This window comes from Lucilia cuprina, chromosome 6 (genome assembly GCF_022045245.1).
Source record: "Lucilia cuprina isolate Lc7/37 chromosome 6, ASM2204524v1, whole genome shotgun sequence".
Taxonomy (NCBI): domain Eukaryota; kingdom Metazoa; phylum Arthropoda; class Insecta; order Diptera; family Calliphoridae; genus Lucilia; species Lucilia cuprina.
Genome location: NC_060954.1, coordinates 20,182,666 through 20,326,844, shown reverse-complemented (window position 1 = coordinate 20,326,844; position 144,179 = coordinate 20,182,666). Strand labels below are relative to the sequence as shown.

Sequence of the window (144,179 nt, the reverse complement as noted above, 5' to 3'; positions counted from 1 at the left end):
CTCTTGTGATTAAGCCCACAATGTATTATGCCACACATTTGTTTTGAGTTGTGTGTGTGTGTATAAATTGATTGTGCATTTTAGATTTAAATTTATAAATATTTTCCTATACGAGCTATAATGCAAAAGTAAACAAATAAATCCTTAACAACAAAAACACAAAAAGTTAAATTTACAATTTTAATAATTTATAAAACAAAAAGCTACTCAAGAGTAAAGCTTATGTATGTATGTGTGTGTGTTTGGGGGATGTTAGTTTTAATATAGGAAAATTCTATATTTTGTTCTTGCAAATTCTATGATCCGGAAATTAAATATCCTTCACAACAACTAAATAAATAAGCAAGAAATTAAAAAAAATGAAAAAATAACTTCTTAAACAACTACATATTTATTCAAGCACATACATACAGAAAAGTACAAGCAATATGTATATAATACTGTTAACAAAAAAAACAACAAAACTAAACCTTTAATTCTTGACAAAAAAATACATACAAACATTTGAACACATACATACATATTAATTTTAAATAAGAATAGCTTAGATATTTAGGCACACTAATGTGTTTATTTTAGAATACAAATCTCTATTTCTCCATTCTCCTGTCTATGTATTTTTATTAGCAACAGTGTTGCCAACCTCTCTGTTTAAAATATGTACTTGCTGCTAAAACTCTACTGACAATTCTTTTCATAGATATAATGACATGTACTTACACAACTACTTACTTTTCAATAATGGTTTTCTGTGTAAGTACATATTTACTCAGTTATTTGTGAGTTATTCATTAACATTAATGAATAAGTATTGAAAAGCAGATGTCAGCTTTTTACTTATTACATTTCAATGTAAGTTTTTGGTGGGTATTTAGAATGTAAAAGTTCTTTTTGACATAACTCTTGACAACACTGAGTACCACTCATTCTGATGCCATAACACTCTCACTTGTATTTTGAGCAGTGTGTCATATGACCATTATATTGATTTCTTACTGTATTAATAATACATACAACAGCCAAGAATTACTGACTTTAAATCGAACTAAAACAACTAAATTGGGTAAATATACACAGATAAACACTTATGTTCGAAAAATTAGTTGACAATTATGTACCAAACAAATTTTTGTTATGTAATTATGTATAATTAAGTTAGGCTTGGTACCAATGAATTTTTACCATTTTTAACTTAAAACTGATTTTTTCAAAAATATCGTATAAGGAATCTTGGTCAGGAACCAGGCCTCAGAAAATTATTATTAATAGTCATGCATTTGAAATGAAATTTGTCAAATATGAGAAATTGAATAAGATTTTTTTGAATTACAACTAATTACGATTTTGAACTCTGCTTAACCATTTATTCAGATGGAAATCGAACCCACCACCTCCGGTCTAACAGACTAGAACACTAACATACCGGAGGCCAGTTCTTCTGAACCGATTTGTATGCTTTGTTTTCAAAAAAGTTATTTAAGTTTTTGGTTAGATTTCTCTTTGAAATACATATTTCAAATTTAAGAAGTCTATCTAGCATTATGATCAAAAGTGTATTTACACACATGTGTTTTTTTTTTTGCAGCCTGTGTATATGTGTTAATAGTTTTGTTTTTCTTACATACAAGTACTTAAATAAGAACAAAAACTATATAAGAAGGTTAAAAAAACAATCTAAATAACAAACAAGTTATTTTTTAATAGGTTTTACAGGACTACTACTAGCTTATACTCGTACTATTACGAGAATAGCATTTCATCCTCTGTGTCAGTAGTTGGTTGCAAATTTGTATATTTTGGTATTGTCCCTCTATATGCCTGTATATATTACCAGAGTTATTGGGTAACTGTGTGTATTTGTTTGTTTTCTTTTAACACATTTCTCAGTTAGCTGTTGATACTTACAAAAGTAAATAGTTTTATCTTTTAGACTTGACCACAATAACAGGCACAGTAATGCAAAATAATATAATAAATTAGGTCATGAACAAAAATAGTACATAAAAATAGAGTTTATAAAAAGTTCTAATTACTGTTTCTTTTATATATTTCTTCTCAGATCCTACCGAGCATTTCTTAAAATAACTATTATTTCTAATTTTAAAAGGAATATTAAAATAATAATTTTTTTAGTTATCATGTTAAGGAGCAAAACAATTTTAAACCTGAAAAGTCTTAGCTTTAAATGTGTGCAGTTTTCTAGATTCCACTGTTATTTGGGGTTTGTTCGGACTTTGTAGTTGATTCTACTTCAGTGAATAAAAACAAAAGCAGCTTTGAGTTAGATATAGAAAAATATCGTTGCAGTAGAGAAAAATATATCTTTAGTAGAAGAAAAACAAAATAGAAATGTAAGAAAAACTATACCAACAAAAACAAGGTAATGACCAGGGAAACCGCAAATATGCTTATTAAGTCATAAACGTCGTAAACATTTTTAAAATATGCTTCAAAAATATTTCTTTTTTTGTTTTTTGAAACATTAAAAAGCAAAACAAACTAAAAATTTAATGAGATATTTAGCATTAAATATTATATTTCATACTACAATATATTGATAATTGATTTATCTCATAGTTTCAACAATCATCTGTTTTAAAGCAATCGCCTTAGACTAGTCTTTTAAGACTGCTATGACCAATCGTTCTTTATGAATATCTTTTAAAATTGTTGATTTGGTTACAATTAGTGGTTCAAGTATTATAGTGTTCATTGTTTTGCGTACTTACTTAGTCCTAGTGTATTTCCCCATTTTGTAGCATACAACTTGTATATTTGACCTTTTCAATAAAATATACAAATTTTACAATATTATTTGAAAGTGAAATATATCGCCGCTTTAGAATAAGATGTCAAATAGCCAGAGTTAAAAATATTCGCACATCATTTAATTACAAACCGAACAAGAAAACCAGTACCATAGCCTTTAAGGGAAACATACGTCGAAGCTTATTGGGTCAAAAGAAGTTCCACTTTATTTTTAGCGACACTCTTTACAAAAAAAGTAACAACTTTTATATGTATAGTGTAGGAGACAATGACAGACTGTGAGTTAGTATATAGCAATACAGAAGAAAACATGTTGTAGTTATATACAAGGATTTAAAAAATTTACCACAATATGGAATTTACTCTCGTTTTGTGCTGCCTGTGTAGCTGGTTTATTTTCCTCTTCATATTATTATTGTGTTGTTTTTTTTGTATGTTTAAATTTAATCCCTTTAGGCAGGTTGGGAACCAGCTAGCTTTTCCCACCAGCCATCTATACAGTCAGTTAGTGCGGCAACCATAGCCAGCCTTTTTGTGGTTCCATAGGAAATTCTGCTTTATTACGGCTGGCATTGTATGTGGTTTATTCCTGACGATGATGATGCTGATGGTGATGGTGGTCCTGGTGATGCTTACTACAGCTGTATGTTGTTTACCGCTCACCACTCATTCGTTGGTGCGCTCGTTTGGTTTGTTCACTCATTCATTCATTGTTGGCCATGTTGTTGTGGCAAGATTATCATTTTTCACTTATGTCATCATCCCAGCATAAATACATACTTTTTTCCTCTTATTATTTTTATTTTGTAATGCCAAGGAATTTAATCTTCTTTTTCCAATACTTATATTCCCCCCCGACCCCTTTATTCAGTTTATAGTATTTTATATTTTTCGTATTTTTTAAAAACATGATGATGATGATGAAAATCTCAAGAAAAAAATAATATTTTTAGAAGGCATTAAAATAAAGTACACAGGGAAAAATGGCGATGTGTTGAAGATGTTGTAGTAGTTGTTGCTATTGTTGGGTATTTGTTGTCTGCATACAAAACCAATAACAACAGCAACAACACGTAATAAATAATCTCTAGTTTATGCACAATACTAAAGAATTTCGTTTCCTTATTTCTACCATATCTTTTCCTTTTTCGGTTTAATGTTATTTTTTGTTCCACCATTATTACTTTGTACATACTTTTAGCCTTTTGTTTGAATTTAAGCTGATAAAAATCTACAACAGCAATAAGGACCACATAAAATAAAATCAAGTGAGAGCGCTACATGCAGCACTTAATACACTTTACGTTTATTGAAAAATAATGAATTGTTGTAATCGCTTTTAAAAAGCTCTAAAATTGTTTTCTGTTGACACACATATATAAGTGTATAATTATATAGTTCAGAAATTGAACAGAATTTTTTATATGTATATCGATATCTACACGGATCAAGAAGGAATGCTAATATAGGGACTAACTTAGTGATTGATAAAGGTATATCCATTGACGTTCTACTGAAGGGTATAAAATAAACCGAATAGCATAGAAAATAAACCATGAGAAAAATAACAAAAACAGCAATAAGGCAGCGAAAAAGAAATGAAGTAAATCAAAACACATACTTAAAATCTCCTTAACATATAAAATAAACAAATTCAAATTTGTTTTCATTTAATACAGTGATGTTTAAAACAAATTTATATGTTTAATGTCTTAAATTGATTGGCAACTAATTCATATTAATAGCATATGTTTAGGTGCTTAACCTAACATTACACGCGTCAAGGACTTGATACTTATGCCCTCTCTGGGATACTTATGTATTTGGGACTGATACTTGTTGAGCCTATATATCATAGAACTAAAATCAGCAGTATAGTTTTTTCTTTTTGAACGAATGTAGTTTTAAGAATAGGTCTCATAAACCAATTTGTGCCTAATAGACACTGTCTATATAGGATTGTATGTATATGAATTTACTCCTTCTAAGCTATAATCACAATGTTGTTGTAGAACAAAAAAAAAAAAATTTTTTATGTTTTTTTTAAAACCATAAAGTATTTTTATTCAAAAAGTAAATTGAATACCGCTGCATTATTACCATTCGCTAAATCTCTTCTGTTCCATTGAATACTTAAACTACACTTTCGCCACAAAGACCATATTTGTAGTTTCTTTTGTGGTTGCAAATAAAGTTAAAAAAACACGAATATACATGCATATGTATATTTATTTTCAATTTATGAACTTAAATCTTTCACTTGGTTGTAATGAATGTATGAGTATGTGCTGGGGATTTTGAATAATAAGCATCTTTTCTTTGAATTAAATGTTTGCTATAAAATTAAATGGAAAGGAGTTATATCGCTTGTCATTGCAAAGTTAAGTTTTATTTTTAATATATTAATCTAGATTAAGGGGATTTTTTCATCAGATGAAAATTATAGAGAATATATACCTACTATCTTACAATAAAGTTATTTTAGTTTTGTCATTTCATTTATAACACATCGAAATATTGGTTGTAGGCCTACAAAAGTTCCTTACATAAGGTTCCGTAAATTCGGACGTGACTGACAAATACAATTAATTTTTGTGATATTCATGTTTTCAAACATGCGATTTCATTAATTTCTAAAGCCTTTTTTATCGAAACCGTGGTATTTTATTTAACATGCCCTCTTTTAAAAAACATGCGTTATGCATACAATACAAATATGTATAATCAAGGACATTATCACATCAACTTACATACATATATATGTATGTATATAAGATAACTCTACTATCAATCTCAAATAGTTCTTTTTAATAAAATACTTTATGTATTGTAAAAAAATTTCTAAACAAAGTCATGTTCTATCTGTCAAACGTATTCGATAGATATACAATTATAAAAAAATTAAAACAAAACAGAAACGAAATTGAAAAAATAAAGAAAAAGTTTTCATGGCACACAGAGATGAAAACAAAATTGTCGAGTGGTGAGACTCAATTATAAATGAATACGAAAGCAGAATATAAATACTAAAAGATAAAAGTGTGTCGTTGTGTGTTTCATTTAAAGTTTTTCATAAATCTGCAACATTTTGCTGTTTCTCATCTGTGAACGGATAATAAAAACAAATAAAGGATGTGTCAGTATTAAGTCAAGCCAAGTCAAACGTTTCTAATACTTTATTTAAAGGAAAGAAGACTTTTTGAGAAAAATTTTGAACAAAACTCGTTTATGAACACACACACGCACACATATATCATGATAAAATTATTGAAGCTGGAGGTGAAGATGATGATGGTGACGTATTCGTATAATTGCTATAAAAGTAATAAAAGTACACTTATATGTACATATAACAAGTACAACTTTGATTTCAATAGAATCAATTGAACATTGTTCAACAATTTCCGTTTGTCGAGTTGTTTTGGAGAACACACAGACACAACACCAATATACATACATACAATCTATTGTATTAAACATTGCAATAACGTTTCATGTAACTGTCGTATGTCACAGATTATATTAAACGGAAAAGGAAATAATGCGTTTCATCTCTTAACTGTGCATAAAATACACACGCATACATTCACACTCATAAACACTAGAACTTGCTTTCTCTCCAATAGAATGGTACAATTTATAAGCTTTTTTATCCGGTTTTTATGAGAGTTTTCAAACTTCCTTAACAATATTTTATTAGAGATTTCTTTTTTGACTCATACCACCATCATCACCATAAATATTGTACTCTTTCGCACGTTTAGTTGTTGTAGACGTTGTTCTGGCAAAGAATATTAAAACAAAAAAAAAAAAACAAAATGAAAAAAAATTTAAATTCAGAGAGGTTTTGTTTGGAATTCTTTAATTGAAATGAAAATCGTAAAAACCAACTTTGACCAGAATGTTGGCATACGGTGTGGGAAAAAACAAAAAAAAATTAAAAATACAAAAGACTAATTTTTTCTTTTCTCTAGAAAATAAAAATAATAATTTTCAAATAATAAAACTGCCAGCAGTACTATTGTTGGATAGTCAGTCAGACCAGGGTATTCTAGAATCCTATTCATAGTAAGGCTAGTTATGATTCCAACACTTTTAAGTGCAAAACAAAACAAAAAAAAAACAATAACTACAAATAAACTAAAGTTTACTTGGAGTTATAATAACAATAAAAAAATAACTACAACTACCTCTAAAACTATAAAACAACAACTTAAAAAAAAAGGAAATAAAACAAATATTTATAAGCAACTTTTACATGGTGTACGAGTATTTCAAAATTTTCAGCCTTCTTTGGTGAAATATGATGAAAAAACTAAACATGCAAGAGTAATGGAGTTGATGAACAAGAAATATAAAACTATTTTTATAATTTCATTCAACTTTCATTGTTTTCCACCATAGAAGGCTAGTTGCAACATTTTCTTTAAATTGAATTATGTATTTTACTTTTACAAACTTCTTAAATTAAAACATTTATCAAAGTGGAATAACGTAAGGTCTTATTTTACATGTTTACAACATATGAAAAATTTTAAAAATCGTACTTATTTTTGGTACCTTTTTATTACACCCTACAGCGGGGGGTATATTATAAGTTTGTGCTGATGTTTGTAACACCCAAAAATATTGGTTCTACACCTACCTTAAAGTACCAATCGTCTCAGAATCACCTTCTAGTCGTCGATTTAGCTATGTCCGTCTGTCAGTTCTTCCGTCTAGACACATACTCTTCTTCCGAAGGATGAACGCTATTGAAAATGGTTGAAATTGGTTTATTATTTTGCCTAGCCCACATGCAACTCTACCCCCCTTTTTTTTTGCTGGGATGCGTCTCTTGTGAGGGAAATGCAAATTTTGTATTAATTTCAACTTATTGAGACCATTTTGAACTCCAAGACCTACTTATAAATAAATTCTACAGAATAATTTGTGACAATTGAATTGATACTTTTCATAATTGCTAAATCCTTGGTCCCGATTAAATGAGGTATACATATATAAGGGCAATTTTTTGTTCTATCTTATAACAGTGTTCACATGTCCTTTTATAGATATGTAATCAAAATTTGGTTTTAATTATTATCGATAACGATAGCGAATCACACAAGGTAAGCTAGTAGCTCATATTTGTATTATATCGTGTTTTTAACATACAGACAGACGAACGTGTCTTTATCATCTTACAGTGTAATAAGGACTCAAAGTATGCAATATATACATATATTTTTTGTGGATTAATGATAATTTCTAAACGTTAGAATCTCTCAAAAGTTTTAAAAAATTTCTCTTTAGTGGATTAACCAGAAACACCTGAAAATATCAAGATTTTATGTTGTCACTAATGTCACAATGAACGGCATCGAACTTAAGTTCTACTTTACTCCATATCAAACCACATTTCTTTAACATTTGACTTAAATTTGGCTTTAAACATTATATTTGTTGAAATTTTATAAATATTTATTAACGACACTTTCAGCCTTTTATTTGTGTTTGTATAAGTTTGTGTATGTATGTGGTAAAATCGTTTTATTTGACTTGAAATTTCTTTTTAAATTATATTAAAACTTGGTCATCCGTTATAAAGGAAAATATATAAAAACCACAAAACCTCAATAAAATCAGTAGATATTAAGAATGGTCCAATAACTAATTGCTAGTTTGTCAGTTTTTATTACTATTCGATGTTTTTTTTTTTTCATTTTATTTTTATTTTAGGAAATTTTTTATCTTTAATTTTCTACCATTTAAGTCTGTGGTCAGTTTAACTTTAAAAGCAAACACTATTGCAACATTGTAAAATTTTAATTAAGACTCTTCTTTAAATACAAAGACACACATACATACAAATGTACATACATATATATATATATATGTTCAAAAAGGCAGAAAGAATAAAGAAAAGCAATCATAGCACTCACACACACACACGAAACATTGAAAATATCCTTTGATTTTATATGTGTAAATAATTGGGTGTGTGTGTATTAACAGCAGATAGAGGTGAATGTATGTTGATGTCATACATACAATGCTTCTTATATGAATGTTTTTCGTATTTAATCGAAGATAAACTTAATTTTTTATTGAATCTTTTGAAACTAAACGAAAATTAAATAAAAAAAAAAACTAAATTTAAACATACATAATAATATCTACTATTAAAAGATATTTGTTTTATTATTATTTTTTTTTGTGAGTCCTTAGAAAAATAAATAATGAAAGGCAGTGAAATAAACATGAAATATTACTTTGTTGTTATATTTCGTTGTTTAAAGTTTCAATATTTTTGTATTAAATGTTGTTTGTTTTTTCTTTCATTTTTCTTTTTTATATACATATATATATACATACATACTTCTATTAAATATTGTTATGTTTTTCTAATGCCATCTTGAAATAAAAGCAAACTCAATGACATTTGTATCGCATCGTATTGCTTAATAATAGGAAAAGTTTTTGAATTGACTAGAAGTGTTGTGTTCATGCTTTCTCTAATGTTTTCTTGGTACATTTTCTTTTTCAAACAATTCAAAATGTCAAATAAAATGTAATTTCATTTAAACAAATAAAAAGGAATAAAAACAAAAACTACAACAATAACAACTAGCTAGACATACGAAATTTAATGATCAGCACATTTAAACAGCAAATAGAACAGATATTTGAAATGATGTAAACATTTAGAGTTTTGAGAACTTCCCAGCAAAAACATCGAAATGACTTAAACATAAAAAATTACTTTTCAATAACTAGAATTCGTTGTACACACAAATGAAAAACTTATATATTTTTTTGTAAAAACTATTAATAGACGTAGTGTACGTAACCTCAGAAATAAAACTACTTACATAACTTTCTATTTAGTACACAAAAACAGAGGCAAAGAGATTGGTCAAAATTTTCTTTATTCCAAAATATTAATGAGGGTGTACATTTGTGTTCTAAATTTCAATTCAGCAAGGATAAAGAAGCACCCAGGATTAGCTAGTATCATATGAACATTATTCACCATAACCTATTATAGACTGTTAAAGTGGCCTTACAATAATAAAGAGATGTTAAACCCTGAATCATTATGTTGAAGAAAATTTTAGATTTAATGAGAAAATTCTTTTAAATAGCTGAACATATCTACATGTATACAGGAATAGCTATGAGTATCAAATACACAACACTCTTATGCTAGTGTAACGTAAAAGTAACGTAAAAAACTTAAGCAAGTGTGAAATAAAATCATTATTTCTTTTGGCAAAAAAGTAAAGTCAACGATATACTTTTCAAATAAAGTGACATAAATATAAAACTTTGTAAAATAACATGCATTTGTCTGAAGCTGAAGAAATGAAAAAAGTCCCATAAAAGTTTCAAAATTCTTATGCCTTGTATTGCACTTTTCTTTAAAAAAAGTATACATATATGGCATGTGTATTTGTATTATACACAAACAAACTGCTTTCGTTATAAAGGAGTTTATAAATTTTAAAAACTTACATGAGCACAGTTCTGTTCTGCTAAAAAAAGTGAAGGTGGCCGAAGTACAGGCTGAAAAACTTGGTTGTGGTTCTACTCTTATGCCTCTTTGGATGTTTGTAACTCGAAATTTCTGTGCAACATGTTCACATTAAGTCTCCAATATATACAAGTATGTGAGTTTGTGTTTCAAAATTTATTTTATTTTTTAAAATAGTAGAGATTTCCGGACAGTTTCAAAATAGTTTAAGTTTTTTGCCCTTCTTTAGTCTATCGTTTTTATTTTTATTTTAAGGTCAAAAGTCTATCGTTGCATCATTACACATACTCAAATACTTATTACATTTTTTTGTTTAATTTTTTGTTTTGTGAATTTGTTATTTGTAGTTATTTTTGTAGTTTTTTTTTTGTCTCCATATAGTGTATATAGTAGTTTTTTCTGGATGTTATCTTTGGCTTACATTCTAGAACATTTGTATAGAAAATCTTCACACATTTTTTGCTGCCGCCATGCAACTAACATGACATTTTATAAACTCTTTTCTGGCATTTTGCTACTTGCCGTTTTTAACACATGTTTGTACGGAGTTTTTTCTTCTTTCATCCTTTTGAAGGGAGTCAAAAATTCCAAACAATTTGGCATTTGATAAACTTGATATGTCTATGCGAAATATTATTTACGTACACAAATGCACATACAAAATGGCTATATTATTTTCCTATAATTTTTTAAGGAATTGAATCTTAATTTTCCAAAAAAAAAGTCTTAAGTTTCTAATTCTTCATAGTTCGGAGAAAATTTTTTTGAATAAAAATCTCCATTCGAATAGCAGTTTATGAACAGTTTATTATAATCCGAAAATGAATGTTTCCCATTGTAAAGTCTTATACATATATATATTAACAAGTAATTACAAGCTTAAAAATAATTTTCTTTTCTTAATCCTTAATCCTTGTTTTAATTTCTATTTTTAGCATTTAGATCTTTAAATAAAGTAATATTTTATTCATTGAAAGAAAACAAATATTTGCTAACTAATCAGCAAGATAAAATAAAGTTTGATATTCTACATTGAGATTGACATAATCGGATAATAAAGTTTTCAACACTTATTCACAATCAACAATGTTCATCCTTCTTATATTACAACTTACGACTATTTTGTATTCATATTAATATTGTTTCTAATCTTTCCTTCCTTCTTAGTCAACTGGCATTAAATGTATGACCTCTGAAAATTTTCAATTTCTTTAAAAAAAATAAAAACAAAACCTAACTAGAAAATCAGTGAAAACGGAAAATGCAAAAAAAAAACAAAAACACAGGACACACGTACAAATAAATATATTGAGGAAGTACAAACTAGTTGTAAGTGGAGAGAGGAAGTGAATGATGGTCTATGATGTTTTGTAAAATCAACATAAACAAATTTAAGTACTAAAGTTGTTGTTTTTGTTGATAAATTTACACATTCATATTTTGTAAGCATTCAATCACACATTCACTCACACATACGTTTCACATTTGTGTATAAAGTTTTGTTTGTAAATATGTTAAAATGTGTTTAGATTTAGTACTTCTAGATATTAGCATGGTCCTTCTTTGAAATGAAACTAAATATTTTTATATTTTTTTAAACTATTAAGGTTTTCAGTGCTTATTTTAATACTAACAATGATAAAATCTTCAATTTCTAAAATATACGTTTATTATTAGGGGTCCTCCCTACTATTTAATACAGTTTTAAAACCCTTCGACAACAAAATTCACAGTTACTTGCAAAACTAAAAAAATACATGTAAATAATGGTGATGAGTTAGTAACTTGCTAAAGAAAAACTCATTGTGACCATGAGTTAGTTTTTACAAAATTAGTGATGCCAGATGACGCAATTAATTAAAATTTAGCAAAATAAAAAAATTAAATTTAAAATCAATTTATTGCAAGTATTTCAATTTTTCTCTGAAAACAATGTGGCAGCACTATTTCAAACGTTAGTCTACACTTGTACACCTTACACTTTTTCATCCACTTTTATAAATAAACTTAATTTTTGTTAAGGTATTGACAGAAATTATCGTTGAAGAAAATATAATATATGTATACAATTGCTCATAAAGATGTACTTACAAATATATGTGTGTTAAAACCATTTAGTTCGGAGTGACCCAACTACCGATTAATTCGATACAATTAATTGCTCTAAAATATATAACATATTATTTGGTAAAATAACTAATTTCTAATACACTACTCACACAATTCAATTATTCATCATTCACGCTCTCAATCTTCATTCAATCTCCAATTACGAACACGATTCGTCATACATACAAAATTTAAGCTGCGAATTACATAAGCTGTACGTAATTCAGTTTGAAATACACACCAATTACAAATGAAAGAGTGTCATATCTAATTTTTATCGCATACACACAGAAAAAGGATCGATTGGAAATCGGCTACTATGATAAATATTTAGTTATAATAAATTGAGACACAGACCAAAAATTAAAAAAAATAATAATTCTAAATATGACTTTAAATGGTCAAAACGGAGTCTGTTCGACTTTACTTGACAACGTAAACCTAGCTTTTAATATTTATTTCGTTTCTGGGCGTGTTTTCTCGTTTACTATAAATTTCGAAAAAAAGCAGCCTATAGTTGCTTATAGATATACGCAGATATATTGTGAAATCGGTCTATAGACTCCAACAAACAAATCAACAAACCGACAAAATTAAAAATTTTACATTTATTTCTACCTTGCACACGTACTATCAATAAAGATCCACCTACTATAACTACATAGATATTTTTGTGTTAAAATGTGAATAGATATTGTTGAGTTTACACATATTTTACATACAGTACTTAATTTTTTGATTTTATTTTTCTGAATGCACTTTACATTTTTTGTTTTTGTAATAATATACACATGTACATTAGGGTGTCCCGTGTCTAAAACGATGCGTTTTAATGTACTAAACACGAAAAAATTAAAAAACTATTTTTTTTTTTTGAAAAGATCCTTAGTTCCCTTTCTGCGAATGAAAATCTTGATCTGAGTATATGTCCAAAAAATTGTTTCTGAATTGGTTGTCAAAAATCCGCAATTTTGAGCTTTTCGCGGGAAAAATTAATTAAAATTTTTTCAGTGTATTTCTAGTCCTCAAAAAAATGTTTAAATTATTTTTGCCGAATTTTTAAGACCCTTTTCGAAAAAATCTAAGATATTTTATTTATCAAAAATAACACTAAGGTCAGGATTTTCAATTGCTGGTAGGGAACTGTCCCAGCAAAATCTTTACTTACCCGGTAAGTAGGCATGTAATATTGGAGAAAATTGTAAGTATTTACTTTTTGGGTGAGTAAATACTTATTTTTGTTCGACGATGCCCAAAAAATAACAGATTACAAATCTCATTACGCTACTTTTCCGTATTTAAAGCTAGATTTACAGGTTTTTTTATGTTTGCTATTCTCATACTCATTGCCCTATTGAATGGTTTACATACAAATGTTAATATCAACATTTCTTAAAAAAAAACTTCCAAAATCGACTACGGTTAAAAACACTAACTAATTCCTTATTGAACATACTCTATAGACAACTGAATACAAATTATATTCAAAAAAAAATAATTTTTGTTATTGATAATGACATTTCATTACCAAGTAATGTATTAAGTTACATTACTTACAATACTCATTACCAAAATTTGAAAATATTTTACTGGGAAAGATCATTAAAAAATTTTTTTCTCGTATTTTGTACAGTAATGCGCATCGATTGAATGGTATTCCTACATGAAATTCTTAAAAAGACTGTTTCTCGGGATACCCCACTGTACAAACATATGTACATTCAAACATACATGCATGAGCAGATAGTACGTACAACATATTTTAAAATTTTTATGGATATATGTATGTATGTATGTTTGTATAAATGCAATATTCAGCATATTGATGCATGAAAAACGTTTGACTTATGAGTTGATTAACTTTTGACTCTTGCAAGAGAAAACAGACAACGAATTGAGAAATGGACTTTTCATCTAAATATATACATGCATACATAGTTCATAATATTCTTCGAAAATTTCCTATATCATCATGATGAATATTTGTTGCTGCATATGCTACTATAGATACTAAATGGAATACTTGTATAAAAGTTTTTATTTTTCTGAAAAATTTTCTTTTCAAATATTTCAAGTTGTTATAAACTTATGGAAAACTTTTCTAAACATGTTTGTAATTGTTTTCTTTTTTCTTTTTTCTAAATGTTTGCTATAACTGTTATAGACAATTCTGTATTTATACACTTGCATACTTATAAAAGTGAGTTGATTAAGGAATACAATAAAAAAAAAACATTGAACAAAAACTAACAAAATCAATAGGAAAAAGATAAAGAAAAATTCTGAAAATATTGAGATTGATTGAAATAGTTTTAGGAAATCTTGTTTAAAAATTTTCTAACAAATATTCTGTTTAAATACATAAATCTAATTTAATCAAAATTGGCAATGCAAATATTGTGTGATAATATAAATGACTACATAAATCTTATTTCAATTGTTCATTTAAGTATTGTTTTCCAACTACATGACAGATTGCCGAAGGGTAAACATTTGAGTATCAGCTCACACCTTGGCATAAAATTACACTTATGTATGTATATGTACGTTTGTAAATTGCATTTATAGCTGAGAAATAAATCATATTGTATTAATAAATTATTGAGTTTTTGCTAAAAACCTTTTTGTTTTTATCAAAAATAAACATGTGACAAAATCATAATCCATTTATGACTGTGTGATAAAATGAAATGGTGCTTTAATAATAAGGAAAAAATAGCATAATTTTAGGGTTTTATTATATACAATAATAAACTTCAAATTTATTTTCTTGAGTAAAAATAAAGCCATAAAAAAGTACTTTTGCATATAATTTTATAGCTCTTACATACACACATACATTTGCGCACAATACCCAGTAATTCGGGGTAACGAACATGAAATGGTCATGTCTACTAACACATGTCAACACATACATAAGAGTGAAGAATGACTTCCGGAACGATTAATTTTGCACTACATTACTATTCAAATGGAAAGGATACTTCTAAGACAGCAGGGAATATAAATACACAAACAATACATTTCAATATTAATCTTATAATTTTTCGTCGAACATTTTTATAACATGAAAATATGCTTGTCGTAATTATTTCATATCAATTAAATTAATGAAAAAAATCCAACTAGAAACGTGTAGTTTACGAAATAAATTCGATTTCGTTTTCGATTTCATTAAGTGAAAATTCTTAGCAAACATTTTTATTCATTTATTCATTTCATTAACCTAGAAAAATATACAGAAACGTAACAAACGATATATACAAACATATATATTTAGTTTGAAAAAAAAAAAATAAAAAAAGAGAAAACTTATTTTTGAACATAAAATGAAAACTATAATAAAAAAATAACGAAAGGCAGAAACAACACAAAAAAAATCTTGAAAATAATAGAATTTTACACAAAACAGAGAGTGACATTCAAGTATTTTAAAGGCAGTGATGAAAACTCACTAGAAAAACAATTTGATTGGAAAGTTCACTGAAGTGAAAGCATAGTTAGACAAGAGTAAAAAATAGAAAAAAATTGAAAAATCAAGTATCTATACATACGTTGTATGTACTTATATTGGTATATCTATGTATATCTCTGCAAACATTTATTAGCGATAGTTTTGAAGTTTTTTTAATATTTGGAAAACAAAGCAAGTATGAGTTTAATTTCTAAATGATAGTTAAAAGATCTTCACATTGTGTTATAAGCTTAAGTCACTTATGTATGGCTGTTCAATATCAGGTAGAGCTCTGAAAAAGTCTTCTATATGTCTTGTAGAAGTCTTTTCCATTTATATCATACCAAATACTTTAACAATTCATCCCAGGTGAAATATTTGATGCTATAATCGCATGGACGATACTTCTGGGTGACTTAAACGATAGAAAATGTTTGCTGGGTATGTAGGTGTTTCTGTGGGTGAAAATGAATGTGTGTGTAACACACACTCACACTTACACAAAAATTTATAAAAGTGTTGACTTTGTCACTTTATCACAAACCTATTGGTATTTTAGTTTGTTTTGGTTTTTATTTCCACAACAAAAATTTCAAAGCAACATTTTTTTATAAATGGCTGATAACCAACACAAATATGCATAAAGAGATTAGAATTTGGTGTTTTAACTCAAGCTTAATGGAATTTAATGTTAAAAAAGTAAAGTTAGAAAAGTTTGAAATTTGAAGGTTAAAAAGAATAAAGATTGTAAAAAAATATTTTTATAAACAATTTATGAACCCAAATTAATATGTAAATTTTGTATTTTAAACCTATTATAAAATATAATGTTGTATATGAATAAGGGGGTAACAGTTTGGTTTTTTCAAATTAAAATAATTGAAATCGATTTAAAATTTCACAATAGAGGACGAACAATTTTAAATAAAGTCAACTTTAATATAAAGGCTTAACATCTCTCTTCTGCAAGATATTTTTACCTATAGCTTGAAAAATAAAGGATTTCGTTATATTCATGGAATCTATAGTATACATTGTATATGCAGCACAATCGTTTAATAATCGCTTTCTGATTTGATTTAAGGACGTCTGTCCGTACGTCAACTACAACATATTATATCACAGCAATTACAGCAGATTTAATTCAAAAAATTGTGAATAAGGACTCATAAAATTTTGTCCGTTAATTAAAAAATACTCAAGAATACCAATAATCCTGAGGTGTTGAGTGGGAGCTATAGACAGATACTGACAGTTATATGATGCTTTGCTGATATTCATAATTTATTTATTATTCATGTTATTTAGTTACAAATAATAGTTCCGAATTTAAAATATATATAAAGATACATATAGAAGACGGCTTTTCATAGATGGTATTTTAAAATACAATAATTTTATAATGAGAAGTCTTAAAAAATAGTTTGATTCTTGGAATGTTTGTTAAAAATTTAAAGCTTCTTTCATTATTCTTTACAATTGAAAATTTCTGATAAATACATACATATATTATTATTAAAAATATGTTTTATTACATACACAGAGAAAACAGATTAGCCGAATTTGTTTCCAATCGAATTCAGTCGGTTCTAACAACTATCCCAAAATTCGATTGTAATTATTGTATAATTCGGTTAGTATTACTGAATATATGGTGTACACAAAAATTTTTAATTATTATTTGGTAATCTGGATTGAAATTATTGGTATTAGCAACTGAAATTTTCATGGTAATAAATAGGGATTTTGCTCTTGATTCTGCTCAACATTTTCAAAGGAACACTATCTTTTCACGCCTTTCCGCTGGTGTAAAATTATTAAAAATTATAGAAAAATAACACAAAATAGATTATAAGATATAAAATACACCAAACATTACCTTTTTTATCCAAATTTCTGCATTAATTTATCCTCAAATGTAATTAGGTTTTTTTATATTATAAATTCGTTTTATTTTATTTATTTTTGTATACGTCAACTATAATTACCAATTAATCGGTTCTGAACATCGAATTTGGTTCCTTTAACCGTAATTAAATTTTAAATAATTACATCAATTGATAATTAATTGCAGGTTGTAGCGACTAATATTTGATGTTCTTACGTTTTAATCCTAAATAAAAGTCGGCTGCATTTACTGAATTGCCAAATGAATTTAAAAACCGATACAATTCAGTTCAAATTATTGATTTAGAAATTGTTAAAACCACAATTCGATTAGTATTATTGTTTTTTAATACTGAATATAGAAAATCAGTTAAGTATACAGTTTTTCAATAACAGCGATACAATTTTAGTTAGTTTAACTAAATATTTATCATGGTAACCGATTTCCCATCGATCTGTTTTCTGTGTGTAATATAATATCATTCTATATAAAAGTTTATGCATTCTAGTCTTTTTTAATAGTAAAAAATTGCACATAACTTTTTTTTTATTTTTTTATACAAGTACGTATTTTCTTATTTATAGCAATTTATTTGTTTCTGTCCATCTCTGCCATTATTGCAAGGAAATCTAAGTAAAATTAAGGAAATCATACAGAATTGTAATGGTATAGCAACAATACCAACAAAATTGTTACAAAAAATAACCGAAGTGAAAAAGGAAGAGAAATATTAAAAGCTGAATAGGAAGTTGCACTCATTTTGATAGGGAAGGATATGGTCAAATATACCTTGAATAAATTGGACAATAGGATGTGAAGATAGAGTAGTCAAATACTGACCATATACCAACAGACTAACAATGATAAAATAACTTGCAATGTGTGTTTAAAGTAAAAAAATAACTAAAATAAATGCCTCTTCTCGACTTCTTTATACTATTTTTATGGTTGATTGAATGAGCAGTATTAACATTTCATTGTAGTTTCAATGGAAATACAAGAAATGAAATTTAAAAATAAAGACAAAAAAAAAAAACAATAAGAATGATTTTATTTTTAAATTCCATAAAAAAACATATAAAACAAGGTTTCCTTTAACAAGAATATAACTGTTGGTGTGTGAGTTTATATAAATAGTATATTGTTACAAACGAACAATGAACAAAAGTCAAAGATGTATGACTGTTTAAGAAAAATATGCTCTCAATCAATTTCAGACAATAAAATTGATAACCACTCCATATGAACGTTTTATATACAAACAAACACAATCCATATACAAATATTCATACATTCTTCATTCATTCATTCATTCATTCATTTTCCTAACAAACATACATACTTATGTATTATCATGTTTTAAAGTGTTTATCTATCGCACAAACTCATACACTTTGTCAACATGTGGACTAAAAAATAAGTCTAAATTATGTTATTTATAATTGTTTCAAATACATGAAGAATAATTCATTCCATTTGTTCTACATATTGACTGTAGACCCACAAAGTTTAAAATGACAATATATTTATGTATGGCGGACATTAAATAATAATTGAAACTACCCCATATTAAAAAGTTCCACTTAAGAAAATGATATTACATGTTTAATAAGTGGCTTAAAAATGAAAAAATTTAAGTTAAATTTTCATATAAATTTGTTTTTGAATTTTCCAAAATTTGTATGAAAATATTTTCAACGCAAGGTGAAGTGTTTTACAAAATAAGGGGGTAAAGCAAAATTTTATTTTTTTTTTATTATTTTGAACAAATTTTTCAAGCACATGTGTACATAGTATGTGTTTAAGTATATTTGAAATGAGTTTAGTCAATGTTTGATGGTGTCCTTCGTTACATTTGTAGGCGTTAAAAATAATGCTCTTATATCTACTGAATTGGTTTGTATTAAATCTATGTGTGAGTGTCTTGTCATTGTTATTGTTGTTTTCATTTCGTTGGTTAGTCCTTTGGTTAGTGGCAGTAGTAAATCATCAATAACTTATTTTGGCCTGTAAGTGACATCGAACAGCCAACCTACCAAAAAAAAGAAAGAAACCTCACACTAGCATCCGCTATTTAACCACTAACTTTCAGCTTTGTCTATATATCCATTTTTTGTAATTCGCCTTCATTCTTTTTTGTCTGTCTGTCATGTGATGTTCCTTTTATTTTAGATATCCAGTCTCTTTTTGTAATTTTCTCTATGATGGTTTTGTATATGTGCTTATGTATGTATGTGTTTGAGTGCCTTTAGTGAATGTATTTCTAATCTGCTTGTGATTCATAATTCAATTCAACTTTATTTTTGTAGTTTTCCATTTTTTTACTGGAATATTGCGCGTGCAGCTGTCCGTGATAGTGATTTACTTCAATATTTCATAAGAATTATTATCATTCTAATATCATACAAATTTAAGCTAAAAATAACATAGACTCAAACATGTGCAGTTTATCTATACATTCATTCATATTTTACATAAGGACCTACTACTGGTTAAAACTCATTATACATATAACAAAAGAGTTGTTACACATACAAATATACAGACATATGTAAGTATGTACAATGGAATATGTTTCAATTATATTTTCATATGTAACATGTATTCAGTTTGATGTGGCAGATGAAGAGTTTATGTATTCAATTTCATATTATTATTCACTGAAATGATGTAGAAGGTCCTATGAACCTAATATGAGTTGATGGTCAGTTTTTTTAATCTAGACTCCTTTTAAAGGAATTTTATTAAACGAAAAATCATGTTTGGTTTTTTGTTCAATTAACTTCCTAATTAGCTTTCAATTATATTATTTATATGGAGACTAGATTATTCTATATGTTTTTTCCAAAAAGCCCTTGGTTCTTCTACATTTTGGCTTATTTCACATAAAATTGTTTATTTGTTTTCATTCTTGTCTACATATAAGGTCATCTTATAACTCATAACATTATTTTAAATCAAAAAAATATGAAAATTTATATTTCAAAAATAACACATTATATCGTCTTTACACACTCTCTGTATTCGTGATGAACTTTTTCTTTAATATTATAATAAACGTAACCGCTAGTATTTCTATTCTTTATTTTATTTATAACTTCTAGCAAAAGCACCATGAATTTCTTGCCTTATTTCTTTCTTTCACACACACATACTCACAAAGGTCTATTTCCTTTTGATTTTTTTCTTCACATCTTCATCTTTCATTTTTAACGTCCGGTATTCAGTCGAAAGCTGTCTAATATTGTACGCATAATAAAATGAAGTCGTGAAACACTTAAAAGAATAAATTCTTTGTTTTTGGTAAATTAAATTTGACTAGCAAAGGCTGAGGACTATTGTGGAACTAGCATTTTATATAAAAAGGATTTAATATTTTAATAAACTAAAGACATATAAGGTTGAGACGTATACACAATGCAATAACATACCAAAGCATACAATATTATTGTTTACAATGTCAAAGTAGTTATTACAATGTAAAAGTAATTATTAAATTTTTAACACATTTGCACCAATGAAGTCATCGTCAGACTTGCTATTAAAGACAAAGCTTTGTTGACGGACGTATTGTGACTGTATAAAATCAGATTATTTTCATGTCCTGGAGTAATGTTTAGTTTTCATTGATTTAAAATAATGAAATAAGAAAATTATTTTATTTTAAATTCATAAAAACATTCTTTTATTTTCATGATTTGCATTTGAATGTACTATTTCTCTATTTATTATAATATGGGTGTTTATATGGCTGTGTGTGTGATATAGTTTTGTGTTCGTGTAGGAATATCAAATATTTATATATTTGCTTTTGCTCGCAATAGTTTCTTTTATGATTTTCTAGAATGAAAGAAAATAATAAAAAAACGAAGAAATAAAATGAAATGTTTTCATTTAACAATGACAACATTGCAAAGATTCCATTTTATAATACTCTATACACATTTACAATTACATATGTACGTCCATCCGCTTGTCTGTCCGTCCGTACGTCTGTCAGTCTTTACGTACATTCATCTAATATTCAAGAATGAATAAAAAAAAAACTAAACTTCCACTTGCATCACAGTAATAGTTACAATATAAAAATATGCGAAATGTTTTCCGGGTTCTTCATCTTAAGCTTACGAACTTATACACACATACATATATTATCATAGTTATAACTATGATAATATATATGTATACGTAAAAACATGTCTCTGTGTATGTGTGTATGCATATTCAACAGGAAATATTGTAGAAAAGAGTTTATACACATACATACATTTGCAGTTTATAGAATTAGAATTAGAATGGTTTCAAAGTTTTGAAAACATTTTAGAAAATAAATATATAAAAATCGCGATAACTTGAAAGAAGCGCTTTACTAATCGCTGAAACTTTAGTTTAAGTCACCCTAATACTTGACATTATCTTCAATAAGTATTACATACATACATTAGGAAAGACATAATATTCATATTTTGTATGATTACGATAATCTCCATATATACATAAATTTACAAAATAGATTCATATGGATAAACAAAAAAAAAACAAATATTAATCAATGAGTTTTATATATTATTTACGTATTTCTGATTTAGGAAAATTTATAAATAAGAACATTTTATGAATAAGAAGCGACTTCTCTTACTTCTTCAGTTAGTCTTTTTGTCTAAAGATTTCGTAGTACACTCTAAATAAAGCAAAATATTACTTAATTTATTTTACAGTTTAATCATTATAATAGTCATAACGGTGAATTACGATGCTAAAAGAAAATTAATTAATTATAGAAATATATTTCCTTTTTAATCTATTACTACATGTACTTCAGTATTTTTATAATCCAATTTACTGTTCAATTTTTGAAAAGCTGAAAAGTTTACATGTTTATTTTAATTTTCATTTAGTACCTGAAAACCATAACTCTACTTATGAAAATGATAAGTAATTAATATTTAAAAACTTGTACATTTGTATATTCATTATAATTATACATACTAATGTAAATAGGATTTCAATGTACATGCTGTTTCTGACAAACATTTCATATGCCTGATTACAAATGTGTAACATACTTTTAGGACATTTGGATTGTATTTACAAGAAATGCGTATTTATATGTTTGAAAAATTAAAATTCTATGAAAGCGCTAGGTGTTGACATTGACAGTTACGAAATCATTTAATAAATTAAAATTTAAGATGTATTATTATAATATTTCTGTTAGATTAAATTTATTTACACTTTTCGATTTTAATTAAAATATCAAATTTTTGTATTACTTCTTAAAAACTTGTTTGTTTATAATCAGTATTTAAGTTGAAAATATTTTTGACATCAATGTTATTGATTCTGTTTAAAATGGTTTGTTTTAGGGTGGGCAATATTTATAAATAATTCAAATATCTATTTCAATTTTATCTTAAATGTATACAAAATATAAGCTAAGAAATAATAATGGGTACATCAGAAAACAATACTTCTAATCAATTCAATGTTTACTATAAATCTTGAATCAAGAAATCTTTTCTTACTTTAATTCCGAAATTGTACAGAAAACTTACTCGCTTACAAGTTTAACTTTATTTACTCTATACTTTGATACCACCGGATTAAATACTTCAGGTTGATACTACGATCACTATTTTGAGTGTTGAACGAGTTAATGATAACAGCCCCTTGTTGTCTCCAGGGGCTCCAAGTGGAACACCTCAGGCTGCAAATGCTTTAGAATTTAGCGAAGCTTTGTCGGTGCCTTCTAAAAAATGTCTTCCCTTTTACAACAATTTTACGGAATCGTCTTTTGTCATCTTGGACAGAAAGAAGAGAGGCCTCAGCGTCTCGTTCCTTGATTTTTCCTCCTTGACACCTCCAGAAGAGTCTCTACTTTAAAGTCAGCTTGACCTTCATGCTGAGGTCATGTACTGTCGAACTCTTGTTCCTTTTTAACAGGTCAGTCATTCCTTCCGACGTGTACCTAACGTCATCTTAGTTGTTGTTATTGTATTAGGTTTCTCTATTTTGCATCCCATCAGAATGCACATGAATGCGGACGACCCTCAGCAACGGCGTACGTGGACTAGGAACTTACATGTCATGATGCTGATGGGATCTGTTATCAACTAGCCTCTTCATTCACTGGCTAGCCCTCCAGATCCTTGATACTGCTACCACATATCTTAAGCTTCAAAGGGCTTTTATAACGCTGTGCTTAACAGTTATGATCTTACAACACAAATAGATAGCCAAATCAAATTCCAAAGCGTAAAATCTATGTCGTCAAAGAAGGATGTAGGATTGGAAGACATGTTCTACATTCACTATATTGACATGATGATACTTTTAGTTATGAAAACTATAACATCTCATAGCCATAGTCATAATGTGTATTTAAGCGTTCACATCACGACAAGACAGTTATGGGGAAAGAACGGGACTAGGTTTTTGCAATGCTCTTCATTCAGAAATGTCCGTTAATAATAACTGGCAAGCGTACTATCGGGGAAATGTGTAAACACATTAACTCAGTTTGTTTAAAGAAATCAGTTGTTAATCTTCGCGATCTATGATGTATGTATGTACTTACTGCAAGCATAGTTATAACCTAAGACAGAGAGCATATGTCAGAAGATTAGTTCTCAGTTTTAACAATTATCAAAAAGAAAATGTTACTGAAAAAGTGTCACTTTGGCACTCCTCTTTTTTTCAAAAATTGATAATCTATATAAGAATTAAAATCTATCTGCCTAGAGTAATTAATACTTATTGTAGACATGTGTTACTACTAAGGTATCATAAGGGAATTAGCGAGTAAATGTACCCAAGTGATTTGACTGCCTACTTAACACTGCGTTTTTCTACACTCTTATATTTGAGAATTTTTGTTGAAATTTTAAATTAAAAATTTACTGAAGTTGCAAAATTATATTTAAAGCATAAGTTTTATTGTAAAATCACCATTTGCCATATTTGTCCGTGTCAGATACTATTATTAGGATGGCTTATATTCTATAATGTATATGAAAGCAATCATGAAAAATAATTAAAATTTGTGTGTAAATATTTTAAAATTAATGCTTCATATATTTAAAACTTACGCTAAAAAATTAATCATTACATTAAGCAAATTTGGAATCTATTCGAAATTTTACACAGTAATCTGAATGTAATTCACATATATTGTCCTAAGATTACAATTCAGACAACAATTTCGTCAAAACCTCTTCATTGCTTATTATCCTATTGTGGACACCACAGGACCTCAATTAAAGCTATACTGGATCTTTAATTAGAATAATGTTTGATTGCTCTATTACCAGATTTGTGTTCAGTAGATCCCGAAGTTTTTCTCTCACAGATAACACGTGTTATACATATATACAATATAAGGGAATTAAGCTAAAAATTCTCCAGTGATAATTTAAACTGTCTACTCTATCTTTATATATTCATATACATAGAAAACATTTCTATATTTTATCAATATAATAGGAATTCCACTACTTTTAATATACAATACTCCTATGTATAAATATACACACACGCTTTTTGGTAATTGTAGTTGTGGTCTAGAAGAAAACACGTCCTTATTCCGTGCTTGAATTGAATTTTAAGAAACTACAAATATCTATTTCTTTACAACTACATGTGTTTGTGTGTGTTTGAGTGTTTGAACAATCTTTGGCTGTCATTTTGCTACTTCACAAAGGAACAATGCAATTGCACATGTACAACATAATTTAAATTTTATTTCAATTCTTCTACTTTTTTCCCTCTCTCAAAAAAAAAAAAAAAAAAAATGAAAATACGCTCTTGAATGCAAAAAATAAAAATTATACTGATTTTATGCCAAACGTGCAGCTAATGCAGATAAGTCCATACAATTCAATAGATATTTTAGCTGACTTCCCTTAACTCCACTTACTCTTAACTTCTTTAGAAACATTAACATCAAATCCCAGAAATGAAATGAAATTAAGTTATTAGACATATTTTTTTTATAAAACATTAAAATTTCAGTAGTTCAAACCTACTCCCATATAATGAAGAGGTTATGATGCTTTTGTGCTGATGTTTGTAATGTAATAAAATATTAGTTCTTCAAAAAATCGACTCATAATGTGTATTTTCGTAATATAGATAACATTTTTTTAGAATAAAAGAAAAAGACGAAACTAAAAAAATGTTTTTTATTAATTACAATTTGATTAAAGTGTAAAGTTCATAACGGAAAACTTGGTTTAAATTACCAAACTGATTTACAGCAAATTAAAATAATATTTATTTTATTATTTTAATGAAAAACATTTTTAAATTACCAAGAATTCCGAAACTAATTTAAATTCAAACATATTTTTTTATAATTAATATTTATTTGTTTTTTAACCCTTTTTAGTACATAATGAGCTGCGTTTTTCATTTAAAAAAATATGTTTTTTATATATTTTCTAAAGAAATGCAATAATAAATTATTGCAATTATATTGAAAACAATTTATTGTCAATATATTTTTTAGACTTAAAAAAATAATAATTCAATTTAACCTTTTATAATTGACCAATGAACAATATTTATTGTAATGATGTCTAACGAAAAACCATTTAAAGGGAAAACAAATAATTTTGAGAAAAAGTAATCTTTAATATTTTATTCATGGCACATCATACGAATGATAATGATGCTATTTGAAAAGTAACATCTTGCTACTACTACTACTACTATTCACTGATGGCTGCTGGTTCTGTTGTTCCTGCTGCTGTCAGTGGTAGTGCTATCGCTGCCAAAACATACACCACATCCACCAACAGCCTCGTACATCCTTTTCCTGTTGTTATTCGAAGAGTAGAATTTTTGGTCTTTTATTTGCTATTTAAGATATTCCTTTTCTTGAGTTTTTTTGTTTCTTCTTTTAAATATATTTTGGTAGCTTTTCGTCTTCGCTTCTTTAACATTTTAGTTATTCAAAGTTGTTGAAAAAAAAAACATTGTCAATTGTTGTTGTAGTGTTTTTGGTGTCATACTTATGGCAGTGTTATTCTGTTTTCTTTTCTTATTTCTTGTCTACCAATATTTGTCCCTGAAAAGACTTATTTCTTTTATATTTTGGTGTTTTCAACTTTCTGATGTTGTTTTCCTATTTATCCTTTTATTCATAAACCCCTGCCCACTCAGTTGTTTCTTTATCGCCTTATGGCCTTGTTTGTTATATGTATATTTTGTCCCTCTGTCTGCCAGGATGCTTTTGGTAGGGTGTTTATAAGTTTTTCTTTTAAATTATTTATTAGAATTTGGAAAACTGAAGCATGTAAAAAAACTTAATTTATAATTTATTATACAAAAAATGCTTAATGTTATTTGGATCTTAAGAGGAAGGTAACCGATGTTATTACACAACCATAACTATATTGCATCTGATTGTTGTTAAGAAAATGGAAAGGAAACTAGATAAAACTAAAATTGCTTTAAAATGTAAAAATTGTCATAAAATTATTTAATAGTAATAAATCATTCTAATATATATGATAAATTTGACACTGGATTTTGGTTCTACTTACTATGTTAAATTATAATATCCGATTCAGTTATTTGAGAATTTACTCATTATAAGGGAAAATACAAGGTAGACATGTTATATATTCATGGATATCAGTCTAAAAATATTTGGGTCCTCTTTTAATAAAAAATAAATTGAAGTTTTAAATGCAAATTTAAAAGAAATAATATATTGCTACGACGAGGGTTTGTAGTACTTAATAGCAGATTTTGACATTGGAGCACAAACTTAAATATGATCCTTTTAAAAGGATCAAACCCGAGGTGAACAACTTTGGGAATCTCTTTCCGCTTCCTCAGTGGACTCATGAAGTCCAAATTCAAAACAACTACATATTTATTCCCTCTTCTCTTTAACAATATATTTAGTTTATAAAATCACAAAGAAAACAGCAAATTAAACTAGAAATTGAAAAAGGAACCTTTTCAAAAGACGTTTTTAGGTGCTAAGAAGTGAACTTTGGTACACAACTATAGTTGGAAGGCTATTATACGTTTGTGCTGATGTTTGTAGCACAAAAAAATATTGTTCCAATACCCACATTAAAGTATACCGATCGATTCAGAATCATTTTTTGAGTCGATTAAGATATGTCCGTCCATCTGTCCGGCTGGCTGGCTGTCCATGTAAACCATGTGCGCAAATTACAGGCCGCAATTTTCAAGAAATTTTGATGAAATTTGGAACAAGCTAATTTTTTTTGGCATACAGCCGTACCTCCCGATTTGAGCTTTTTATGCCATAATTACGTCAAATATACTATTATCTCTCTAAAAATGGCACAAATAAGTTCTATATAAGTATAAATGACACTGCAGATTTTCGTAGTGATCGGCCCTTATACAAACCACTCTTGAAAAAATGTCTTAAACGTCAAAATTGACTGTTAACCATTTGTATCGCATTGAAACTCATCAAAACAAACTGTTATTTAAAATTATACCCTTTTCCCAAATTTAATGAGGGCCGGCCCATGCTTGACCTATATTTTATATAAAGCCTCATTTAGAAAATTTTGTTTTTTTTATCAATAAATTGCATAAATACTTTGGAATTTAGGTGAAATTCAACATAAAAGTTTCTTTATGAAATATAAAAATTTTAAAGATATACTCATTTTGTAGGGTATTATATTGTCGACCATGCCCATACTTTCCTACTTGTTTTTTATGCTGAAAAAATCTACAAAATTAACTTAATAAAATCTTTCCCTAGCAATGCTTCTCATCTAGGTTCTCATAATTTTCTATATTTGTTATATAAATTTTCTCTTGAATACCTTCCTCCTAAGTGTCAGGAAGGCAGGTGTATAACAAAAAACTATATTCTACAGCCAAGATCTTAAAGTTGTTTATGTCTGTACATTTTCATAACTTTAAAGTAATAACATTTAGTTTCCCTTAATATTAAAATACCAAGCAAAATTTAAGTATAATAAGTATAATTTTTTGTTATACGTGCAGACGATTTAACTAGCAGAAAGAAACAATTTAGATTTTCATTTATTTCTTTTGGTTACTTTTGTTTTTTTTTTTTGCTTTCTTTTAAATTTAGTATTTTTATGCTAGTTTAAATGGTGCATATATATATGTGGTGAGTTTATGTCATATGCAAAATGATTACGGGAGAAAATGCCTAAAATGTCGTCTTAATAACATTTTTAGGACAAATCTAAAAAGGTCGAAGTTTATTTCCACTATATGAATAGCTACTTATACATACGTATGTATGTACATAAACGTATAATACATACATATGTATGTAAGATGTATACATTTAATATGTACTTAGGTCTCTATACAAGTAGATGTGAATGCCCTATGAATACCCTGTCGTCCGATGAGTCTATTGTAAATAACTATATTCGAAAATACTTTAAAAATTTCATTTTCTAGTCAAAGAACTAGTTAAAATTTAAGAAAAAAAGGTATATTCCATACAAAACTGCTGGGTAGATGTAAATACGTTTAAGTAGTATATAGTAAATATATTTTTAAGACTATTTGTTAGAGACCTTTTTTTGTTAAGCTTTTATTTGTAGTCAAAACATACTTAAAAAAAGGAAAACAAATACATACTTACATACTAGAAACAACCAAGAAAAATAAAATCTTATTGAAGGTACACACACAAACGCATATGTATAATACACATATAAGTGTATGTATGTTAAAATTTAAATGTCATATGCTTTAATATCCTTTTAGTTAGAAAGCAAATAATAATAAAAAATAAAGGAAAAAAGAAACATCTAGGAGGATAACGAGAAAAAATAAGAATGTATTTTTTTGTGGGTTTTCATCATTATCATTGTCATTATCATTATTTATTTCATTTTTATAAACATACTTAATATACACATACATATGTATATGTATATGACACATGTTCAGTTATAAACTCCTGCCACCACTACTTTGAAAACTCTACACCACTATAATAGGCAGTATATTCAGGTTTAGTAATATTATTTGTAAGGTAATTGATTTCATTTTACAGTATAACAACGGATCAAATATATCATTTGGATAGTTTTAACAATTTCGGAATTAAAATTTCTAATTAGTACTTATTTTTATCAAAAAAGTACTTTTTTAGGTATAAAAGTACAAAATTAAAGAAACAAGATCTTAAAAATTTTACTTTTTTATTAGGCATTAAAATCCTTGTATTATTCTAGTCCATTGGCTAGATTATAGATTATTATTATTTGTTATTCAATAGGGCATCATTGGGTCGTTGAGGTTCTTTTTATAATTTTCATAGATATATTATATATAAATATATACTAGTTTTTGGGGTCCCCCAAAGCTTAAGGTAACGTTAAAACATTTTTTCCCACAAATTACTTTTATTGAAAGGTTCGTTCGTTCATTCAATTTCTCTCCATTCTCTCATTATTGTCCTTTTAATATGTTCTATGTATGTATGTAAGAGTGTACCCAAAATAACCCAAGCAAAAATGCAGAAAAAGTGTTTTTGAACTATTAAACTTTATGTTTATGATGATGAGACAGTACTGAGTAGTATGTATTAGTATGTAGTTGTGTCTCGCCATTTTTATATTTTCCTTAATTAAATCACAAAAATTCAATAACAAATATTTAACTATTAAATTATGAAAAATTTAAGAATTTCTTTTAAATAACTACACATAGATTTTATATTCATATTGAATACATCATGAAATTATTATGAAATGGTTTTATAATTTTGCATTATTAATTATATCTGCTTTATTATTGTTATTATTATTATTATTATTTGTTTCACATTATGTATGTATAGGTTTAAGTGTAGAATTGTAAACAAATTACAATATTTAAAATAACAATAATAAATATTAAATATTCAATTAAAAAAAATATGTATAAAATTATAATGGATTTAGCTAGATCTTCGAATTGCATGTATTTGTAATTCAGAAAAAAAAACAATTTAAAGCTAGACCGACCGGGCCTTAAAGCTGGATTTTTATATGTTTTTAAAATCCAATATATATTGTACTTTACTCATGTACTATATTTTTACTCAGTTGTATTATCGCAATATTATTAGCTTCAATGGGTGCCTGGTCCGTGCTGTTTCTAGTATGATATTGGAACTAATAATGATGGGTTATGCATATATATGTATTCAAAATTTTATGTAAACAATGCAATCGTTTAAAAAATATTAAAGTTTTGACCCACTGTAAAATGTAATAGAAATATATTGATAATATTAAATCAAATTTTGTAATACCAACAAATCTATAGTAGTAACAAGTAAGAATGTATAGTCGGTCATGGTCGACCAGTGAGTAGTGTGTAAAAAATGTCAATTATTTTCAATAATAACAAGTATGAATTTATAGTCGGACATTGGCGACCATATGATACCCTACACCAGTCAGTATGTTAAAATGGTGGATTTTTTTATATAAAGCATTTAATTTATTTTATTGTTAAATTTTTTACTTATTGTTGACAGAAAACAGATTTTGTACAAGAGGGCTCATAGGGCAGAAGGTTTAAATATGGGCCTATCCTTATAAATTTTGGTAAATGAATTTACGTCTACTTAATGTCATTTATGTAGATTTTGATAGTTTTATTAGTAATTATAAGTTAATTTTGACCTTCATATCATTTTCTGAACGGGAGTTTGTATGGGAGCTAGGGTCAAATGAGGCCTGATCTCTATAAAAATTAGTATTGTAATTTATTGTTCTATAAAACTAATTTTTGTTGATTTTTGTTGACATTATAAAACATTTAACGTAATTGTGAGCCTAAAGGCCCGATTCGGGGGGTACGGTTGTATGGGGGCTAGGAGAAATAATGATTCGATTTCAACCGTTTTCAATAGCGTTCGTCCTTGAACGAAAAGAAGAGTATGTGCCAAATTTCATCAAACTATCTTGAAAATTGCGACCTGTAGCGTGCCCACAAGGTTTACATGGACACACAGACAGCCGGACGGACGGACAGACGGACACAGCTAAATCGCCTTAGAAAGTGATTCTGAGCCTATTGGTATACTTTATGGTCTAGGGCCAATATTTTTCAGCACAAACGCATAATACCCTCCCCACTATAGTGGTGTAGGGTATAAAAACCATTCAAATTTATTGTTGCCCTAATTACGAAATATTTTTACAATTTGTTGAAAAATAAGAAATTCTCTGTAAAAGAGGTAAACATGGGCCTATCGTTATAAATTTTGACAGAGACATTTACGTCTACACTAAAGTTATTTATGCAAAATTTAGTGTTTATAAGTGATTGTGGCTGGAGGCTTTGGTCAAATGAGAACCCGGTCATTACGAAAATCGGCAGTATCTTTAAAAATTATTTTAAAACTATGTTTTGCCTATACAACAGCATTTTAATATTATAAGCTCAAAACCCCTATTCAGGAATATGGTTGCATGAGGACTAGACGAAACAATATACCGATTTTAACCATTTTTAATAGGCTTGTTCTTGGAATAAAAGATGTGTTAAATTTTATCAAATTATCTTGAAAATTGCATTGCGCACAAGGTTTACATGGACACACAGAGCTAAATCAACTTAGTAATTGATATTAAACCGATTGTTACAGTTTAAGTTGTGAGTAGTACCTATATTTTTAAATGTTACAAACATTAGCACAAATGCATAATACTCCCCACTATAGTCGTGTAGGGTATAAATAATATTAAATAAATTCTATTAGAATTTTTGACATTTCTGAGTACAATTCAATTAATTATACAAAACTAAATGTGAAGGGTAAAAGTGGCTTATTAATTGTGTATTAAAAACTCCTTATTTCTACAACATGTTGTAATATAATATTATCCCAGTTTTTTTTTTTTGGGTGATTTTTTAGATACATAATTAAATTAAACATAAAAATATTGCATTTCATTATATCATTCATCTTAGTAAGCAAATCTGTGATTATTTTAATTATTTTAGCCACGTATCAATGCATCAGTTTAACAATTATTTATATTTAAATATAAAAACGTATTTATGTATAAATGTATTATTTGTACATGTATTTTTATTTGCTAAATATTTATATGATGATTTATAATTCTTAGCATTTTTTTTTAATATAAATATTCATATGTTTTTAACACGCTTCAAACTAAAACAAATTGAAATAGTAAATAGTGCATACATATACATATTTAATTTAATTATTTGCAAATATAGACAGGCATATACATAAATAATCGCACACATATGTAAATACATATCCGACATTCCTCATACTAGTTATAATAAACAGTTCATTGTTAAGTTGCTTTCACCATTTCTGAAATTTCATTTAAATTTACTAGAAAAAAACATAAGTAAGAAAACTTACCACAACATAGAAGGCAATAAGTGCTCCAAATGCAGCTCCTTTGGTCAGTCTATGAAATTTTTATGAGCTGAAGTTGAAAAAAAATATTTTTGAAAATAACTAGAATATATTTTCGAGTGTAATTTTAGTATTTTTTTCTTTTAAATTATCATGTGTTTGTTTGGTTTTTTTTTGCTTTGTTATTATAAAAACCATAATTTATTATTTTGACAATTTATAATATTGTTAAAAACAACTAAAATTAAAGGTAAACAAAACAATTGGATATTATTTTAATATAAATATTATAAAAATGTTAATGGTTACACTGCGGCCAATTTATGTATTTACATGTATACATACATATGTAATACGTACAAACATTTTTATGTATGCACTAAGAACATGCTACTGTATTGTTTAATTTTATTTTACATATTTTACACCCATACAAATGAAATTATTTTAATATGCAACAAATTGTAGCAGAGTTTTTTTCTATGCTGCAATAATTTTACATAAATTATGGCATTTTATTTAACCGATGCTTTAAATAACGTTTAAACGATTTATAATAAAACTACTTGAATATTGTGTGTATAACTGATCCGACATGAAGCAGTTATGATTTTAACACAGGCTTGCCATAGGGGATATGTCGTTTTTATTTGATTCCAAATTCACTACATCTGAAGTCATAATCAGGAAGAAATTTTTATCTTCTTTTTTGGAAGTTATTAGAAAATGAAATTGTTGTATAATAGAATACAATTAATTTGATTCAAATAATAAGTATTAACATAAATAAATAAATGAATTACAAGCATTTGTCAGTTAACTCCAAAATAAAATTGATTTAATTCAAAAATTTTCAGTAAAAAAATATACTTTCAATTAAAAAAAATGGGTTTTTCGACCCTTTAAAAGAAATTATATTTTTTTGGAAGTTCTTCGTTTTATTTTTGCTGTGTTATTTTTGGCCTCAAGTACTCTTCACCTACACAACAAACGTTTAAATACTTAATAGGTTAAGCGTTTAATTGCATTAAAATTTTTAAAGTTCTGAGAAATTTAAAATTCACAGGAGCAGTCCCTAGAAATTTATTTAAATTCTGGATGCTTATAGAAAGGGGAGTCGTTTATGCTATGTCCGTCTGTCTGTCTTTATGTATGTTGAAATCCAATTTCTGAACTCCGATGATATTTTCAATATCCAAATTTTTATAATTTTATTAACAATGATTACGAGAATTCTTTATTTTTAATCAGCATCATTCGGTTTATAATACAATGAGATATGGGTAATAATCTGGAGAAAAAAGTATTGTTAAAAAATACACAGTGAAAACAACAACGTGAAGCTTCAAGTTCAGCTTAAATCGACAGCAACATAAAACATACATATATACGTTTTTGGGGAATTATGTTATGTTTGTCAGTTATGGTTAAGATATTTTTTAAATTGTTTAAGAAGAATAACCAGTTGTTAAACGATAAGTGGAGATTTTAAAAATTGGGGATAAAGGAGGAAAAAACGGACGGACTGACATCGACAAAAAGTATACAGATTGGTATACTTTATCGACCCGTATTTTTGGGTGTTACTAACATCAGCATAAATGCATAATATCCTCCACACTGTAGAGGTGTAAAGTATAATAAATAAGTAAAATAATAAGTTAAAAAATACTCTTACTAGTTTTTCTGTATATAAATGTTATTAGTAATAAATCTTGTATACGCAAAACTTTCAATAAAATAAATTGAAATTATCATAAGATTTCAGTTAAATGTTTAAATCTATTTTTTTGTTTTTGCCACAAAATAAAAACTTTTATCGCCCTTGAAAGATAACAAGACAAATGTGAATTTAATTTATTATTGATAAAATTACTATCAAAATGAGAATCTCTTTTAGGGATTTTCAAAAAAACGTATGTTTGAATATGTTTGAGTGTAATCAATTCAATTTAACTAATTTATCTAAACTAAAAAGTTGAACCTGCGTTGTTCTTTTTTTCTGTTACTGGTATTGAACAGTTTTAAATTGATTGATTTTCCTTTTTTTTTGCAACTTAGGGATAAAATAAAATTTTCCAAGTATTTTGTTACATACAATGTGATGGATGTTTATTGAATAAAATAACAACTACAAAATGTTGTTTCATTATTTTCTTATTTTTTTTAGTATAAAAAATATAACTCTATAAAATGTATTAAAAAAATAATAATTGAATCTTTAGATAGAAAAAGTTTTGAGAATTTTTCAAGTTTATATTTCTATAATAAATGTATACTTATATTTATATGTAAATTTAAATAAATGAAATATTTATGGGTCCTCACTTAATCCGGGCCATACATACTTAATTACATGTTTCTAGGTTCAATATTGTAAAAATTGCAAAAAGTACCTTTTGAAAAACGAAAAAGTACCAAAAACTCCCCTTGTTTGGGTCCTCACTTAATCCGGGCCATGCATACTTAATTTCATGTTTCTAGGTTCAATATATATAGAAATTTCAAAAAATACCTTTTGAAGAACGAAAAAGTACCAGAAAGTCCCCTTTTATAGGTTCTCACTTAATCCAGGCTCTACATACTTAATTTCATATTTCTAGCCAATAACAAAACATTAGTGCTGCTCTCGCTCTGCTACTCTTGCTCTGCTGCTCTTGCTCTGCTTTGCTTTTATAAACAAATTACAATAACAATATTTACCGTATTGTTATGTATTTTGTTTTTGTTTTTTGCAGTTTCTGTCTGAGCATGAATAAAAAATCTAAATTTTATATGAAATTTTCAGAGGTTGTCTCGGTTTTTTGCTCATATCTCCGTTATTTATGGACCGATTTCGCTGATTTTAAAAGCGTTCTTGCCGGTCGTATGTCTGATAGAATTATGCAAGACGGACAGACAGACAGACAGACAGACAGACAGACAGACAGACAGACGGACATGGCTTAATCATCTCCGCTACCTATAAGGATCCAGAATATATATACTTTATAGGGTCGGAAAATTATATTATAGAAATTACAAACGGAATGACAAACTTATATATACCCTTCTCACGAAGGTGAAGGGTATATAAATATGTTGCAAATAAAATTATATTAATAAATCAATAAATTTGACACTATAAATAAAAGTGAATAAAAGTTATGTAAACATGCATGCACAAGTTAAGGGTGTTCTATAATTAGAAAGGCTCGGTTCTCACACAAAAGAAAACAAGTATGAATGTATAGTCGGGCGTAGCCGACCATATGTTACCCTACACGAGTCAGTATGTATGTTAAAAATGGGGATTATTTAAAAAAATGAAGCATTTGTTTTGTTTTTTTAATCTTATTTCGGAATATTTTTACTTTTTTTTTTTTTGCAAAAAAGAGATTTTTTAGGAGGGCTTAAAGGGGAGTAGGGAAAAATATGGCCCTATCCTTAAAAATGTTGGTAGGGGGAGTTAAGTCTTCTTCAATATTATTTATGAAGAATTTAAAAGTGTTATTAGTGTTTGTAAGTGAATTTAGACCTTTAAGTCATTTTCTAAAGGGGAGTTTGTATGGGGGATAGGGTCAAATGAAGCCCGATCATTACAAAAATCGGTAGTGTCATTTAAAGTTCTATAAAACTAAGTTTTGTCGACTTTTGTTAACATAATAGATCATTTAAATTAATTATAAGCCAAAAGGCCCTATTTGGAGGTATGGTTGTATGGGGGCTTTGTGGATGTCGCCCCATAATTGAACCTATACTCCATCAGAAAAATACTTTTACGCTAATTACTGGCTTAAAAATTCGAGTACAGTGACGAAATTCGACGTGACGAAATTGATAAGTTCTATAGGGAGCGAAATCTTTCTACCATTTTTTACGAGGATCAGTCCATAATTACCCCACCGAAAATGACTACAATGCTCATTACTGGTTAGAAATTATACATAAATATGATTTGTATAAATAAAAATTGTTCTACGAGATTTAGGGATGATCGGTTCATAATTAGTCTTACCGCCACATATAAGTTAACCTTAAGAAAATTACTTTAACTGGCTGATAATACGAATACCCCAACGCTATTCCATATAAACTAATTTTAGGCTAAAATGACTCTACCATATTTTATGAGGATCGGTCCATAATTGTCTCTAACCCTGTATAATTTCCCTTTAAGAAAATGTCTTTAATGTTCATTACTGGCGTAAAAATATAATTATAACAATAAAATTTGAAATAAATAAGGAATTGAAATCCTCCTACCGTCGAATCCGAAATTTTCACTGTCAATAGTTAAACCCCCATTAAGAGAACTATTTCAAATATTAACCTGATATTCACATTAGTATCGATATATAATAATAAAATATTCCAATTATCAAAGTTTATTTATATGGCAATGATTTGATGGTGGATATATAAGATTCGGCATAGTCGAATATAACACTCTTACTTGTTCATTATTGTGTTCTTATACTTAATATTAATTTTCATACTATATAAAAAATATACCTCATAAAATTGTCAACAATCATAGCAATTTTAGTACAATTTAAAATCTATTAATTTACATCAAAATAATTTGTTTTGCCGTTCAAAATATACAATTAATATTACATTTAAATCAATAATATTTTTTTAACAATAATTACAGAAATCTGATTGTTGTAAATTAATAGCATGTCATAACTTTTGTGCCAGCGCTTATTATCAGCAGCCTTGAAAAACAATCTATTATTTGTAACTACAATAGCAACGTCAATAGCTATAACAAAAACAATCTTAAGTTAATAAAACGAGAAATTGAGAACGATATAAGAAACATGTAAATCACATGTTTTCTTTTTTCTACTACTCTACACAACCAACAAATTTTCAAAATAAATCGCTGTATTTAACGTTGTAAAACATAATAATAAACATATGTTGTTAGTGTTATTATTGAAAATATTTATGTAAACATTCAGGCATGAGTTTATGTATAAATCAACATACAAACATTAATTATCAAATATAAATATGCAGGCATACCTATCATTACAACAAGTGTTACATATATACAAAACATCTTAAAGCTAGGAAGGAAAAAAAAAACAAACAAACAACTGCTATTGAGTAATACTATATGAAAAATAAATTACACGCCTTTTTAAGGATGTGTATGTGTGTATATTTTTATTTTATTTCATTTGATTTTGTGTTTATTTTTATTTTTCTTCATTTGGCTTTAACACTAATTTACATAAAGATTAATATGAAGCCTATAAAACGTATCTAATGCAAAAATATTTCATTTCGATAACAAACACATATCTACATTCATATACATATTTCTATGAATGTTTCTGCAGTTGTCTAAGAGAAGTGATGAACTGCCAGTTTCTTTTTTTGTTCTAAACAAGAGTAAAAGGAAATAAATAAAAAAAAAGTTGTTTGTATGTTTCCCTACTCAGACTCATTTATTTTATTCATTCATTGATTGTTGTTGCTATTGTTGATACTGTTGATTCTGAAAAATTTTAACAATTTCAAGATGTCTGACTTCGATTATTTGCATTGAATGAAACAACAACAATAAACTTGTTATTTCTGCTTTTAATATACAGTAACACATACATATATAGAACTGAAATCTATGTTTGTATAAGTGCGTATGAACTTTCTTTTTCTCCCTTTTTATTTTCATTTTCTAGTACAACTAGTACCCGAAACTCATACACTCTCACATGTAACTCAAGATTAAAATAATAAATTATTATAATAATTTGAAACGATTTGTTAGTTCTAAATCATGCTGGATAAGCGCTGGCGTGTGATTAATTACAAGTGACGTTGAAATGTTCATTTGTTTTATTTCTTTGCCTTTTCATTTCGTATACATTACGAACTGAATATTCCTTAGGTCCTTTCCTTTCGTCTATTTATTTAAGTTGCAAACTTTGTGTATATTTCTTTGGTTTCTTTGCTGCTCTTGTGCTTTTTAAGAATAACTTGGGTTCTTTTAAGTTTCTTAAATTTGTGCCAACCACAAAATCAAAGAATTAATTATACGACATGTTTTTGAAAGAATTACAGCAATTTGTGAAATATTAAAAATTGAATAACTTCAATGGGTTTTCAATATTCAAGGTTTGATATTTTCATTCCTTCCTTGATATATTTTTGATTTTAAATAAAAATCTCATGAATATTATGACCAAAAATCACAATATATTTCTTATTAGATTTTAAGGAAATTTTAGCAAAAATTTCATTTCAGGATTGATTTTAATGAAAATTCAACCAAAATGTACTAATAGAACAATGTGAATTGTATTCTAGGTGCTGCCTATCTTTTCTACAAAGAATTCACACTTTCATAGCTCTGTTTTTATTATTGCTTATTTGGCTAAATTTTTGTTTTGTTTATTCGCTAACTATGCGTTTGTAAGGAGAAAAATAATATGTATTTGTTAGTGCCTCAAAAACAATAACAACAATTACTACAAGAAAATATATCTTAAACGAGATAAAATATGAAATACAACTACAATCTCTGAATTGTAATGTTTTATTTTCTCTGTAGGTTTCCTTAAGTTTCTTTAGTATCAGACAAGTCTGTCCAGCTGTCTGTCTGTTTGCTAAATTGCCCTCACTTTTTTTATTTGGTTTTGAATATTATTTGGTTGGAATTTATCTTTTAAAATTGTTGATGAGTAGCTGTTGACTGCTGTATAGTTGATTACATCATTTTAATGATACTTCCTACTCTATTCGTTCATTATTTTATTCATACATCCATCTATCTATTCATCCATCCCTTCAAGTCATTGTTTTGTAATTGACTAAGGTCTTTCCTGCAGGAGCATTACTACTGCCATCTTTATAGTCCTCCTCATCTAAAGTTATATCTTGTCATGAACAAAAAAAAATGGAATGGAAAAATTACAAAAGTATTTTAATCAAACTTCCATTTATAATAGCAAAAGTATTCGATGTTTTTTATTAAGTATGTAAATATTAGGAGGGTATTCTATGTTATTTGATTTATGAGTCTGCAAGTTTAAAGAAAAGCTTAAGTTATCTTTATTTTAGTTTTTGTTATATTTTAAATATTTAACTAATACAATATGGAAATAACAACTTGAAAAAGTAAGTGCCACACTAATGCAAATATATGTATATGTGTGTTTATGCGTCTACTAAATATCCTTAAGTTGGATGGGTGGCTATTATACGTATAGATGTGTATTTATAAATCTACAACTTGGTATAAGTTTGTGGCAGTAGCACATACAATCATAAATAAACTAAATTTCAAACATAACAAGAAAAAAGAAACTTAACAAAAAAGAAATCCAACACAAACAGTTTCTATCAGTCGAAATTAATTTTTGTTTCGTAGCCAAATGACAAATGAACAAATTCGTTGGTTTTGTTTTCCTCTTTCTCTCTGGTATATCAAATTCTGGTAATTTTTGTTTCCTTAAACATCTAGAGTTATTTATATCATTAACGTATTATTATTCGTATTGAATATACTGTATATTTAATGCTAAACTTTTGCAACATTGGATTTAGTAACAAATTTTCTTCATTAAATTGAAAATTGAGCCTCAAAAATAATTTTGTTTTGTTTTGCTTGACAACATACTTAATACTTGTTTAATACGAAAGTAATTATTTGAATTCTTGTAGAATAAATTAAACAAATCCTGAAAATTGTAAATATAACTTTAAGATATACTTCACATTAATCAAAATGTAAATGTTGTTGCCAGTGCGTGTATTAATATATAAAAGGAAAATTGTAAATTAATCTGGTATGTACTTAAACAAATATTCCAGTTTAATATGTATTTCTAATTAAAATGCATTTAGTGGGAATATCTAGATTTTTGGCATGTATAAAAGGGGAAAAAATAATTATTTTGTCAAAAAACTATTATTTGAATGACCCTGTTTAGGGTATTGACTAATATTTTTTACAAAATGCTGTACTAGAATATATCACTGAAACAGACATCAGATATATACCTTACATTTAAAATTTATATATTTGATTGTATTTTGTTGTTGTGCTATTTTTTAAGTGGAAAATATTGGAAGAACCTTATATAGTGATCTAGCTGTTATGTTATCTCTAGCTGAAATCTAGCAAAAAATCAGTTTTTCTATATGTATCTGAAAGTGCCCATAAAAGACCAAAAAAATATAGTAAGATATTTGAATTTAAATTTGACGATAGCCTGCCAAGGACAAACTTCCATTTAGGAATAAAAAATCATGTTATTTCTTACTTAAAACATAACTTTCGGAAATTTTTTATTTAAAATATATTTCAAAAACTAAGATATATTTACCGTATACTTACATAATTATTCATAATTTTATTTTCCTAAATTTATTGTGTAATAATTATACCCTACACCACTATAGTGGGGAGGGTATTATGCGTTTGTGCTGATGTTTGTAACACCCAAAAATATAGGTTCTAGACCTTAAAGTATACCAATCGGCTCAGAATCAGTTTCTGAGTCGATTTAGCTATGTCCGTCTGTCTGTCTGTGTGTCCATGTAAACTTTGTGCGCACGCTACAGATCGCAATTTTCAAGATAATTTGATGAAATTTGGCATATACTCTTTTTTTGGTTCAAGGACGAACGCTATTGAAAATGGTTTAAATCGGTCCATTATTTCGCCTAGCCCCCATACAACCGTACCCCCCGAATAGGGCCTTTAGGCTCATACTTACGTTAAATGTTCTATTATGTCAACAAAAATCTGCAAAACTTATTTTTTAGAACGATACTACTAATTTTTATAGTGATTGGGCCTCATTTGACCCTAGCCCCCATACAAACTCCCCTTGTTTTTTTTTTGTCAATTATACGTAAAAATGTTCCACAATACGGTTAAAGAACAAATTAAATGCTTAATTTTTTTAAAATGATCCACTTATTTAACATACTGACTGGTAGGGTAGGGTATTATATAGTCGGCAATGTCCGACTATACATTCATACTTGTTTCATGTGCCACTATAATAGTTTACATGGCCGCGTATACATAATACTGACTGATTTTCATATGAAAATATATAACTCATACGCTGCGACTGCCCATTAATATAAAACGAAGAGTTTGTCAATCAAATTAAATCTAAATAAAAAATACATTTGTTGTTTCCAAGATATTTGCATCTAAAATCTACAAAAGCTTGGCAAAATTGAAAACAAACACACTCTTTTTTCACTACTTATTTTTATAAAATATACTAAATTTGTGCAGTAGTTTTAAAGTCCTAATTTTCTATATCCGAATTTCCTTATTATCTAATCAATTTCAAACAATTTCATTAATAACAATCTCACTTGATTTTGCCATTTAATTTTTCTTCAAAAAATATACAGCACTTAAAGATAATTTAGCTTGACAGATTGCTAATTTTCCAATTTGTTTAATAAGATTTTATGAAAATGTTTATGATCCCTTCAGAAATATTAATTAAGAATTCAAATGATGACTCTAAGCAAAGCTAAACATATAAAGGGCACATTTTGTTGCTATCTATTGTCTTTGTTTTTGTGAGCTAATTATGTTCAAATGTTCATTCATGCTTTAACAACTTCATATTTTAATATTTGAATTAAAAAGGAGGAAAAATATATATTCTGTTTTATATCTTTGTTTGTTTATTTATGTCAATTATAGATATTGACAGTTCAGCTTAGTTGTCTGTCTTAATAAAGTATAAAAATATTTGCATAAAAATATAGAACAGCTAAAGAATAAATTATCAAAATGAAAATATTTTCCAATTTAAAAATAATAAAATATTAAAAATTTTTGAAAATTTATACTTTTTATTTTTTATTTCATTTCTGACTAAGAACATTTTAGGAAAATTTTATTCCTTTTACATCTATGATTTATTAAAAGATTTGCTTTGTAAGACCAATTGTATCTTTGATCTAAATTTCTTTAAATCAAGTGTTTTTGTAATTAATGCAATGTCATTTTTAATATTATGTATTAATGGTTTTAATCTTTTACAATATAACATAAATGTTTACAAATGACCATATTTGTATAAAATCTAAATAGAATGCAACAAAAAGTATTAATTTTTCCCTTTTTTGTCCAATTTCCTTAAAACTTTTTGACAAGTATATTAGAATACTAGAAACAAAAAACTGTCTAAATGGACTGAAATAACAAAAAAGTTGCCTGCCAATGCAGTAAACAATATGATATAGTTGACGACTTACAACTAATCCCTTAACACCCCACCTCCCTACTCTACAAAAGGAAGGCTGAAAATTAAAATGAAATGAAAAATTAACTACCATAATAAAAAAGGAAGTATTTCAATGAGAATGATTTAAAAAAATAATGCAGAAAACATTTGCAGTCATGGCCGACACTATAGTACGCTACACCGGTTATTGATGTATATTACTAATTAAAATTTACCTATTTCCACTAGTTTTCTTTGATCAATACATACAAAGACACCAACTTGATCGAAAATAAGTATGGATATCGCCTTATTAAAAATTAATTCTGAGTCAATACGTAGATGTAGAACCACAATATGTACATGTTGTAAACAACAGCACAATTTCCCAATACCCTCTCTACTTGATTAATGTAGAGTCCTTTAAACACAAATAAAAAACAAACCATCATCAAAAAAATACCACAATAACAAATAAAACACAAAGAAAGCACAAAAAGAAAAAAAGCTTGAGTTCAGTGAAATGAAATGTCTAGAAATACCACCAAACTGGCTTAACAAATGTTTATAATTAATCATTGACCAAGTTCCATAAAATCTACAATATACTACAAAGCTTTAATACTGCTGCGCGTGGTAACAAAACAAAAAATTTTAATTCCATCTGAAGGATTTAGTGCTGCTGCTAACCAAGAGTGTAATTAAGATATTAGATGTTAGTAAATATTAGTTAAAGAATTTGCCAAGTCCTTCTTTAGTTTAGTACTTATTAAAATCCCAACCAAAAACTTACTAAAGATACTGATAACAAACTTTTCTATTTACTTTAATATTTATAAGACTCCATAGAAGAAACTAATTTAACGAGATTTCAAAGAAGTTGAAACTTTTTCAGAAATATTTTTTTCTATTTATTTTTTTCTTTTTTATACATTATCATTATTATTTTTATTATTGTGAATACCAAAAGCTAATATTTGAAAATAATATTTTGTCTTTTGCTTTGGCCTTCTTTTCTTTTTTTCATACAGGATGAAGCTCGTAAAAAAGCAGCCTCAACATATCTGGTAGACAATACAGATTTACCACCACCCCGTTACCAACAAGATGGCACAATGCCAACACTCTATCCAAATAATATGGGTAAGTAAACTCAAAAAAAAAAAAAATAGAAAACATACAAACATATTTAGACACACACATGTATAGATTTGTGTAACATGAATTCTAACTGCTGTACATGGGGTAACTAACTCTTTACCTTGTTTTTCATCTTTAAGTATTAAGAGGAAAATTTCGATAGTTTACTAAATCCTTCTACACACAAACACATATGCATACAAGCACAAAAATGTATGCTAATACATATGCGAATAAAAAACTATGTGTACTTGTTTATTTTTTATCTTTGAGTAAATAAAAATTGCTTTATATATTTAAAGTTTGTATGTTATAATGAAAATCAAAAACTCCCTCTTTGGTATTAGAGGAAGTTAAAAATAAATTAACAAATAAAATAAAAATTGCAATTCACACCTATCTTTCTATTCTCATGTCTATACATACAAAGATTCCAATGAAGTGTTATTGTCTGTATGTATGTGTAAATATATTGCCAACTATCTAGCCAACTATGTTTATAACTGTGTACTTATTGGTAGTGTATTTGTTGTACGTTCGTTTCTTTTCGTATTATTATTGAAGCAAACACATTGCAAACATTCATTCATTCATTGTCTGAATGCATATTTGTGGTGTAATTTTGAGGCCATTTTTGGGTCTCCAACTCGAAGAATTATTGCCATAGTTTATTGTCCTAAATTTACAATCTAACAACTCGTACATACTAGCTCTCACATAAATACACACATACTTACAATCTCATACTGAGACAAATCTATCTATATTGTTTGGTATTTTCATATTTCTTTTCTTTCTTCTTCAATAAATGAACAGTTCGGCCAACTTATCATACCGATAACAATTCTTTTTTTTTTTTTGCAGTTGCTTTTTGCTTCTTTCTCGATACAAAAGTGTTCAATAAACATTCTTCCTTTTTGTCTGCAAGTACAAAATACAATACAAGACAAACAATAATCAACTGACCAATTCATTAAAATTTCTTAATGTTTTTTTTATTTTTACTATATTGGTTTTGCCCTAAAATATGTATATTGTCAGTGTGATATGACTTGTGATTTCCCATTAAAAACACACCTAAATAATTTATCAAAGATAAAATGTTTACCATTTTGTGTTGAAACAATGTAATAGTGGAAATATTAAAAAGAGATTAAGAATAAGTTAAATATTTTTATACAATACAAAAGTACAAATAGTAATGAATGTATATTTGAAAGAAATTATATGAGACTTGCTTATGAATATTTAAGATAAAGGGTGTAAAAGCAATAGTGGGTGTGGGATCGTTAGTAAAAAGTTAATAATTAAATTGATATATCTCTAAAACTGTTGTATCTAAGTTCAAAATAATTTTAATGTCATCGTGAATGTTTATTATCAAAACAGAAAGATAACTAACAATGGGAGTGATTATAGTGTACAAGTAACATTCCTTCAACATAAATATTTAGGACAAAAATGAGCGGACTAGAAAAAGTGGGCATGGCACAAAAATATATCCATATATCTGGAAAACTAAATGATAAATTTAGAATAAACATCTTCCACCAAAGAACAAAACTATACAGTTTTTAAGGGTGCCTCCTGTAGGATAGTTAGTTTATTTCCTTATATCTAAAGTAACAGTAACATCCACCTTTCAATCTAGCTAACTTGTGTGGTTGTGGTTGTACCAATTTATTCATCATTAATCATTTACGTTAATTAACTTTAAGTTTTCATTCACTTTATTAAATTTTTTATCTTCAAAAGGACTTTATATTTTACAGCCTGTAGTCTCTTCTGTATGTTTGGATTTTCATCTTTACAATTGTGTGATTTTCTTTTGATTGCATTTGTAGTGAAATGAAATTTCTCAATTGCGCAAAAAGGCACGAAGAAGAGCACTTTTTTCCTCTTGATTTCACTTTAAATGCAATTCTTCAATACGATTGAATGTTTAATTGTATTCATTGCGTTTACTTTAAATTAAACAAAAATATTAATATTTTCATTTTTCTTTTTTTATATTATTTTTGTTGCTTTTATTCGTTATTATTTCATTTAATTATATTTGATTATATAACATTTTCTTTAAAGTATTTGTAGTCTACCTTTACCGACATACATTCATATCGCTTTATACATTAAATTGAGTGAGTAAAATGGAATTTGAAAGTAGTGAGTGTGTAAATTTTAACATAACCAACATTTTTAACTATTTTCCATTTCTTATTGTAATTCAATTGTGGTATCTTTCATTGTTAATTGTAATTGTGCAATGTCGTTACACGGTCGCCTTCATTAGACCTTTTTTTCGCATTTCCTCTCTCTGGTGTGCTGTTTTTCCGATGTTACTGTGTTTGTATATAGAGTTAGTAATATTCCTTTTAAGTATTCTCAAGACGATGACAATATAATACTAATGATTAGAATTTCTTACAAAATAAGAAGAAAAAAAGGAAACTTGGTCAAGTTAATCACGTGTGGTAAAAAGTTTTCACTGTTTTTTTCTTATATTTGTTTTTGGATTCCAAGGAAAAGCAGAAAAACTTTTTATTTATTTGACTGGTATTATTTGAGATTAGACGAATATACGAGTACTTCATTTAGCCAGTACCAGAGAATAAAATAAAAATTAATCATTTTGAATTAACAAAAGCAGAGTGTAGAATAAGTTTTCATTATTTATCTATGTAAAGGAAATAAAGGATTTGAACTAAAAGTATGCAAAAAAATTTAACAAATATTTGGAATATTTAAGATATTGGATCTTTAAGCATTTATTTGGTGCACGAATAACATGTGGGGGGTTTAAGGGAAAGAATATTCAGAAAAACTATATTTTTCAGGGAATATGGCACACAGAGTCTATCGATTTTTATAGGAGTGTACACATTTAAAAGTTAAAGATTATTGTATGAAATATAAAATTTGCATAAAGACTTTTGTGGAGAGATCTTGTATGGTTTTAAGGTATATACAATATTACAATGATAAAATTTATGTTAGATACTAGGTCCAGTCGTGAACCGATATGAACAATATTTCCTGTAGCAGGCTTTAGCTTATGCTTTCAAGGGTCCACTGATGAACGATCATGTTTATACAGAAAAGGCAATTCTATATTGATGGCAAAATTGTAAAGTATTTGCTTAAAAATTATTTTTGTGATTTACAAAATCATTACAATAATCCAGCCCTATAAATTGTTCACCACTTTATAAACAAACAACATTTTTACATTAAGTATTGTCAAAATAGAATTACTCTAAAACGTTATGGGAAACATGCAAAATTATACACTTGAGTATAATTTTATATACCATTATATTTTAAAGGTATATAATATTAAATACAAACACATATTACAAACATTCGGCAGTGTATATGTATGTCAAACATATATACATACATACATACATACATACATACATACATACATACATACATACATACATACATACATACATACATACATACATACATACATACATACATACATACATACATACATACATACATACGTTTATAACAACTACCAATTATAGACAAATAGAATGAGAAACATTGCAAAAAAAGGTCCTTAAAACCATTCTATTTTTACTGCAGATCCTTTTACAATAGTATGTGAAAAAGTAATTATAGCTTAAGAATTTGGGAATTATACTTAGGACCTTCATCTTATCAACAATCTTTACTAGATTGCATATTTAAGAAGAAACATTCATGAATTTTCATGTTCAACAATTGCATTTTTAGGTGTATAATATGAATACATACATTGTTGGACAAATAGTTGGATAAGTATATGTGTATACTTAATAAATATTTAGACACTTAGAGAAAAAATTAGATTTGAAAATAGTTAAAATTATTAATCTAAGAATTATACTCACTATAATGATATATTTAGTTGCCGCAACTATTTTAACTTTGAAATTTAAATCATAAAAATAGTGTGACAAAAATATGTTCGAAGCGGAAATTATATTCATATTATCTGTGACAGTCATTTAAATATACATTTTTGTATATTTATTTATTATAGTTGTGATAATTATAGATAAGACTGCAGTGATCATATTATTGTAGATTTTATTTTAATTATATTGGTGAAGGCTTAAAACTAACTGTTTTAACAGCTACAAGGACTTCGATTCCTAATGCTAACTAGTTTCTTGTTAATGCGCGATGTATTTCATAAATAGAGACGGTTAAGTATGTCCTATTTTATTTTACATTAGTTCTTTGTTTTGATCTGTTCTACTTATGAAATGGCTTTGGATTTCACGACTGGAATATGAATATGCTTTTTAAGTGTACAAATGATGATATGTATTTAAAAGTTTAAATTTTCACATACATACATATATATGTACGTGTGTGTATACATGTTGATGAAAGCTTTCTAAATTGAATATCGTATATATGTATGTATGTTATGTATGTTTGAGAAGTATTCCGCATAGAATAATGTTGCCTGCCGATGAAGAAAATAATAGCAATGATGACGATGACAGTAACAACCAAAAGACTATTACAAGAAAGAACAATTCGAGCGCGCTATATGAGCTATGTGAATAATATGTATATCCTACAGGCTGTGTTTCTAGACATAGAATGCATATTCTTATACATGATGTGACAGCATAAACAAACGAGCAACGGGAAATTCTGTCACTTTGGTGTACTGCAATTTGTTTCATATTATTCGCACATCAACGGAAACCCCTTTAAAATATTTTTTTGTTACCGTTCTTCAATTTTTATACTTGTAAAGTTAATGTTGTGTTGCACTCATACATGTTCATGTACAATAAATGTATAAAAACATAGATACACATATGAATACTTTAACATAAATACCCAGCAAGTCGGGGTGGCTGTACTGAGACTAGGTATTTTGATAGTTTCATAACTTAGAAAGAAGTCAATTTAGCTTCCTTTATCGCATTAATACGTTATACAGTAAACAAAGTTTAAAAATTTAAAGTATTTTATCTCTAGATTACAAAGGGATACTAAATGTTTCAGTTACATAAACTCTATCAAATTTAATTATGTGACAAAATTTTCTAAAAAAACATACTTGTACTTCAACAATAGATGCTGGGCAACACTTTTACATAAATGTAATACGTATTGGAATCTTGTCTTGTGATACACGTATTCGTATCATATGTGATGAAAACTAACAAGATGTAAGAAAATTGAAAGAAAATGAAAAGGAACAAAAATTTGTTCTATTAAAAATACGCTTGTATGCACTTCAGTTTCATTGTTGCTGAAATTTTATTATATTAGTATGTGTTTGTATGTACTTAGGTATCTAAGAGTCATTGTCTATGTAGGTTACAATAGTATTTTACAATTTAACTAGAAATCTTGTAAATGAACAGGAGGCTCAATATGTTGTGTACATTGCACGAGACTGCAACATGAGGAAATACATTTTCCATTATTTTAACGGGAACAACTGGAAAAACAAAAAAAGAAAAGAAGCGGAGATTATTAAGAAAAATTGTACTTGTCGGTTTATGACATCTAAATAGCCAAAGAATACATACGTACATATGAATATAAAATGTTCAGTCATTTCACATGAAGTACTACACCATTTCTAATAGCATTTTAGAAATTTGTCATAATATTTCGGAAATTAATAAATAAATTTTAGAAAATTCTAAATACATTTTAAAAAATTCTAAATAGATTTTAGAAAATTCTAAATTCTATTTAAAAAAATTTCGAAGTTTTAAATTTGTTTTTAGATTATATTTTAAACAGAAATTTTTTGAAAGCAATGGGAAATTTTTAAAATACGATTTTTAACTTTTTAAATCAAGTTTCATTTAAATTAAAAATTTTAAAAGTCAATAACAAAGATCTGAACCAATTATATGTGAAAATGTAGTTGCTCGAATAATCATTTTTAATTGTTTATTAAATTTTAATAATTTTTTTTTAAAGAAAAATTTGTTTAGTGCGAGAAATTATCTTAAATAATTAAAGCAAAAAACAACTACAATATTTTTATTTTTTTTTTTTGTATGTATGATTATAAAAAAATACGACATTTATACATTGTATTACATCATTGATACATGTAGCATTTTTTATTTTTCTCTGTTTTTTAATAATAATAAAAACAAAGTCCATTTTCTATACTTTTGTTTGTAACATTCTTTCTTTTTTCTTGATACTTAATATTATGACTGTTTTGGGCATTTCTTAACAATGTTACTTAGAATCTATCAACGTAATTTTCTTTCAGTTGCTTTTGTTTTTGTTTTTTTTTCAAAATTGTCTTTATAACATTTTCAGAGATAATTTAGTTTAACAAAATATTGTTGATTTCTCTGAAACATGCATCTAAACTGAGAGACACACATACATGCGAAATTATACACATGTGTGTAGAAAAATAGGTGTTGTTTTTTTTTAAATTTCAAAACTTATACTTTTTTAATATTATTGTATACTTATTATACCCTTTGGATACTCTTATGAAGCTTGGTTTTGAATCACTTACTACTTGTTAGTGTACATAATATTACTGATAACGCTTACTAATTACCAAGTAATGTATTAAATAACTTCATTACCTACTAATGCAAACACTTATCTTTCTATCCAGATGTATTTTAGTAAAATTTTCTTAAAATCCATGATTTTGCGATCACATACTTGCTCATATACATACACTCTCATACATTTATAAATACAAATACATTTTAAATACACAACGGGAGTTGTCATCTTGTCATCCATTACCCTAAGGATACTTTTTACATTAATGTTGTTGTGCAAAAAATATATAGAAAAAAATGTAAAAATAAACGAAATGATGACAACAAGATGTATAAACATCTACATCCACTACTACAACATGTTCACAAGCAAACGAACGAAAGAAGAAATATTCATATAAATACTTGTATGTATTTTGTTCATGTTCATTGAAAGTTAAAAAAATATATGTATTGGATCTGCCCTTCATAAAGTGTTTAGTATGGGTCTAAAGCTTTTTCAGAAGCAAAAATTGTTTAATATTTCTATTAAAAGTGTAAGGCATTTTTTGATTAGTTTCATATTTCGCCTTAGAAACTACTAAATCATATCAAAGTTTTTGAAGTGCATGTCTAATGTATTTATTGTAGAAAACTTGCTGCTGCAAGTAGTAAAACAAAAAAACATTTAGTACACGCAATAATAGAAACAGCAAAAAATTCTTACAAGAAATGCGGCCGGCGATAGGGAATCTTCCATAATTTTGGAAAGAAAAGTTGAGCCATCTATTTAATTATATCAATCTGTCTAAAATACATATATGCTGTATAAACCTATTATTTAACTATTCATCTGGTATTTCAAAGAAAGTGGTATACATTTTCAGAAGACCTTTAATTATTAATCATACTTTTCTTCATTTGGATAAAAACAGAAAGATTAATAAATATTAGATATTTCAAGACATGTCTGCGAGAGTGTTGTACAGACTCATTAGATTGCAGAACTTTTTTCAATGGATATTTTAAAACTTTTTTGAAACCCTGTTTCCGATTTCATAAGCTATAATATATAAGATCCTATTTTTAATTTATTCATCTTCTCTGCCTTTCTGCTCTTAGATATATCAATCCTATTGAAAATAACATTTCATTTTATAAAAGGTTTATAAAACATAATTTCCATATAAAAACTTCTACGTCTTTCTACTATCTAGGAATAACAATTGTACGGAAAACAACATTTTATCTTTTTATGTTTATAAAACATAATTTTAATACAAAATTTGATTTATAAAGCGTTTATAAAACAAAAATTTGTTTATGAATAAGTCCTTAATAGGAAAGATAAAAGAAATTAATAACAAGTTTTTTTAGATTTTGGTTTTTAGCTATAAATCAAAACTTTTAGATAAATATCTAAAATAATATCAGTTTAAACACAGATTTCTCTCATATATTCTAATTTTTTTGAATACAAGTATTTCAAATAACTTTGTTTAGCAAACCCTATACAACCAAACTTTTAGACATATCCCCACCTCACAAACAGTAGAAACAAGTAAAAAAATAAGGAATCAAAAAACTACAATATTTACAGAGAAAAAACCTGAGGTGCTCGTTAGCTGAAGAAAGCAGAACAAGGAACGAAGGACAAAATTATTTCCCCAAAAGGAAGAAATATGTTTATGAATGTATTAAAGTAACAACACAAAACCTAGTCAAAATATCAAAAATTTCAAGTATCTTTAGAATTCTCATATCATTTCGAGCAATATGAAACTTGAAGGCAACAACAGCCAAAAGAAAAGAGTTTAGTTTTTTAGTTTAACAGATTCTCTAGTCTTTCTTCTAGTATTTTTTTATTTTCTACGCTTGTCCTCCATAACGTATATATGAATTTAATATTGTTGTACAATTGAACAATGTAGATTTCATTTTTTTTTTTATTTTCTAAATGTGTCATATTTCTTCTTGTGATGAGTTTTTTTTTTCTCTAGTTATGCTGTAGTTTTGCTACTTTGCTTTTCCTCCAATTCCAGTTAGAATTTCTTAGAAGCAACATTAATGTTGGCCATGTTAATATACTATAAAATTACACCCAAAGAAAGTAAAATAGTAAAATATAAAAATGTTTTTTTTTTGCAACGCATTTCTTTGGGTTTTTTGCTAAATAAAAATATGAACAATTTATATCTCCAAAGGCTTTCTGCACTATTTACTTTATTTTGAGCTTAAAAATTCTACTAAAAACTTTTTTCATTCTTCGAGTGTTTAGCTGGTAGTAGTAACGAACGTCGGTAGTTATTAGTTGTAGTAGTAAATATGCAATATATTGCAAAATATTTCTTCTTGTATAAATGTTGCACGAAATCTTGTAATGTTTATAGTTAACTACTTCTGGAAAATGGGATTTTATTGTAATGCACTCTTAAATTCTGCCATTATTGTAGCTGTTTTTTTCTAACAGTTCATTTAGTTTCCTTTACATTATTTTTTCCACTCTTCACTTTTCTGTTTTTATTCTAAGTAGCCATAAAAATTATGTGGTATTTATATATATATATATAAGTATGTACATATACATAGGTTTTATGTGGAACGTGGCAAAGTGTAAATGTAGATATGCATTTTTATAGATACAATGAAAAAAATAAAACGGCTAATAAAGTTAAGAGCATAACTTTTTCTTAATATTTTAAAGCAAGAGTTTTTGCATAAAGTTTTATCGATAGTTCAATTTTAAATTTAAATTCTAATATTTTAATCCTTTTAATGCATTTTAAATGTCAGCTGTCAAAAAGTCTTTTCGCCAACCATTACACATTTTATTCGCAAATTGGTTTTTCACTCTCGAAAATTTAACTAAAATTCATTTCCAACCAAAATGATTTTAGTGAAATTTCTTCATTGCAGAAATTTTGTATGAAAAATATGTGTAATAAACCTATAATAAACAGCTTATATATTTACGAATACAAGGTCTACAACCTTATTTATTTAGTCATTTAACAAAGGCATATAAAACATATTTTGTGTAAGAAATGTCTTATAAACCTTTAATTAAATGTTATTAATATGTCTCCTATTCTTTATTATTTTTAAATCATTAAATAATATAGGAATTATATATGAAAATTAAGTACAACGTAAACTTTTATGTTTTTGTTTTCGTCTCTAGAGACTTTTTCTTATTTACCATCAATTTAACTACATACTGGGAAATTTTCTTCATTAAAATGTTGTAATTTTTATATAATTGTATCTATGCCACATCATACACATTTAAGTAATAGTAAAAGTAAATTTATATAAGTAATTGTAGCACTTGAAATTTCAACATAAATTTAATAAAATATTTTAATATTTAATTGTTATTTACATAAGAGTACATAAAAGGGAAAATTTTGTTTATATGTAATAAGAATTTCTTAAATTAAATATATTTCTTATTCTATCTCTATTTCCCAAGTCAGTTGAATAATTATAACCTTTATTAAGTATTTATAACTGCAATTTATTAAAAAACATTATTTATGATATATTCAATATAAACCCTTAGCAAACAAGTATGAATATTTAGTCGGACATGAATCATATCATACCCTACACCTTAATTTCGTAACAGTTGTACTTATTGTTGAGCAAAAAAAAAAATAGATTTTTTAGAAGAAGGCTCATATGGGGTAAATATGGGCCTATCCTTATAAATTTTGGTAGAAAAATAAAAAAAAGATTCAGAGGGTAAGATTGTATGGGGGCTGTGCGTAATAATGGACTGATTGCAAACTTTTTCAATAGTATTTTTAACCGATTGCTATACAGACGATGTCGTATTACCTTTAAAGGGAAAGGATCCAAATTACTTGTATAGAAGAGCTGAGGAGGCTCTGAATACTGCCATAAGCTGGGCGCAACCGAGAGGCCTCCATGTTAACCCCCCAAAAATGGAAATCTGCCTTTTCACAGGAAAGACAAAAATTTGTTTCCTGGGCAAAAAGATACCAGTGACAGACAAATTTAAGTACTTAGGTGTAATCTTTGACTGAAAATTAAAATAGAGACAATACATAGAGGATATGATCAACAAATCTCATCTGTGATGGTCTGTGATGGTCTGGGATGGAGAACTATAGGCATGAAATGGGGTCTAAGTCCTACTATGACAAATTGGCTTTATAAAAGTGTGATTAGACCAATTCTAGGTTATGCTTCAATAATCTGGTGTACTGCTTTAGACAAAAAGTGCAATATCAAACTACTACAGGGAGTTCAGCGTACATGCTGCTTGGGTATAAGTGGTGCCATTAGTACTACTTTAAGCAAGGCTTTGGAAACATTGCTAGGTATTGAACCCATTGAAACATATTTAAGATATGAGGTGTCGCTTACAGCCGAACGGCTGTCACCAATGTACACTGGACACTTTGATCGTATACCGTATATATGTCAGAAACTTTGAAACGCTGATCCCAGATAGAATGTCTTGGTCAAGCGGAACATTAGAGCAAATACCAGTAGGAATCCGTTGTTACACGAATTTCTTTAAATTTGGGGACTTGATGTAGTATACATCCTCCTATCAACCTAACCTAGCCTAATATTTTGAGAAGCATATTTGTAATAAATTTACTAAAACTAATACGATAATTATAACAAATTGTTATCAACTGCTTCAAGAACATTGTTGAAAATTTTATGTTACCACATATATGATGTTAATCTTCCTGGTATTGTGTCAGAGCAACAATAGCATGTTTTCTAAGATAACAGTAGCACTTCAAGCAACTCATTATATAATCAATTAATTACATGTTAGCTGTAATAAATTTGAATTAATTGTTGCTGTAATTGAATTTTTGTAATAAATGTAATAAATGAAATGGTGGATGCATGAATATCCTTAAATCTTTTCAAAAAGTAGATCTGCGTGATACCCCTATCTCTCTACGATTTTAACTTTTCCTCATTGGAATAATAATCCAAAATTAATAAATTGAAGCAAAAATTCATATAATTTAATATGAATCGAAGTTATAAAATAAACACAAAATACACAGAGGATTGTATATTAAACAGTCTTAAGACATGCAATTGATATCCTTGTGTCATGCTTGTGTTAGTTGTTAGAAAATAAACTTAAAAATATATAAACATGAGTAAATATACATATTTATACATACATACATACACATTTTCTTTAGTTTACATATTTTTTTTACTTACTTACACACGAGTATCAGCTACCACACTAATATGCCTCCTTGAACAGGAATAATTGTAAAAAGTGTATATTTGGTTATTTATTAGTTATGCCCTCCAAAAACAAATTTTATGAAAATTTACCTAACTTTATCCTATATGTATGAATCATATATTTGATCGCTTTTCGAAATTAATATTACAACACATGATTTAATGGTTATACTTCTCACCATGATAGGTGACAAGTTTCTGTTACCTATTAGCAACAAATTTTTAACTATTCACAGCTTCCATTTATTAAGGACTGGTCTAATATGTGCAATACATACAATATTTATGTATTCAAGATTACTCTTAAGTATGCGTATACATATTATAAAAATATTTGTTGTATTTTGTTGTGTATACGTAGTGGTGGTATATTGTCTTCATGTCTTACATAGAAGCTTAAAACTTTACGCAAATAAATCACAAACATATCGTTTGTCTTAGTATGTTGAGTTTTTTTGTTCTTGCATCATATCATTCTTTTTTTATATTTTTAATACCAAAGTAGATATAAGATGGAAATTTGTATAATATTTAAACATAAACACATACAAAGTATTTTGTATCTAGCTTTATATGTCTGTATCTGTATCAGTGCATGTGTTTGTGAGTGTGTAAGTAAAACCTGTCTGTTTTTTCTATTTTAACAAAACCAAAAGTTCTTAACGTTTTCCTTTGTGTGTAAGTAGTGAAACAAATTAAGTTGGTGAAAAGGATAATAGGGAGAGCTTGGGTTGTGTGAGTTTTGTTCTACTGCTACTATTTGTTTTCTATTCATGTAGTTGTTTCTTTTTTATATTGTTAATGTTGTTATACAGTAGCATGTGAGTAGTATGTAGATTTAATGTTTCGCATATTTAGATGTTTCTATTACAAATAACGAGTTGATTGGTAGTAAAGTGTTGGCAGGTATAAAAATGTAATTTTGTTACAATATACCACCCAAACTATATGTACATGTATGTGTCTACACTTTTTGGCATGTATGTATATGTTACTTTCATTTATACATATGCAAACAAAGAAATGAAAATGGATATGGTAGTTGGTGAAGATGAAAACAACAGCAACAATAACTAGAAGAAATTTAATTTGTTTGTAACATCAATTTGTCGCTGTCTTCTGTCTTCTATGTTGCTGTTATTTGCTGTGGTTTACAAGCACCTGCTGTTAAAATTCTATTTCCATTTTTCCCTCACCATTTGATATATTTTCTTCTACATTCCCTTTTGCATTCCGACACCTTGGTGTATGTTGCGTTTGTGGTGAAACATATTCTATTCCATTCTATTTAGAAATTTACAAATTTATACCTTTATCTGTTATGGCTGTTGCTTAAACACTGGCAATACCTGGCTGCATGTTACTTTTGGTTTCGTTGGTTGGTTGGCTTTACAACCATCTTATGGGTTCCTTTACTTACACCGTAAAATAAAAACAAGCATATAACTTTTATAAGTTAAACTTAAAATAAGGAAGTATCCTGTAATTGTAAAAGTTTAAGAATCATCATACAAATAAACTGAAATTTAATTATTTTGAGCCTCGATGATTGGGCTTTGAAAAATCTTTTGTAAACTTTAAAATCTGTTCTGATTACTATAATTTTTCAGTGTATTAAATTTGATATGGCTTTAAAATCCTACTAGAATGTTTAAGTTTATTGCAAACCGCGAATTTCTCTCTGTGAAGGTGTTTCATGTTTAATTATTTAACATGATGATTGAATGCTTTTGCTGAAAATTATAAATCAACAAGACATTTGTATACATCTGAGAAATGTAAATACATTTTATAAACTTGTTGTTCCTACTTAATTCATAAATATTTAAGATTATTTAAATTAAATTTTATAAAAATAAAACAAATTTGCCAAAATTTATATACATATAAATACATTTTATAAACATGTTGTTCCTACTTAAGTCATAAATATTTAAGACTATTTAAAACAAAATTTTTCAATAATAAAATAAATTTGGCAAAATCTTAAATGCCAAAGAATATCTAGTTTTAAAAAAATTAAATCTAACGCTATATTTTTCACACTAAAATAAGATATTATAAGGCCATAAAAGAAAATTCATTGCAATATTATTAACAGCCAGATAATTGAAGTAAATTGAAAAAAAGATCAACCAAAAGCAGTCAATAAAATACAGACGCACAACTGACACTAATCAAAATTGCAGTTTTTCCTCCGAAAAATTTAATATGGACAAACACCAACAAAAAACAGAAACCGGAAAATAAATCGAAAATATCGGTAAACAAACTACACACAGAAATGACACGAAAATAGTGAGTGGCTAAAGCAGTTTTGTGCAGTTAAAGACTCGGAAGTAGTAAAAAAGACGACAACAGAAAAAAATTGGCCATCAATGCCTGAAGTGACAAAAGAATAGGAAAAAAAAATAACAGAAACTAAAATATGTACGAGTTCAATATACAATAACACAATAAATGGTTGCTGTTAGTGTGTTTGTGTAAAAATTAAATAAAGCTATTCGGCAGTTCGAAAGACTCTTACAAATATGGAATTTCCTCCATTATAAAAACTATCAATGGCTACTTCTCGTAGGTGTTATAACTCATATATAAAACAGCTACAAAATCTAAACTTTTAATGTAACTGACTTTACATTGTAAGGTGCTGAACAGAAGAAAAAGATACTGCACTCACTGATCTGGTAAATTAAAGCGAAACATCCTTTTACAACATGATTCCTTAGCAAAACTAAATTTACGATTGAGTTTTCTCAGTATTGCAAAAAATAATTCATTACAAAATTACCTTAATATAACGTATGACATTTGAAATAATCCTGTTTCAAAAGGAGTACATGGATTCCTTGTAAACTACTGGTTTCCTAAAGTTTGTATAGATATGTGTGTATATATACACATACATACATATATAGAATGAGATGCACTTGAGTACAGGTAAAACTGTCGTTGAAGCAATAAAACCAACAACGACAACAAAAACTGTAAACAAGCAAAACAATTATAAGTAGATTTTTATTGAAATGTAAGTGAGCAAAATGTTTGAAAAAAAATTGAAGCCGAGTATGTATATACATATATATAGAGGAAGGAAATGTCATTGAGCAAGTATTTCCGTTTCCGATGTTTGTGTTTTTTAACTTTACTTCACTGCGCCATTATTACTGGCTCTGAAGCACCTTTAGCTGTTATTGTTGTTTATAACATCTATAGTTTTGTAGCTCTATAGCAAATAATATAAATTCTCAATTACTATAACATCAACACACCCCTACAAACATATATAACGAAACCACAGCGTAAAAAAGGACTATAATCAATATGAAATTTAAACACCAGTAGAAAGGTAAATAATTGCATGGCATATGGGCATGTTGAGCAAATTTGAAATATTTAATAAATTTTTAAATACACAAAAAAACCCACTGGAAACAGGGTAATTTTTTATGACTATTTTATTCCAACATAAAATGAATAGCCTACAAATTAACATATAAATAACATAGGTATATATTAAAATTAATAGTTGGCTAACAGATTTTTTATAGATTTAAAATAACAATTATAAATATATTTTCAATTATTTGCTTTTTTTATAAACCAGAATTGTGTGATGCAAAAATTATCCATTTATATATATACATATTATTAAAAAATTAATTTTAAAATTAATAATGTGTCAGAACAAAACAATCTACAAAGAGCCGCATGAACAGTAAATCGTGTGCAAATATCAAAACGATTCTGTGGTTTTCTTCCTTTTTTTATTTAGAAAAAAATTTTAATTGTGAATAAAATAAAACAATTGTGGCAGTTTTATGAATAGTAAAAGACACACACACATAGTTTTAAATACATATTGTGTATAGAACCACAAAGGAAGTAGCATTTTATATTTTCTATTTATTTCACTTTATTTACATTTTTCATTTTAGAAAAATAGAACCTTTTCACACTAAATTAATTTTATATTTATATTTTTAAATATGTAGTTTATGTTTTTCCGTCATTTAAGATGAAGTAAAAAACGGAAAATCAATGTAATGAAAGGAGCACTTCATTGCGTTTTCAGGGAAACCCAATAAATAGTTATCGGAGAATGCTTTGTTAGATTCGAAGAAATACTAATATGCCACTGTAGGCGTGTTTTGTGCTTCTTTAATTGGGAAAAAATTGGGGGAGAAACTTCACTGCGTTTTTAAGGAAACCTAATTAATAGTTACCGTAGAATACTCAGTAGGATTCGATGAAATAATCATGGCCACCTTAGGTGTGTTTTTTTTGTGCTTTTTTACTTGAAAATATTGGGTAGAAAACTTCATTGCGTTTTCAGGGAAATCTAATTAATAGTAATCGGAGAATGCTTAATTGGATTCAAAGAAATAACCATAGGCCGCTATAGTCTTGTTATGTGTTTCATTACTTAAAAAATATTGGAGTTTTATTATGGTATTGCACTATTCGACACATGTTTGATTAGACATGGACGAGATGATTCGTGATTCTGTTCTTTAAAAAAAAAAATTACTGTTAATGCGATTTTTCGAGCGTTTTTTATACAAAAAGAAATTTTAAATAATTAGAATCTGGAAGGGCTTAAACCACAAGCCTACTGTATCAAATAGACGCCCTAGACAATTGTACTATAACAGAACATAATTACTTCACTCTTCACTAGTAATTACCAATACAGATAACTGAAAAAATGTGGTTGGTAATAACCACAAGTTGCTATGTAATGTGTGAAATAACCACTGGCCTTAAGCTTTTTAGCTGGAACTTTTCTTTTTAAGGCAATCGAATATTGGGTTACAAAAAATAATATAGACAAGTTACTCGAATGAAAAAACACTTTCGAATAGACACAAAGTCATCCATACTTACTGACGTAGACGTATAAATTGTTGCAAATAAATTGCAATACAAATTCAATGAAACGCAGTCATTTATATAATTGTTCAAGTTGCTGATGTTTCATTTATGTTAGCTGGTTTGGTTGATAGGGTATACTGCTGCTGCTGCCTTATGATAATGCAATAATAATGTATAGTATACTTAAATATAATACTCGTATTAAAACGGTAGCACTTGAGTGTTTTTCTTTGATTAGGGTTGCCATTGTAAAAAACCGTTCTGTTCCGTTCGTTTGCATATAAAATTCAGTTTGATTGTCCTTATTTTGCAAGTGTATGAAATGTATTTTATTGTTGTTTCAGTTTTCTTCACTCCTACTTTCATTTAATTACATTCATTTTTCGAAATTATATTCAATAGCATTTTAAAACAAAAAGTATAATGACAACAACATCATCTACAACTATTCAGCTTTGCTCTATTCTATTAGATTCAAATTCTATGAATTCAAAATTTTCAAAGAATTATTTCGTTAAAAATGTTTGTGATTGTAACTGTATATACTCCCAACATTCGTTTGTTTGTTTTTTTTATTTGTATTGCATCGTTTGTATATGTGTGTTGACTACATTTCTAAATGTTGCCAAGGATATTCATTCAATGAGTTCCAGCAATCGCTTTCTAGCTTGTTGAATTGTTCAATGTTCCAATGATGATGTTGTTGATGACGATGATGTTGCCTTTGCCGTTGTTGCTTTCTAAGGGTGTTTTCAAAGAAAAACTAAAATTTCATTAACTCGTCCGTTGAGCCAAAGAAAATAATTATATTTATTTTTTCTTAAAGTTCATTTCTTCTATTTTTATTTTGCTTACACATTTTGCTGTTGCATTTGTTCTTGCTGTTGTTGATGTATAATCGTTCTAAAAGTAATTTTATTCTTTCTAAGACTAGATCTGCTAGCTTTGTATACATTAGGTTGGTTGATATAATTTTACTAAGTATTTTTGATTTGTACAAATAGTTAAAAAAAAGTAAACCTGTATTTTTATTATAAGGTCCACATATGGAACTTTTTCTTCATTAATTCCTATACATGTAATAGAAATTGATTCTGCAGTGATTTTAAACATTTTTTATTAATTTATTATTTTCAGTTATGCCACTTTTCCTAATGATTTATTTATAATTTTTTTCAATTTAAATAAAATCTAAAAATTACAAAAAAATACACCCTTAATAAATAAGTCTTCGCCATCATTAAATGTAATGGATATAAAACTGGTGGAAATAAAATTGTTTTAAAAGAAATATAAAAATAAAATAAAGGGAAAACGATGCGGTTTTATAATTAATGCATTTACTTTCGATTCTCAATTGCAAATAGCAGCAATTTTATAACTGAAAACACTGACACACTCATACAATCTCTCTACTCATTTAGTCCTCAGCCACTCATACTTTTATAACTTAAAGTACATTATTTTCATTTCCGTTTTCACAGTCATCTTTGTAGAGCGGTGAGTGTGAATATGTATGAGTCCATATACTTAATTAAAGATGTGCTAGCTGTTTGCTAGTGTTAGCCTCTGGTTCCGAGGTTGTTTTGAATGAAGGTGGTTGTAGGAAACTTTCTATAATTATTGCAGTAGTCTGTGATTGTTTAATAATATTTATTAAAATCTTATGAAATTTAATATTATTTTAAATTTAATTTGTTTAATTTGCAAAATTTTCTTTTATTCTTTTTAGTTAATGCTCGCACATTGCCGCATCCACGTCATAATAATACTGCAAATATAATGGATCATAGAGCACGCGATGATCAAATGTTAATTAATAAAGCAGTTTATATTCCGTCCCCTTCGCCAGCGCCACCACCAGATGGCTCATACTATAATATGAATAGCGACAGATATTTATCGTATCCACCAATGGTAAGTACTTAAATTACATTTATACTATATCTATACATTGCAATACATACTTAAAATACACATACATACTTACAGCAAAATTCAATGTAATGCTCTTTAATTTAATTAATTTTTAAACATAAATAGTTTCATTAACTCTATCAAAAAGATTTCAACACATACATAATTCAATATACTTGCACAATGTTTGTGCATACTGACATACATACACATTTAAATTTTTATAATGACTAAAAACTTAATGGTTTTTATATTGACTGCAGAAATATTTGTACTCTTTTATACTCATACAAAATGAACTTTCATCAGCAATCCTAATTAAAATTTAATTAAGAAAAATTATTAATAAAATAATATATTAATTTTATGATAAATTTAATAAATTTTAAATACTTTAAATACTTTCATAAATAGCTTATTTATATTTATATTAAATAAAATCGACTTTCCTTTTCCAAATTATCAGCAACTAAAATAGCCGCTTTTCACAACATCTACATTATCATTTTTACTTACCACATTCACTTACAAATCACTATTTAAATAAGTACTTACAAATAAGGAATTAACACACCACTACTTAGTTATTTTTTTGTGCGTCCAACAATTGTCACTCACATAAAAAGGTATTTTCCTTCCATGTGTGTAAAAACCGTCCTAGGTTGCGAAGCAACACAATGTTCTTACGTATCTGATTATATGTAAGCCATTATAAAACTACTTAAAAGTAATGCAGATGGTAAATAGTAGCCATTATCGAGCTTTTGCTGTGTAGTTGGACTATGAGCATAATTAACGATAATATTTTCTTACTTTATTATTTACCTAGATTCAATTCTTTCACTAGCTACATGTATACATACAATTGAAACTAATTATTATTACACTCTCTTATTAAGTAAACTTTTATTTCGTTTAATTTAACTAATTAAAAGTTTAAGAAAAAATACTTTCCTGTTCATTTTTTTCATTTTCTTTTAATGCAATAAAAACTTTTAATGTCTATCAAATATTTGTGTAAAACATTTATTTATTTGCTGCAATTTTTCTCGAAAAAAATATGCTCCCATCATTTCTGTATTTTTCTTACAGAATTTTTTTTCCATTTAAGATTCCTCTTTTATTAAAAGTATTTTTTATTCAATTTATTGTTAATCATGGTTTTGGATTATATTGCACAATTAGTTAAGTTTTGTTTTCTTACTTCTTAAACCTCCCAGAACTTCTTCTGCCTTATACTCAGTATCCTCAAATAGTTTAGTTTTATATTTTATCTTGTAGTTTTTAAAATTAAACTAAAAATATTAAATTTTTCTTTATTTTTTATTTCCGTTTTTTTTTTAATTTCTACTATGCTTGTTGCCCACATTTTTTTTAATTTTATCTTAAAACTCTATGTATATATGTTGCTTCAACATCATTCGTGCCACGTAATGAGGGTGAACTATTGCAAACTTTTGGCATAAATTAAATTCCGTTTTATTTCTATATAATTTTATTAATTTCAACTTGCAATGACGATAGCATTGGTATATATATATATACCCAATATAATGTATGTATATGAATTGCATCTTTTTATAAATAAAATTATACATACATTAGACCTTGAGAAAAATAGATTTCAGTGGAATTTGGATAACAAAGTTTAATAGTAATTAAAAATAATCTTTATGTAATGACTACACTGAAAATAATCAATGCCTAATATATACGAAAATATGTTTCGTAATATAAACGAAATATTACATCATATCTAATATATTTTTAATAATATCAAAAAAAGTCTTAAAGGAGGATGTATCAAGAAGCTTTGTGGGACTCTCTCACCCATATTTCGAATTTAGCTTTCATAGCATAACCTTATAGGTGAAAAGTAATTTGGCTATGTGATAATGTATTCTCGCTAATGATCACTAGCATTAGTCAGAAATTAAGATGCTTACGAACAGCTTAAGTTGAATATAATATTTTAAGGTAAATGTTCGACCCATGATGTGCCACTAACATCAGCGGCATAAACCTATCCCTACTCCAGTAACATGATTTAGGAAGATGTAGAAACACAAATATGTATTTAAAGATTTTGCGACTAAACCTATAAGAAAACTCTATGTTTTAAATGCATTTAAGTGTTTGTGAAGTGACATTTTTTCACAACTGTGAAATTAAAATTAATTTCATTAATATAAAATACACATAATTAATTTGAGTAGTTTTTTTTTATTTGCCCTTCATCTTTCTTGCAACTTGTCCTTGATGCTGTTGATTGTTTTAATTAAAACGAAAACTTATAAATTTTTTGATGTAAAATAAATAAATGAACTAAGTATGTATAACAAAATAAACGCCATTAATGAATAAATATAAGGAAAATTTAAATAACAAAATTGCTTTAAAATATTTTATGATGAAAGTCAATTGAAGCATGGATGCGAATAAGGGCGTAAAGACCACCTTTTCAAAATCGCGTTTTTTCGCATAATTATATTAAACTAACCTTTTTACATCTATTCATAAAAAAAATAAATTGAAAAATATAAATTTTTCGCTAATATAGATAGTTTTAAAAGCACGATTTTTAAATACTATTTATTTTTTTGGGTAAAAAATATTAGCAATTTAATGTATTTTTCTGTAAAAAATCGTATAAATTTTAATTCTAATTGCACCAAATTTGCAGAATGGTTGGAAAACATTTCAAATTTATTAATTTTTTAATTATATTGCAAAAAAGATTATTATTGAATGAATTATTTAAGTACGAAAGTGTGGACAAGAAGAAGGGCGTATATCCATAACTATAGTTATATTTTAAAAAAATTATTATATCTTGTTATTTTAGGATTATTTTAGTTAAAGAGGTCCTATCCAATTTGATAATGAACTAACATACTAATGTGGTTCGCTGATTTTGACAATAACGCAACAAGGTGCGATTTAAAGATTTTTCTAAGAAAAATTTTTCTAAGTACAATTTTTACTATGCTATTGTTATTATACTATTTTTATATGCATATTACTATAATTGATTGATTAATATACCAAAAAAATCTGAAAACCGCTTATAGCAAACAATTTTTTAAATATATAGAAAAATTTAACTGCTCCAGGCTTCATTTATTTATATATACTTTCAACTAAAATACATAGATATATGCCCTTATTCCATTTTAGCAAAATTTCAAGTATTAATTTTGGCAAGTTGTGACTCGAATTTTTTACTGAGTTTTAGCACAGGGATAGATGTGAGTTATATTTATGCATATATGTAGGAAAAAATGCCGATTTTAAAGTTTTATGATGTTTTTATCGTCTCCTGTAAAATTTCCCAAATGGTTTATACGCCCTTATTCGGCTCCATGCTTCAATTGATGATAATAAATTATTTAAAACTAAAAAGGAGTAGTAAATATGTCTTTGGATTCTTATTTATATAATTTAATTTGACTTTTTGTTTTTTGATTACATGTTAATAAATTTTTGTAAGATTGTATAAGTAAAAATAAAAAGACTTTAGATTGATTTTAAATTAAGTAATTTTCTTTCTTTAATTGACTATTAAATATTTGCTAAATATATTTCAATTTGCCAATCAATTTAAGTCAATGTCAAATTTCAATTAAACGACTACTATCCGAGATAATATCAATGGAAATTTAAATAAGTAAATTGAATAATAACAAAAAAAAACTGTTTCATTATCCTCAATTCTAAATGTTGTTGTTGTATGCAACAATTTTAATACAACACTTTATTGTGAGTTGACAATTAACAGTGAATGATATTTACGTATAAAAGCTTTTTTTCCATCACCTACCCACACTTATGTTACTGAATCAGACTGTAGTATGAAAAGGAACAAGAAATACTAAATCCATTAATCGATCCATAATTGGGTCAACTTCATCAAAATATTATTAAATTCCAAATATGAAATGTTAAGTTTTTAAGAATCGATTTACTTTAGATCTAAGCCTTCTTTAGAAATGTTCGCTGGGTACATTTAGAGTTCAGACATTGTATATGTATGCTTGCTTATTCAAATAAAATACTTCCGCAAAAGGACAGACAAACATTATTGCTCAGAGAGAACACAGCAGTAATTCAGTCTTACGTTTATATGTATAAATGTATGTATGAATTTATGCATGCATTTATGCTTACATCAGGATGATAAAAAAGAATTAGCAGGTATATTTTATATCATTTTATCCTTCATTCACTTACCACAAAGACACATATCAGGATCTAGAATATATATATATATATATTTTTTTTCAGTTCCACATTAGTACAATGATCCAAACAAACGTTACAGCGGTATAAAATTATTTTGATGTGTGAATTGAAATTGTTTCCAAAACAAAAAACCCTCTTGCACTCATGCACTTGCTACCAAACACACATATACAAACTATCATTATAGTAGTAGTGTAATATTGACACTAAAAAGTTTTTATTTTCATGTCCTTTCCCTCTTCCCTGCATTTGTTCTTGTTAGCAGTAGTGGAAATAGTATTTCTGAAAAAAATATTGTTAGAAAATTTATGAGCATTAGACAGAAAAAAAGTAAGTGAAAGGGAATAAAGGAAAAGAAGAAATGCAAATGGAAGTAGTGTGTCGTCCTGTACACAACTGCATTCAAACAATTGCACATGTGTCTGTACAAAGCAACATTTAAGTGAAAAATACACATTTCTTTTTCTTATCCATTTTTTGTTTTCGCAGAAAAGTAGTTGAATGAATATGTACATAAAAATGTGTTTGTAATAGTGTAAGTGTGTAACTTGTTTTTTTTTTTCTTATCCTTTTGCTATAAATGTGTAGGTGTGTGTTTTGTATAAATACGAGGTTTTAAATAAACTACATGAAACATGTTGACATATTTTTATTTCATATACTTTCTTATTCATTTTTCCAACAAGAAATGTTATTAAAGAAAAACATATTTTCTTATTATGATTTAGAAAGGGATTAGGAAAGTAAACAGAAATGATGCTATAAGCGTTTGCAACTGCACTTTGTACTCATACATACATATTTTCTTAATGTATTTACAAATAATGTATGACAACATGGGTGACGTGGTTACTGGATTTTGTTGCTACTGGATTCAATGTACTTAGGCTGAGTAGGAGTGTCATTTAACGAGAAAGGGAGGTTATTTCAGAAGATTGTCTCTAATTTACTAAATAGGAATATACTTTTAAAAACATTTTTTTGTTGAATTTTAATTCATCATATCAGTCACTTACTAACATGTAAGAGTCTTTCTATCAGAGCCTTCTAACTCTACAAATATTGACGGCAAAAGAACGACTGCGGACCAACAAACACGATATCCAAGTTCGTATTCTATGGCGGTTTTCTTTATGTATAAAACTAACAGCTATTTGAAATGGCTTATTTAAGTATTTATGTGTAAGCAAGAGTGGTTAGTTCTTACCTCCAATGTCATCGCTGTGTTCAAATGATAAGTTAAAAGTCCAATGTATAAGTGATTTAATGATCTTTTTAATATTTAAAATCTGATTTTAGGCAAATTTAATAGAACGGGCAGACGTATGTGTATTCTTATTTGATTTCAAAAGAATAATATATTTTCAAAAACTACTGTCTTATACAAAAACTAATTTCTTAATATTATAATTCTTAATGTAATGTTAGGTATTTATTACTTTAATATGTCTACTTCATTTTCTTTCCCTATTCTATTTACACTTTCAAAGTGAAATTTAAACAAAAGAAAACTCTTAAAGTTCCTTTCATGACTAACAAAGCAAACAAGTCTAATTAACATAATAAAGCTTTTGTTGCAGGAGTTTTTTTTTCTTTATCCCACTAAGAATAAAGTTTTACTTAATACTAAATATTAAAAGTATTTCAGGAATTTTATAGTTTTAATCTGTGTTGCAACACAGTAAACATTTTCATTAGTTTGGAAAGTGAGTGAAAATCATAAATGGATAGAAACTAGTCATAGGCAATAATAGCTTAAGTCTTTTAAAGTTTTTTAGATTACATTTGTATAAAAACTTAACATAAATGTACAACTCTGATATTTTATATGAGTTTGGCAATTTCTACAATTTGTCAAAATACACGAAAATATGCAAATTGAAATTTCTACCATTTTTTTTTTATTTGCGGCCTTGTTTTGAAGAACACGTTCACATTTTTTATCATTTGCAGTTTATTCATTTATGTATATTCATTTATACGAGTGTACGTTTGTAAATTATTTAAAAATGAAAAATCTATGCAAAAAATTCGAATACATTTACAGGATATTGTAAATGCAGAATAAATAATTCCATTAAATGTTAAAAACTCTGAAATGACAAATCTACATACAACTAAAATTGAAATGAACAAAACAAAAAAACATTCATTCGTGATCATAAACTGTGACTATGTATGTGTGTACGTTTGAAAATTTAATTTATTAGAAACATAAAATTGTTTTTGCCATCAACGAAATAAAAAGGTCATACAATACACATACATATATATATAAACTCATACCACTACATAGACATAAAAACATTCACAATAATTTTTCAAAAACTTCACATACTTTTAGGAATATACGTACAAATACACTTTTTAACTTGAACCCGAAAATACTCATATAAAGGCAAGATTTAAAGGAATGTGCTTATTATTTAAACATTTTACATTTATAACTTTGCTCCCAAAGGACACTGGAATTTCTTTAAACAGAATATTAACAAATTATTTTTTTTTTTACATTTAACTTATCTTTCGTTAATATAAAATTAAAAAACTTATTTTCAGGAACATTTAACTCCTTTACATTACCACATTTGTCGAGTTGTACTGTTTTTTATTATGAACTAAAAAATAAAACTAGCGGATGACACTGTCATATTTTAAACTCAAATACACATTGCAATTTGTTGAAATAAATATATTTAGTCATAAATTACGTTTCACAACATGAAGTACTTTAAAACCAAAAGGTATTAACTGGGTTTTTTTATTATTAATAATAAAAAACAAACAAACTTTTAAATAAGTGCAATTTTTATTTATGACCATCGTTTAGCAAAGGCTTTGTTTAGTTAATGCCAATTCGAACAGAAATCAATATAAAACACTTCAACAATTTTATAAAATATTTTCAACCAAATTCATTTTCATTTATTATTTTTTAATCGTTTTTTTGTGGTATATTAAAACTTAGTTGATTTTTTCACTAAGTTAGGTTTGGTCAACAGAAAATATATGAATAAAAATAGAAAATTTTAAACAATTTTTTTTAATGAAATATTTATTAACGAATGGAAATAATCTAGAGAATATAGAGAAAAATGTAATAAAAATTCAATTTGCCAAAAAGAGTATAGCTATTTATATATGAGAACTTATATATTTATACTACTATAGTAACGGTATTATGCGTTTGTGCTTAAGTTGTCAACACCCAAAAATATTGTTTTTATATATCTTACAATATCTTAAAGCTTAGTTTTATTTAATCATCATTTGATCCTAAACCACATACAAGGTCCCTTGCAGATGATCACTTGATGATCGAAATTACAATATGGATAGTCTAGAGTTGAGTAATAGTGGCCTCCGGTAGGCCCGATAGAGGCCTTGGAGTATTTCTTCGGATTTGAGATATATATCCTCCCTTTAGTTTAATTAACTAGCATAACATTTTTAACAAATTCTTGAATTTGTTTTAAGACAAATGACAAATTACTGCAACTGTGTTCTTGATATGAAGTTATCGCCAAATTTGATTACAATAAATCGTTAACAATATCACCCATATTTTCAACCAAAATTCATTAATCATGATTCGGAAATCACCTCCATTTACATTTTTGTAGAAACTACGGTGTATTTTGGTTGCATTTTTGTAGAAATTATGATGTCGTTAAAAAGAAATACTAACTCTCTTTCTCTCTTACAAATAAGTTCTTAAATAAGCCATTACAAGTAAAGAGATAAAATGAGGCAGTATGTAAATGTCTTTAAAAAGTAAGGTGTTTTTTATATATAAGTCATTACCATTTCTAGGAAACTGTCAGAATAAAAAAAGATTTTAATTGCAACAAGCTGTCAAGTCACCATCTACCATCATTTATTAAAATAGCTGTGATTTAAAAAAATGACTTTCCCTTTCACAAATAAGCCACAGTTTTAAACTTTTTACATATGTACAATGTACATATTCACAAAGTTTTAAAAGATAAAATATATATTTGTTGTTTTATTTTTTGGCTGGCCTGATTGAAGCTAACATGGGTTAGACAAATAATCACACTGCATGATTGACTACAAAGAAAATAATAAGAAGAAGGATAATAATAAAAATTAAATTATAATAAAAAATGAAAAATAAATCCTTTAACATTCATCCCGTTACTTATCACATCAGTCTTGTGCATATGGATGGACCAACATACAAAACTCACAGACACACATACACAATTATATATTTAGTTTATACCAGACGTGTTTATACTCAGATGAATGACATTTTAAATAGGACTGTTCCTGGGTTTTGTCCCAAAAGAACGAAACAGTTGAAAAAAAGGCTGTCGTAATTTTCACCAAATGATGTTTATCAAATAATTCAATTTTAGCTCGATGTTTATATGGGTTTATTTTTTATTCTATTTTTTACACATTTTTTTGTAATGAAAGAAAACCTCATCAGCACCAAAAACAACATTAAAAAACAAGAAACTCGGAGAACAATTTCTATGTGTCTGAGTTTTTATTGTTCTGTTCCTTTGGTGGGTTTACTAACTCTAGTAAGATATATATATATGTATGTCCATATCTATGAATGTGTAGAAATGTTTGCATGAGCGCTACGTAGTATTTATTCTTATGTTTATAAAATATAAATAGTCTACATGAATTTTATAACAAAAGGTTCAAAATTCTAAACCGCAATGGATTTGACCAACAAAAAAAAAACCCTAAATATAAAATTGAATTTTTTATTCACTCATCTTTTTCTTTTAACAATTCATTTTTTTACTTTCGTTTTGTATTTTTTGTAGAATTTACAACAAAAGGATTGATATGATGAGTTTTTGTATTTTATTTCTACTATTTTATTTATAACTTGTATGTTTATGGATTTTTTTCTTGGTACTTTTATTGTGGTAAAATTTAATAAATTAAAAACTTGTAGGTTGTTGTATTGTTCTAAATACAATAAATTTTATACATACATATGTACATAAGTGGATCTTGTTGAGATCTTTGGACAATCATACATAACTCGATTATTACACTATTCAGATGCTGTATTCTGTTGATTTTGGAGAACATCGACTGTTTGAGACTAACTGGGTTGGGCTTGTAGCTTTAGACAACAACATATTTTTTCCAAATCACAATCGGTGTTGTTTCGTAGTATATCGTACTATTTTTTGAAACCAAAACAAAATAAAATAATAAATTAATTCCGATATACTACGATACAACGATACACATCGTATGTGAGTTTGGCAAATATTTTAAATTAAAAAAATTAAATAATTCCAATTGACAAGTTAAAAATTACGAAAATTTCTAAAAAAAAGCGAAAATGAAATGCTTTCCTTAATCAGATCAAAATTACGATTTTTTTTAATGGCCTCTGGTTGGCTAGTGGTTAGTGTTCTAGTCTGGTAGACCGGAGGTGGTGGGTTCGATTCCCATCTGTGGCACTGGTTAAGGAGCGCACAACAGGCCCGATAGAGGCCTTGGTGTAATTCTTCGGATTTGATGTGTATACATCTTCCTTTGAAACTAACTAACTATTATAAATTATTAGTCTAGTAATAGCTTACAAGTAATATATTACTTTTCAGCATTGACATATTGTTTTCGTACTTTATTTTTAATAAATTTCGAAAATAACGACGTGAAATTTTTTTTCCTGTGTTACTTTTGAAATCTTTAACATGCAAATTTAGGGCAAAATCATACATATGTATGTATAAATATGTATGGTATGTATGTACTTAAATAAGTATTTACTTAAATATTTTGTTATTTAAAAATTTTACTAAATTTCTTGGAAGTGCTTATATGTTTTTTACTTGAAAAAAATATTTTTATTATTTCAAATATATTCATCTCGCAGTCTATTTATTCAAACAAAAAAATATTCTTTATTTCATATTTAGTTCGAAAATATCTAATATTAAAAGATTTTTTCTTTTTCACAAATAATATTAAAAGAGTTCAAATATTTACAGTACATATTTCTTTTGTAATCATTATAATGTACATGTAAAAATTCTTTAATTATTTAAATATGTATATTCAACTAAAGAAGTTCATATATTAATAAATAAATTACACCGATGTTCCTCACTTTAGATTTGCAATACTGAAGCATTTTATTGTGCATTTTGTTAAATATTGAATATTTAAATAAAACTTAAATTTTTTAAAAATTTAAGAAACGCGCAAAACATTTACATAAGAAATTGCATTATTTGTCTTGCTTGTGCAATGTTTCTTTATTTTATTTTTTATTTTTTTTTATTTATTTGTCATTTTATAAAAGTCGCGTAAAATATGTACCATTAAATTGTACAGTAAGACGAAACAAAACAGTGACAGTCAAATATTAAAAATGATATTTGTATAAAAGTTACAAATCGAGTCAGTGTCAAAACCAGTCAAGACTGAAGATACCACCAAAAGGGAAAAACGCCTGAGAAGGAAAAAAAGTACATGAAACCCCAACATTGACAATAATCGACGATTCCAGTCACGCTTGGTGACAGCAGCAAAAAAAAGAAAAAGAAAAGGAAAGCACAAACAGCAACAACAAAATTGTAATAGTAACGGAATAATAACAACAACATCAGCAATTTTAGCAGTAACAACATTTGTATATAGTAGCAACATTAGCATATGCTTTACCACTAGGAATACTGCGAGCATTCGAACGAATTTGTTGCTGCTGGTGCAGTCAGGAAAACAAGTGAAAAATTATGCAACATTTGTTAAGCATAGAGTTGCTTTCTTTCATGAATTGTCTGCCTGCCTGCTAGTGAAACAACCGCGCCTTCCGTTTCCGTTGTAATAAGAAAAATTGAGAGGGGAGATGAGAATTTCATTTTACACCGATGTGCACTTAGTATTCATTTATGTCATATGTCGAAATATAAGTTTTTGGACTAAAATAAATTTTAGACAAATAAATGAAATTTGTGAATATTAGTTTTAAAATTGCAATTATGTATGTTCTGGTTTTCAAAATATTTCAAATTCACATGAAATAGAGATTTCACACAAAATTAAAAATTGTATGTTCCTGTTTTTACTTGGTTTCAAAGTTTTAAAACAGTTTAACAACTATTAAAGAAAATTTTGTCAACACACGTAATCGAAATAATATCCCGAACAAAATTATATACAAATTTTTAAAAATAATAAAAAAATGATGGAGCATTTTTCTATGGTGTTGATTTTATATCCAATTTTCTACTACTTAAAATGATTTTATTTTCATTAAAAAATATTATATTTAAACAAACTAATATAAGAAGTTTTAGCTTTTGACATTTTATTTTACTCATAAGCGATTTTTCGTAATAAAAATGTAGATTCGTTTAGCTTTCACCTAACTACTGTTATGTGAAAAGTTTCCGAATTTTTTTCTTCGGAAGTGAAATCGAGATTACCAAGGATATGTGAAATCGATAGTTTTAACATTTGGTTTTGTATTCTAGAGGAGTGGCATATAATGTGGTCAACACTAAGACCTGTAAGAATCCTACGATAATATATAGTAAGTCGAATAAATATCCTTTTAGCTTTCGCATCATCTACCACGTCATCATCCGACTTGGACCATACGGTATATGCACAACCTTCAATCAGTTTATCGGATCAAGATAATCGTCTCTTATTGGAAACTCTATCATATCTGTAAAATCGAAGTCCTATATAATAATAATATGATATAAAATTTCGTAAAAAAAGTTAAGTTTAGTTTAAAATTTTTATGTATTTGATTCGCGAATGCTGGACAAAAAAGTCTTTTGTCTAATTCCTTACATAAGTAAGAGTGAATCATGTTCACCATATCTGAATGTAGCCCCCAGTTCTTTCCTATAAGGTTTTTTACTTAAAATTTAAAATTTTTGAGTTATTACAATTTGGCATTAAAAGAGTGTTATATAAATGTAAATAAAATACAATTTATAGATGCTTGATTTTCTTATATAAATTTGTGTAAGTTGCAAGTTAACTACTTTCAATGATATATTTACTGTTGTGTATAAATTATTTTTACACTCCGATATTAAACATTAGTTGGTCCTTTGAATACTACACAAGATTACAAAAGATTGATAAGTTCGGGATCTAGCCGCTAAAAATAAAATTTTAACATCAATTTAATATGTGAATTTTTAAGACTCGTCAATAATACAAAAAAAAATTTGACACAACTTAGTTATTAGGGTCTCAAAAATCGTTAGTTAAGGATCAGTTCACTACATAGTTTATTTAACAAATGTAAATAAATGTACAGATTAGTGACTGACTACAATTTCCGTTGCTTTTTAAAAATAGCTTTAAACCTTTTTTCTCCACTGTATGGAAAATTTTCAATATACAAAGATTTAAAAAAAATAACAAACACATATACAAAAATACTTAATACCCTGTCGAGTACATACTATTTAAGTACACACAACTTTAACAGGGAACAGCTGCTGCAGCATTAAAACAATTGAGTTGAACTGAAACCCATTCAAAAAGCCGCAGTCTATGTTCTTTTGAAATGTTGCATTTTATTTCCTTTTAAGCCCATGTGTTTGTCGTGTTGCCTATGTCACTCACTCACTCACTCACTCGCTCACTCTTCACTCACTTTATTAATATTGCAACTTTTTCAACTATTTATTGTAGAAAAACAACTCTGAACTTTAAACGATGTGCTCGAGTTTATTACCAAGATTTTGTTGTTGCAGGAGCAACAATATTGACGTTGTGAAGTGAATGCAAAGAAAAATGAAAACGGGGTGTAACTCCAAAGCAAACTAATAAGAAATTTTCAAACAAATCCCAATAACTATGATCTGCAAAAAAAATTATATACATATATGTATATAAAATTCTTTTAAAACTATTAACAAACAAGAAACAAAGATGATGTGCAGTTGTTGCTAGTTAAATTAAATCCTATGTTCCAACTTTGCAATCATAGAGCAATTTAATTTAACAGCTGGTGTTATTATTGTTGACGCACGCAGAATAAACGAATTTAAAATAAATATGTCTGTATATTGTTGTCATAGAAAAAATCCTTAAAACATAGACTTATTATACATGTATGTTTATCACTCATCAAAACGTACTTTCAATTAATAACAATAGTAAAATGTTGACAATAGGTAACTAACATATTTTTCACCATGAGATAATGATGTCAATTAATGTGTCCTTATGTTTATATCATGATTGACTTAATTATTTTGTAAAATTTTAAGATGTTAATTACATGGTGTGTATCTTTCACCTACAAAAACATACATACATGTGTATATTTCATAAATATACATAAATGATATAAGAATTTATTAATGTCATATGAGAGGAGATGTTTTTGGAAGTACAGTTCTTGTTACATAAATCATAACTTTCAATTGGAATATTTATAGTATATTCAAAAACTGGAAATACTTCAAAAGAAAACCCATGTACTCCTTTTAAATTTACATTTAACGAATTTTAAACTTTATATAATGAAATAACAAATTATGCTTAAATTTTAAATTTATACAAATCAATTTAATATAAATGTTATACTTATATGTACATACAGGAATGTATTTAAAGGACATGCATAAAGTAGACTTTCTACTTAATTTCCTGTAATTTTTATTGAAAGACATTTTTAGCTTTTTTGGCTTTGACTTGCCGCCTACCATGACCATCACTGCTTTCACATCAATCTCAGCTTTTAAAAATTGTCTTTCATTTGTCACACTTAAACTCAATAAAGGCCTTCTGCTCTTAACTTTTGAGCTACAATGAGGCCAAAAATTATTTTTTTTTTTCTTTTATACTATTTTGTTTTTTGATTCCAATCTGATTGCAATGATTTGAACGAGCACACGTTAATCAACTTGTTCCCAAAGAAAAAAGTTGCAAAAATTCAACAGCAACAACTACAAAAAAATTATAAAAGAAATCAGAACAATTTTAATACAACAATTGAGAAAGAGTAAAAAGCGAAATAAAGTACAGTAAAGTTAATTTCCCAACAGTTTTAGAGACAGACACGGCAATATATACACATCTGTGTCATGTTATCGTCATCACTTTAAGATTATTGAAGTAATCTAGAGTGAAGTCACTTGTAACATTTTTCTCTGTGCTGTATTTTCGAATTTAGTTATTCGAGCAACCAGAAGTAAGGTATTGTAGAGTAAGTTTACCTTTAGTAAAGCTATAAAAGTATTATAATAATAGATAATGGACTTCTTCTAAGACGAGTAAGGCTTAAAATTATTAATCACACACTTCAATCATATTAAATTATTGGGTTTAAGTCATATTAGCAAACATTTTTCACCTTACTCTCTTACTTCTTTTCATACTTACAAATATAAAATCTTACAGTCAGAAAGCCTATCCTTTACACACAGCTTATGACAGATCTTAACGTTTATATAATTTTATTAGTTTAGGCACAATGACTTTAAACTGCAGGGTTTTGTCAACATATACTCACTTATACATGCATAAACACACATTACAATGAAAATAAAGTTCGACTAGCATAAAGACGAAGGACAACGTTGCCTAGTGGATCGATCCAACATACGGAAGTAGTAATTAACTGTACTGAAAGGATGACAGCTACATAATTGTGTTGCTGAGTCAACAGGAACAGAAAAAAAATAAACTACCAACACAATATTGTACAAGTATGTAAATGTTAACATTAGACTTGAGCATGAAAATTGTTTTTCGATTCAACAATCTCTATTTGTGTAAGGAAATCGCGTAATCGAAATTGTTATAATTAAAATTAAACAATTTTGATGATAGTCGCTTCGATTGGTAACGAAGTAACTAAAGAGTAATTTTTCAAGGACAGGACTTGTGCACATTTGAACAGATAAAAGTGGGTCTAAAAAATGTTATATAAGCGTGTGGTACATAGAAACACACATTTGTATGACCAGAACTCTCTCTCTCTCTTAAGATATGATTTTATTGCTGTAATTGTAAACGTAAAATAATACACATCTTAGGGTAATAACTATAACAAAGATTAATTTTTATTGCTTCACACAGTAAATTAATTTAATTATTTACAACATAAAGAATAAATAATTTATTGAATGCGAAAAAAAAACAGTATTAGTTTATATCTTGTAATTAATTTTGGTTATTTATTAGAGTCGTTTTTGTATGACAAATTCTAAGAAAAAATATCATAATGGGCGGTAGGCACAGGTGAGTCACATATGGATTTTGTTAAGCCGTGTCACTAAAGCACAGTGTGATAAGAATACTTTATTCTGAGTCCTTTACAATGAATTATCTTACAATAGAAAAATAGCGTTTTTATGCTTGCTACTGTAATAAAACATTAAAAACATTAAACATACATATGTGTTAATTTTTTATGTTATTTCATATTTGTTGTGTATGTTTTTATAAGAATATGTTTTTATTTAACTACTACTTTAATTTATTTTTTCCACAGTTCACATAGCATTTTCCTAGAACTTTTATTTTCACAAAAATTTAGAAAAAGTAAGTTATTCTTACTTTTTATTTAAAAAAAGTTTTATTTCAAGGATATTTTTTATTTATTTTCACAATATATGATATTTTTTATCTTTAGGAGAATGGGTATGTAGGGGTACATCCCTTTTTATAACTGTAAATTTTAATTTCATATTCATTGATTTTAAAATAATAGATTGCCAATTATTATATTCAAGAATTTTCATAAAAATATAATATACGCACTTGAAAACATTAAAGTTTTTAAATATAACAACTACAGGGTATAATTCTTTTAAGAATACTAATAAAAATTTGAAATTTTACTAAGTCATATGACATACACATATTGTCGAACCAACACGATCTTGTAATACCACACACACATTTTGGAGAAAAACTTTAACTGATAATATTTCAGTAAATCATAGAGATTTTGAAACAACTCCATGAGCTTCGCTAACCTTAAGATAATACTATTAAAAATGTGTTCAATTTTGTATTCACTTTAGTATTACATTCATATTGAAGGTGCCACGCCCTTATTGGCAATCACACCCTCTTTTACTTAACCACTAATTTATTATCCAAATATTTACAAGGATGTCAAAGTCGTTCGTTTATTTGAAAATTATAGCTCCAACAGTTTCCAAGATATATAAATTTTTGTCTTTAACTCATATTCGAGGTGCCACGCCTCCTATTACTAGTCCAGCCATTTTCTCCAAATTATTTAAAATAGTTTTAGTGTATCGCTGGTTTAGTTAAGCTTTAGTTAAGGTTATCTCGACGAAGAAATCTGATATGGCTAAGATCATACCTTTGTTTCAAAGTCAACATATTAGACTAAAAGGTGACATAGCAGGAATTAGAAATAAATTGTCTCAAATATTACCAATTTGACTTTATGAGCAACGTAAAAATTAGATGTCTTACCAATATGTAACAAACTTTAGCACAAACATATAATAAGCTCTTCGCAATAGTAATTTATGGTATAAATACAATGTCAAAAATGGAAAACTAAATGTTTATTTAAATGGATGAATGTAAATACATACATATAAATAAAAGTTTGTATATTTTTAGTTTTTGTGGTCAATTTTCTAGCCATAAAAGTCAAGTGAACAAAACCGAAATAAACAAAAATTTATTTTAAAAACCAACACATATACATGCATACTTATATATGTATATAAAATTTCTATAAAAATGTATAAATGAGTTCATAAATACATACATAAGTATAAAACTACTACCAGTACTTTTAGGGTATAATATTTTTTGTGTATATTTTCACATAAAATTTATTAAAAAAATACAAAAAAAATGCACACAGTTTAACTTAAAAACCTTAAAATATAATTAATGGTTTAGTAAAGTGGTCTTGTAAAACATGCCGCACGTGTTGACCCACAAAAAGAACTTCACCACTATGTATTTACATTCTGCAAAAGTTAAAAAAAGTTTAAATAATTTACAGAATATTTGTTAAAAAAAGTATTGTTTCCATAAATTTAGCCTTAGATCTATTTTTTGGTATATATGAAAAATTGGTTAAATAATTGGGAAATATAAAAATCTTTTATTTTTGTTATCTCACTTATTTTGGGTGATAGGTTTCTTACTTTATATGTCACTTGATAAAACTCTAGGTTAAAAAATCCTTTTTATACAACTTATGATTTAGATATTCGATGTTTTCATACATATTTTCTTGTAATGCTTTCTCTATCCAATTTTTAGTTAATAGTTCATGGCAAAAGTAAATAAACTAGAAAACTTTTTTCGGTTAGATTTTTTTACCATTTCTCTTTGCAACAAAAATAAAAATTGTACATTTATGTTCTATTTGTTTACCTTGCACTTTGAAACACCAAATGCAGTTTAGCACACACTAACATACATACATGTATACTTACCTATACGCACATATGAAACAAAACAAAAATTTACATAAAATAACCCACACACTAACAATTTTTACATAAAACAACAGAAAAATTGTATGACATTTGGCAAACTAAACTAAAACCTTTTTATTTTCAATTTAAATGATACCAACTGGTAGGAAAATGACTTTAAAACAATTTGTTACAAGTTTAACTAAACTTTCAACTCCTTTTCGTTTGTCCCCATTTAAAACTTCAACTGTTTTTCGACCAATAAAATAAAAAGCAACATGGCAAGCAAAAGTATAACCAAAAAAATAAAAAAAGTTAGGGAAAAATGGAAGACATAGAGAAACGACTTAAAGAACCTCTGGCATTATAAAAGTTTTGTCATGTCTCTTACAAAGTCTATGTATGTATATATGTGCGTGTAAATATTATAGTCAGAACATTGGCATTTGAGAGGGAGAGTGGGCAGTAGAATAAGGTATTGTAGGATTTGTATGTGGCATACAGCATACACGTAAATATTTTATGTTTATGAAGTATCAACAGACCAACTAACGAAGTTTGTTAAACATGTAGTTCGAATAGTAGAAGTCGTAGTCCTAGAAAACTTTTAAGACTTTGGTAACAGTGGTTAGTTTAATGTTCTTAACTTGACTAAAAAAAACAACAAGAAAATCTTAAAGCAACAAAAAACACAACAAAGTTTTTCTTTTCATATTTTTTTGCTAAAGCCCAAAATTCTTAGAATATTAAGTCCAAAACTACTCACATACTTTTACATACATACATACTTATTTACCCAAAAACACACATATACTTTATTGATTAAATATGAACCATATTGTTTTGTGGATTTAATAATTTTTATATAAAAGTCAAGTTTAAGGAAAACCAATTCTATCCCACAAACATTAAACCAAAAATAAAAGATTTAACATAAATTTATTTAACCAGAACCGAAAAAGAAAACTTTGATAGTATTTCTAACAATCGAAAAAATATTCTATAGTAATCATTTAAACGAGTGGTCAGTACTTTTTTATAAATATTTATCTACATTAATGTCAGTCGATCAGACCAAGCATTTCGAAGACAATTCGATTGTTGTATAATGTTCTAAAATATAAATTCCAATAAAGAATAATCACCCTAATGTAACTACATATATATGTGTACTTATGTCTCTTTAACATTGTCATTATTATCATCATCATAGACAGCATCATTTCATCAATGAGAAGCGGTAATACGTTTTTTAATGGATTAATTTCCTTTATATTCAATCAAAAAAAAACTAAAGAAAATAAAATTCGTCTTAAAAACTACCCATTTCTTTCGAAAAATAACAGAAAACAAACAAACAAACAATAAGCAACAACACAAGCACACAAATTCCAAACTTACTTATTTTAAACGAAAATCCTTAAAAGCTTAAAACCATTGTTGTAGCTCGTGCAACTAACGTATCCTAAAGTTATCAATGAGTAGCAGCAGCAAACAAAAAAGAAAAACATAGCAGATAAATAAATAAAAAATACTCGCATATAAAATTAAAAAGGAAAAAAATCTGTTAAAAATAAGAGGTTGTGGTTGTGAAGCATACATGGATACTAACATTTATACATACATATGTATGTATGTGCATGTGAATATCTTTGGTATTGTAGAGCAAGGGTACTAGTTAGACGATTTAAACACTATATAAAATAGACAATAGAATAAACAACAAATAAACTGACTGACTGAATGATTTTTCTTCCTCTAAATGGCAGATTTTTCTATATAAAATAAAATCAAATCAAATAAACCCACATATGTATGAAAATATCTATCTATACGTTTGTATAGATAGAATATTTGCACATATACATACATGATTGGATATACGGAAACACATCCCAGCAGTTTTTGAAAATGGTGAATTTGTTTCATTTTTTAATATTTTTAGGTAATATGACTTATATTATAAACTCTTAGAAATGCCATGTTTGTCGTTATTTTCCAGTATCAGCATAATGCAATAGGAAATAAATTGATACTTTAATGCTTCTCAATTATCTGGAAATAATACAACATTTTAAATACTGTAACTAAGAATGTAATGTAATTATTAAATTCTTCTCGAACTGTGGGGTTTATAGGTGAAATGATACCGCCAAACAATTTAAAGTTTATTTCTATAGTATCATTTAACCGTAAGCATTCTTTCTATACGACCACATACATATATATGTATGTGTAAATAAAATCTATAAACAACAATAGTATAATAAAAAATTATATAGAAAAAACAAAACCAAAACAATTTTTTACTACAAATACATTTGTTGGTGAATATGGCTGCGCAATTAAATTGATTATAGTTTAGAATTTTTCTACATATCCAAGAAATTTATTTAATCTCATAGCGTTTAATTTTAGCGCTTTAAAGGTTTCAGGTTGCGAACATTTATCGGATTTTACACAATCACAATGGAAGCTCTTAAGAGATAAATATCAAAAAATAGCTGCTTTGTAACTTGCACTAATATATTTTCCCGATTTAAACAATATTTCAGATATAACAAATATATAAGCAACCATCTTTACTTACACTTAAGCACAAATTTAATGTTATTGCCTATCACTGATTTAAACATTATTTATTGCTGCGATACGAATAATCCTTACTTAACTTTTGTCTATACTACATCAAATCCGCAAAAATACACTATCGGACCTGTTTTTCGCTCCTTTTCAAGAAAAAAAAGATAATTTTTTACTGTTCCGAAACTCAGTTTCCAGAACGTAATTTCTCAGAATTTTCTAACCAGTGTTAGTGGTAAATGTCATTTTCGTAAAACCTTAACATCACTTCCAAGATACTTTGTCTCCTTAAGTCTATAATAAAGTTCCAAAGACTTAGTTTTAGTACTAGAACTGTACTAGAACTCCACTAAAACTGAACTAGAACTGAACTAGAATTGAACTAGAACTGAACTAGAACTGAACTAGAACTGAACTAGAACTGAATTAGAACTGAACTAGAACTGAACTAGAACTGAACTAGAACTAGAACTGAACTAGAGCTGAACTAGAACTGAACTAGAACTGAACTGGAACTGAACTTAAACTGAACTAGAACTGAACTAGAACTGAACTAGAACTGAACCAGAACTGAACTAGAACTGAACTAGAACTGAACTAGAACTGAACTAGAACTGAACTAGAACTGAACTAGAACTGAACTAGAACTGAACTAGAACTGAACTAGAACTGAACTAGAACTGAACTGATCTAAACTATAACTGAACTACATACATATGTATTTACCAGTTGATCAAATTTTTTTGGACATGTCCTGGCATAATTCCAGAAAGTGATGAAAAGGATTGTAGCACATGTTATGTACTATAATCTTATACATATATTTACTTTACCATGTAAAACATATACATATATGTATGTATACAAAGAATTCTTCATTCTGTCTTTCCTCTATAAGAAATCACTTTAATCAAATTAATATAACTAAAAAGGCATATACATATATGTGTGTATATAAATAACATCAACTCAATTCATATTAAAATCAGTGTTAATTGCCAAGATTAGTAAGTTATTGTACATGTATGATATTTTTTCCTTTAGATATTTTTACTACTGCAGTGCTGTCGTTTGGTTTTATCAGTTTTTAATAATAAAACAAATTCACACAAGTCATTTTTATAAAACTAAAAATATTCCATATGGAATTTTTATGCAACCTGACAATATGGATTTGTATGCATAGCAAAAAAAATAAATGAGAAATTTACAAAATAAATTCGTAAAAAAATAGAAAAATAAAATGAATAAATAAAACAAGAATGCACGAACGAGGAATAAACACACAGAGGAAAATCTGAAGTGTTGTTATTGTTGCTGTTGTTATCAACTTTATATTTATAAGCCTGTTGGCGGCTGGATCAGAAACTTTACTCTTGACTGCATTAAATTTTCCAGCTCATGAGGATTACAGGTTTAAATGTTTGTTTGTTTGAGAGAGTCAGCGTTTTTTAGTCTACACATGTGTGTGTTTGAGTAATAGACAACTACTGTTCATAAATACACTCATAAAAAAAAAATAACATCAACAAAATTTTCTGTTGACAAATTGACAAATAAATACTTTAAGGGTTTTGAGGTGTCTCGTTTTATTAACTAGTTGTTGGTTGATGGTTGGAAAATATAAATGGAATTTAGTTCATCTATACTTTGTTGTTGTTATTGCTGTTGCGGTGATTGCTGCTTGTTATACTTACATATGCGTGTTGCAACATTTTTTAAAAAGGAAAATAATTGAATTGACAAACATGTCAACAACAGATTTTAGTTTTTTTTATTATTATGTATTTCAAAAATCTAGCAACAGATTTAGAAAAGTTGCAGGTAATTGGTTAACGTCAAACTAAGTTTGGTTTTCAAAAAAACTACAAAATATACATATGTGTATCAATTTGTGCATTTTATTTATAATACATATTTTCCATATCAGTCTAGGTGAGTTATGGATAATATTGGCCAATTTTTTAGAATTGTAACTGGCTTATTGACATACTTTTTAGTTAATAGAAGAAATATGACACATATCTTCTTTGAGTGTAATTCTTTAAAATGTATAAGTCATTGTTTTTATTTTTTAACTCGTTATTTTATATAAATTGTAATTTCTGCCAATGGTCATTTGTACCGGCTGTATGAATTTTTCCAAATAAAAATAATCACAAATATTTACACACAATTGCGTTTGTATATGACCCCAAGTAAAATACACAGCCCTGCGGTTTAAAATGACCTGCGCAAATTAACAATGTTATCCAATTTTAGGAATATGAATCATCTACAGATTACAATCAAACTTTACGCCCTTTAAAAATTGAAATGTATTCTGTCTCCAGGTACATTCCAAAAAGTAAACGCAGTGACTACAATTTAGTATTAAGGAGCCACAGAAGTGACAATTCTTTTAATACTTGATTACCAAGAACGTATAAAATAACTAATTGTTTTTTAAAAGCACATACATGATTCATGTCAACATTTAGTATTCATTAGCTAGTTAGTAAGTTTGAAATGATGATAATATGGCACATAAAATTCCAAGAAATACATCTTTGATAGAAATCGAATCCAAGACCTCATCCGAGGAGCTCCAGTCTGACAGGCAGAGGCACGTTTATATATATTTAATATTTTTAAAACTATTGGGATTTTTTGCGATAGGAAACACTTACTTTGGTTGCCGTACACTTAAACAAAAATAAAATAAAATGACTGGCACCAGGGCGCGTTAATAAAAATGTTAATAAATTGTTGTTAAAAATAAAAATAATTAAATTTAAATCCATTCATAAGCGTTACACAAAATTGAGAAATTTTTCTGCAAAATTTATTGATAAAAACGAACAATTAAAACAGAAGAGTGTATTAAAAAAACAAAAAGAGAGATTAAAATTAAATTAAATCATCAATGTTGCAAAATTTAAACTATACAATTATAATAAAATATTTAAGAAAATTGTTATGATAAATTTTTGTTTAAATTTAATATTAATTTCACAGTCGTTTAATACATTTTTAAATTTAATTGACAGTTTTAAAAATTTAATCAGCAGTTTAAAACAACAAGCTATCAAAAATGTCCAAAAATTAAATATTCAAATTTAATTGTATCTAACATGAAAATGTTATTATAATAATTCTATTAACATTTTCAACTCCATCTTCTATTTTATTATACTACTTATTTGTTTAAAATATGACCAAAGCACATGACAAACGAAATGTTTGTATCCTTAAATCTAAACCAACCTCAACGCAAATCTTCGTCTATCGGAAGAAAATACAAGAAAAAAATTCGCAAAAATACAAAATAACAAAAACATCAACTTCACCATCAAGTTCAAACCTGACGAAGATGAACAAAACTATAACATAGATATTTAGAACTTGAAGAGAAAGTAAGAAAACTTAATATGATATTCAAGATTTTCTCCCTCAACTTATTTTGAGTTTATCCTTTAAAAGCTCTACTGTATGGCAAAACTTTTCCCATTAAACTGTCGGTGAATTTTTTAAAAGAAGCATAAAAAGAGATAAAGACAATAAAGATAGTTTTAAAAGAGATTAAGAACGAATTGTTAACCCTTTAATAACGGCAACTACAGAAAATCAAATCAAATTTTAATTTTTATATAATTATTAAATGTTTATATTAATTAAATCCAAAATTTTAACATTACTTTATATAAACATTTTGATATTCAACTAATCGAATTTTCTTCTATTTGTATAATTCCAGGATTATCCCACACAAATCGATTTTACTCAACCTATGTCAATGGCCCATCTGCAACCGGTCTCACAAGCCTCTATGATAAGCGGTACAATTTTGACGGCTCAGCCGATGGGCAATGGTGGTGCGGGCACTTTAAGGCGCGGAATACTAAAAGGTGTCTCACAAGTGCCACCGCCCGATGTAACACATCATACAACAACAAATATGGGAGGAGTACAATTACTGCATGATTTACATCCTCTCAATATATCATCTACCTCGTCAACACTAACAACAACTTCAAGTTTGGGCAACGGAAGTCTGATGTCAGTGCCAACATCGACACCCAAACAGCCACAAAGTATATTAAAGGATCCCAATCGCAATAAGCATCAGCATCAACAGCAGCCACCGACACTGATAAATACCGGTTTGTTGGCCATGTCAGGACCGCCTGGAAGTTTGCAAGTTCTAAATATACCAAATTCAGCCGGCATTAGTAATAATTTGCTGATGACCGCCAGTGCAGCATATGATCCCACAAATCCACACAGTCTGACAACCTTCAATACTTCGGGGGCTGCTGTAGCTTTTACTGATGCCGATGGTCATCTCGTATAGCTGTAGGATGCCTCACAAGGGGCTCTGTTAACGGTAATTACTGAAACATCACAGCCAGTCAATAACACGTCATTACCCCGCTATTGAAATGAGGCATCTAGCAAACAAACAAACAAAGAACTACAATAAGAACAAGAGAAAAACATACATGTATGAATGTTTTCAAAATACTCATTAAGGATACAAAACAACAAAAACATATATATTATTAGTTATACTACAACAGCAACAAAAACATGCATTAAACAAGTACTACTCTTAGAGAAGTTAAGATGAATTTAGCAGTACAAGTGGTCCGTACGTACTACATACATATGTACATATGTTCATGCCCTTAAACTCAACTCAACAAAAAGCATAAAATTACTACTTACTACCACCCCAAGTACAGTCTGCTGGTACAATTGTGAACAAAATAATAACAGTACTGCAGAATCAATAAACTGTACAATATTCTGCCAAAAAATAATAAAAAAAACATTAAGAAAAACAACAAAAAATAAAGATGTATTAAATATATAAAGACATGTACTGATTTATAGTCAAATTTAATAAAAATTTTTTAGTATTAATTTTATGTAATTTTTAAGATACACCTTTATTTTTGTGCCCACAACTGTATAATTAATACAATACAATACAATACGACTTAATTAATCTAATTTAATGTAATTATAAATCAAGTTTTTCGTATTTGATTTCAATACAATTTTATTTCGTTTAAACCATTTATGGCAGCTAATCAATACGAAATTTTCATTGTAAGAGAAACAAAAACAATTTAATTTTATTTAGTTAGAGTTTATAAGAATATAAAACAAAATAAATAAAATAATTATAAAACAAATACTAACTCATTAATACATAAAACTAAAACAAAATAAATAAGGAGAAAAAATAGTTTAACAACGAATAATTTTCTTTAACAATTAAGTTTCTTTTAAATATAATTTTGTAATTTATAATTAAATTAATTTTTTTCAACTCAAAAAAAAAATATCTTTAGTTTTTAGCAAATACGAAACCAAAAATAAATTTAAACAAAAAAAAAATAATAAAAAAATTAAGAATATGGCAAAGCCAATATAGACATACATGAAAAAAATTAAAAAAACAAACATGAAACCAATAATAGTTTACAATTTATTTAAACCCAAACCACTACACAGTATTTCGAAAATTCTCATACAATTCTCGAATTCATTTTACAAATTCAAAAGAAAAAATTCAAATTTTTCTTTTTTTCCGGCATTTCTACGTCTTCCAAAAACAAATTGTTCTTTATTGAATTTCTAAAATTTCAATTGGTGGTAAAGGCTTCAAAATTTACTCATTTACTTTAACCTTATATATTAATAATAATAAATACTTATAATTTTCATGATATTGATATTATGATAATGAAGAAGACTTGTGTTAATTGTTAAATTATGATCTTCAGATGCATAATTGTTATAAGTTTTGTATGAAATCATGTTTTTTTTTTACTTAAATATTATTTAATTTTTTTTTGTATTTTTATTACCCAGAGTATGAATGAAATGAAAATTAAACAAATAAAAATAGTTAAAAATACAATTTCAATAATTATTTTGTGTATTGACTTATAATAATTATGTGTAAAGAAAACAAACCTTTATATCTTCCAATAAATAGTTTTAAAATTGTTTTTAATCATTAAAAAGAAATTGTTTTATTTACTTTTTTCATTCTTAAAATTTATTGGAGAGTGAAATGTTCCTTCATATAGAGGAGGTTGGAGCAATGAACTACATTCAATTTTGTATTTTGTCGTTATATTAGAGATCATACAAAAAGTAACACTTAAATAACGAAAAAGTAGAAGAGTCACCTCTTATGGATTCTCATCAGTCATGTTAAATTTTATGTTGCTATTTCAAAAAGTACCAAACATTTTCGTTTTAGATTAATTATACAATCAGAGTCGTACAGAGTTAATATAGTTGTTTCTCCATAAAAATTGTGAAAATTCCAATGATCCAAATGGAATGATGAAATAGTGGAATAAATTCTACCTTTGAAGAAATTTCTAATAAAAAAGAATACCATTGCGCCTATGAATATACTTTTTCATTGGCTCAATGAGTTTGAATAGAATTTAATTTCCCGTTTTTCCCATTCTGATACTTTTTTCCAAATATTTTATTAAAATAAATATTACAGACTTAGACCGTATACGAGGTATGTACATATAATTAATAAGAATATGTCAAAAATTCAAAAAGATTTTCTAATATGGTAAAAAAGTATCAAAAATGCAATTTCCCTTCTCCCTTTTACACCCGAAAAGGATTGAATTTTAAAAAGTACAAAACAGGTGTCTTTTTAATAATGTGTCCAAAATATTTACAAAAATTTTTATTATATTTATTAGTTAAAAAGTTATAAAGACCCCAAAAAGTAACAAAATCACCTTCGTTATAAGTATGTACATGTTTACCCCTTAAAAGTACGAATTTCGAAAAAGTACAATACTCTCATTTGTTCATTTTAAGAGTAGAAGTATATGCAATTAAAATTATTACTTATATTGTGTAAAATAATCAAGAAAACCTGTTGTAGCCCTTTTTTCCTCCAAATATATAAATATCCCTCTTAATCCAAAATGTTATCTATTGTCAAAATTTCATTATTCCAGGATCAACCGTTTGCCGTAAGCCGATCGGTATTGAAAATCATATAAATTGGTGAACATCGTAAGAAGTTATCAGTAAAAATTCTAACTAAAAGTTTCTAAATACAGGACATACTTTTGTAAGTTATGTAAGATACTGGCATAAAATTCGTCGCACACTTCGTCATATTTGTAATGTAAGATCATTTTTCGAAAAACCCATATTTCATTGATAATTAAAAATATTGTATTAAAACGAAATGTTGTAATATGATTAGGATTTATATAAAATACGTTCATGCCAATTTTCATTACGAAATTAATGTTTTTAAGCCATTTATGATCTTTAAAATGAATTTCTAAAGTGAACTTTATATGGGGTTAAATGTTATCTGATTTTCACCAATCTTTACAGAATAATTTCCGAGTACACAGAACGGATCCGTGCTAAATTTGATCATAATTGTTGCATAATTATGTGTAAATAGTGATATTTCGAAGGGATTTTGAATAAGGATGAAAAGAAATCACAGACCGATTTCAATAAACATCAATTTTTTCGCTTTTGAATTGGAAATGCATATGTGAGAATTTGTGTTACATACGTAAGTATATATGTATATGTTTAAGTATGAGTATAATTTTTAAATATCTTAATTACTAATTAATTACTTCTATAAATATACCTCTGTTAAATTACTTAGTTCCGAATTTCGAAATTTCCAAATGAAATATGAAAAGTACAAAAAATTAAATTTTTTCTTATATCAAGAATAAAATTATCGAAACCCTTTAATGCAACAATATAATGTGTTTAATTTCTTTTTTTTAAGTTTTAATTTTTCTTATAAATAGCGTAACGATAATAGCCCATTAAATTTAGAAAATAAGAAACAAAAATAACAAATAAATTCTCTACTTATTGAGTTTCTTCAACTATAACAATAATAACTTTAAACTGCTCTAGTTAGCAGCTAGTATTTAACAAATAGTCAATTTGTATAAGCCACCTAAGACTGTGTGAAAGCAGCTGGACATAGAAAATATTTATTCTACTACTCCTGTATTTCTATTTACTGACAACTAAAATATACAAAGTAAATTTAATTTAATATAACGTCTATGTGTAAACACATGTGGTCACAGAAATAGTAGTGAACGTAATTTGTATTTTCATAAATAATATGCATTTAAAAATTTGTAACTTGTTATCAAGTGACATTGAAAAAATGGAACAACAGCAGTTTAACAGTCCCTGAAGAAATCAGTTCAAGTCGGCTCACCGTGTCAATACTTGAGATGATGCTGATACTGTTTCGTATTTAGAAAACGATCGACTAGACTGATGAACTCATTTACACAAAATCACTTCATTAAGAGATATCAATAGTACGGAATTTATTCAGAATTATATAATTTACCATGCATCAGTATCAGCATACGACAGTGTATTTCCACGAATTTGGGTTTAAACCACAGGTACCAAGTGAACCCCAAAAGAACTGCTCCAAGAGGAAAGAAAATGATTTTGTACTTACAGTCGGTAATCTTACCTCTCATGACGAGACCTCCGTAAATGAAAGATGGCTTATTAAATTTGTGAATGCTCAGATCATGATAATAGTAGGCGCTTGGTGTAGAAGAAAATCCTTGGGAATTGATGGATTTCCCGTAAACCTATTTAAAACCAGATGCGAAGAGTTGATACTATGCATGCCTGATAAATAAACCTGTTTTGCGCTCTATCAGCCGTAACTTTTGAGGAATAAGTCTTCCTTCTATTACCTATAAAGTACTATGTAATCGTGAGCAACGTAAAATATATACTGACGATCTGATAGCTAAGAACCAATATGTTTTTAAACATGGACCACCTATATGTCGTTTATAAAGCTAAATAAGAGAAAAATTCTGCGTTGCTACATCTGAACTTGGTATTCCGTCCAGCTTTGCATTATGACGTCGAAGAATATAGAAAGTCCTGTAGATATAGAAGCAAACTTTTTAGAACCGTTTTATACTGAGCGACGATTTCAAAAATTTGGACCACCATATTACTTAAATATAGAGTAGCCGCGATTAACAGCAACAATGACGTCAGTTTGGATATCATATGCAGAATACTTGTTACAGATATGTAGGTGCTATTTTGGACTTAGTGTATACAAATCACTTATTTTGCCTATCCTTATGTATGGCCCGAAACGTGGACAATAAAAAAATCGAATGAGCTTTCGCTGGCAATGTATACGCGACACGTTGCGTATGAAAAACAGAAGATCAAAACACCATTGGTGTGACCTGGTAAAAACGCTTGAAATGCACTTGGTATAACCAACTGGAGCCAACATACAGAGGACAAAAATAACAGTTGTTCTATGTACGTTTTTTTATTTAAAATTGTTTAATAATTGATTAAAGAAAATGGAAATTGTAAGTATGTATTCAGTTAATAATTATTATCAACTATTTTTCTGTTCACATGTGCATTTGACAACTAGAATATATGTATGTATGTGTATAACACAAACTAAATTTGTATTACAACAATTAGATATATATGTATCTGTATTATAAACTTTGTACGCATTAATATATAAATGGCCAACATTGTTAGATTAACATTAGAATATAAAGCAAACTTTACATCTATTCTAACAGATTTTTTGTTGGTGTCTGTACGCGTATTTGTTTAAGTATATATGTATTTATTTCTATTACTATTTGTACTTGTTGTTAGACTTTGATGGCGATAAGTATCAAAGTTGCGTAAACTTAAATACTCCATACACTGATTAGTTACAAATTAGTTTTTATGTAAATACATTCATTCATTTGTACAATAATTTGCTCACAGACCCAACAACACTTACTAGCACAATTCCGACCATCGTTTATTCAGGAATAAGTTGCCCGCTGGCCCATGTCGATGTTTCTTTCCTTCTTGTTATATTATTTTGCTGTTTTTTATGTTTTGTTTTAAGACAAATTAAAATTCAAATAATTCTTGATAAGAATTGTTAAGAACTCTACTAATACAATGACTACTACTGATGCTGCTGCTGCTGCCACAAATAACAACAACAACATTTGCAACTACTGATGTACATATAATGTACACCTCGTTTAATGTGGCAGTCTGTGTTATCAAAGAAATAAAATTCCCAATGTCCAAGTAAACAGAAAAGAGGAAACAAAGCGTAAAAGATTTATGTTCTAGTTGAAGCCTCAAAATACACACAACAAAAATAACTTAAACAACAACAGCAAGGAATTCTATATAAATTTTATATTGTTAAAAAGAAGAAAAATACAAAATACAAACAAAAACTTTAGATATGTTTTTTTAGTATTAAACTAAAGGACTCTAAAATCTTTGGAAAAAGTAACGAAATAAATTAATGCGTGCAACGCAATTTTCCTTCAACAATGACAACAAAAGGAAGCAACAACAAGAAAAATAAGAAAAAAACAAAGGAAATAATCAAAAACAAAACAGTAACAACAACATAAAACAACACGTTAAAATTCAAATTAGACGCATTCAACATGGCGTAACATACACTCACCCACTTCTACGCATACAAACTCAAACAACCACCACGAAAAGGAACATTTAAATGTCTACAAAACTTAAACACTAATTGGTTTGTAACACAAGGACTTTAAACGCTCAAGTAAGTAAAACAAGTGAAATTGATCTTTTCGAAGAACGAAATATAAAAATAAATAAATGCAAATAAAATATGTAAAGTAGAAGTCGACTGTGAGATAAAGCTTTAAGGCCGAACTATATAATATACAGCTTAAGCTGAACGAACGAAAAATCTGTTAAGTGCTCAAGAAAATCCGAAGAAACTTTTAGGTGGCTATAATGTACTTACGTGCATTTTAAATAATTAAGCTTCATTTTTGCAAAATATTGTTAGCTGTTCTCTTAGGTAATGTAAGTGAGAGACGTCTATTATCCTCGAAATCGTCACAAAAAATCTCCCCAAAGAATCCAAAAGACATCTTCAAATCGAATCGAATGTTCCTCATGAATATAATCTCAATAAATCTGAGGTTTGAGGAGAATCTAAAATATTGTTTCTATGTATACACGGGAATCTCCAGAAGAAATGAACGTATTATTTCTCTCAGGGGGGGTTGTTGTCTTGTGACAGGCGCTTGATATGTTTTACTTAAGCAAAAACTTGAAAAGGTCATGATATTTACAGTGCTGCTTATTACCGGAGCTCTTATAACAACTCCCTCAAAGGTGTTGTTTATTATGCTCAAGTGACAGTCGTTAGACCTTCAAGGCAGTCAATTGGATATGACGACTGCGTTCAGTTTAAGTTTAACTGGCAATTGGAAATATTGCTAAGATCACTCATGTTATGCCGAGTTGTTGATTCGTCATCATCTCTAATGATACAATTCCAGTATTACGAACGGAGTTAGTGGTGGCATATTCAAAGAGGAATTTGGTGAGAAAATCTCTTTGCGACTCAATGATGACTTTTATTAAATCCCTAATTGGTGTGTTTTCCACATCTAGAATTGTCCACGAATTCCGGACGGGAATTCGTATGGCAATAATATTTCTGAAACTTTTTCAGAAGCTGGCACCATGCTTAGCGGACTAAAGATATACCAGTTTTGTGATATTTCACTTTTTGTGCTCAATAGTTAGAACGCTGTGACCACATATGGGTCATTGCATATCTAAATATCTCCTTGGTCTCCAAAGCCCTAGTTAGGTTGATTTTGATTGTTACTGGTCACTGTAAATTTGGTAACCATACTAGACGCAATAGCCTTCAAAGATTTCTATAGAAGTGTTAAAAATGAAACTATATCTCATCTTCTCTGTGATTGTCCTGCCTTGGCAGAAAATCGAATTCGCATGCTTGTATCGGCCAATCCGAATTGTCGAATATTCAAACAAAACATCTTATGGAGTTCATTAATATATCAAAATGGATGTAAACTTCATATTAATCAGAATGTAATCGCCACACATTCTTCAACAAGATGACGAGAAATTCACTGAATACATGGTAGACATATATTTATACCTATATATTTTGTGTGGTACTTTATTAAGACATTTATATAGTGAACGTTTATTACTAACTTTTTCAGCAGAGATTGAAAAAATAATATTGTTTCAATACACATAGAATAGTCAAGATAAGACTTCAGATTTTATTTTCTGAATACATCATCCAACCTGTTTTGTTGTTGAAACATTGACAGTTTCACGCTGGGAAAATTGTATTGCCTGTACGAGATATTTTCTATAACAACCTATTATAGGGTGAAAACATTTTTAAAAGTATTTTATTCATTGTCAGTTTAGTTTGAAAATACACTGCCACAATTACAACAAACACTAGTATAGTGAATATTGTATTGTGTCCTTCATTCCGGCAGCCTTGTGAGTACTTGACATTAACAAAAATATTTGGTTTTGTTTTCAGCCAAAAATCGCAAAGAAAAATAAAAAACAAATGAAAAGTAAGAAAATAATTTAAACAATTTTGTGCACCACCTCATTCCATTCGTCCATCCATCTATCCACTCATCCATCCATCCGTGTGCTACAATTATTCGTACTTACTGACTGAATTGCTCTCACATACACACTTACGAACACTATTGCAAACTAGAACTGCAGCCTGTTAGGAAAAACACCTCATCTATTTTAAAATAATTTCCCCAAGGGGTTTTCGTAAGAAAACAAAAATAAAAAGCAACAACAACTACAACAAAAAGTACGAAATTACAATAAAGAAAGCAAGTAAGAGCTTGTTGAGGCTTGTAACTTTTGTTATGCGTAGCAAACGAACAAGCTTTAACAGTATCGCCCCGTTAAACATCATCATCACAGTCACGTTGTGTAAATGTTCTTTTTTCTACTATTTTGGTTTTTGTACTTTTTGTAGTTTCAGTTCTGAAAAAAATGAAACCCCAGTATGCTTGAATGGCCAAAGTCATGCTCGAAACATTGGATAATTTAAAAAAATATATATATAAATGTAAGAATAAGAAAACTAGTTGTATGAACACTCAAGCATTTAATTCATACACCGTTTAATTTCTCTATCACCTCTCTATTTCTGTCTCTCCTCCCCTCTTAATTTGGCCAACTTTCTTACATACACCATCTCCAATTATATTTCAGAACTTTCTAATCATATATCTATAACGTATTAGAATCGTTTCATAAATCGCTTAATGAAGGTTTTTAACCGATCTTGTTGAACAATTCTGTCTAAAGTATTATCAATGGTACTAACATTGGTTCAATCGGAAGACATTGGTTTCAAAATCTGCTTTACTTGACACGAAATCCTCCATTTTTTTGTCATTTACAATATACATAATTACAAATTTCAGATTTTTTTTTGTAAATTTCTATAGTAGAAAAATGTGCAATTTGTACAATAAAGAATCTATATAATTACAAATTTCTATAACTCTAAAAATTATCAAATTGCAATTTGTGCAATAATAAATATTAATAATTACAAGTTTCTATAATTCTAAAAATGTTCAAAATATAACTGGTGATTTTTGAAAATAAAATTTACGATGAATAAAATAAAATTGGAAATGGTGTTGTCAAATAAGTTTTTTTCTTATTTTAACAGTTCTACTTTTGGAGGAAAACTTTGCAACGTTTATGTTTTTTTTATGTAAAAACTGCTTACTTGTTTTCGTTTACAGGAAATTTTTAACATCAATTTCTAAACTCTTGGAAATTTCAATGTGAACCTGAATGTACAAGATGAAAGATATTGAATTTAGCAATATCCACGAATTGAAAAAATTATATTTTTGATAACTATTATTCCATATATCATTACAAATTATTAACATTTTTAATAGTAATAAATCTATATCAAAATGTCAATTCACCTTTTGGTGACACTTTATATGGTTATTAGATTGTCAAAAATTCGTATTAATAAATATAAAAGTTAGTTGTACTGAATTTGAAGTTTAATTTATTCATTTCCTAGAAAAGAGTTTGGAAAATGTGTCCAAAAAATATTTTTATTTTTTTTTTTATCGAAAACCTAAATTTGAGTCATTAATTAAATAAAGCAATATTAAAGTTATAAATGATTACACTATACAACAAAATAAATTTTTTCTTTTTTTTAATTACAAGGTCCGACCTATAAATTTTGATAAAGGAGACAAAAAAACAAGACACGTGTATCGGCGTTTTGAAAGTTTACATCAGAATTTCATTTGAGGGGGTGTTAAAGTTTTCCCACTCTGACACATTCTTATTGTTAATCGAAACCATATGATCCTTACATTTAATGTATAAAATTTGTTCAGTAAATTTATGAAAATATTACGGAGAAAATTTTTGTAGAACATGTTAACCCTCTAAGACCTCGAGGTGTGGGTCTTTTTTGTAATTATTTTAGAAAAGAGCAAAAACACCATTAAAACAGGGATTTAAGGGGTTAAAATGTTCCGCAAAAATATTCTCCGTGAAATTTTACTAAAAGTCTCTGAATACACCAAAATAGAGCTTAGTAGAATTTTGTTTTAAAGTACCTTAAAATTAGCATGAAAAAATTGTTCAACGCTTAAGAGCTTCTTAAAGTTTCATATTGGAAAGAGGTCGAACTTTTTTAAAAGCTTATATAAAGTTGGTGATCGTAAAGATTTAAGAAGTTGTACCAAACATCCATGTTCCACGTATTCTCCGATTGTTTTGGGTAATCTTTTTATGATAATTATTAAAGTCCTTTCTTTTATCTTTCATTTCCAAGATCTTTTTTTTTTCATTTTTTTCGTTTAAGTTGAAAAATATATCTGAGAAAATCGGTATATAAAATTTTATTTTATAATTGATAAAAGGAACTTTAAGTTGTTGTTTTTGAAGAGTGACTTAATTTTGATGGAAATACATTTTCTGTAGTTCCGAATATTGGCCAAAGGGTCAAATTATTATTAATTATTATCATAGGGTACCTGGAAGGCTAGCCTGTCAGTCTGGGGATTGTGGGTTCGATTCCCAGCAGAGACTCTGGTATGCTACACTACAACGGAAGACGATGTCCTGGTATAAATAGTAGTGGCAAAAATCCATAACAGTCGGTTTATTTTGGATTTTCGTTAAGTAAAGTGTGACTCATGTGGCTTATGCTGTGCCGTAGTTGAAGTGCTGCCAGTTTTACCCTCAAATTTTATTTTAGCTTCTTGTGCATTCTTATTTAATAAAAATAAGAGTTCTTTCTGTTCCGTTCAGGGAATACTATATTTCGGTGTTAATATTTTGTTTAAATTTTTCACTCTTTACCCCATTTTTTCTACCTCAAATTATCATTTAATCTGCAAATAAAATAAGTTATCATCTGCAGTTAAGATAAAATATTTACTCCAATTAAAACTGGTTTTCGGGAGGCCATTTGAATGGGGGACTCGGACTCTACTCTCTACGGACAGACAGACAGGCGGCAGACATGGATAGATCTTAGAATTTATTAAGGACTCAATGTATGTATATATACTTTTGTGGGTCTATGATCAATATTTCGATTTGTTATAAACGGAATGACACGAATGTCGAGTACTTAACGTGAATACCCGCCTTGACGGCCTTATTTCACGGAGGTCTTTTTCATCCACTGGATAGACTTGACAATGGTATACCATCGCCCCCTGAAGCCGGTCCATGTACAAGCACTTTGCTGAAGTACTCGAGCTATCTAATCTCTTGCCCCGTTGCAGAATGACAGGCAGCATAGACTCAAGCCTAATGCACACGCCGACAAGGAAAAAGCAATCACTGGTCTAAAGTCAATAGAAAGGGGTGACAACTCCCAACAAAATGGATCAGGATCCCTCTTTTATCACCCGGTAATATTGAGATGGCAACAGCACCGGAGCGTAAAAGGCATACTAAATCAGTACTAAACTAAAACATATGGAGACTTTCCTGATCGTTCACCAATTTATTGCATCAGTTCCGTTCCCATGATCATAAAGATCACTCTACGGGATGACAGGCAACCATTGAATACTGACAATTCCCCAGCATATACCGATCGGGTTCAGGAATCCAGCTACTTTGTACACAGACCTGTTCGAAGAGAGAACAATCCAAGGATATATCAGTCCTTAAACCAACATTCTCTCCTCACGATTTTGGTATTAAACCACAGCCACTACGTGGATCCCAAAGTAACCTCAACGAAATGACCATCCAGAACAAGCCCTGCGGTCAACTGGCCATCCACAGTACTAGATTATCTGGTGCTCTGGTTAGATCCCATGTCAAGTCATTCCAAGGAAACGCCCAGGATACATCTGATCATCACCAATTTATAGTCCCGACAGACTATTGGTAAAGGTAGCACCTCTGTTCTCCGGGATTGCAATAACACCAAGGTGGAGATTTCACCAAGGTTACATGCCCCCGGGGGGAAAATGTAATGACAAAATCATTCCATCTTTTTTGATGGTAGGTATACTGTTCATGCATTATGCCCAAGTTCCTACCCGATGTCGGCAATTTTAATTGTCTTGCTTAAAACAAAACAAAACACTTAGACTTATTGAAGTCATTATTTGTAATCAAGCGTGGTAAGTACTTGACTCCCATATTGTGTTAAAATGCTACTGATTAGTGGTAAACATATTGTGTTTGTCTTTATGATTCATTACTTTATTGGGTATGTGTGTATGGGTCTTATTTAAATAAAACAAAATATACATACATATGTAAGGCTTATTAGAACAAATTGACAATTTTTGTTGTTGTTGTTGATTTAGTTAAAATTTTCCCCAGACTTTTTAATTAAAAAAAAAAAAAATAAGAAAAAAAAAACATGAAGTTAAACAAAAATATTTTGAATGCATCAATAAGTGCTCAAGATGGCGTAAGAAATATAACGCGCAAAAAAAGAAATCAAATGTTCATATACAGAAACAATTTCACATACAAACATTTGTACGTATATAATGTTTTTCATTCATATATAAAAATTCTAATTATGTATGTATTCACATTAGGGTGTAATTTTACCGCTAATCTTTGTAATCTGGATACCTTCATATATTATTTAGGCTCGAGTTCGGATGACAGGCAACCATTGAATACTGACAATTCCCCAGCATATACCGATCGGGTTCAGGAATCCAGCTACTTTGTACACAGACCTGTTCGAAGAGAGAACAATCCAAGGATATATCAGTCCTTAAACCAACATTCTCTCCTCACGATTTTGGTATTAAACCACAGCCACTACGTGGATCCCAAAGTAACCTCAACGAAATGACCATCCAGAACAAGCCCTGCGGTCAACTGGCCATCCACAGTACTAGATTATCTGGTGCTCTGGTTAGATCCCATGTCAAGTCATTCCAAGGAAACGCCCAGGATACATCTGATCATCACCAATTTATAGTCCCGACAGACTATTGGTAAAGGTAGCACCTCTGTTCTCCGGGATTGCAATAACACCAAGGTGGAGATTTCACCAAGGTTACATGCCCCCGGGGGGAAAATGTAATGACAAAATCATTCCATCTTTTTTGATGGTAGGTATACTGTTCATGCATTATGCCCAAGTTCCTACCCGATGTCGGCAATTTTAATTGTCTTGCTTAAAACAAAACAAAACACTTAGACTTATTGAAGTCATTATTTGTAATCAAGCGTGGTAAGTACTTGACTCCCATATTGTGTTAAAATGCTACTGATTAGTGGTGAAAATATTGTGTTTGTCTTTTTGATTCATTGCTTTATTGGGTGTGTATGGGTCTTATTTTAATAAAACAAAATATACATACATATGTATGGCTTATTAGAACAACTTGACAATTTTTGTTGTTGTTGATTTAGTTAAAATTTTCCCCAGACTTTTTAATTTAAAAAAAAAATAAGAAAAAAAACTGAGTTAAACAAAAATATTTTGAATGCATCAATAAGTGCTCAAGATGGCGTAAGAAATATAACGCGCAAAAAAAGAAATCAAATGTTCATATACAGAAACAATTTCACATACAAACATTTGTACGTATATAATGTTTTTCATTCATATATAAAAATTCTAATTATGTATGTATATTCACATTAGGGTGTAATTTTTACCGCTAATCTTTGTAATCTGGATGCCTTCATATATTATTTAGGCTCGAGTTCCAAAAACATATCTGCAGTAAAGTTTTAAACGATACATCGCGATATACAATCAACAGTTTAAATTAAAATATAATTAAGGAGAAGCACGTGTACAATTCAAATTGATTTCCTTTCGTTTATTTATTTGTTTCCACGTACATAAGTATTTTTTTAATTCACAACAATTTACAAATGATTTCAGTTTAAAGGGCTTTCAATTTAATGAGGATACAACGAAACTTCTTATTCAAATTTATAAATTCATAAAGATATTCAATTGTTCTTATATGTACCTTTAAATATTGATTATATTATAAATTATAATTAGATAAAATTAATTAAAAAGTTTACTAACACATGAAAGTACAGTCATTAATAAACATTCATAAATATTTAATTAATATACAAAAATAAATTTGTAATTCTTTAAGTTTAAGACAAAAACATATACATTATTAATATATTACACTGCGCAACAGTAATTTAACACATGAAAAAATCTATGTGTACAGGAAACTATGGACCATTTGTATTAACTCTGTGTATTCAGATTTTAATAATCAACTCTTATGTTCTTGTAAAAGGAACTAGATGTTTAAAGGACATATGATTTCAAAAAAATTAAATTCCAAATTTATAGAAAAAATTTGTATTGGTAAATTTTTGAACTCCTTTTATAAGGACATAAGAGCTGATTATAAAAACGGAGTGTGTATAATTCTTATAAATTGAGTCTAGTTTCACTTGAATAACAACTATTCTATGTGTAAAATATTTTTTGAAAATTGTTAAAGTCGTTTTAAATAAATAAAAAAAAAAATTATTGTTTGTTTTGATGATTTAAAGCATCGGACTTAGTGTCCATCTGTTTCCATATAAACAAATAACTTGACAAAATTTTTGCACACACATCTCTCACCCTAGCCCCCTAAAAATGATCCTTCAGAAAATTATTAAAATGTCTATGATTTTTTAAAAACGCGATAAAATTCGAAATTAATATAAGTTATAAAAAATACACCTATTTAGCTACGTCAGTCTGATTATATGTCTGTCTTTCCGTGTGTAAGCATGTCTAAAGGCTTTACGTGAACGCCTGCGTGTTTTCTTAATTCAAGGTGGTCTTTCTCAACCACTGAATTAGCGATTTTGCGACTCACCACCGCCTCATTGTGTATCTTACAGGCAGGTGGCAATTTAGGTGTATGGAATCGGGTTCAGTATAAACACATTTTGCTCATTTACTCGAGCTATCCCATCTCTTGCCATAATAACCCCCTTGGGGAAAGACAGGTGCCATGAGACAAGCTCAATCTAATGCCAACTTCAACTGAAGACACCCTGCTATGTGTATCTCAGTGCCTCTTAAAGTCGCCAAACCACACTGCTGAGATGGCTTCTGTTGTTTCGGCAAGAGCAACTAGGGAGGAAATTGGTGGTTCGAAAAACAAAGATCAATATTTAATTATCCAGACCTATTTCAGTTACCACAAGGACCTGCCGTGATAAGTTCAGTATATTTAGATTAAACTCTAACACACTCAACCGTAAAGGAAAATGCGTATAAATTATTACAACGTCTCATCCAACTCCATCGACACTTTAACCATCACTCCTTTCATCCTTCCGACATCTCCACAAATACTACTCCAGATAACTCTCGTCCATCAGATACAAGTATCCGATGGTACATCTTAATCCAACATATACCTAATCTTTGCATTATCCGCTCAATTCCTTTATTAATCCTGTCCTGTGGTTTGTACAGCTCCTAGAAACTAGGAGCGGTAACATAAACATATCCCGAAAATATTTCAAAGTGTATCAATACATTTGACCTGTCTCCGTGTGTAAGTTGAAATTAGTCTTCAAAAGACCCTAGATATCTGCGAGACCCGAATTTGAATTATTCTATCAACCATACTTTTATAAACAACGCTATTTAAAATAAGCAAAATCGCTTTATTAACTAAGGGAGGTATGAGCCCAAAATTCTGTAATAAAATACTTTTAAATTTAAAATTATATGTGTATAACAGGAATTTAATAATTTCTCATACGTGTATACATTTTAAAATATTTTTAAGGAAAAAATATTTTTTTTTAAGAAATAAACGTTTAAGTGCAAATACTTAAACAAACTGTCGATGTTCTTTTTGTTTATCCAGCAGACAATAAAAACAACTAGAGCATACAAAAAAAATTTAAGAAAAATTAAAAAGAGCAACGAAAAATCAATGATATTTTTTTCTGAATGATAACAATGGATGTTGCTAATTTAGCTATTTATACACACCAACGAAAATATACACCTCTCCCATAATAACAGATTATGATATAAAAAGTATTTTACTTTGAAATGGATTCACAACAGACATTCTTAGCAATATCCGTTTCTAAAATAAGATCCTTCCATGTATGTGGTAGTAAAATTGCATTTTAAATTGAACTTTCAGCTAAAAGCTATAAATAAACTTTCAAATTGACAACACTAGCCGACCGACCGACTGACAATGAAACGTGTATGAATATTGAAGATTATGCGAACAAAGCAAATTTTTCCATAAAATAAATTTTTCTTTAAATAAAACACTTTCAGTTTTGAAGACTTGGCAAAATGTTAATTTCTCTAAAGATGATTACAATGATGTGGATGACAACGATAAAGAAGACTGTGATGGTGATGTTGTTGTTATTCTTTCTCCTAATGCTACTGAAGATGATTTCAATGATAATGGGTTTGATGGTGGTTATTGTTTTATTTTTATTGCCAATCTTTGTACCAAGTTTATTAGGGATGTATGTTCTTGTTATTGTTTAAATTATATCTGAAAGTTTCCTTGAGTGCCTACCTATGTTATGTTAAATTTTCATTCAATTTCAATACAAGGTCCAGAAGAAGATTTAACAAAGTTATTGTTAAGAAAATTTTCTAGTTTGACTGATACTTAATAGCATAAGATAATGTCAACCTGTACAAAGCTGTTTTTTTATTATTAAAAAAAAATTAAAAGTTTAAAAGATTTCATTGAGTTAACGTTATCGTATTAAAGAATAAAAAGATAACCTTAAGTTTTTAGACTAGTATGTGTAAATGAATGATTGAATATATGTATGTGTTTACCATAAAATTAGATACAGTTGGTTACCATTAACACTACAAGCACTCACTCGTACATATTCTCGAACATACTCCTCCTCCCACTCCTGAACTTTATTAAAACCATTCAACACCACATCAGCTCTGTTTGGATTGTATTGTTTTTTTTAAATTTGATGATGACAAAAATAATGTTAAGAATGTCATGAAGTTGTTGTTCCTTTTTATCTTTATCAAGTTTAAGTCTATTAAAATGAAATTTGTATATAAGAACTTCCAGCGGGCTTCTTATTAAAAAAATAATATTTTTTGATCTGAAACAAAAACAACGGAAACACTAAAGCTGGAAAAAGTGAAGACACATTCATTTCAATGGCAATGAAAACGCATCATCATTAACACCTGTATCCTTGACTCTTCAAATTTTACATACATATACTCCCATTCTTCCACCCATGAACGTACAAACATACAAACATTTATTTATACAAATACATGTGTAAGTCTATATTTGAGAGTACGAGTATAATATCAGTTGTGAGTGACATTTAATGTGAAATTTTATATGAATAGATATGTCTACATGTACACATGTGGATGAAAAATTCTGTCTGTTTATTATTTGTTTTTTTTAAGCTAATGAAAATAATAAAAAAAAATGGTACACTTAACCTTGTTAGAAATATAATCAATATATTATGAGTTATTCAACAATATCGTTTAAAAATAATTTTCTTTTTAAATAAAATATTTACACTTATTTTCTGTTCACGTATGTATGGTGTGTATATACATATGTATAAAAGAGTGTGTGTATATGTAAGTTGTTATGAAATAAAAACAAAATTTATGTTCCGTGCCAAATTGGTAACACACATGCATACATTTATACTATATAGATGTATGTGTGTGTATAACGCATACCATAAATTATCATGAATGTATTCTCCTTTTCTTCTTCTTGCAGCTGCTTTAGTAGTTTATATTTATAGCGGTAGAAGAATTAAACGCTAACGATTGAATATTATAGGGCCTTGTGATAAATTTATTATTCATTCGTTAAGGATGACATGTTTCTAATAGAGAACTCTAAATATATGTATATTTTTATATATTGATTAGATACCCCACTAGTTATAATTTTTTGATAATTTCTAGTGCAAAAATGCATTATCCCAAAATATAATTGTTATAACGAAAATTTGAAGTTTATAACGAACATTTAGGAATTTACTACTATATATAACGAATGACATGAACAATGTTTTATTGAAAGTAAAATATTGAATTTTGATGAATAAATTATTATTTCAGGCTCGAGTTCAACTCCTACCTGGAACAGGAAATTTGAAAATTTGGTGATTTACAACTGAATCAGCAAAAAACAAAACAAAACATAAAAACAAAAAATAATTGCTTCATTGCTAACCGAAGGTTGGCTAAAGCGATGACAAATAGTAATAGTAAATATGAATACACACCACTGAAAAAGCTCGTAAACTTCAAGTGAGATTAAATATGGCACGAAGAATACTGATGAGGAGCCGTAGCTGGACCGAAAATGCATTATATTCTGCTTGGGTCTAAAAATAACTTTTTTTGTATTCTAAAAATAACATTTAAAATTTGAAAAATTTTCCTGCCACAGGAAGGAGTTAAACTCGAGCCTGAAATAATAATTTATTCATCAATAATAAATTCACACAGTTCGAATAAAATTAATATTTAAATATTTTATTATATTTTAGAATTTTTAAATCTTTTTTGAGAATTAAGGGATTCTCAAAGTTCACTTCAGAGGGGGATCTCAGAGCTTCATCTCTGTGAGCAGAGAGTTTATAGCTGATATTCAGTCGGTCAAAACACCTTCACTTTAATGTTCTGACTCCGAAAAAGATCCTGTATCCTGCATTCTCGAGTTTAGCAGAGCTCTGTGATAGCCTGATAAAGACACGTGGTCATTGCATTGTTAGACGCGAATGATGGACCAGTCGTCCATGTTGGGATTCTAACGCTTGAGGCATTTGAACATTTTGTGTGCTTCGGTGGTCACTTTTGGTAATCAGAATTCGGAATATCCTCAGCGGGAATAACCTTAAGGCTTGAACAGTCTGAGATCGGTTCCGCTTGGACCTTTCATCTGCAGCTGCTTTAGAAGTGCTGCGTACGGTTCCATAAACTTATGGTATTTGTCTATCACAGCTTAGCACTAAAAACGATCTTCATCATCGCGTAAATATAGAATGCCATTTTGCAGCATTATTGGCAATATTATAGAATGAACTATACCTTGGCTCAGTTTAAAGATGTCTTTCTAACACTTTCTTCTTGTTTGATTTTAATTGGTCGCAACACCTAGCTTCAGATTAGGAATGTGCTCTTGTCAAGGGTCTTTTAAGGGTAGTAGAGTGCTATGACAGTCGCTTACTCTACATGACATGGTCTCTTGGCTAGAGGCCAAATGATCATTTTCGAATAAATAACCTATATTATCCTTATCCTTGTTGTTTTTCTGAATGTTTCATATTTTGAAATTGTTATAACGTCCATGAACCTGTCTTTCAAAAAACAATTTGATTTAAGCGAATAAAAATTTCTTTTATTTAAAAATGTATCAGTCATTTAAAATAGAAATGTTTTTTTTTTCAAATTTTTTACCAGACTTTTTAAGTACTATGTATTTTGTCTGCACAAATATTTCTTTTCTTTAATTGAAAATATTTTCAATTTCCCTTTTTTAGCTCACCATATTTTTAATGATTTAAACACCAACTGATGCAATTTTTTTTAGCAGCATGACAACAAGACAAAAAACAAATAATGTATTTACATATTATCGTCATAGTAATGATGATTTTGTTACCGATAATTGTAATGAAAATTTTAATTCAACATTTGTGTAGTCATAAAGGAAAAATGTATATCTGAAATGATTTCAGCTTCATTTCACTTATTACTGTTCACATTTCTAAAAGATAAAATGATAAATATCATTGAGTATTTATAAAATTTTGTTTTCTAATAAAGTTTTATACGTTTGCACAAGCAGATAGCTGAAAAAAGAAACACCTCTTTGTAAATAAAAACATGCATATTTATAATTCCATATTCATTTTATGTTCAAAATGAATCCTGCCAAATCATCACTTTATTTCAGTAACAACATCTCCGGCAACTCTTTGGTAAAATTATACAACCAACATACAACAGCACCTCAGCAGTGGCAGCGACAACAAGTTAACTAAACAAATGAAATCTTTACAAAGTTTACTACTATGTAAATACAATACATACTTACTAAGCATAAATAAAATCTTAAAGTTACTCCTTTTTTATTCATCTTATTTTTAAGTACACAGATAAAAAAACACACACTCATACCAATGTACGGTGTTATTACTACATACATATACAATTTTGTTTGTCACATTATCTAGTTTATGTTTATGTAGAAAAGTTTTACTTACTTGAAGATCATTCATCCAACAGCAACAATACTAAACTGAAGAATGATGCACTGTTGAAATGATAAAAATATTATCAATCTTAACACTCAAACAACTTTCAAAAACAGGCAACATCTGTTACCTAAAACATCACCAGCAAGGGCTTACACACAATGTTACAATTTACAAGGACTGTAAACACACACCGACACATATCTATAAGAAATAAATTTTAATACATTAGAGAGGTTCAAAAAGACAGTATTTTTTGCCATGACACATCGATTTAATAGATGTGATAAAAAATTTATAAATGGGTGAGGCATAGTGGAATTAATCCACATTAAGAACGCCACTATACAAGGTTCGCTTAGAAAATAAATGTATAATCTGATTGCATAAATCAAATTGTATAAAGATCGGTTCAAAATTTGACCTATCCTATAGTTTTGTTCATATAAAGTGAAAAGATTTACATTGTTAAATGGCAATGTTTTCATTAACGACACCTGTACGTATACGTGTTAAGAATTAAGAATTAAAAAAAATAAGTATACGTACTTGAAATATTTATTTTAAACGTTAAAATCCTATTTTTTAGTTTTTTTTTATTTGTATATTCACAATTTTTGTTCTTTATGACAAGAAATACAACTTTGCGAATTCCAAAATTACATGACTTTTGACAAAATAATAACTCCAAATTTAAAACACTTTCTATCCGAATATTTACGTCACAATCCTGTTTGTATTAAAAAGTTGGTATAAAAAATATATTTTGCATATACATATATGTCATAAATTTAGTTAATTTTACTTTAAAGTTTTAAGCATTCCTTCTTTAGATTGTAATTTCTAGCACCTAATATACCTTAATAAAATTTTTTAATTAAACGATTAATTAAAAAACGAATATAAAAAAGTAAGAAATCCTTTACCATAGTGTGTCTAAAAAAGAATAGTTTTACAATATTTCAGTATATTTGATTTTTTCCATTCTACTATTAATAACAATATAAAAAAACAAAAACTATTTACTCCAAAGAAACAAAACTAAAAAAATAACACGAATGCAATAAAACAACATACATCCAAACTTACGTCTTTATATTGGGTTTATGCTGATGTTTGAAACGCACAACAATATACCCACCTTAAAGTATACCAATCGGCTCAGAATCATTTTCTGAGTCAATTTAGCTATGTTCGTCCGTCCATATAAACATTGTAATCAAACTACAGGTCGCAATTTTAAAGATAATTCCATGAAATTTGGTACATGATCTTGTCCCAGGGACGAATCCTATTGAAAATGGTTAAGATCGGTCAATTATTTCAAACCACAGATCGCAATTCTGGTGATAATTCAATGAAATTTGACACATGATGTTCTGTGGTACCGTAGACGAAGGATATTCAAATAGTTATCATCGGTCCATTATTTTACGTAGGCTCCATACAACTGAAGCCGCCAAATAGGGCTTAAGTTCATAATTATGTTAAATATACTCGTATCTCGATAAAAAGCTGCAAAACCAAGTTCTATACTAGCCTTGATGACCCTAATGAACTTTATAATTATAGGGCCTTATTTGACCCTAGCCCTATAAAAAGCCGCCATCAAAATTTTACTTAAATTTAGAGTTTTATTAAACAATAAATGACTTAAGTATGTCTGAGGCAAGGTACAAAACTAAATCACATTTTATTCGTTTACAGGTGTAGGGTATTATATGGTCGGCCTCGCCCGACTATAACTTCTTACTTGTTTCTTTAGATCTTTTTGATTTTTTTCTCATATCTCAGTTATTTATAAATGGATTTTTATTATTTATAGTAAACTTCTCGAAAGCATATCCAACAGAACTATTGAAGATGTGAATCCAATGGATGTCTGGGGTCTTCAGAGAATGTATTTAAACAGACGGACATATGTACATGACTAACTGTAAATCTCCTTTGGCAGCAAAAATATCAATCATATTTACTTATAATTTTCCGAAGAAAGCAGTGAGCTGCTAAAGAAGCGGTTGTCCTTTGAACCTGATCTTAACTAAAAGTATAACTACGTCAATAATGGGCAATAAATTTATTTTCTTAATTTTGAAAGTTTTTTTGTGTACATGTTTACTTGGATGTAGGAATTGGTATAGACACTTGGTTGTTGTGAGCACAATATTTGCATGAAAAGAAAAAAACATTTAATTGTTTAGATGTAATTACTTCATATCAACAAATTGACAACTTTACTACCAAGATGAACTTCCCTACACTCATTGTTAAACAAAACCTAAAATTTGTTCAAGAAAAGAAATTTTTATAAATTCCATTTACAAAAATTGTTTGATTCTAGTTCATTTGTACTCGTAATTTGCAAATGCATTTCTATTCAAATAAAGCTACAAAAACAAAAATAAGATAAACAAATTGCAACTCTAATCTCTGTTGCAAATTTTGTAAAATATGTATCAATTTCTTTAGAAACATTCGAACATGCATTCATATATGCTAAATGAAAGCAGGCAAATACAGTCGAACATGGTTATAATGAATATCGATTAATTGAATATTTCTATATTTATAGCAAAAAGATTTTTATACAATTATTTACACAAATTACTATTTACAGCCAAGTTTTAATAAATTAATTTGTTAGTACCTTAAAGTTCGTTTTAGTTAATAAGAATTTTAATTAAAAATGTACTTTTATTAATTAATATATTTTTGCGAAAATGCGTACAGAAAAAGCTTTAAATTGTTTATGAACAAACCAGAAAATAAACATTTTAACATCTAAACACACACAAGTTGACAAAGTCCTGAAATTAAACAACATTTCTCTATTGTGCAATTCATACACACCATTTTCACAATTTTATGATCACAATTGATAAACGTATAAGTCAATTTAAGTTATGTGCGCTACTATCATATTCTAAAAAGTATACATTTCAGTGAAATTCTAGCAGATTTATTTATATTTTAAAAATATATCGGTTAAAAGGTCAATTTATTGTAAAAGTTATAAACGACTCTGTTTGTAAAATATGTTTTTCTTGCATAATATTTAATTTAGACAGTTTTTACTTGTAGCCATAGAAATTACTTTGATTATTGCCAACAATTTTTTTAACCTTCACGTTAAGGCCTCATTAACCCGTTGCTACACTTAACTGGGGCTCAAAACACTCCTAGAGTTATACACAGAGTTCTAAGAATTCTTTCATTTATCACTCACGATCATTAAAAAAAACTTTACTTAAATAAGTATACATATTTTATTTTTCACACTACTATTCGAAAATGTAAAGCAAAGAATATTTTTCATTTAAGATTAACATGAATTTAAATTTTTAGTTTTACAAATTATTTTTGTAATTTCTGAAACAAAGCTGTCAAGCAACTAAATGGAATATTTGTATTTTTTTGCGCTTCTTGAGTTTTTTGAACTAATGAACTTTATCAGAAAGAAAACTCAAGAAAATAAACCGAACATATGGTAATCCATATGAACACTTGGAAAAAAACCATAAGGATCCGAGAAGAGAGAGCAAAAAGCCTCTTAAGAAATGGGTATGATGGTACATAGTCCAGATGGACACACTATGGCTAAAACTGTTCAAATTTTAACTAGCGAATTCAGATGAAAGCATATATTGAGGAGTGTAAAGGAAAATTTTGACACCAAATATAATGAAACGATGTTATTCTAGACTTAACATCTTTCACGAACATTGCAAACTGAGATTCTGAACAAAACCGTGCATTCTTCTCTCAATCTAAACTTTTAGTAAAAAATTGGAGAAATTAATACATGAAATTAGGGACCTATTCCGAAACGTCCCACATCATGAATGTGGTAATCATATGACGAACGATAAATTTATTCTTATAATTTTCAAACTCCTGGTAACAGTGGCAACAACATACATACAAATGAATTTGTTGATATTGCATATTTTTTAGAAGGATTTCTTCCTGGATATGAATACATAAGCCATGTTACATGTAAGTATGTAGTCTGTTTTGTAGTTGGAGAAAATTATTTAACTTGATATAATTTTGTGTGTGTGTGTTTTTTTTAATACAGAATAAAATTTGGCAACCAATTCTTTCTGGAAATGGTTTTTCACTCAATATGAGTAAAATAAAAAAGAATGTTTAATTTTGTTAGAATATTTCACATTTCGTACAATGCATTTACTGCATTTATTATCTCAGTAATTCTTTTAAAAATAAATGGACACTGTAAACAAAAGTACAAAATTTGAAAATTTGTTTTTTTTTTAATTTCCGTTTTAATAGTTTTCAGACCAAAAGCAGTTTTATTTAATTTGTATATTAAATATTTCCTAAGATATCAATTTTTACCATGTACTCGACTTATGCCACTTTCGAAGTAAATGTGCAATATGTAAGTGTGATAATATGTGTTGTTGCCAACAAATGTAGAAAATCAAATAAGTAATATTTAAACAAAGAATTGCAATAACTCCTTTGAAAATGCAGTAGAGGATTAAGCAAGAAAATTATTTTGTTAAATCTGATAGATGCAAACATTCATATTTCCAAATATCAAAATAAACAAAAACATTTAAAATGTAAACGCAACGAAAAATTACTGTTTTGACAAAAATATGTATTTGTTTTGATAATTTATAAATATTCATAGTTTGTTATCATTTAAACAAAATTGATGTTATCAATTCAAATTTAATGATTTTAGTTTAACACCAAATTTAACTACTAAAGTAATAAATTTTACATTCATTTCCTTATGAAATTTTCCGTAATTTCAAAATATTAAAAAATGCAGAAACTCACTTAAAGCTTCACAGAGATTCATACAACTCTAACTTATTTTATATTGAAAGTTTGTCTTATTACGGCTTTAAGCTTTTAATTCAAATTTATTATTTTCTAAAAAAAATCGAAGAAATATGTTTGGACCCAATGTGTATTATATTAAAACAACTGTAGAAAGCATTTCATTATGTATTTAAATGTAATTACCACCAACAATCATGAACTTTAGTTAAACTACAAAGACAACAATAAACAATGTAAATACTATGTGGTATTAATACATAAAGCAAGAATACTAACTTGTTACATAAATCCGCTTTCACACGAGCACACAAGCAAAATGATCTTTCTAAATTGTTTGCATAAGAGTATGGATGTTATGAGACCATCGCACGTTGATAGGTACGGATGAAATATTTGACAACCGTGTGGCTCTCTTTATTTTTCATGATTCATAAATCAAGCAAGTCGCATCAGATCAGGAATGTATTATTATTTGTCTTCTTTTATAATAAGAAATATCAGTTGGTTTGCTCTCAACTTGAAAAACAAAATATTAGTACTTGTCGAAGTACGGTCTGTGCGCGACGTTTTTAAAATACACTCAAAAATACGGCAACAAAATGTTAAGAAAGCTGAATGTATGTAAGAGAACATGAGAGAACAGCTGATAGTTTTTTATATATAGACTTTGATATACGCTGGCTGTCAAAATTCATAATAAATATTTGACAGTTAGCATATATTTTATAGTTTGTAGTCATTTTATTAGTATACTTTTATTTTGATTTGAATTCTGTTCTCTGCTGCTTAACCCACACAAATAAAACTATGGTAGTCTATGTTTGAGTATCACTGTTTTATACCAATCGTGTGAACACAAAAAATATAAATCATATCACTTATTCTATTTTTTGTTACTTTACTAATGTAAAATGTGATCGTGTGAAATACTATATACATAAATACTTTTCTGAGCCAAACGCACTTTTGTCCATATAAGAACACAAATTTTATTTGAATATTCGTATTAAAACTTAAAGTTCAAGATGTTCTAGGTCTGTCTGCTGCTAAACACTGAGAAACTGTTTAAACTGAAATGTAAATTTAAATGCCTTTGTGAAACAAAATAATACATTAAATTTTTTTTTATTATTTTGAATTTGAATTCTATGAAATTTCTCAAACTACAAATATAAACATACATATTAAAATGAAATACTATTAGAAAAATGTACAAAAAACATTATTCACAAAGCCAAATCTTAACAAAAGTACAATCTTGACTATAGTTTTATAATCAGTGTTATCTGCCAGGAACCAGACACAAATACATATAAGAATGTATTTCCAAAGCAATGCATTTTTAGTATCTGTAACCAAAGTCAAAGACTAACGCCTCAGGATATTAGTAGATTAACACAGAATGTAAAACATATATAATCTTAAAGTCAAGCGGACAATGGAATTTAATTTAAAATTCAATTTAAATTCAATTTAAAATTTTTAGAATTTGAGTAGTTATAAAATTGTTTAAAACTTATAGGAATAGTATGAGAGATATTTAAACAGCATTTTTGATCCAAAATATTTTTTGGTAAGATTGAGAGTCATATTAAATTTGTATTTCATCAAAATTTGAAAATTTTTCAAAAATTTTAAAAATTTTTCGACATTTATTCATTTCCTTTAGTGAATTTATAGGCTTCTATATTCGACTATCCATATATATTGTTTATTACTCCTTATGCAGCAACAGTATGGTTTAATATAATCAATTAGTTAAAATTTAAAAAAATAATTATAGTTTGTGGCTTCTGATTAATTCATTTAATTGTAAATCAATAATTCATATTTTCCCAACATACCCCTTTAATTTGCTCGAGCAATTGAGTAACAATTCAAAATTGAGATTTCTAATTAAATCTTGTAAAACAGAAAAACAAGAAGATGAAGAGAAAATATGAAAATAATAAAAGTGAATTTAACGATAAACTTACAAACTAATAATGAGTTTGAGTGTAAATTATTTTGTTCGCTCCCATTCCTTTCATAAAAATTTAACAATGAATAAGTAGTCAGCCGGTTATGGCCGATCATATGATACCCTTTGTTAAAAATGTGAATTAGTTTTTAATAATAAAATTTTATTTGTTTTTACCTTAATTTCAAGAAATTCCAAGATTTTGTTGACAAAAAAAGATTTTGAAAAATTTTATATGGTGGTAAGGGTAAATATGCTCCTATCCTTAAATTTGTATGTTTATATTTAAGGTTTTTATGCAGAAATTCATTAAGATTTTGTGTTTATAAATGAATTTTAACTTTCAAGTAATTTTCTGAAGCCCATGTGCACAATTTACATGGAACCAATTAAGGACGGACGGATAGTAATTTTGAGCCGATTGGTATACTTTAAGGTGTGTAACAAACATCAACAAAAACGCATAATACTTTCCTCACAGTATTGTTGTAGAGTATAAACTTATTTTTAATAATATTTCTATATGAATTCACAGTAGTTTTAAGGGAATAAATAAATAGCTTAGTTTATAAGTTCTTCTGAAAATTTAAAATTTTTCTTTTTAAAGACATACACGTCTTCTCTTTTTAAACTCATCATCGGCTTAAACAAGTTTTGTTAAAAGCAAAAATTTTCTACTAATTTTTGTGAGGATCGGCCCATTTAAGACCCGGCCCCAATTTAAGTTCTTTTTACTTAATTTTATAAGGATCGGTTGAAAATGGATAATTTTACTTCTTCTAATGCCAAAAGCATCAATTTTTAAATTTAAAGTTAATTTATAGAAAAGCAATTATTTTCGGCAATAATTTGATGGTGGGTATATAATATTCGACATGGTCGAATAAAAGTTTTAAAATAACTACTGTGACTTTTGACTTATTAATTACCAACAAATATTAGAAAAACTTATTTTATTCTTGACAACGTTACTGTATGAAATGTAACACAGTTACATACACTACGGCACTCTGTACTTAGTTTACAGAGTGCTGGAGTATGAGGTGTAGGATTTCCGATATTGAATAATTGCGATTGTGATTGTGGTTAAGAGATAAATGTTAAATGAACAGGAAAATAAGAACATGATAATATAAGTGAATCAAATACAAAAAACAAAAAAACAGAAATTAACCCTGCAGCTCGGGATGACTTTCCTAAACTAAAGATCTTATGTGTTATTATGATTTACTCCACGCTTCGATTGGGAATGATGAACCTGCAATAGATTATATTTGATGGCTAAAAGCCTAAGTCTTTCCTAAGGTACATGATGTCGAAGTGCATTAAATGAACACCAGGTGTTGGCTTTACATGAACACCAGCGTGTTGGATGAGCTGACTAGACAACTCACCACCGCCCTTTTGTGTATCTTTTGGACATGGTTTTGCCGGTCCATGTACAAGCACTTTCGTCAAGAACTCAAGCTACCAAATACCTGACTATTGCTACCCCTTTGCTTAACTTCCGAGATACAAAAACATCACTTATGTCAACAATCACGCCGATGGAATGGCTTTTACTGGGTCGGCAACAGCACCTAGACGTAATCGGTAGACCGCAACCAAAGTCATCAAATAAACAGAGGACTTTGTGCATCAGTCTTTTAACCGACATTCTCTCTCCGTAAATTTGTGTTTAAACCACCACATGGGCTGCCGATTTCCGTCGTACAAAATTATGTGGTTCTCTGGTACGACACCAAGGAAAGGCCGATGATACATTTGATTATCACAAGCTTATAGATGTAACAAGGTAACAAGACTCCGTGGAGGGGATACAATTAAAAAAAGAGTTTTAAGTGAATTTCTTCTAGATTACTTGAGACTTCAAAGCGGCAATTAAACTCTATGGTGAAGAAGATCGAGTAAACTGTTTCTTACACATTTGCGAAAAATATGTATTGTTTGAGTGGTACTTATACATTCAAACCTTCTAAAACAGCTGGAAGGTAAAACATACGTTCACACATAAATATTAACGTTTGAATTGAAGACGAAAACAAACTAAGGACAAAACTGGAGAAAAAAACAAATGAAAAACAATTCTTTTAAATACTTTCGATAAGTAAATGTGGAAAATCTGTGTTCTTTAATTAAATATACTTACTTAAAACTACATTAAAATCATAAACTAAAACGAAAGATAACAAACAGAACAGGAATAAAAATAATTGAAAACATTTACTACAAAAACATGTTAAGTAAATAAATGAAAATAAAATTAGTAATTTGCATACTATAATGTAAATAAATGTATTAGTGTAATTTTTTTCAATTGACTGATTTCAAAGTCTTTTAGAAAAAATAATTAGAATAAATGGAAATAAATTACCTCACAACATCATGTTAACGTTTAATGTGTAAACATTTATTAGAATAAATAATTTAATTTCAAAAAAAATTCTGTTTTACAGTATAAATTTAATAAAATATGCATAAATAAAACAAAATAATTTTTATAGTTAATAAGTAGATTCATATGATCAACTTTTGAAATGTTTTTAAAAAATAATTATAAATTATATGGCAGTTAACAAGTTTTTATACTGCGTTTGTGCTGATGTTTGTAACATACAAAAATATTCGTCCTATACCCACATTAAAGTATACCAATCGGCTTAGAATCATTTTCTGAGTCCGTCCGTCTGGCTGGCTGTCCATGTAAACCTTGTGCGCAAGGTACAGGCCGCAATTTTTAAGATAATTGGATGAAATTTGGCACACACGCTTCTTTTGGTCCAAGGACGGCCTATTGAAAATGGTTAAAATCGGTCCATTATTTCGACTATCCCCCATACAACCGTACCCCCCAAATAGGGCCTTTGGGCTTATAATTAATTTAAATGATCTATTATGTCAACAAAAGTCGACAAAACTTAGTTTTATAGAACTTTAAATGACACTACCGATTTTTGTAATGATCGGGCTTCATTTGACCCTAGCCCCCATACAAACTCCCCTTCAGAAAATGACTTAAAGGTCAAAATTCACTTACAAACACTAATGACACTTTTAAATTCTACATAAATAATATTGAAGTAGACTTAACTCCCCTACCAACATTTATATGGATATAGCCATATTTTGCCCTATTCCCCTATTGTAAAAAATCTCTTTTTTTTGCCAAAAAAAAAGTATTTTTATGTCAGAACAAATGTTTTTTTTTCCTTTTATTGAGCTGAGATTAATTAAGATTGATTTAAGAATGTTAGCCAAATTTGGCATGATTTGAGCTCGAGTCTTACCTGAACATTTCAGAAAAATGTTAAATACTCAAACGTTTCCTTGCATGAAAATTAAAAAATGTACTACTACGCAAACTATTTTATCTTGGTACACAAAGGGATTAATTTCATTGAACCATGTCTGGCTCTTGTGACATAACGCAACCTGTTAATCTAACCTAGAGTTCTCATCTCTTAATAACATCCCAGCTGATACTTACATTTTAAAGTAGCATTTTAAATCATTATTTCAAAGCGAGATAACATAGGCAATTACATACTACGCTCGCTTAAAAGTAGGAACTTAGATAAGTACTTACTGCGATCACCTCAAAAAGAACTTAAATCATTCGTTTATGTAAAAAAAATTAAAAACAAAAAACTTGTGTAACCTGAATGTATTACATCCAGTTTTCAAACCAGTTTTCGTGAGGGATATTATATCCAGAATAATATCAGTCTCAAGATATTTGGATATACTTTTGGCGAAAGACTGACAATGACAAAGAGCTTCAGAGTTTCATATGCCCTACATTCTTTTGAATCCACACGTATAATTTTATATAGCTTTGTTAATAATCCTGTGTCCACTCAAAATACGTACCATCAAACAAACCTCAGATTTGCTGATTAGGGTAGGCTTCTCGTCCTGTTCTTCTGAGGACCACCTCATAGGATCTGTGTGGTTTTACACACCTTTTTTTAATTCAAGATTTCTTATGGGATTCTCTTTAATTCTGTAACCAACCAAAAGGTTCTGCTCCCAAATAGTCTGGGACTTATAATTCTTATCTATGGGAGATTAAATTTTATTACCTGATATCGTCCTAATTGTCTGTTGGCTGTATGTTTTGGTTAGTATGTTAATCCCTGTACTCGCCATATTTATTTTAAGCTAATTTACGCATAAAAATATTACACATATTTTAAGATTTAAAATCCCTCTAATACCATTTGAGTTGAGTATTCACATGCACATAAGTATGTACTTGAAATGAATCAAGCTAATATTAAGTCTAAAATTATTATAAAAATGTTAATACCATATCCACAACAAAAACCTGATAATGACTGATATTATAAACATACTTTTCAAATATTACAACATAAAGTCCCGATGACATACATAGAGGTAGTTTAATAACCTCTTAATTAATTAAATAATTAATTAATTATTAATTATGTGTTATATAAATACTTTCTAATACATTAGTCATCTCTAATGAAAAGCTAAAAAAACTGAATACGTAAATTCATTTACGTAAAATTTTTCTAATTACTTGTAAGCGATTGTGTACTTGCATAAAATAATATTGCTGTGTGTATTTTATAAGTTTTCTCATTTTAATCTCTTACTTTGTAATGAAAGTTAATGCTGGGTATGTATACATTTTAAAATTTATTTAAAATTAAGTATAAAAAAATTAAAAATATTTAATTCAAAGAACTAATTAGAAAACAATTAAATCGTTTATAACTACAACTGAACAATGTTTCTACTAGTGATAATAACTTAATAATGAATTTAGAAAAAAATTTAAATGAAATAAATTGTACATTAAGTTACAAATTATTTAAGTTTGTAAAAATATGAAATAACAATTATAATATATAATAATTTCACATTACATATTTATAGTATACTAGCTATACCCAGTGTACTTTGCTACACTAAAAGCGATATAAATAAAAAACCCACTTAACGATTTTGAAGTTTCTAACTACAATAGTTTTTTACATATATAATTTGTTACACATGAGAGATGTTACGCAAATTTTTGCAAGTTCGCCAATTTTCACGAACGTTAATTAAGATTTTAATGTAATCTATGAAAAATGTTTATAATCTAATAGTTTACCTGATGTACTTGAGTAATGACTTTCTTTTAATCTGAAATAAAAGTACTTAAGTAATTAGTATTTAATTCATATGGGAGGTGCCAAACCCCTATTGAAAGTCCGCCCGTTATTGTAAAAATGTTCACATGAATATCAAATTTTTTCATGTAAAATTTTAAGGTTATAGCTCTAATAGTTTTTCAGATATACAAATCTGTTTTTTACAAAATGTTTAGATGAATATTAAAGTTATTCGTGCAAAATATAGTTCTATTAGATTCCTATATACGACTCCCTTCATTATTTGTCCATCAATTTATAACCTATAATATTTACATGGATGTTAAAGTTTTTCGTGTAAAATTTTAAGATTCTACTTGTAATAATTTCCAAGATAAAAGAATTTGTGAATTTAATTTATATGAAAGGTACCAGGCCCTCTACTGCTAGTTCGCCTACTTTTTATCCTAAATATTCATATTGATTCTAAAGTGGCTTCGACAAAATTTTAGGACTCTTACAGTTATATTATCCTGATTTGATATATTCTTTACATGGGCGCCCACTTGAAATTTCTAAATAAAAAGTATCCTATAACCTCTTCAAGATATATAGGAATACACTGTGCAGATTTCCAATATACAAACATACAAACACACATCCATTTTCATATATATTATATAGTAGTGCGATGTGAAAATTAAAAAATATACATTTATTTCTCCTTCATAGAAAAATAAAAATAGGAAAATTTAAATTAAAACTAATTTTAACATACATACATATGTATATGCACGTTTGTATGTATGATGAATCCTAAAGTCTACTTCAATTTTAAATACATATTGCAAAATTTATAATCAGTTTCTGTTAACTTTCATTTTACATTTTCTATTATTTGACAATAAAACGAAATATTCTATTTACTAGATTTTTTTACGGAATAAAAATTAACCAACAAAAAAACAACTACGTTTATTATGAATTGTAACTGAACTAAAAAAGCCAATAACATAATAAATACAAATCAATAAATAAAACTAATTTAAACTTAAAAAAAAATAATAGAAAAAATTTATTAAATAAAAACATGCACTACATACTTACTTACATATGCATGTGACTAGTATACATACACGCAGAGAAAAAAGGCAATATATTGGTACAGAAAACATAGAAAAGAACAACTATTCTTTGTTTTTCGAACCATGAAGAACCAAAAAATTCAAAAATTCCGACTATAGCTGCGTAGGGCAAAAAACACACACACTAACTATATGAATTTAGAAATTTTTTTAATATTAAACAATTTAGTAAATATTATGAAACAGGATACAACAAATGTACACAACTACTTTTAATAAAGACACACAAAAAGTACATTTTACAAACAATAAAATGTAATATTTAGTCATTCCGCCATAAATCCTCTTAGAAACTCTTCATTCCCAAACAGTAATCGCCCTAGAACCCTCTGAACTTTAAAAACTTTATATATATTTATTAATATTTAATAAATTTAAGTCCCTTTAAATTTAAGAAAAGAGTTTGAAATGGCAAATATTAATATATTGTTTTAATTTAGTTGATTATTATATTTACATGGACTGAATATGAATATGTAAAACTATGACATTTTATAATCTTACTTGTAAATATGAAACAAAAAGTACAACTGAATGTATAGTCAGGCATGGCCGACCATATGATACCCTACATCAGTTAGTATGTTAAAAGTGTGGAAAATTTTTAAAATATAAATTTGTTCTTTAAACTTTATTCTGGAATATTTTTACTTATTGTTGACAAAAAATAGGAGAGTAGGAGTAAATATGGGCCATAAATATTGGTAGTGTAGAATTTAGGCTAGGTTGATATATAATACTTAAAATTTGAAGAAATACACCTAGGCCACAATCGGGCCAATTAGTGTTAGTCAGTAATGTTATTTCCGGAATAACATCACTTCCAAGTACTTGGATCTAACTTCGACAAATGCCTGGCAGTGGCAAAGAAAGTGCTCCAGAGTTTCACTGTCCTCTCCACATGCCCTACATATGTCTGAATCCGCACATCCAATTTTGGATAAATGTGCTCGTGATCCTGTGTGTCCACTCAGAATACGTACTATTATACTAACTTCAGACTTGCTCATTTTGAGGAGATTTTTCGTCTTGCTCTCATCTCTCTATGGTTGTGTGGGGGCTGGGCGAGAAAACGAACCGATTTCAACCATTTTATTTTTCGTTCATCAAATTATCTTAAAAATTGCGAAATATAGCTTGCGCACAAGCTTAACATGAAGGTGGCTAATAGTACAGGGCCTACTAGATTTAACATTATTGTATATTTAAGTAATATAAACACCGACTAACGGTTCATAGTTCAGACAGTATTAGTGACACAATTTAAATCATTTAATAATTTTATCGCTCACTGTATATGTTTCTAATAAAAAAATTTCCATAAGATTTAGTACCTGTATTTTTCTCCTATTTTTCGTAAATAAATGCGTGTAATACATATTTTTATAATGGACCTCCAAGTGTCATTTTAAACCCAATTTTAACGCCATAAAATATGAAAAATGTGCGTAAGTAAATTGTTTATTTTATGTGATTTTTATTACAACAAGAACAAGTAACAAAATTGAGTTGTTATATACAAAAGGCCATACATACATTAATACATTTAAATATGTCTATGAATGTACGTCATTATTAGCTGTATACATACTTATTTTACAGTAGAGTTCACATTTAACGAAAAACTCGTACCAGTTTTTTTTGTGTTTTAAAATATAAAATCTTAAAACTTTATTATAGTCGAGTATTTGGCAGGTGGTAAGACTTTATATATTCCACCAAAATTCCGCTTAACTGATATTAATATCTCTCTAAAGATTTATCCTAAAAAGTTTTAATGCAAACCTTTATATTCCAGACCAAATGGCATGCGCAATAAAATCCTATGAAGTCCGAAGACGTGTAAACTAAAATGAGAAAATAAATATATCACTTCAAGAAATTCAAAATATCTTCCTTGAATATATCGAAAAATTAATTTGTCACAACAACATGCCTATGAAAACACAACAAATTGCGAATTAGACATATGCTTTTTTTGGACCAAGAATGTCTATTGACCGAGAGTGATCCATTTTTTCCCATACTCACATTCTACCATTCTGTAAACAATATTGGTCAGTTCCACCGAGTTCGTTATCACAAAACTTCACTGTTTTTATTTATGTCTAAGTATTTCATTCATTTACTAAACTCCAGGTAAAGGTAAAACATAACAGCAACTAATACAAAAACAAAAGAAACAGCAAACGGCGAAAAAAGGCTATTTATGAAAATATTTATTTTGTTGGGGTTTTTCTTTGGATTCTGTTGTTGCGATTCATTTCACATTTAATATAAACATTCATTGAGACAATCTTATGAAATGAGTTTTCTACATTTCAGTTGAGATTTTTTTGTGTTCACTGAATTCAGACACAAACACACAAATATTTAAGATTTATTTACCTTTAGACAAATTTACACACAGACGAAAACATGGTAAAATGCCATGTGTCCTGTTTCTCAGGGAGGCTGGCAAAAAGTAAAAGTCTAATCAAATTATATTTTATTTGATGTAATAACAAAATTTATTGGAAACAAATTGAGGAAGTTGGGAAATTTATTACCAAAAACGACCGTAAACTAAATAATGTCAAGAGAGAAAAAAAGTAGCGAGAAAATTTAGGGTGGGGAAGGAAAATCAAGAATATTAAATAACAATATTACTCCAAACAAACCTAAACGAATGTCACATACACAATGACATACTTCGGGATATCCTTTATACAAAAATAGATAACAAAAGGAGCTCGGAAGACATAGACAAGGTTGAAAAAGTGACAGAATTAGAATGTATTCGGTTAAATTTTAACACAAATTCTAAAAAATAGAAAAACTTTATTATATTTGGCCATGATAAAATTGTTATTTATGTTGTTACAATCGGATCAGTATTTTGTATTTTGTATTTTGTATTCCCTAAACAAAGAAATCCTATATTACAATAGTTAAAAAATGTAGCAACATTTCAGAGAATACACTAGGCGGTGTACGGATATCATTTCTCTGAAATGAATTTCCAGTTCCATTGTGCAAATGTTCACAAGGTAAAAACCCTTTGTAAAAAATTTGAGGTTTTTATGTTTAGAAATAATTATTTCTTAGATATAGAATTTATGCATTAAATTTATATGAGAGTTTCTAAGACCCATTTTTAAAGTCAATCCACGCTTCCAAAAATAATTGATATTAAAGAGGCTCCGAAAAATATTTAGGACTCTAGATACGTACAACTAATATACGATTTTCTTTAACAGTCCACCGCCCGAGAGTTGGCGTATACTTGTTTCATGACATACAGGAAGACACAGAGAAAATTTCAAGAAAATCGGTCCAGCAACACCGCAAAGTTCAAAGAGACACATTAATTTCGCAAGTTTGCAATATAATTCTCCTTTAAAATAAGTTATAAACCCAGAAAAAATTTAAGAACTTGTTCTAAAAACTACTAGTTCTAGAACGTGTGAAAACAGAACAACTTCAGATTCTTAAACAACATCCTTGGAACTAGTAGTGTCGCCATTACTTCTGGAACCCGTTCCTTAGAATATTGTTGTGGTTCCTAAATACTTCTAAATAGTTTTCAAGGAACTAGTTATACATTGCTACTACACTAGTTCAATGGAAAGCATACTAGTTCCGAAACAATTTCTTGAAATCAATTGAAAAAAATTTAAAAAATTAAAAATTTATAAATTAATTTTTATCGTAATAGAAAACGCGTTCAAATTTTTTATTTTTGCATTCAACTGAACTACAAGATATGAAAGAGATCCCTAATTGAATGGTTCCGAGAGAAGGAAAATTTAGCTGCTTAGAGAGATGCAGAAAAATTATATTAAATTTTACGTAAGATATGTATATGTATGTAAGTTTTGCAAATAAAATTGGTACAATAGTAAAAATTTCTCAAAATAGCTCCTAATCTTAATAATTTCAAACAAAAACGCTGTAAAATAAAAATTTGTTTATACGTTCTCTAAAGCTTCAATGGAACTAGTTTCAAGGTTGACAAATTCAAACAAAAATCATTGATTAAAGAACTAGTTCCAGAAGCGTTCCAAAGAACGAGTGTCCACAACGGTTCCTCATAACCAGTTCCGAAGGTGACAATTTCGAACAAAAATCATTGGTATCAACTCCAAACTAGAACGAGTTCAGGCTGAAATCATGTGTAGTTGTAGAACTAATACATTTTTTCTTGGGAAGTAAATATTAAATGTGATTTATTTTTTATAATAAAGTATTATTCAGAATAAAGCATTTATAATGTTTTTAATATTCAAAATATTATGAACGAAAAATCCCGATAAAATATTATGAATATATTTATATTTGAATAATATTTATTTGTACTGAATTTCGTCGCTATATTAATGTTTGTTTATAAGTGAATTTTGGACACTCAAGTCATTTAATGAGGGGAGCTTGGATCGGATGAGACCTGATTTTTATGAAATTTGGAAAAATTATCAACGCTTTTATAAAACCTAATTGTGCCGTTTTTATCAAAATGAAAGTATATCTTCCATAATGAGCTCAAAAGCACTCTATGTGAAATAATGGACCAATTTTAACCATCTTCAATAGGCTTCGTACTTGCGTCAAAAAAGCGTAACTGTGGAATTTTATCCAATTATATTAAAATTTGATACCTGTGCGCCTGGACAAGATTAACATGGACTGCCAGTCTGACGGCTTAATCGACACAATAAACGAGGGTCTACAAGATTAAATAAATTATATTAAAAGCGAGTCCGTTTTTAAATTTAAAATTTATTTTATGGAAAAACAAATATTTAAAGCACAAATTTCAGTAAGAAGCAGATACGAAAAAAATTAAAAATGCAATCCCATTCCACTTTTCACTCAATAGTAAGTCGGTATAATGTCTATTTTTGTAATAAATAGTCGCCACCATAAGACAGTTCGATGTATTTATTGTCTTTAAATGTATCAATGTTACCATTATTGAGGTATTCACATAAAACACAAATAAAACAAATAGACCGAAATAAAAATATAAAGGTAAAAAAACAAAGCTAAACGCACTATTAGTAGAAAATCAATGAGAAAAATGACAAAACAGCATCAAACTAAAAAGAAAAATTGTATCATTTTTTAAACGGTCCCCCAGGTACACACAAACTTACCTTCATTCGCATTTACCCCAATACATTCATCCGCATTTTGGAACCTTGGATAAGAAAAGTAAAATAGTCGAAGAAGTCAGACAACACATGCTGTAAACACAACATCAAGGCCATTAAATAACAAAGGCCACAATGGCAACAGAATCGTTAGAGTATCGAGAAAATATTGAATAAAAAAAGAAAAGAGCAAATAAACAATTGACAAAAGGCAAAAAGAAAAGAACAAAATAAACACAACAAAAGACAATTTAATGGCAAAACTTACAAATTAATTTTCACCGGAAGTTTGCAAGCAACCGTACGAATGAACAAATAACCAACCGTACATACAGATAAACAAACAAATACACGAACAGTCGTTAAGTTTAGTCAACACCGCAATTTTCTATTCGTACTAACAAACAGTGATTCTTACACAAGACATTCACCTTCGCAAAACAATCCATATATTGCTTATTTACTATAAGACTGATATAATTCGAAATTCAGGTTTTTTAATTGTGTTCTTAGAGCTGTACGTCAGTGCAAACTCGTCGTTATAGTTTTGAAAATTTTCAAAAATTAATATAATTTTTGGTGTAAAATAGATTTTTTGTTGTTAAAGTCAAAATTTATTTATTTATTTTTTTATTTATTTATTTTTTATTTTGACTAAAATTTTACATTCCTGTATCCTGTGTCATCACTTAGAACACTAACCACATTCATGATGAGGGGGCTTTTTACTTATCCCGTTAGGTTTACCCCATAGAAACTTTCTGATTCTACCCACTATTTTACTATTCCCAGTAGTCTTGTGGAATTTTAATTAAGCAATCGTTTATCCAAACGATATGGGATTCATTAGATTAATTTCTTCCAGTTCCCTTACCTTTGAGCAAGTACACTTGCTTTTTAGCTCCATATGATGAAAAGCTTACTTCTCGTCCACTTTATGCATTCTGTTATTGCATGGACTTTCACCTGGAAGTTAGAACCTAATAACTTCTCAAAGTCTCATAATGACTAATGGCCATACTTTTCTAAAGCTTATATGAGATTGGTAGTAATAACGGTTAAAAAGGTTATGTACATATGTACACATTATATCCAAGTAGTGTCACTTACCATAGAAGAATTAAAATTGTTTTTAATCTTATTATCACATAATAGCACTTAATTTCGAAATGGATATTCACATATTAATCTGAAATCATTGTTACGGTACTCAAGTATCTACTTTGACATAAATAATAATCTAATCTAATCCTATCTGATATTCTGCATTCACTTAGAGCATGTAATTCTATTAGAATCTATATCAGGACCACTCAGGGTATCGACTGTAAATCAAGCATCAAAATTTTGATGAATTTTTATGAATAAAGCCTTTATAGATTTATAATTTTTTTGACATTTTTTTAGTTTCGCCAAGTACAATTTTAATGTTTTACAAATAATATTTTAAATCGGATACAAACTACATATTCCAAGAAATCTCTAATAATGGTTCCTCTTTGGTAATTGTAAGGAAGACATTATACTTAAACAACTTGTGCATTGATTCGTATACCCTTCCCTTTTTCTTCTTCTCTCTTTCTCTGATACTGAAACAAATCTTTATATATTTTCTTTTACCTCTTAAAGTATGTGACATTTTTTTGCTCTTTATCACTAAAAAGTCAAGTTATACACTCTCCAGAGTGCAGTTAGGTGTTTCGGAATGTGTGTGTGTGTGTGTAAAATACAAATACATTAAAACATTTCGTAATATTGTAATAACCCAGCAATTAGAAAGTTCTGTCCCTGTCTACTTTCTAAGATATAGCAAAAACAATTTGTATTTTCTAGTTGAAGACAAACAAATGACGATTGATTCCCTGCTTAATTACTCAGTATTTAAATCAGTACATATGTAAGTGTCAAAAGTTGCCAATGTATATACTACTATAATATATGTTTAAAAGGTGATATTATGTCAAACTGCCAGGTGTACTGTTAGCATTATATACCTATACATACAAGTACAAAGTCATAGACAGACTGAATGATACACAAACACACATACACATACATATGTATGTAGATGGAACAATATTGGCTGCCCGCATATGTTGGTTGTATTCTTCGGGAAATTGAATTGAATTTCTGTTTAAACTTATGGGATCACATTAATTTAACAACTCCACTGGGTTCACTTAAGAATGACATCTGTATTACGAGAATACCTTTTGTCAGTCTGTTTTGGTGGCCTCTAAGAATGTTGATATATGTTTGGATATATGTACAATGTGACTGTAATTCATTCACCCGCCCATGCTACAATCATTCCTACACCCGTTTTAACATTGTGTATGGATTTATATCAATGAATTGTTGTTGATAGTTCATGTGAGTAGTGTTTGTAATATACACACAGGCACCTGTACGTTATCCATGAATATTCCTTTACAAAATCCTATCAATATTTTTTATCTCCATATTTAGTTTTCCAAAGGACACATCAGTCACATAATTTACGCTAAACTAATTCTTTTAACGGATCATTGATTGAAAGCATGACTAATGCATATAAATACACTAAACCGAAATCATTTCTGAATACGAGTCAAGAACACTACTGCTGCCAGAGGACTGTTGCGATGCAAGTGTAAGATTATTTATGTTGTATAAGCATGTATATACATACAAACATACTTAGTTAGACATATACTATATCGAGAATCACCAAAAAAGGTTTGTTATCAGACAGATGGTGTTTTAAAATGCGATGATGTGAAATACGAAAACTTCAAAATTTATGTGAAAGTGAAAATTAATGGGCAATAGTAAAAAAAGTGTGTTGATGTAAAAAGTTCTTGGTAAGAAAATTGAGTTGTAAGTGTTATATAATTAACTCCAATTATTGTCGAATAATGGAAATATCTATGCCAGATGGCAGCTGATATTATTAAAAAAAATATTAACAATTTATTTCAATGGAGCAGCGAAATATACATATTTTTTGTCTCGGGTCAGTTCTCTGTGTATAGTCCTCTTTCATTATGTTGGAACTTCTGGGTCAGATAATAGAGAGAGTGGTGTTTGCGGAAATTCTATTTAAATCTTTTTTCATCGAATATGGCAGGAAATATATTTCTACAGAAAGTACACATTAGTACACATATGACACACATTTAAGGCTGAAGAATTAAATTTTCCTGGACAATCGAAAATATACGGGGGCCGAATACATTTTCAATTTAATGATGGCGGAAAGCGTACAGGTAGCATGAGAGGTTAGTGTGTCTTTGTACCTTTTTTCGATGCACAAAATTATTGTTATTTATATAGTTTTGCATGTATTCTTTAGTTACAAGACAACGTGTCTTTACGCCTTAGGTTTTGTGGGCGTGATCTTGAACCGATTTTTTATGTATATTAAGGAGTTTTACAAAATAGGCACTTGTCTAATTTTAAATGTATTTCGATGAAGAATGTATATACAAAGACCTAATTTTTATATTGAAGATATAATGTTTTTAAAATTTAAAATATTTCTTAGCTAGACTATTAGACACTTACATACCACATTTCATTGCCATACGAATATTTGTCAAAAAGTTGTCGTTGAACGATGCTTTATCGCTTTATTTGGGATGTGGGCGTGTCCCTGCACTTATTTTATTTAATACAAGGGTGTTGATTGTAATTTTAATAAATACTTATAGTATAATATCCGGTCGGATAAAATGTATGCCTTATACCATTAAAAAAACAATACAGTTGAAAACTGTGTTTAGTCAAGTAGACATCACACTGTTTACGCGGGTCTACAAAAGTGTCTGCTTAGAAAAACGCCGAAGTCTGACATGGGTTTATATGTTTAAATGCAATAATAATACACGAATATTGTCGTGTTTAATTCATGTGTCTTTCACAGGAGAAACAACGGAATTGAATAAAAAATTACAAATAAATACATGTAATTTTATAAAGCTTTGTATACATGATCGTAAGATCTTACAATGTTGACAGCAAAATGTTCAGAAAATATCTAACAACTATCAACTTACAATTTTTGTATTGCAAGATTGTCAGTAAATCATTTCTAGCAAAGTTGCAAATTGTTGGACATTTTCTAAAAGAAAATTCTGCCAACATTGTAAGATCTGACAACCGTGTATTTGTAGCTTAACAAATAAATTAATTTCAAATACAATTGTAAATATATCAATAAAGATATTTTCAGACTATAATACTGAGTATTAATACATTTCAAAAAAATATTATAGAATAATAAATATTTCAGACATAAATATTTCAGACATACACTTTATCAATTCTTACCTTTATAAATTCAACAGTGTTCTTGAATTTTTCGTTTATTTTTAATTTATTTTACTTGCATGTTTATTTTTTCAGATGAAAAGTGTTTCTAACGTTTTTTTAATTACAACTTTGATACGTATGAAAAATCAGAAATTTTTGAAAAATTTCAAAAGCTTTAAAAGACGGTCGGTATGTCATAAAAATCAGAAGTATTTTTTGACATAATCAATCAAATTGTATTTAGACTACGAAATTGTATTATACTACATGATTTTCTGAGAAGTATTAATATTCAGTATTGTAGTCTGAAACTACATTAAATATATACTGCTTTATCCAAAAACGATTATCAGGTTGTTTTTAAATGAAAGAAATGCGTTGTTAACCATTGTTAATTATACCCTACACCACTATAGTTGGGAGGGTATTATAGATTTGTGCTGATGTTTGTAACATACAAAAATATTGGTTCAATACCCACCTTAAAGTATACCGATCGATTTTTTGAGTCGATTAAGACATGTCCGTCCGTCTGTCCGGCTGGCTGTCCATGTAAACCTTATGTGCAAGGTACAGGCCGCAATTTTCAAGATAATTTGATGAAATTTGGACCAAGCATGTTTTTTTTGGCACAGGGACGCAGCATATTGAAAATGGTTGAAATCGGACCATTACAATCAATACCTCCCGATTTGAACTTTTTATGCCATAATTACGTCAAATATTGTATTATCTCTCTAAAAATTGACACAAATAAGTTTTATATAAGTATAAATGACACTGCAGATTTTCGTAAGGATCGGCCCTTATTTGACCCTAGCCCCCATACAAACCCCCCTTCAAAAAATGTCTTAAACGTCTAAAATTGACTTGTAACCATTTGTATCGAAATGAAACTCAACAAAACTAACTGTTATTTAAAAATATATCCTTTTCTCAAATTTACCGAGGATCGGCCCATATTTGACTTATATAAAGCCTCATTAGAAAAAGGTATATAATGTTTTGGTGTTCCAAGTCGTTAAGAGTGAAGCAAACTTTGGTAGAACTCTGGTGAGTGTCTATTTAAATAATCCTTTACTTACGATTGCGCTTAAACATGTTCCAGTTTTCTTTTCAACACCACTCAATTGTTAAAAATTTACATTTCTTTTTGACTTTGCACACATTTAATTTGTTTTTTTTTTTTTTTTTTTTTTTGCTTTTTTAATTTATTTCAGTCGTAATAATGTTGCTTAAATCTTCATTAAAGTGTTCTTTAATGCCGCTGATATAAGAGAAGTGGTGGCTTGTTAAACATGAAACAAAAAGAAACTACAAATAATAATATCTATTATTAGAAGGGAAATCTGAAAAGATTTTAAAATGTGGAATACTTCGTTTTGAAAAGTTTAGTTAAAATCTGGAGATATTGCATTTTAAAGTATGAAATTTCATTAGTTGATATTTTATTTTTTTAAATTTTGAAAAAAGTTTTCACGCATAGACATTCGATATTATAGAAAATTCCATATTATAGAAAATTCAAAAAGTGTCTTTTGAAGAACGAAAAAGTATCATAAAATGCCATTTTATATTATTTCAGTCAAATTAGATGTTTTATATAATACTACAACTTTACTTCCTAATAACTTTCAAATAAAATCTTTAAATTTCTTCCTGAGAATGATTTAAGGATGTAATGAATTTGAAATAAAATAAAAAGGACATCCCTTTTATGATAATCCTGTGTTAATATCATTACTTCTTTAGGTTTTTCTCAGTACTTCCGTGGAGTAAATTCTACATCATTTTCGCATTTTTGAAAGATCTTTTTTTGCTGGGATTAGCATATTAAATTTTATTTTTAATTTTGCTCACATCTCCATTTTTAATGCACTGATTTAATTGATTTCATATAGCGGTTTCCTCTAAAATACATGTTGTATACATAACTTTGCAAAGAAAATATGTTTTCAGACATTTTTCATTTTGATTAGATTTAAAGGACATTTAAGACTTGCACCATATTTATATGACTTTGTTTATGTATGAAAGAGTAAATGGGTGGCAATAAATGCGTGAGTGTGAGTGTTTATGTGTTAGAAATGCTACAAGTACTTTTTTATTTCAAGTTTTCTAATTCAGTTGGTTTTGTAATAAGTACTCGTTTAATAGAATAGAACTGAACAGAACATAAAATAAAATAATATTATATTATGTAAATTATTTTCCATTTTTTTTTTCATCCCATGCTTCGTATCATCCTTTATTGGTGAATGTTTGTATGTGAGATGGGAGTTTGTTTCTTATTAACCTACCACAACTTTACAATTAGTAGTCAATTTATGTATACATATACATAGTAGTGGCAGTCGCTGTGGTAGATGGTATGAATGGATTCGAAGTATTTTTTCCTCTTTTTGTATTTTTGTTTTAGTGGGTATTAAGGCTTAAGTTGCCGAGTAACAAATCCATTTCATTTCAATGGTAGCGTTGGTGGTTCCCTGGTTGGTACTTATGTTCATATTACAGCAACAAAACAACAACTATTAATACTACTACTACTGCTACCACTACTACTTCCACTAGCAGAAATACGGTAGCGAATTTGTTTGAATTTGTTGAAAACTCTTACATTAAAACTTTACAATTTTAAAAATAACTTTTTTAACTGTATATTTCTCGTTCATTTCATGGGTTTTGTGTATTTTTTTCTCATACTTTTCATTTAGCTAAATATTTTTCTTAAAATAATCTTTGAATAAAACAAAAAAGGCAAAAAAAACTGAAAAGGATGGCAAACTTAAGGATTGTCTTGTCCTTAAGTCAAGAAAGTTACAAATGAAAAAAGGGCTTTCAATTAGTTCGATGGTACATTAACCAAATAACCAGAGAAGAACATAGCAACAACAACTAAAACAACAATGATGACGACAACATCGACAAAATACCAACATAAGATACAAAATACAACAAGAACAACAACAACATCAAACTTAAAACTGTTAAGCCATTCAAAACCAATGTAGAAATTTTAACTGAATTTCGGCTTAAGAAAGTTTAACCAAGATTTTCTATTTCTTTTTAGTTGGTATTTTCTTTCTGCTGCTGTTTTTGCCCATTCCTTATTATTGTTGTATTTTAGTGATTTTGTTTCTATCGCTTTTAGGTTTATTTAAACAATCCAAGCAGGTGAATTTGTCGAATATGCCTTGAATATAAAACTCATAAAAGAATAACAAAATAACATTGGAAAAACCTGGTAATCATAGGAAAAAATTAGAAAATGTCTGAGTATGTTTGTATTTAAACTAAGAAATAATAAACAATCAAATATGACTATAACGAATTAGATGGGAATAGAAAAATTTCGTTCTTTATATATAAACAAGTATTATTCTAAATAACAAACTATATGCAAAGAACTGTGTTATGCCCGTATTCAGAAACACTAACGAAACATAATATCTGAAATTGTTTACAAAAAATTAAAAAAACAAGTATGAATGTATAGTCGGGCGTAGCCGTCCCTATGATACCTTACACCAGTCAGTATGTTAAATATGGGGATTATTTAAAAAATAAAACATTTGATTTGTTATACCCTACACCACTATAGTGGGGAGGGTTTTATGCGTTTGCGCTGATGTTTGTAACACACAAACACACCTTAAAGTATACCGATCGATTCAGAATCATTTTTTGAGTCGATTTAAGCATGTCCGTCCAAGCATGTTTTTTGGTACAGGGACGAAGACTATTGAAAATGTTGAAATCGGTCCAAAATTTCATGGTGTAGGGTATTATATGGTCGGCCATGCCCGACTATACTTTCCTACTTGTTTAACTTTATTTCGGAATATTTTTACTTTTTTTTAAATATTTAAAATTTTTAAAGTATATTGTATAGGTGTAGGGTATCATATGACCTATCATGCCCGACTACACTCTAAATTGTCTGTTAACATAATCAATAAACATAATAAGGAATATTGTTCGATATAATCGAGTTTAACTGTAATACAACTAAGAAATTTTAGTCTGTCATACCGACCTATATTATACTCTATACTTGTGATTATCGGGATATATTCCTATATCAATAATACAAATTTCATGATACATAAGGACAGTGCAACACATTTTAAAATAAGTATAAAATCTTATTGCAAAAGATTTGGTGATTTTCCAATAAAGCTTTCGCCAATTAAGGATCAAACTGTATATTTCGTTGTATATGTTGAAATGTACGGCCAATATTTTTTTATGCTTTACAAACGTCTGCAAAGTCATACAATCATCACTATAGCGACTTAGATTATAAAAAATATAAACGAAAAAAGTTAGATTTGACTAAAACTTCTTACTTTTTTTCATTAAAGAAATTCAAACAAATAAGTTCTTTATTATTATTTTGTTTTTGTTGACTCTTTAAAAAGTCAGAGTTCCTTAAAAATTAACTACTTTCTCTAAATGTATGTAATCTTATCGCACAATTTCACAATCTCTAATAGGTTAAGACTGCATAGAAATAAATTTAATCAAAAGCAAGCTGAAAAATGCTGAAATAAAATGAAAGCAAGAAACTATAGTCGGACATTGTCGACCATATGGATGCCTTATGCTAGTCACAAAAAAAATTGAAAATGATACATTTGATACATGCATATAGTCAAATAAAAACTTTTAAACCAATCGCTGAAGCGGACTTAAAGTGGGGCTATCATTACGAAATCCGAATTTTTGCAAAGATCTAGTATCATTAACACAATTATGAGCTTTATAGTCATATTTAAGAAATACGTTTCTATCAGGGCTACAGAATTCAAACATTTTCAGTTTTGCAGTTTTTTGCATTTATAACTATCGTCTTTTTTCTAAATCCTGAGTTTAATAAACAAGAAACTTAAGCTCATTAATACGAAAATAACGTTTAAAGTTCTGCCAAATGGTCACTAAGCATTATAGTGGGTGTGTAGCTGTCTGTATTCTGAAAATAGCAAACGAAAACAAAAACAATTCAAAAGGACTTCATAATATCAGCAATACACCGCATACAAAATTAGACATTAACACACCATAGTACAACATACAACAACAACATTAATAACAGCAGACGCACCAACAAAAATAGTTATACCAAAATGAAGTTTTCTTTGTACTTGAAAATTACGGAAGTTTAACAAAGTTTTGATATCCTCACAATACATAGTTAGTCATGCAACTTAGTACATTTAATTGGTATTAAATACAATACAGTGGGATGTAAAAGTGATGTGGGAAGCACTTTACGAATAAATTTAAAACAACATAACACACAATGGCTATTTGTAAGTTTAAATGGTTGTAAATAACATAATTGTTAATGAACATGAAAATGATAACAGTAACTAAAATATTGTTAAAATCGAATTAAAATAACTATAATATGTTTTTTAAAGCAATATTATTATTTTTACAGTGAGCATAGTATAGTTACAGTAACCATTCTTTTTTTATGAATCTAAAAATATTTTGTAATAATTATACCCTACACCACTATAGTGGGGAGGGTATTATAAGTTTGTGCTGATGTTTGTAACATACAAAAATATTGGTCCAATACCCATCTTAAAGTATACCGATCGATTCAGAATCATTTTTTGAGTCGATTAAGACATGTCCGTCCGTCCGTCTGTCCGCAAGGTAGAGGCCGCAATTTTTAAGACAATTTGATGAAATTTGGACCAAACATGTTTTTTGGCACAAGGACGAAATCTATTGAAAATGGTTGAAATCGGTCCATTATTTCACCTAGCCCCCATACAACCGTACCTCCCGATTTGAACTTTTTATGCTATAATTACGTCAAATATTCTGCTATCTCTCTAAAAATTGGCACAAATAAGTTTTATATAAGTATAAATGACACTGCAGATTTTCGTAAGGATCGGCCTATATTTGACCCCATACAAACCCCCTTCAAAAAATGACTTAAACGTCTAAAATTGACTTGTAACCATTTGTATCGCAATGAAACTCAACAAAACTAACTGTTATTAAGAAATATATCCTTTTCCCAAATTTACCGAGGATCGGCCCATATTTGACCTATATAAAGCCTCATTTACAAATTTTAGTTTTTTATCAATAAATGGCTTAAAAATTTTGGAATTATGGTAATATTCAACATAAAAGTTTCTTTACAAAAAATAAAAATTTTAAAAATATACTCATGGTGTAGGGTATTATATGGTCGGCCAAGCCCGACTATACTTTCCTACTTGTCTTAACAAACGTAATAAATTGTAGGTGTGTTCTAAAACTACACAGTAAATTTGAGAAAGTGTCCGTAGTTCAGCATTTCTAGACAAATTGCAAATATGTTTAACTTAGGGCCCATTTTTAGGTAAAGAATTAGGGATTAAATTAATCTTTGAAAGTTGTTTTTGACTACTCAATCAGATAATTTTGTTTGCTAGTTTAAGCGCCTAATGGAGGTGGTTTAAACTTAAGCAAGAGATACAAAATGTAAACAGCTGATGCCAAAAAATATACAATTTTTATTAAAATATTTACATTAAAATATTAAAATTTAAGTTTTCATTAATTTTCATATTACATTTACAATTGTTTTCTTCTCTTTTTATAAAACATGCATTGTTTTGATAATAAACAGTGACGTTTAATTTATTTTTAGATTAACTAATCTAAGCCCCGCTCTTAGTATGTAATTAATTAATTTTCAAAATTTTTGCCTCTTCCAGTATTTAACACATCACTATCAATTTATGCGATTTTCACAGTAGTAAACTGATAAAATAATGGCATAAAAAATATATTTTTTTATTTAAATTAATTTTATAATAAAATAAATAAAATCTTACTTGACTTTTAAACGATAAATTTTAAGAAAAACAAGTAGAAAAGTATAGTCGGGCATGGCCGACCATATAATACCCTACACCATGAGTATATTGTTAAAATTTTTACTTTTTAATTTTTTTTATAAAGAAACTTTTATGATGAATATTACCATAATTCCAAAATATTTAAGCAATTTATCGATAAAAAACTAAAATTTCTAAATGATGTTTTATATAGGTCAAATATGGGGCGATCCTCGGTAAATTTGAGAAAAGGATATATTTCTAAATAACAGTTAGTTTTGTTGAGTTTCATTGCGATACAAATGGTTACAAGTCAATTTTAGTCGTTTAAGACATTTTTTGAAGGGGGGTTTGTATGGGGGCTAGGGTCAAATAAAGGCCGATCCTTACGAAAATCTGCAGTGTCATTTATACTTATATAAAACTTATTTGTGCCAATTTTTAGAGAGATAGCAGAATATCTGACGTAATTATGTCATAAAAAGTTCAAATCGGGAGGTACGGTTGTATGGGGGCTAGGTGAAATAATGGACCGATTTCAACCATTTTCAATAGGTTTCGTCCCTGTCTAAAACATGCTTGGTCCAAATTTCATCAAATTATCTTGAAAATTGCGGCCTGTACCTTGCGCACAAGGTTTACATGGACAGCCAGCCGGACAGACGGACGAACGGACATGTCTTAATCGACTCAAAAATGATTCTGAATCGATCGGTATACTTTAAGGTGGGTATTGGACCAATATTTTTGTATATTACAAACATTAGCACAAACGTATAATACCCTCCCCACTATAGTGGTGTAGGGTATAATTATAAACAATTTTTTATCACAAAATAAGACTACATTGCGCACTATAGACAAATTGTTTGGAAATTATTATTATATGGAAAACTCTACCTCAAACGCTCCTAGAAGGGGAATAAATGAATCGAGTATTTCACATTCAAATATTTTTTTCCTTTCAAAAAAATCGAAATGTTGGAAAAAGTTCAAAAAGTCCTATTGTCATAAAATACAAAATTTGACTAGTAATAAGTCGCCGAATGCCGAAACAATAGAACTATAGAACCCTTCCTTCTTTATAGTACTTCACATTTACTTGCGGCCTTAGATGATATTGTTAATTGGATTACATTATAACTTTAAATTGTATTGTTTATTGTAACCATTTTCAAAAATTTCGCTAAAAAGGTCATAAGTAACATTTTATAAAATAGAATATAAAATGAAACCCAAAAAAAGTATTTTTCACTCTCAGCCACTACTGGATTCTGGAAACTACAAAAAATTATTTTAAAATATAAAAAGCTTTAGGCCTTTTTTAAAAACAATACACATGCATTTGCTGTACATACACACATAAACTACAATATAAAAGTTAAAAAAGAACGAAAAAAAGTTTTAAAATAAAAAAAATGAAATTGGCTTTCGTTATTTGCCAGGAATACAGTGTATAAGAAGTTTAAAAAGTTTAAAATGCGTAATAAAATAAATTCAATTTATGACAAATTAACTTAATGTAATTACACAATTTTGGTAAAAGTATTAAACAAAAAACGAAAACGTATCGGAATACGGAAAGTTGTTGAACTTGTCTAATTTTAGCTCAAACATTTTAATTTTAATGAATATATTTGCTGTTAGTTGAACTTTTATTTCTAAGAAATCTATGAAATTAGTTATTTAGATTTATAAAAAATCTACTAAATTAATTAATTTCCTTCAATTATGGACCAATCTTAAAGATAATTGACTTTGAACTAGTACGAATTTTATTGCTGTTACCCAATCTAATTTGAAAAAAAAAAATATTACGATTTTTATGTAATCAACAAAGAATTTATAACTTTAAAACGTATTCCTAATGAGCATTTCTATGGGAACTTGATGAAATCATGATGTAATGTTATACATTAATAAATACTTTCCCTTTTATTCATAAACAACATTTTATTTAAAAAAAGGTTTACAGACACTCAAATGTAAAGTCGAGAATTTTAAAGGTGTGTATCTCCACTTAACTTACCAGATGTATGCCAGAAGGTGTCTCCAAAATGTCCTGGAAATGTCTAGTCTAGTATATGATACATAAATATAAATAGCGCCAGCCGGTTAATTTCAAAGAAATTAACGAACGTTTTAAAAATTAAAACGTAACAATTGTTCGGACACAAATTGCTTAAAGAACTGGCACAACTAATTCAACAAGGAACTGTGTAAGACGGAGTTACCGACGGACGGTAATAAGGCAGAATTACAAAAGAGACTGACAGATGAATTCCTGAAGGTTTACATCGCTACTTACGAATTTGAGTACAAAAACGAAACAGAGATATGTAACCGTGCGACAACAGGCAACATGGACTTTAAAACAATGCTTTGCGCTATGATAAAGTACAAATTCAAAAAACTTCTAAAGCCATCAACGGCAAATTTTTTTCTAAAGTTCAAGAAATATTTTAAGCCAATAATGAGAAACATTTTGCTTAGGGTAATGCTGATGTTCAAGAAACTCCAAAGAAAACCAACTAGAAAATTCTCTGTAAAGATGTGTATCCAAAGACGTGGTAGTTCTAGATGCAACTAGAGTAATTAACAGCAGAGAGAATAGGATTTATATCAAGCAGCTGAAACCGTATGGTATCTCTTTTTCTTTATCACCCACAATTTCCTCGCAAAATGGCATTGAATATTTAGTTCATACGAAAATTTAAATATTATATTATTATAAAAATATATTTACGTTTAATAATTAATTTTTTATTATATTTATCTTGAGTTTTATTTAAATTAGTTGAGAACTAAATAATGATATAATTAAAATTTCCCAATGTATAATTTGACTTTGATTTTTAAAGCTTATCCCAGTAAAATATTTTTAAATTTTGGTAATAAGTATTGTAGTTAATGTAGTTATTTCATACATTACTTGGTAATGAGCTGTCGTTATCAATAACATAATTTAATTGTTTTGAATAGAATTTGTAGTCAAATGTCTATAACGTATGTCCAATAATGAATTAGATATTATTTCTAACCGTAATCGATTTTGATTTTTTTCAAGAAATGTTGATATTTACATTTGTGTGAAAACCATTCCAGATAGAATGATAAAATTACTTTTTTAAGAGGCATTGAGTAAGGGAATACACTAGCAAACATAAACATACCAATATTCCAATATTACTTGCTTACTTACCGGGTAAGTAAAGTTTTTACTTTGATGGGTTAATATTTAGGCTATTCCGATCGAAAGTGGAATTATTTCTGTATTTTTGCTTCCTCAGAAAAAGAAACCGAAAAAGTTTTTCGGAATAAAATCACTTTTAGTTTTTAAAGTGGAATTGAAAGATCTATGTTATTAATGTTTTCATTCTTAAAAATTTAATAGCAAAAACTGGTTTTGATAAGCTAAACAGAATCAATTTGAAAAAAATATTGTTTTTGAGAACTAACAACATAATTCGGAATTTTGAGAATCCAAAACAAAATCGATCGAAATAATAATACGTAATTGAATCCATTCCGATAGAATTGAGTAACAGACCTGATTATTCGATTTTATTAAAAAAAAATAATATATATTTATCAATATTTAAAGAATAGGTCTAGATATGTTTTAACCCAGACAACAAATTTTTAGAACTCTTTTATCAAAAACTAAGACTTCGAACAACAAAGTCAGTCATTTCCACAATTCAGGAATATAAATGTTGTAAAAACGGGCCTTGCCCGACTATAAATGTGATTTAGTTTTCATAATATAACATTTGAGTTGTACGTTGCCTCAGATATACATACACATGTCATAGTATAACAAAATTGTGGACATTTAAGTCGAATTTCGAAGGGAGTTTTTATAGGGTCTAAAGTCAAATGAGCCCCCCTATTAATAAAGTTTATAAAGTGATAAAATATATTGATCTTAACCATTTTTAATAATTTTCGTCCCTTGGACAATAGAAGATCAGGTAATTTCATTGAATTGTCTTCAAAACTGCGACCTGTAGTTTGAATATGATTCCGAGCCGATTGGTATACTTTAATATACGCAATATTATTATCCGTTCATCAGCACAAACCTCCCCACTAAAGTGGTGTAGGGTATAAAAATTACGTTTTTACAAAACCAATAGTTTTCATTTTGTTTACTTTCCTGTCTCTCCAGTAAAATTTTTAAAAGTGTTATTGGGCTCTTTTGCAAAAAATTTAAGTTGATCTCAGGTTTTCGACTTTTTACAATTTGTATCTGCCTATATTATTTAAAACTCTTTTTCGTATTACTCTTGTCTCAAGAAAAAGTTAACACATTTCCACATTACTGCAATGATACATACATCAATTTGCAGTAAACATTTCCATAGAAACAATATACATAAATAGAAAAAAATAAAATTCATTAATTTTCTTTTCTGTAAGTCTTAAATTTAAAGTCAAGTCAATAAGTTTTCATTTGTTTATTTATGTTTTGCTTCTCCATCCTCTTTTTTTCTCTGTTTTGGCATGTTGAATTTCCGTTTAACAGGACATCCCTACATGTACAAATGTAGATGGTTATAAACTTCAGTAATATAAAATAAAAGCTAAGAATGTTTTTTTACACCCTATAGTACTGTAATGAAGAAGATGTGTACTCATAATGCCCAAAATATTGATCTACCAATAACTATAAAATTCTTAAGATAATTAAATTTATATTGTCATACATTTTTGATGCAAATACGCTTCTTCACAACGTCAGGACCAACTACTAGGCTTTTCAAAATTCAGTGGATATCATACAGTCGGATATGACCGATTATCATTTATTTTTTACATTAACTCTTGGTTTCTTTGTTTCTTCTATCGTTTCGTTACTTACTCTATGGAGTAATACCATTCCTCTGTTGGTAGGTGTATGTAAAATTATGTTGGTGTCGGTGTTACTGGCGTTTCTGTTACAAAAGATTAATGTGCATGCATAAGAAACTTGCCACTTCCGTTGAACGCAAAAACAGTAAATTGAGAACGACCTCATCCATTACGTCGGCTACTTTTGTTCCTGATATTCTGCCCTTTAGTTGATGCTGCTGGAGTTAATCAAAAACTTGGAGTTTTAAGCACGCACCGGAATTTTAAAAGTAGTTTGTGTGAAATTTAACAAACATTGCATTTATTTTTTCTTTTCTTTCAAAATTCATATCGTCTTTTAGTTTTATTAAACATTCAAACTCTAAAAACTGAAAAAAGTTCTTCATTTTTTTGTTCACAATTTCTTGTGTTTAAATTAAAGGTGGTTTAAGAAATATTTGCATTTTATCTCAGTTTTCTTCAAAACTTTACCGGCACTAGACGTGCACAATATAAACTAATTATCAACATCTTAGAACAAAATGATCATCAGCATTTTCAAGCAGTTAGAGACATAAACCTCTAGTTTACTTTAAAGAAATGTTTATAAGATTTAAAATGTTATAAAAATAATCAGTGGTTAGTTAAAATATCAAAGTAGTAACTTATTAATTGTAAACAAGTATTATTAAACAAATGTATATCACAAACTAAACTGTAGAAGCTTTTATGCGTTTGTGCCGATATTTGCAACGCACAGAACAATCTTGATTCTACAGTGACGAGCAAATTTAAGGCGTACTTTCGACCAAGGTCGGAATATTATACCACTCCATTTGTACTCTCGACCAAAGTTCTTTAAGATTTCTTAGTGCATTATCGAATTGCGCAAGACCTTTTTTTAACAAGCGCCATAAATTTTCAATTTGATTGATTTCCAGGCATTGAGTGTCGTATGCTTCGTATCCCCATCCTGTGGGAGTATAACCTCTGACTCTGGATATGCACAGTCTTCCACAATATCAGGAATATTGGATTGAATATGCTCAAATGATCCTCCTTTTTCCTTATAGCAATTTGGTGCATGATATTTTATTGCCCTATGAATGAACCCTATTGAAAATCATTAAGATCGGTCCATTATTTCACCTGGCCCCCATACAACTGTAACCCCGAGTAGGGCTTGTAAACATTGTAATCAAACTACAGGTCACAATTTTAGAGATAATTTAATGAAATTTGATATTCTATTGTACCGTAAACGAAGTCTATTGAAAATGGTTAATATCGGTTCATTATTTCACCTAGCCCCTATACAACTGAACCCCCCAATAGAGCTTCTAAACTTTGTAATCAAACTACAGGTCGCAATTTTGGAGATAATGCAATGACATTTGGCTCATGACTTTTTATGGTACTGTAGACGAAGCCTATTGAAAATAGTTAACATCGGTCCATTATTTCATCTAGGCCCCATGCAACTGAACCCGCCAAGTAAGGCTTTTAAGTTCATAATTACGTTTAATATACGTATCTCGAAAAACCAAGTTCTATACTAACCTTGATGACCCTGATGAACTTTTTAATTATACGGCCTCATTTAACCCTTGCCGCTATAAAAAGCCCCCATCAAAATTTTACATAAATATCCACAACAATAAATGGCTTTTGTATATCTGAGGCAATTCAACTTAAATGCTTATTATGAAAACTAAATTACATTTTATTCGTATACAAGTGTAGGGTATTAAATGGTCGGCCTCGCCCGACTATAACATCTTACTTACTTTTAAGTGTAGTTGTTGATGTTTCGTTGTTTCCATTATGTCTCCAAAATTAGTCAAAAAGGCTAAGTTTTATAAAGAATACCGATGAGGAACTGTAAGGGATTCTAAAAATATTTAAATCCTTTTCTACTTTGTGTTTACAAAAAATAATTTGTTCTAACAAGGAATCAATCTTAAGTCTTAAAATTCTTTAAATATATGTAAATCGGTTAAATAGTACAAAAAGAATCTAATAAACATATTTTTGTGCATATATTTTTATAGAATTATTTTATCCTTGAATATGCTTTTTGTGTGAATTTATGACCTGAATCTGAATGAAGTGAAAACTTTTAACAATTAAATATTGT

The 144,179-nt window shown here is 28.1% G+C and overlaps 1 protein-coding gene across 1 annotated transcript; it reads left to right on the top strand.

Annotated features, from left to right (window-relative positions):
- The first annotated feature begins 26,454 nt into the window (after positions 1-26,454).
- LOC124420503 lies at positions 26,455-87,771 on the top strand. Its single transcript, XM_046953471.1, has 4 exons — positions 26,455-26,538; positions 44,355-44,466; positions 62,821-63,005; positions 86,976-87,771. The coding sequence occupies exons 1-4, from the start codon at positions 26,455-26,457 to the stop codon at positions 87,570-87,572; spliced, it is 978 nt and encodes a 325-aa protein (XP_046809427.1). The 3' UTR covers positions 87,573-87,771.
- Positions 87,772-144,179: the final 56,408 nt, after the last annotated feature.

Coding starts and splice junctions, on each gene's coding strand:
- LOC124420503 (XM_046953471.1), top strand. CDS start 26,455: ATGGCTGCTGGTTCTGTTGTTCCTGCTGCTGTCAGTGGTAGTGCTATC. Junction 26,539..44,354: donor CCACATCCACCAACAGCCTC/GTACATCCTTTT, acceptor TTTTTCATACAG/GATGAAGCTCGTAAAAAAGC. Junction 63,006..86,975: donor ATTTATCGTATCCACCAATG/GTAAGTACTTAA, acceptor GTATAATTCCAG/GATTATCCCACACAAATCGA.